The sequence below is a fragment of the Glycine max genome, chromosome 11 (genome assembly GCF_000004515.6).
Source record: "Glycine max cultivar Williams 82 chromosome 11, Glycine_max_v4.0, whole genome shotgun sequence".
Classification (NCBI taxonomy): domain Eukaryota; kingdom Viridiplantae; phylum Streptophyta; class Magnoliopsida; order Fabales; family Fabaceae; genus Glycine; species Glycine max.
The window spans coordinates 9392896-9534506 of NC_038247.2; the positions used below are offsets into that span (position 1 = coordinate 9392896).

Consider the following 141611-nt stretch of genomic DNA (forward strand, 5'->3'; position numbering starts at 1 on the left):
ACTACACCTCATTAATGAAATTCTTCCATAATCATGTTGTGAGGTCCTGAACTTGATAATGTAATTCCTGAAATACAATCTTTCACCTAGATGTGATGCTAAAGCAAACTGAAGCGAAGATATCTTTTAATAAGCAAATTATATCCATATGTATCTTTTATATCATCATCCAAAGAATTCTTTGTTTTGAACATAAGACACCTCTTTCGATACCTACTGTTATCCTATGATTGGATGCAAATGCTGTTGGGTTTTACAACCTTGGTTATCTTAGATTGGTGGGAGAAATACTTAAAGGATATGAACAATTTGTTTAAGGTTAAAGATAATCAGTTGAAAGAGACAAGAGAACCTAATAAAGACTGATGTGATTTCAACTGAATTTCCAAGCTGCAACCAACCCATTAGATATACTGCAAACAAGTTCAAGCATTGCCTCCTTATTTTTACTTCAACTACATTACTATCTCATTTTCTTAAGCAAAAGCGTGTGCAAAGGTAAAGAGGTAGGGGAGACATCCCAGGAACGTTGGCACCCCTGCTCCTACCTCAACTCTGCTGCACCAACATTAATATCTCATTTATTGTCCATTAGCGTTATACTTTTGTATTTCCTTATAACATCTCTAATAGGTGAAATTTAAGTAATTTATTTTGACTTCTTTATCTTATGTTATTTGGTTCCTACATTGTTACATTATAATTGATATTATAGTTAAACAACTCATATATTTTGCTTTAATGGTATAGTTTTAAGCAATTATTAAATTATCTCCTTAAATGATTTTTAAATAATAAAAAAATATTTTTACTCATAAACAATCATTGTTTATATATGCAATTGGAACTTAATTTTAAACAACCTAATATGATACGTCAATCATTTTCAATGGTAAAAAAAATTCAAACAATGGTGTCTAAAAATAAGTAACTAATGTTAAAAATGCTATTAAGTAGATTGTCTCAATGCGCGATGCTATTTTGTACGAAAGTTAAGTTGCACAAATCACATGAATCAGTTAAATGAGTCAATTTTATTCTTCAAAATAAATATTAATTAAAAATTATTAAAATAAAAGATAAGCATAACGAACAAATTGCACATTTGTATGGATTTGACGAAACTGTCCTTGTACTATCGAGCATTTCCCTTGTCTCAATATGATAGATAAAAACAATAGTTGTTTAATGTTATTTTATTGATATAGTAATATATATAGCATTTATTGTATATCAACAATCTAAATTCGGTTTAACATAGTTTTAGTATTTACTAGGATTTTTAATCTGATAATGATAATGTTAATGCTATGCTTAAAGAGAGAGGCAAGAAGACAATAAGGAGAAGTGTGTGGTAAAATGGCTAATGCTATCAAGACAGATACTTAAAAAAAAACTAATGTCGTAAAAAATGTTGTAGAAAATTGTTGTATGAATAATATAACATCGAATTTGTGCTACTGCATCATTGGTTGGCTTCCCAGCGCAATGGTATAAAAAATCTGGTTCATTGAAATGAATTGTAATTGAATCGAACTAATTTAAGAAAAAAATAAGTGTATTATTTTATAAAAACAAAAAATCAGATCAGTTAATCAGATTGATTTTTATTTGAATATTTATTTATTTGAAAAAAAATGTTCCAAAATTATTTTGAAACTGGAAAACTAATTTAAAAATGATTAAAAACCAATTCAATTTTGATTTTTTTATCAAATTAATTTTTATGATTGTTTATTCTCCATTAATTCATTAACGGAGGGTGCTTTTTTCTTTGCAAATGATGGCGTTACAAAGTTCGTGGCATGTTTTTAAAAATTGTTATAATTGTTGTAATAACTGTAGTTATGGTAGTTAAGAAAGCGAGAGCTAGATGCTTGATAATAGATACGGATAATGTGTATAAATATGACTAAATCCTATTGCATGAAAATAAAAAATAGAGTAGTCAATTGCTGAGTTATCACCCTAAACTGGAAGGGTAACGCCTTTTTGTATTGTGTATCATTTTGTTTTTCAGCTCCACTTTCTGAGGCCATGTGGATTGTTACTCAAAATTCTTCATCAATTGAATCTCTACGAATCAATGAATTCTCCGATGTCATAACCTGTACTTTGATTCTTGTAAGTATTATTAAACATGTAATATAAGATAAATTTTAGGAAATAAAAATTATTTCTAAAGACAATTTTAGGCATTCATAACCCTTTTTTAAAAATTTAATATTATACAACTTAAATAATGAATTTGCAGTTCTGATATCAAAACCCAAAATTATGTGTACAATCGGCCAAGCAGCAAGCAAACAAACAATCTACCTTGCATTTTTTTTAAAGTTTCTATTGCATTTATATTTGTATATTTAATAGTATTTTCATAATCATGTTAATTGAACATTTGCCGCGTAGATATATAGCTATGACTTAAAATTCATAACTACTATTAATTAATTCATGTGTTTGGTAATTGTATTTTAAATAGTTATTTATTTATTTTTAAATCCTCTTATGTTATAAATTTTATAGAAAAAATAATCCAAATATATTTAAGGACGATGCTTCCCAATTCACTAAAAAATGTTGTCAATTTATTTTAACATACTCTTTTCAAGTTATTTTTTTATTAGATGAATACGATGTAGAAGACTTCCATAATTTAATGAATCTCATAATTTGTTTTACCAAATAACGAGAATATATTAAAGAAAGTATATCATTAGTAATCACCATTCATCAATTTCTGGCTTGGATGCTGAACTTTTTTGCATTCTTTATTTGTTAATGCACATAAGTTTCTCTTAATAGGTTGCCATTGCAAGGTAAGGTCTAAAGCTAAACTTTCCAAGGACTATCAAGATGAAAGTGGCAGTACATGAATGTTAATTAGTGGAAGTCTTCCATTGGCCAAGGTAGTTTTTCTCTTTGTCTCGTTATGAAATCGTGTTCTAGCTTCTAACATCTTATTTTATAAATGTAACTTTTGCTGAGTCAAAAACCAAAACTTGAAAACTACAATTAGAATTGAAAGGAGGATGGTCGATGTCTGGCCACTGCTTTGCCAAGATGTATCTCTTAATTGCACTCTATCTTTTTGCTTCTTTTTTTTTCAATCAACATTGAAAATATTCACCACGTAATTTATAAAATTTATGCTTTATTATACCATTTATATATACGTTCATTACACGTATAATTCAGTGCTCTATATCTTATTTTTCTTTTCTAAACTTGTATAATTTGCAATACGAAATATCATTTTATATCTATATCTAAAGTGAGCACTTAACTTTTTTAGAGTGGTCCATATACCTTGATTATTAATACAAATCAATTATGTTACGTACACGTATATCAATATGGTGGTAAAATAAAATACCCATAATCTTATCTCTTTCGCTGTCATATACTTTTTTGTTTTTGTTTTTTGTTCACATGAATTTGATGTAATGGAGAATCAACTTCTTTTAATGAGTGGGAACATATTGCTTGCCGCATGAATTTATTGGAGAGATTTCACTCTCCACTCCCTGAAGAGACGCATTTTGCCTGTATGGCTCAATGCAAATTAAAGGCAAAACCACTATCAGCAGGGCTAGTTTTCAGTTTCACTACGAAAGCCACAAGTTTGTATTTGATGATGATGATGATTGGTGTTACATTATTTGGCGTTTATGGTAGTGGAGTTGTATCTTATCCTCCAAACTCTAACGCGGATTTCCAATTACAGTGCAATCAGTTTTGAAGAAAACAACACATCCCTCAACTTTTTACTTGTGTGGGGGGTTACTTTAATCTCTAGTGAAGTGCTGTCCCCATTTTCATCTTCTTTCATGATGTTGGTCATAGTAGGTCTTCTTTTCCGTTTGTGGAAACACATGCATCATGCACTTAGTCAATTGCTTGGTCTAATCTATACTCCCTCCAAACTCTTTTATAAGAAACAAAAGAGATTTCCCCATGTATTAAGAAAGTTAAGTTTCCATTGTATCATTTTCAATTAAAAAATAAATCTTTTTTTTAAACTATTTTCATTAGAATTTGATATCAAACACAAATCCCTATAAAATGAATGATATTTTGAATATAATTTTATTAAATAAGACAAAAGTAATTAAATTTTATTTTGAGAAAAAAAAATTGAGTTTTTTTTTTCTTATAAAAGAGAAGGAGGAGTATCACATAAAGCACTTTATTTCGTGTGTACCATATTTGCTATGGCTCCAATGCTTCATATATTTAAATGAAGGAATTGAGTTCGAAAGTGGTTGTCTTCTGAAGAGAATTTTTTTTTTTTTTATCATTCATGGGTTTTTTTGTAGCACATGTAGTGCAAGGATCAGCACTAGCCCTTCTTGGATTATGGCACACCATCCACACCATCAGATCTTACCTGGTGAAGGGCCCTGCCAACTTCACTGTAAGATTCTGGTACCAGTTTAACACTACCCCTCAGTCTAGACTTAAACACTTAGAACTTGTTTCTATTTTATCCTTTTCCATCCTTGCATTTTTCGATCAAATTCTAGACTTCCCTCATTTCCACTATGCCTTTAAGCTTGACAACTTTGAGCATGCAACTATGTTCATACACCTTGCTTTGTTTGCTGGTTTCTCCCTCTCCACTGAGTTGACTGATTCACTTGACCTCTTCTCCGGCTTTGTTGGGATACTTGCATCCTCGGTGTTTAGTCAAGAACTATTCCTTCTCCATTTTCACTCCACAGACCATGTTGGACTTGAAGGCCATTACCACTGGCTGCTGCAGCTCATAGTGCTTGTCTCACTAGTATCATCTTTGGCTGCAACTATTTTTCCTAACAATTTCAACGCGGCTCTCGTGCTTTCTATTTCACTCATCTTCCAAGGATGTTGGTTTATAAACATGGGGTTTATGCTATGGATTCCATCTTTTGTCCCTGAAGGGTGTGCGGTGAATTTGGCCAAGCCAAGTGGCCATGAAATCATTGGAGCAGTGACTTGTAGTTCCAAAGAGGCTGATTTCAGGGCCAGGGGATTGGCCAATTTGCAATTCAGTTGGATCCTTTCTTCAATTCTGATATTTGCAGGAATCATTTGCTTGAAACTTTCTAGGAAATGTACAATTACAACAAACCGGTTGGAGTATGAGAGAATTCAAACTAAAGGTGCAACAGACTCAGCTTTGGCCAATGAAGGTTTCAAGCAGGCCATATAATCTACTAGCACAGTTTGTTAAACAGGTCTGTTGCTTGCACTTTTAAGGTCTCAAGTGTACATGAGACCTGAGTTATGCAAATGAAATAAGCTACAGTGTATTTTATTATATACCAAGTTTAAATATAGATGTCCAACAATCTGTTAGGTTTTATAACCTGTCAGGAAATCCTTAGCTAGCTATATAATGTTGGTAGAGTTCAAAACTATCAAGTTACTAAATGTAAGAAGCATAACATCTCCAGATCTTGATTGCTTCATGAATTCCCTTAAATTTCAAACAACATTCTGCTGGTATTGGACTTGTAAATTATAAGGATGTTTCTGCGTATCAATTGAGAGTTTAGTTTTGTTGGTTTCATTGATGACCCTAAAAAAAAACTCTTTCTTATTTTATTTTTTGTCTCTTGTTGCAACATTTCTGATTTTCATTTGTGTTTTGTTGTTATAACAAAGCAAAAGCAAACTGAGAAAATATGAAAAGGCAAGAAAATAGAAGACTGGAATTTTATAATTGCAAGCACACTGATTACAAAAATATTATTGCTCTTTATACATGGCTTAAGCATAACTAACAATTAAAAAAGAGACACCACAAATCAGTGCTGTTAAAAGACTTAGAGAAAAATACAATTTTGTTTTCTATTAAGACAAGAAATACATTAACCAAATGCTGTTTATGAGAATCTCACATTCTCACTCGGCCGCTTCCAGAGATGCTTCAATTCAAAGAAGAAGAAATCTGGCTTTTTCAACAAAATGGGTTAAAAATGAAAACTAATTAGCATCATGGGTTGTTCAAGAAAATATTTATTAAAATTGATGATTTTTGTTATGTAAAAATGTAAAAGGCACCACTTAACACATTTCGTCCTGTTGGGTATTTAGTATGTCAACACAAAATACCTATTAATACATTAAACATTTTTAAGAATAAATTCATATTTGTATTTATTATACGAAAGATTTTAAAACAACACTAGCCATAGTTATTAAATGTCAATAGAGAAGTTATAGAAGTATCAACAAAATAATTAAAGAAACCTAAACAAAGGCAACAATAAGGATTAAATCTAAGACCTAAGTATACTATCCAAACACTTTATCTAAAAAAATATTTCACTATTAGTCTTTGAAATTATGATGATTGATCAAATTAGTTTCTAAAGTTCATAATAAAAATATATTTATTTAATACATTAAAAAAATCCAAGAATCATTTAATATTTGTATTTATTATAGATTTTTTAAAACAAATGGGCCATAGTTATTAAATATTAATAAATGAGTGATAAATATATCAACAAAATAATTAAAGGAAGAGAAGGAAAATATCAATATTTAATTAAAGAAATAAAAAAAATTGAGTGATCAATTTAATCTTTCAAATTATAATGAAAAAAGTGATGAAAGAAATAGATATTTTGCTTCAGTTGATGCTAAATACCTGATTAGATGAAGTTATTAAGGTGACGCCTCATGCTATAAGACAAATAAAAAATACAAGGTGTCATTGAGGGTAGGGCTTTCTATATTCCTACATATAGGACAAAAATCATTCATCTTGATAAATACTTTCTTAACTAACTTATTATGGTAATTAGTTTTTATTTTAACCCATTTTGGTGTGAAAAAACCAACAAATCCTATGGCAATCCCATTCATGATTGATGCAATCTGGAAAATATCAGTTACAGCATTACATGTTGCCATTATTTTATAAAATGAGGAGGAAATATATAAAATATAATAAGGAATTATACACACTTGACCTATCTTAAATTGGTTCCAGTATATAGCAAAGGAAAACGATTTTAACAACATTGGTTCACAAATATCAAATGTGCATAAAAGTTATGTTCATATTTGTCCAACTAGTAGAAAAGTAAACAAGTAGAATTTAAGTCCACAAAAAAGATTCCAAATTCCAATCCAATTAATAGAAGTTGTCCAAAGCAGAACAAGACAAATGGCTAAGCAGTGAAATAGTGTAAGCTAAATGATTGTGCAACCAACTACAGGCAAATATGGCTATCATTCCATGAGAAAATGGAAGAAACCGTTACATAAGAAAATTACAAGTACTAATTCCTAAAAATATTTACAGCAAGTACTAGTGGTGTTCATCTCCTCCTAGCAACATGCACCCTTAGTGTTCTTACTCCTTGCTCTTCCCCTGATATAACTTCACAGAAGCAAGTATCATCTCTTTCGATCTCATTCCTTCTGCAAAAGCTATCCCAACCCTTGATATATATTCTATAATCTTTCCACCTACACACTCTTCCTGACACTTGCTGATACTTGGTTTTGATGAATGTCTGTTGTGCCAAGTTATGATGACAGTCTCCCAATAAATTTATTGAAATATCCTGTTGTAACAAAGAAAGTATACACCTGTAAGTTCAAATTCTCAAGACAATTCTTGAATGTCTTTTCCTGGAATATGCTGCAATCGGGAGGAATCAAATCATTCGATAAGTGAAAAGTACAGTAGATGGAAGAAGGAACATGTAGAGAGATTAAAAGGGCTTACAAACCAAACCAAACCCAAGGGAATTCAATTAGCAATGGGAAGAAAGACTTAAAACAAATGGACTAATTCATCTAACAGTGGTTTCATGTCTAAAAAGCCAATATCTAGATACAAGTTAAAAGGACAGAAATAGAAGAAACCAGATGAGAATTCTAACCAATTCGTTGGGTCTAGTTTTGTAGAGTTTTGCTTTAAAAAAATGATTCTCCGGCTGAATACACATTTCTGGATCAAATACATATTCTGGAAGAAGATCTTCAGCATTGGGGTTGGAATTTGATGCAGACTCCCCTAAACAAGACAAAACATTAGGTAAAGGTTGATTCTTGCCCTCATGATACAGAAATGTGAAAAAACCAAAAACTAGTTTTCTAGATGAAGCTAAAACTTACTTTTGCAAGCTCTTCTATGATGACTTTGACGCTTGAATCCAGCACTGAATTCTTCTTCACTCTCTTCATCATCATCAGAATCACTGCCATCATAGTTCTCATCCTTGGAAGAACTGTCTTCCTCCTCCTCTATGTCACAGTCCTCAACATGTTGTGCTGCTGCTTGCTCTTGTTCATTCTCCTCCTCCATCTTTACCACAGGCTTTTGACACTGTGTTGATGATTCAAGGATTACTACCTTGAACTCATTACTACGGTCATGCTTGAAGACAAGAAAGTCTGCATGTCCTAAGCAGTTTTCTTCATGGAAAGCATTCCATCCATCATCAAAATATAGTTTCTGACATAGCGTGTTTTGACATGCCACACTCTCCCACTTGCATTTCTGAGGATTACATCCTCAGGGATCCTTCCTTGTAACTGTGGCAACCTCACAAAAGCATTTGGTATAAGCTGCAATTGAAAGAAAAGAAAAAAGTGTAAGCCTCCTCTTATTATGATTTATGACACACTGAGCAGAAGATCAATACTTAGGTAATGTTTTGGAATGAACAACTGCACTGCATTGGTATGGTATAGTACTTCTAAAGCAATAGAGAGATAGCTAAATCATTATATCTCATTATTTCCAGTAAATTAACTATACATATGTGTTACAATTAATATTCAAAGTAGAAAGTATAATCAAGAAAATGCCATTCTTTCAGAGTGCCGCTCTGGAAGGAAGACTTTGAAGAAATCAGGGTATCTCTCGGCACCAGTAGTCATCAATCCAAAATTATTGCTAGTCCTGAAAATTTGAAATGTTCAAATAAATTGGTCAAGAAATTGAAATGTCAAAAGAGATATAATATATATAATTTGAGGGCTACCTTATAATTCCGTAGAAGCACTCTACTTAATTAGTTAACTATATTCAGTTTAATTACTTCTCTAATTAAATGAGTTAGGACCGTGCTTTCTATTTATTTATTTATTCATTTTATCTAGACTGTTTCTTTAATTTTTATCAATATAAAAGAATGTTAATCACTAAGAACATAGTGTCACGTATGGATAAATAAGCAATTTAATTTTTTATTCATTGTTAAATTAATACCAAAAAGGAAATAATTGTAAATTTGGTCTCCCAGTTTATCTCCGGTTTCGGATTTGGTCACCTAGTAATTTAATTCACAAATTTAATTCCTTATTGGATGCATGTGTCATGTATCAACGTCCAATTATGATATAGGGGACCAACATTATAAGATTTTTACAAAATAGAGGACCAAATTTATGAATTAATTACGGAAGACCAAATCTAAAATTAAAGATATACCGAGAGATCAAAAATACAATTTTACCTAAAAAAAAATAAACAAGACAAAAAGGAGCCACTAAAATTAAACTAGGGTTCCGACAAAAAAAACACAAGCATGGCACACGAGAAATCAGCCAAAATCAACCACCATACTCATATATATATATATATATATATATATATATATAACATTTTCTCTTCGTATTCAACAACAAACCAGCGTTGAAATTAAATCCAGTTTTTCCCAACCACTAGCTAGCTTTTTCAATCGTCGGGTATAAAGAAAATGGGCACAGTACTCAAGGCCTTGGTGGACAATGCAAGTTCTCTTGAATGAAAAAATATATATAAACAAAAGGGTTTCAGAACCACCACCAGCTTTCTCAAATCTTTCGAGTAAATTAAAATCTCATTAGTTAACTAGCTAGTCTGATAGGGGGAAGATCTAATTAGCTGGTTTCGAGGACCAGGGCCTCCATAGAAAGAAGGGGAGAAGGAATAAGGCAAGGAAAATATATTCTCATTCATGATTCTGATTTTATTTACATACTTATTTATACTATCCTCTGCTAACAGAATTCTTATCTTTTTGGTGCAAGAGGAATATCACAGAATCAATTCCGTTAAGCTTGTCCCCTGCTCTAACGGCACTATCCCACTAATCCCTTTTCTACCCTTACGCATAATCTTGAAGGTAAGCTGGCCTCATTACTCTCCTTTTGGGTTTTTCCATATTCTGCACCTCTGCTGAATGTTCTCTTTGTACCCCTGCTCTGTGATCTGTGTTTTCCCTATCATCCCGCGGCCCTTGGGAAATCACCTTGTCCTCAAGGTGATAGTCATTAAGCAAAGCAGACCAATCCTCCCAAGACGTATCATCTGGGGATAAGCCATGCCATTGAACCAAGACTTCCCAAGCTTTTGAAGGGGTTCTGCGATAATCCACAATTGCTGCCGGAGTGATAAGGGGTTGATCATTATGAAATTGAGCAGGTAGAGGCGCGAAGGAAGTGGTGTCCAAATGACCATGAAACGGTTTGAGTAGAGAGCAATGGAAGACATCATGAATCTTCGTATCCGGGGGAAGCTGCAGTCGATAAGCCACTTTGCCGATGGCTTCAGTAATCTTGAATGGGCCATAGTACCTTCTTGCTAGTTTCCCCGCAGAGCTCTGAGGACCTTTAGCTGATGTTTGTCTGTGGGGTCGCAATTTAAGCCAAACCCAGTCACCCAAATTGTAGCATACGTCGCGCCGATGACGGTCAGCCTGTTCCTTCATGCGACTTTGGGCTTTCAAAAGCTTCCGGCGGACCAATTGGAAAGTTTCATCACGATCTTGTAACAAGGAATCCACAGCATCCACAGCAGAGGTCCCAGCAATGTACTCAAGGAAATTGAATGGTTTCCTTCCGAAGGTGAGCTCATAAGGAGTTGTCCCGGTGGCTGAGTTCCAAGACGTATTATGTGACCATTCCGCCCAAGGAAGGTATTTACCCCAAGTGTGGGGTCGCCGGTGAACAAAGCTTCTCAAATATTGTTCAATAATCCTATTGAGTACCTCGGTTTGGCCATCACTTTGGGGGTGATAGGCGGTGCTCATGCGGAGTTGGGTACCACTGCGCCGGAAGAGCTCCTTCCAGAATCTACTGATAAAGAGAGGGTCTCGATCCGATACAAGGCTTCGAGGAACACCGTGAAGCTTGACCACGATGTCGACAAATAACGAGGCCACTGTCAATGCTGTGTGAGCTGTGGGAAGCGTACCCAGATGAACTCCCTTCGAGAACCTATCCACGACGACAAGAATGACGGTGTGTCCATGGTATGCCGGCAAACCCGTAATGAAATCGAGAGAAAGGTCCTCCCATGGCCGGAAAGGAACCGGAAGAGGACACAACAATCCGGCCAGGCGCTTAGTCTCGTATTTGGTGCACTGACATTCTGCACAATTGGTCACGAAGTGTGCGACATCCTCCCGGAGCTTAGGCCAAGAAAAATTCTCCAAGACCCGAGCAACTGTTTTCGCGATTCCGGCGTGACCCCCTGTGGGTGTGGAATGGTATTCGGCAATTAAAGTGGGGATCAAGTGAAATCCCTCTGGGAGCCAGATACGCCCCTTATGGAGAATCAAATTACTCGAGATAGAGAATGCAGGGTGATTGGAGGGTTGCTCCATGATATCTTGGCGCTTTCGGACATAATCAGGCTGGGTCTGTAATTGCTGCTGAAGTTCCTCGAAGAATGTCAGACAAGGAACGGATAACACCCAAAGAGAAGCAGTGGTTTCCGGCAATCGGGAGAGAGCATCGGCGGCCTGATTATGAGCACCGGCCCGGTATTGGATTTCATAATCATACCCAAGCAACCGAGCCAAGTAGGTATGCTGCTCCGGGGTCTGGATTACCTGTGTGAGCAATTCCTTCAGACTTCTGTGGTCAGTGACGATGATGAAGTGATGTCCGAGGAGATATTGACGCCATTTCTTAATGGCTGCCGTGATAGCAAACAATTCACGGACATATGTTGATGACCGGAGGAGCTTGGCGCTAAATGGTTTACTGAAGTAGGCAATGGGGTGTCCCTGCTGCGAAAGGACGGCGCCCATGCCAACCCCGTAGGCGTCTGTCTCCACCGTGAAGGGCAGGGTAAAGTCCGGCAGGGCCAAGACCGGAGCCGATGATAACGCGTGTTTGAGACGATCAAAAGCAGTTTGAGTATCCGCCGTCCATCGGAGTGCATCACTAGTGGTTGCCTTAACCAAAGGGGACGCAATGGTTGCGTAGCCTTTGATGAACCGGCGGTAGAAGTCGGCAAGGCCTAAGAAACTCTTCAAGGTCTTTACCGTTCTTGGAGTCGGCCACTGCTGGATAGCATCGACCTTTGACGGCAATGGTTCAACTCCCCGGTGGGAAACCAGGTGACCTAGGTATTCGACCTGTTCCTGGGCAAAAGAGCACTTCGAAAGTTTCAGTGTGAATTGATGATGAAGGAGTACCTGAAAGGTGAGCTCGAGGTGGTGCACATGGACATCCAAGGAGTTGTTGTATATCAAAATGTCATCGAAGAAGACAATGAGGAATTGGCGGAGGTATGGCCGGAAAATAGCATTCATGGTGGCCTGAAATGATGAGGGGGCGTTGCACAACCCGAATGGCATTACCTTGAATTCGTAATGGCCATGATGGGTGCGGAAAACAGTCTTAGGGATATCGGGAGGGTGCATGCGTATCTGATGGTAGCCCTGGAGCAAATCAAGCTTAGAGAAATACCTTGCGCCACCCAATTCATCGAGTAACTCATCGATCGTCGGAATTGGGAACCGGTCTCTCACGGTCAACGCATTCAGTGCCCTGTAATCGACGCAGAACCTCCATGAACCATCCTGCTTCTTAACCAACAAAACAGGAGAGGAAAAGGGGCTAGAGCTGGGCTGAATAAGGCCCTTTTGCAACATTGAATCCACCTGAGACTCAATCTCCTGTTTTTGGTAATGGGGATAACGGTATGGGCGGACATTGACCGGAGGTGCTTGGGGAAGGAGATGTATGTGGTGGTCGGTGTCACGGGTTGGGGGTAGTGTGTTCGGAGGGTGGAACAGGGTATCGTATTTGGTCAATAAAGTAAGGATACTTGGAGGCAAGTCCTGCGTGGAGGTGTCAACATTGGGTAAGAGGGTGATATGGTAATAGAGCCCATCCCTGTTCTTACGACTCAGTCTGCGAAATTGTAACGAAGAAAGTGAACTCAGGGCAGCATCCATGTCCCCCTGTAAGTGAATCAAGTTGCCTTCATAGAAGAATTGCATTGTCAGGTGATTGTAATCGGTGAGCACTGGGCCCAAAGATTTGAGCCAGTGCACTCCAAGGACAACATTTGCACCCGAGATTGGTAGTACATAAAGGTCAACGTGAAATGTGGTGGTCTGAATAGTAATAGGGACAGCGGAGCACAACGAATTGCATTCTAATTGTTGGCCATTGCCAACCATGACACGGAGGGGTGACGTAGACATGGGACGCAGGCCCAATTGGGAGACCAATTGCAGTTGGATGAAGTTATGCGTGCTTCCTCCGTCCACCAGGAGCACGACGTCACGGTCGGAAATGGTGGCTACGAAACGGAGCGTTTCAGGGGCTAAGTGGCCCGCTAAGGAGTTTAAACTGAGTTGGGCCGGGTACGGGTCATGGGTATCGGGCGGGTCAGGAGCGGGTTCGGGTATGTGGTCCAATGGCTCTATAAGAGGTGGGTTAGGGTTATCCTCCTCTTCAGCTAGCAACAGGAATACCCGAGAGGCGCAGCGGTGCCCCCAGTGGTACTTCTCGTCGCAGCTGAAGCAGAGCCCTCGCTCACGGCGAGAGGCTATCTCGTCGGAGGTGAGGCGCTTGAAGGGTGGCGGTGGGGGTGGGGGTCGAGGGGAAGGCGTGAGAAGAGGGGGAAGAGGGTTAGGGCGAAGTGAAATGGGGTTCGAGGGAGAAGGTGGCGGAGGGCGAGGGCGGTGGGGAGGGGGTGGCGGTGGGGGTCTGTGGTCGATGAGTTTTTCCTCCTGCAGGCGGGCGAGGCCGGCGGCCTGAGAGAGGGTCAGGGGCTGGTGCGCTTGCACCTCGCGGCGGATTTCCGGAAGGAGGCCGGAGATGAAGCAGCTGAGGAGTACCGCTGGAGGAATGCCGGAAACACGATTCGAAAGATCCTCGAACTCCGCCTGGTAAGCAGCTACTGTCCCTTTCTGCATGAGTTTGCACAGCGCCCCTGTGGGGTCTTCGTACTGCGAAGGGGCAAACCGGGATTGCAAAGCCTGGAGAAACACAGGCCAAGATGTGAGGTGACCATTGCTGGTCATCCATTGAAACCAAGAGAGTGCGCGGCCCTCCATATAGAACGATGCAATCGTTAAACGCTCGTACTCGGGGGTGCCGTGGTACTCGAAGAATTGGTTTATTTTAAAAATCCAGCCCAAAGGATCTGTACCATCGAACCGTGGTACGTCTAATTTCATTCTATGGTGGGTTACAGGAGCAGGGAATTGACGAGGCAAAGGTGAGGAGAAGGACGGGGCGAGTGGTATCAAAGGGGAAACGTGATGTATGAGATCGTCAATTTTGCTGGTGAGGGATAATTGTTGGTGGGTGAGGCGGACGAGAAGCTCTTCCAATTTGTCGGCGGAAGAAGGAGGTGGTTCGGTCATGGTGAAGGAACGAGAGCACCAATGTTAGGGGGAAGATCTAATTAGCTGGTTTCGAGGACCAGGGCCTCCATAGAAGGAAGGGGAGAAGGAATAAGGCAAGGAAAATATATTCTCATTCATGATTCTGATTTTATTTACATACTTATTTATACTATCCTCTGCTAACAGAATTCTTATCTTTTTGGTGCAAGAGGAATATCACAGAATCAATTCCGTTAAGCTTGTCCCCTGCTCTAACGGCACTATCCCACTAATCCCTTTTCTACCCTTAGGCATAATCTTGAAGGTAAGCTGGCCTCATTACTCTCCTTTTGGGCTTTTCCATATTCTGCACCTCTGCTGAATGTTCTCTTTGTACCCCTGCTCTGTGATCTGTGTTTTCCCTATCATAGTCTTTTTAAACAAAAGGGTTTCACTGTTTCAGAAGCAGCAGATAGAAGGTTGAAATGGAGAAAAAGTTTTAAGTAAAGCTTTGTGATCCTTTACCACCAAATCATGATCAAGTGATATATACCATATGCATGATGCATGAACCCTACATGAGAGAAAACGATCATACCAGCGTATATATGGGGCAGCCACCTCAACTAATTAACAGGAACCGTGAAAATCAATTTGAGCTTTGAGAGGTGTGGTTGGTGTTTGAAGGTTGGGGACTAGTAGTAGTAGAAGAAAGGGTAGGATTAGGTTGTGGCTTTGGTCATGTGTTGATGGCTTCTGAACATTTTGAAAAGTGTTGGTGATGGCTTCTATGATGAACTAGCTGTTCACAACAAACACAAATGGATGGTCAATTTCTTTTGTTTTTTTTCCCACAAAACTTCTCTCGTGATAGTTGTGATTCTTTTCTTTGCTCTTTCTTTTTCTGGAAACTGATTGTGAAATGAAGATGGTGCATGGTGCATGTGCAGTACACTACTAATAGTTTCAACTCAATGCTTATCATGCTAATTAATCTGACATTTTTATTTGTGTGGTGTGGTCCCTGATCAGTGATCACTAATCACTATTAATGATTTCTAATTATAACATGCTATTTTTGAAGTCTAACCACACCTCAAGAATCTTTAATTTCAGTTGCTATCTCATTTCTACTTTTGTAAATCACGTATGACTATGGACAATGTACCCTAATAAGTAAAGTGGGTCCAATGAAATAAGTACAATTTCACCTTGGTAATTACTAACTCTGATATTTATTTCACAAATTGTTAAAGTAATTAAAACTTCAATTTTAATTAACATTGCCTAAAAATACTTAAGTTTCCGACAGGCTTCCCCTTCGTAATCCATCGCAATGAAATATGTTAATTAACAAAGAATAAGGATTAGCAATGGTATTTAGTAATGAATTTAGTACAAACAAACCCAGAGTAAAAAGCTAACAGACTTTCTGGTCAGTGAACAATTTATGGCAGTTTATCAAGTTGTAAAGTAATATATCTTCTTTTTTTTTCTTCTTCTTCTTCTGAAGACCGATCATGTTCCATAAAGAGGGTCCAGCACCTAAGATAAAACAAAGAACAAAATAAACCAAAACAAATCAATTTAAACATACTTATGTGTTATTTTGACACTTTCCTCTTTTCCCACAAAACCAAATGCATATTTATAAATTTATATATTTCAAGATTCTCTGCAACTGACTCTAGCAAAATTGGAGCTTGCATCATGTTACATCAGTTATTAAAGCCACGACGAGATAAAAAGTAAATGTGAATTAACCATATCAAAAATTATTCTTCAAGTGCCTTTATTGTCTTTTCTTGGTCTTTTTTTATTTATTTAGAGAGCAAGTCACAATCGAAACACAGAAGAACCTCTTTTTCCACTCACACAAAGAAACTACTTGGCTGTTATAATGCATAAGCTTCTATACAAAGGAAGGGTTTCACTTTCACCATCAGAAAACTTGATGGGTACGTTTACCTTCCCCTGTTTGTGACATTTATATATTTATTTTTCATAAGAAAACGTATGCTTTATTTGCTATCCAAAATGCAATGCAATAGAACATGTTTTAAGGCACTCACTAATTGGCAAGTTGGGTCAAAGCGTGGGTCCCTTGAAAGTGCAGAATCTATTAGGCTGAATTGCTATTTAATGGGATCTCATTTGTTAAAATATCAAAAACGTATTTAACAAGGTCATTAAAATGTTTAAGTTGCTTTACTTGTTCTCATTGTCAACATACGAGAGATTATGAGCAATCCCAGCTGATTTTTAACTATCTTCAAATGTATTTTTTTAAACTACCTTGAGTTAAATATAGACCCAAATTAATAATATAAAAATTACTTTCCATTAAATCTTTTTTATTCAAATAAAACCTTGATTAGTTACATTTACAAACTTAATCCGTACTTGATTAATAAAAAAATACACTTCAAAGTGCCAACATGCCGAGAATAATATAAAAATTACTTTCCATTAAATCTTTTTTATTCAAATAAAACCTTGGTTAGTTACATTTACAAACTTAATCCGTACTTGATTAATAAAAAAATACACTTCAAAGTGCCAACATGCCGATAAATTGATTTAAAAAAATAACTCCGAAAACCAATTACTTCTTTTGCATCCCAGAGAATGGAATTTCTACTGTTATAAAACATTATATAGTAGAGTGGCATTCGCTTGCATGAATTGAAAGAATTATGGTAACCAAAATTACACAATTGATGGCCTTTAAAGATAATGTTACAGTAATTTAATTTTGTGATGAAAAATAAAAAAGTAAAAGAGCCTATTGTTATTGTCGCCTAATATCCATGTATCCATCCATCCATATCATAGAAAAGATGAACATGAAAGGGAATTATTAGACACAGCTTACTAGTTACTTCCAGCAATCAACAAAAACCGTGAACCGAGTTGTCAGGCAGAAGAAGCTATATAATTTATCTTCAAACAGAAAAAAAAAAAAAAATTAAAACCAAGATACACAATAGGACAAGCATTGACTCGGTTCCTAATCAGCTAGATTGAACAATCTATTTACAACCCAAGTCAAAAGGGAAAGAAAAGGTATAAAAACTATAACTATGTTCCACTCAAGTCACCCTGAAATTTTGGACAGAAAAAGCATCTAAGTTCCACACAGAAGCAAGGGGTTATTTTGATACAGTTGAGCTATCGAGAATGAACCTGCTGCTAATTTCTAACCATTTTAGTTGAAGTGAGGTGTTGCTGCAAGGGAGTGCTTAACAGTTTAGCTGAGGTCATGTTTTGGTTATGCTGCAAAGGAGGGCTCAACAGTCCCACATCCTCGGTAACATGAAAGATGGTAACTTGCAGCACTACTTCTTTCATTCTAAGCAGCTCAAACACACAGACATCACCTTCCCCTAAATTGTTCTCTAATGAAAATTCAAACCACCCCTGGCTTAACTTGGCTCTACCTCCTTTATAAAGGCAGCGAACCGGCCACTGTCTACCATTAGAGATCTGAAGTTTAATAAACCCTGAAACTCCATTCAAATGCTTCTCTGCAAAGCATGATGGCAGATACTGGAAAAAATAAAAAGATGAGTTTATATAGTATGCAAGATCAACTATTAAGCAAGAATGAAAAGGTATATATATAATGTTGAATTCAAGGGCTCACCATTATGCATCCCCTATATAAATATGAGGGCCGCAGGACAACTCGACAGAAAGGATTAGATGGTTCAAATGCTTTTGCTTCGTTGATGACCCTCTCTCTTTCTTCAGCTGTCACAGTTCTTTTTCTTGCAGAAGCACTTTCATAAAATCTAAAGCGCATTTCTACCTCCTCTTCGTGCCCAGCAGAGGGTTCCTGGCCATCTGCACTTTCACAAATTGTATTGTATTGATCATAAAATTCAATTTTAGATAATGAGATTATAGAAAGAAAACCAAGTCAAAAGATACTGCTAAGACCTGATTTTCGCTTCTTTCTTGTAGTTTTTTTCATCCTTTCCTCGATGGAAGCACGCAATTTCAATTCTTCAGTAGATCTTTTAAACTCGACTGCATTAAACTGAAGTCCTATGTCTCTGGTCAATCGATTATCTAGTGAATTGGCACTTCTTGAAGAATGGGCATTACCACCTTCTCCCCAGTTTATGCTATTAAGTTTAGATCCATTGAACAGATTCTGCAATGCTGGAGGTGTATTATAACTCTTTCCGGGCATCATTTTATCTACTGATCCAGCAAGAGCTTGATTTTGCAATGAACTGGGTGAAAGGTGGGAGGGTGATGAATCCGAGATTTCAATGGAATCTTCACCTTCCATTTCTTCAAAAAATTTAAGACAATTTGTGAAGTGAAGCCCTTCATTACTGCTTCGTGTGACTGATTGATAGTTTATCTCAGAAGTAGCCAAATTAAAAATATGGACATTGAAAGATGACTTTCCTTCGTATCTGAATACCAACAAGTATCCAACACCAATGGAATAGCGTTGAACAAACTCTTTCCAACCATCAAGGAAACAATACTTGTTGTCTGCTTTTTTCAATCCTACATGCCAGACACTACCATCAGGAACAGAGAGGGTAACAATTGGAGAGAGTTCACCCCCATATTTCCTCATAAAATTATCCGGAAGCCTCTGCAATTCATAAGTCAAGTTAGATTCCAAATATTGGTAATTGTTAGTAATACAAGACTGCAGAAGGAGTATTCCACTATATCAATGTTCTAAACACTAAGAACCAAACTTATCTGATGAAGACAATAGGCAGACTGCGCCCACTTCCATCACAATAAAATGCCCAATGCCCAATGCCCACGACCAAGTTAGAAGAATAATGTACAGATGATATTGTAAGTAAACATGGTTTGACATGTGTGTAAAACTCAATTTCAGATCCAAAACTAGACTAAATCTTGTAAGAAATTCTACTTTTAAGTAAGCCAACTTCAGAATAGTTGGAACTTTTCAATGCAACTAATGAAGCTCAAATGTCCAACATGGAATTAGACTCAATAAGAATTCTATACATAAATTTTAATATATTTGGGTTGCATGGATATGTGTCATTTCAAGTTTAAGTGCTTCCTGCATCAGTTCTAATGTATGTTGAGTGATACTTAAAAATCTCCACCAAAACAAAATAACATAGGTATATTAAAATCAGTTTGTATAGGGGAAAACACTGTTCCAATGCATGATAACTGTTTCATACTTACTGGAACCTGTGGCAAAAAAATTTGAAAGATCAGATCTCTAAAACCAAGCATTAAATTCATTTGTATTTATTAAGCATGCTATTTCTCAGAATTCCCTCTAGTTAAATCCTTATTTCTCATGCTGAAGAACCCCATCAACTCACTAGTCAACCAACAGAGTCTAGCAATCTTAAGAAAACAAAATATCTAGCAATTTTACATGAAGTTTTTCACTTAGGAACATAGACAAAACTGAATGGCCTATATGTGGGAGCACACTGTTGAAAAAAGACACCAAAATTAACCAACCACACTTTTTTGAATTCAAGTCCAGGAGTAATTTCAAGTGAGCTAACACTACTAAGTGTCTCTTCTAAAATCCTAAGACCTAGACCCCCAAAAGAAATTCTGATTTTTCTTCAGAACCACTCGACCTGTCTTCAGCAGTAAAAAAATTAAAAGCAGGCCAGTTATGAAATTAACATAACAAAGCCCAGGAATTTAAGTTCAGAACTCATACGTCCACTAGAAATAGTCTTTTTTTTTTACTCAAAAAAAATTATTATACGAACCATGTATTTCTCTTCCCAACCCTAACAGAACCCAGAATCATTATTTACCCCTTTCTTTCACTTTCACTCAAATTTCCCATATACCCAACAAATAACAAAGCCACTCCAAAAAAAGAAAGGGGGAAGAATGAAAGAAAATTTAGGTACCAGTTGTTGGTTGGGTTGGACAGTGGAGGGTAGAAGAAGCTTGTGGAAAGAAGGGTGCGGCATTTTCTTAGAGTGTCGGAAGGCAGAAAAAACCAAAACGTTAAAGCATTTGATGACCCTTTGATTCAAAGTTGAAAACTTTGGGTTTTACCTACTCAAATTCTTCACCTTTCAGATCTACTTCGCCAACACTCCCTATTCATTCTCCAGTCCCCACTCTTCTCTCTGCTTTTTGAGTCAAACAATGGTTTTTTTAAAACCTTTTTTAAAAAAAAAAAAAAAAAAACTTCAACTTGACATATACGAAAATGTTATTAAAAAGCTAGCGAGCCACGACTCGGTGAGTCACCTCACCTCAGACTCAAAGGCTTAAGCTTTCATTTCTTTTCCCAGTTTAGATTTTCTCGTTCCATTTCCAAAACCCCGTTTGTTTTGTTTTGGCTTTCAAGTTAGGAAATTGGAACAGAACAGATTGGGTTATTTCATTTCATTATATGTTGTGTTTGGTCCTATGAATATGATTCTCCGTAATGCGCAACAAATTAACACAAGACACGTTACCAATTGTAGAAAAAACACAGAGAGCCACGGCACCTCCATTTATAGGCATCCCTATAAAAGAAAAAAACGACAATGAGTTGCCTAGCCAAGTAATGTCATCAACGGAAAACGCATTATTTTCCTACCACATTGAATTTTCTGTCACAATTTGTATTACACTTGTGACTTGTGCTTAGTAAGTGAGTGGCCACAAACTTTGGGGAGACTGTCCTTCGTGTGCTGAGACTCAGAGACCACATCAATGACATCATAAGTTCGTTTTGCAGAGCTATACTAAGAAACAATTACAAATTATATATATATATATATATATATATATATATATATATATATATATATATATATAATAATGACTAACAAATTAAAGCAAAGCACTCCATATGAAGATAATGTTATATTTTGTTTATATATTTTTATTACAGTACTTTATAATGAAAGCCTATATGTATTTAAATGGCAACAGTGGTTGATCGGTAAATTTTAAATATCTTAAATGTTTTTTTTAGCTTTGGAGCTTGTATTGATTCTGGTGAATTATTGAGACTGAACTTACCTAAAACTTTCTTAAACACCTCCCACTAAATGTATTTAAATGTCTTGGAAAGTAAGAAAGTTAGTAAAGAAATAATTTATAAAAGGATTTATTTATTTTCTTAAAAAAGTAACTTATACCTAAGATTATGTTTGAAATTTTGCATGAGTACATGTAAATATTCTTAAATGTTATGTTTAGTAAGTTTGTTCAAGTAGAATCATTAGTGTTTACGTGTAATTGATATTTTATTAAAAAAAGCTTTTAAGTGAATTATTAACTGAATTATTAGGATAATTTGTTGAATTATAAAGTATTGGTAAAATTAATTGTTAAACTATAAATGTAAAATGGCATAAAATAATAATACATGTTGTATGGTTTTTATAAACAAAAATATATTTTCAAGTAACTATGATTTGATTTTTGATTAATTTTGAAATTATTTTTTTTATAAATATTAAATATTTTATTAAAAATTAGATTAAACTAAAATAAAAATATAATTGAAATAAATTACTTGAATTTGAATTATATTACAATTAAAATATTCTAGTTAAATATTTTATGTATAGCCACGATTTAAATCATATTTTACTTTAGTTTCTTTTGGATATGATTGTAATATGCGTGTATATTATAGATAAAATGCGTTCGAAAGATAATAAATCAATTAATATAATATTTTAACAAATATTTAATTACAAATAATTAATTGGTCAAATTAGATTTTTTTAATTTAATATAAGTAAAATAACCTATCCTTGACTTTCAATTTGACAGTGTTTGGTTCATAATCTGTGATTGAAACTCAACACCTTTTGACAGTGTTTACTTCTATTTATTGAACGTCGGATTAGTATATACTTACCACTTTTTTTTGTCTTTTTCCTATATAAAGTGGGGGGTGAATTTTTTTTATCATATAGTTGAAATAGCTATTGAGATTAAATTTAATTTAAATAATTTTACTGTTCATATGCAATTATATAGTTAATGCTAATTTCTTTCACCTCTCCCTCTCTCCCTAATTTTATTCTTCAATATATGTGTTTTTTCAAAACCTTAAATGACTCCTTTGAGAATCTGTTAAAAAAGAAAACATTTTTTAGAATTCTAATAAAATTTTAAACAAACATTAGTTGTTTATTACCTTCTGCCGCGTTTTTTTTTATTCTTTTTAGTTAGGCCAACTTCATTTAGGTTTTTTCTTTGTACAGATTTTACGGCTTAAGAAACAGAAAATTTTCACACTTAGCAAGAGAATACTTAAAATCAAATAAATAAATAATTGAATAAATATGGTGTTAACATAACAAGAAAAGAGAGTCCCTATCCGATTACTATATATATAAAGATCCGCAATTATATATATATATATATATATATATATATAAAAGATATTGTAAGACTTTATTCGATTCTTTCCTTCCATATTTTTTTTAATATTAAAAAAAAATCTGCACAGTTAGGAAATGCAACTTTTTGCACGTGTCGGCAAGAGGAAAACTGATGGGGGACCACGAAAAATTGAAGATGGCATCCATTGGTAATTTCTAATTCCTAATATCTCATATTGATGGCAAAAGAGATTGAAAATACATGGAAAAGGATCACATCCATATGTAATTTCCTTGTTTTGTAAAGTTCTCTCACTCCACGATTTCTCTTTTTGCTGTTTCTGAGGGATGATTCTCTGAATAGTCTAAGATTTGCTCAAAGAATCATCTCCACAAATGACAATTGGCAAAGAACAAGGAAAAAAAAGCTACGCCTGCAAATGAATTTACTGTTACTCATGAAAAATCAAATTACCATACAATTAGTGAAATAAACAATTCACCCTTCAAGTGTAGGAACAAAAAACAACATTTGCGATACGTATTAATTGAATAGAAGTGTTTTATGAACAACAAATGAGAACAATTTGATTTTAGAGTGATTTTTAGATACGTATATACGAAAAGGATAAATTTCTCAATAAAAAAGAAGATAAAAAGTGAGAGATTAAAAACTATATGCAATGTCAGGTATCATATCAATTCTGTAATGTTCAAATAATGAAATGCTCAATTAAAATAGAAAGTGTTGAAATTATGAAATTTTAAATATAATGGGAGAAAATTGACAGGTAAGGAAATAGAGTAATTAATTCTGACTAAATAGAAAACAAATAACGAGGTAAGGAAATTTAGTAATTAATTCTAACTCTTAAGATAGCCATTTGAATATTTATTCAACAGAAAGAGTACTGCATAATAAGCTTAGGTTACTAGAGATGATCTAAGAAAGACATTTTAATATATATTCTAACAGAAAAAACAGAGTAGAATAAGCTTAGGTTTGTTGATATTTTGGCCTTATAATATAAGAACCAAAATGTAGCAGTTGAATGCACAAGCTAAAGCTAATAGTGGAGTGGTTCTATATGGATACACACTATTCTGTAATATAATTCATACTAACTGAGATCACTAGCATGACATAAATCAAATAAAGCTAGACACTGGATTCAAACTAATGTGGTGCACATCCGGTTCTGAATATGTGAACACTCCAATGGCCTTGTTCTTCTTCAACTTCAAAAATGCAAGTGTCACCTTTCATGAGCTTGTTATCACGAACGAATCTTTCCCATCCTCTCTTAAACGCAGCATACCATGTATTTCGATTTCTAAAATAATGCACTCGCACTTCCCAAGATTTTCCTTCCGAATTCCAAAGATAGATCTGTTCCAGTGCTTCAGGAATGTACTTTCTGGCAAACTCAGCAGCAATAAGCTGCATGCAAGATAATCCCAATTTATGTCACATTATTCTGTGTTCTAAAGGAGTGTGTGATGTGACTCAGATGAACATCCCTAACTGATTTGGTAGCATGTTTTAAATCGGTTTAATTACCATTTTAGTCTTTAATGTTCTTGAAGTTTAAAGCATAGTTACAATATTTTTAACCGTTTGGTATTCGACCTCAAGTGTCGTCTAACCCTCATCCTCGTTTGTCTCAATTGGCGTTTGACAACTTTGAACAGTGAGGACCAAAGGGTAAAAAATATTTACTATATGAACCAAAATGAAATGTTTAAAATTATAGAGATTAAAACCAAAAGTTGTTGTTGCAACAGTAGGTACCAAATGACTAAATAAACCTTTTAAATTTTAACATCTGAAATAAGAATGTCACTCAAATCTCGAAAATAAATTCATATTTACCAAGATGCACCGTTCCAAATTGCATTTTGTCAAAAGGTGCTTCCAATGAGGATTCCGAGAGGTAAAAGACTCGGCCAATTTACATGCTTCTGAACATTCAATATTAATTGAACTCTGAGGCTTTGGGAAGTCCTTAGAAAGTGAGGCTTTGTTGCTGAAAGGAAGATCTGTGACATACATAAAACAAAAATGTAAGAAATGAGATATTTTTGGGGGGTTAGGGGGAATGTAAAGGCCAAATCTCGAATGCTGTTTACATGTTCTTCCTTTCAAAACATTCGTTCAAATTGATTTTTTTTTTTTTTCACTTTTTGAGGCTGCAACCATGTTTATGTGCATATTTGAGACATCATTTTTACCTTCTTTGGAAGAATTCGATTCATGCAGGTGTGATGAACCGGCTGAAGTTTTTCTTTGCGTACTGTTATAATTATTTGTCCTCGCCCAACTTAGGGTGGCAACTCGTTCTTGTCCTGTTTTTTTTAAGACACACCCATTAGCAAGTTCGTTGTTGAAAGGCATATCTATTTATATTCATAAAACAAAAATTTAAGAAATGAGATATCTGCAATGTTGTTTATATTGGACTATTGCCATCAATATCTCTGTTATATTGGAGATTCGGAGCAATTCAAATTAAAGTTTTTGTATCAATTTAAATTCATCTTTAATTCAAGTTATAGATAGCTTAGAAGTTTGCTAGTCCTGTGTATCTTTTAATATCTCTTGTACATCCACAGTTAAATTGAATAAAACCCTAATCATTCATCTCTTGTAACCACATTTCTGTGTATGTTTGAGACATCATATTTACCTTCTTGACAAGATTTGGATTCATTGAGGTTTGATGATCTGGCAGAAGTTTTTCTTTGTTTAATCTTATTTGGCCTCAAAAAACTTGGGGTGGCAGCTTGTTCTTGTCTTGTTTTCTTTATCTCACATCCTTTAGAAAGTGTGCCTTTGTTGCTGGAAGGCAGATCTATTTACATACATAAAACCAAAATTTATGAAATAGGTTTTTAGGGGAGAGGGGGAAATATAAAGGCCAATCTGTAATTCTGTTTACATGTTCTTCCTTTCAAAACATTTTTGTCAAATCGAATTTGTCACTTTGAGGCTGGAATTACCATTTGTATGTATTTTTTTATTAACAAGAATCATAATTATTCAATTCAAGACTTAGTCACACTTAAGACTCCTCATTTCTCTCTAAGAATATATTCGGCAGGAATTGAACTTAAGTTCTTTCCTACAAACTCAAAGTGCATTGTCAATTAGGCTATATTCATTGGTAACTTGTATGTATATGTTTGAGAAAACATATTTACCTTTTTTGTAAGAGTTCGATTCATGGAGGTGTGATGAACCGACAAAAGTTTTTCTTTGCTTGCTCTTGTTTGTCCTCGCCAAACTTGGGGCAGAAGCTTGTTCTTGTCTTGTTTTCTTTATCTCACATCCATCAGAAATTGAGGCTTTGTTGCTGAAAGGCAGATCTATTTACAAATATGAAACAAAAATTTAAGAAATGAGATATCTTTTGTGGGGAAAAAGGGGAACATAAAGCCCAAATCTGCAATCTCTCCACCAATCCATTCTCACCAAAAAATTGAGGGGTAGCAGCTTGTTCTTCTCTTGCTTCTTTGCGGCATAGCCTCTCCAATCCATTCCCACCAAAAATTTGAACATAGAAGCAGTTTCCTCCATGATATGTAAAAAGCAAGAACTCATCAAGCACCACTGAATTGTCTTTCAGAAATTGTGACCAACCATTGTCCATATACACGTTATTTCCTTTCTTCAAAATAGTTACTTGCCACTTATCACCAGAAGGGCCTATAAGAACTGAATTACTCCACAAGTCTTTATTCAAATGCTTCAGAAACTCCTCTGGGACTTTCTGCAAGTTATGACAAAGAACACTAGGCTTGAAACAAGTTTTGATGACAAAAAAATTCATTTTCTGAACTAGTTTCTCAGCATCCAAAGAAAGGGAAGTATAAACAACAAAAACAACGTAGCATGAGATGAATGAGAGAACAACATAAAGAAAACAAGAATTAATCACCAGTTGCTTGGTGTTCTTGATGGTAGTGAAGAAAACTGCAGGGTTGTCCTGATGATAATCCATCTTCCACCTCTCTCTGTTGTTTCCTTGCAAGATTAATAAATCATTGGAATGAAATGAAAAGTCTCTCATTCGTTGTCATAGGGGCCATTGTGACAGAGAACATAGACTGAAATAGAAATTGAAATGATAAAGGTTCATATATGGTGCACGCACAAAACTGGTAATGGTAGGAACTAGTGAGCGGTTAATATTAATGTTGAGAAAAATAAGAAAACCATACACGTACATGCATGTCGGTAGACAACTAGTTGAAAAAGGGTTAGAAAAGAGAATAATATAAATATATGATATTATATGACAAGAAAGGAGAGATAAAAAAATAAAAAAATATATAATTTAATACTAATAAGGAAATCTTCAACAAGATATTTAAATTAGTTTTTAGTTATTTTAATAGCACAAAAAATTGTTTGATTATTCAGTAAATATTTTTTTAATAATTTTTAGTATTTTTTGAAACGTTACTTCAAGTAATATTTTTTAAAATAATAATTTCTAGTTTTTAGTTTTTTATATTTTCTTTTATTTTTATCTGTATTTATCAATTTTTTTTACTATTCTTTTTAAATAAATAATAATTTTATTACTTTTCTATTATTTTATATTCTTTAAATTCTTCAATAATTAATTTTATGGAACACCTATAATTTAATAAAATAAAATTTGTCATTTTCAGCTATTAATTTCCAAATTTTCTCTATAAATAATTTTTCAGTTAGTTTTACCTAATATAGCCTAATTATTAAAAATATTTTAAAGTAACTACATTAAAAAAAGGTAAAATAGACTTGAACATAAATATAATATTCCTTACTATTAATGCAGTCTCTGTATAAATATATAAGTAAACAATTTTTATACTTGGTATTAGTTATTGTATTTATTTAATTTGATTTATAAATATGTTTAGTAAAAGGCCATGGTAGTTTTACCGGTAGCTATATTAAAAAACAGAAGAAGCATATATGAAGAAGAATGAATTGTGGTGATGATAATCCATCAGCCACATTTTCCTGTTGTTTTCCTTGCACAAGCGTAAAGCATTTGGGATGAAATGAAAATTAAGTCTCTCATTGTCATTGTCATGACTCATGGGGACCAGTGTGACAGAGGAACATAAAGTCATGAACAGAAATAGAATATTGGAATCAACTGGTCCAAGAACGAAAATGGTAATGACTAGTGGTTGCTACTCGTGATATTCAAGTGTCACAGTTCAAACTCCTAATCTAGAAGAATTTAAAACATTAATTACAATAGAGGAAAACTTTAATAAGATGATATCTTTTTTAAGAAAATAATTAAATATTGTATATACTTATAATAATGAGTATTAAAAATATTTAGTAAAAATGCTAATTATTAAATATCATTTAAAAAATTTAAAAACAAACAAATAATAGTCACTATCATATAATATATTCTTTTGAAAAAGTATCGTATACTATTAACTACCAAACGTATTTTTTTATTATATATAATTCATTTATACTTAAAAGTTAAAATATCTCATTTTAAAATTACTTAATGATAAAATATTTTTACTACTTTCATGAAAAATATTTTAAAATAAGTAATATTTTAAAATATTTAATATTAACTATCAAGTACAAAACTTCAATTATATAAATACATATATAATATTATTATAAAATAAATTTGTTTATATTTATATTTATGTCTACGATAAAACATGTATTTTAGTAAAAGTATTAATTTATAATTTAATTTTACTTAATTAAATTCACTAATTTATTAGTTTTCATTGGCACATGTCAGTGTAATATAAGACTCTATTATATTTATATGAGTGAGAAATAATATATTGAATAGGAGAGTTCATATTTGAGTTGTATCGTGTGCAAAATTCTCTTGAAATAATGACATACAGGCATTGCAAGCAAGATTATTGGTAATCACTTTTAATATTTTTTCATAACTTCAAAATAATTAAAAGCTGAAAACAATAAAAAAAAATTAGATTGAAATAAAAAAATATATTTTGAATAACTTCTCATAATTTATGTTTTTTTAAAAGTGACTTTTATGAGTATAAAAAATTATAACCACTAAATCATTTTAGGATAAACAATCATTTCCATCTCTGAATGTGTAGAGGGTGAAAAAATTCATACCCGAAAGATGAAAATTCAAATTTTAGTCCCCAAAAGTGAAAAAAGTGCAACAAATCTAATCATATGTTAACTTCTACCCGTTAGCGTTAATGAAAAAATTCACGTGACACATTCAAAGATGAATTTGTGAGTACTCTACACATTCATGCATGAAAATGACTATGCTATTTACCCAAAATATAATTTAATCGTTCTCTTCCTCATTTTTTAATCATTGCAAGCATAACATTAAAATAAGTGCTTAAAAAATAAGAAAACAAGCATAATTTAAAACAAACATAATAGTAAGGATAATATTAATTAATAAATATAATTTGTCTATTGCTCTAAAATTTCTAATGTTATGCTTATTAATCAATATTATGCTTATTTTCTAAAACAAACATAATATGTTTGTTCTAACTTATGTTTGTTTTCATTTTTTTAATTGTTTATTGTAATGTTATGTTTGCAATGATTAAAAAAGGGAGAAGATGAAGATAAAATTATATTTTGGATAAATAGATATTTTCATCCCTGAATGTCTAGAGTGTTGACAAATTCGTCCCTGAATATGTCACATAGGCTATTTTGTAACATCATATTTTTCGTCAAATAAATTAAAAAGAATTTTATTTAAAAATAAATGGAGTTTTAGGAAAATAATGAGTTTTTGTAATTAAATAAATAAGGAGAAATAATTTTATTAATTAAAATAATGATTTCATATTAGGTCAGTTTTTGCATTTACGATACGTCTCTATGTTTTCTCTTCCTCTTAAATTCATTTTCCTTTCTCCTTCTCCCAAAAACTCTATCTTTTCCCATATGCACTCAAATATAATCCAGTAAAACTACGATCCTTGATTTGTTAACCGTTAAACAGTAGGTTTGGAACTCATTTTCGCACATTCCCACCGTTGGGATATGCGAAATAATGTATGTGGTGAGAGAAGTGTCCCCACGTGGATTATTTTTTTCCCGTATACACTCAAACCTGTTCTATTAAAACTATGATTTTGGACTCGTTAACCGTTGGATCATCGTGAAATTTGAACACCAGGTTCGGAACTAATTAATGAAAATCCCCAATATTGGGATTTGTGAAATAATTTATGTAGTGAAGGAAATATTTCTTGCATAGGGACAGTGAAATGGAAGCTTCAATCCTTTTTCCTTCTCTTTAATTCTTGAAAACCCTAGCAGAACAATCAGAGGAAAAAACTTAAGGAATCTTAGGGAATTGCTATAGATGCCGCTATCGCTGTCGGACGACACATGTGAACCCACTTAGAGGTAAGGTATGAGTTTATTGGAATTGAGGTTAAAATGAACATGTGTAGAGATCCTTAGATGATCAAATTGAGATTTATTTTGGGATATTTACTTTATTATAATTCTGTCTTTACGATTATAACTATGAGATTATTATGTTTGACGGACCAATTGATGCCCTGATGCGAATTAATTGATATCATTGAGTGCTCTTAGTGTTTTTGTGTTTTTGACCTATGATTTTGATTCATTTGATTTTGATATGATTATGGGAAATTGTTTGAGGGATTTAATCATATGAACATAACATATTAATATTATTATTGTGTGACATGTATATGATGTATGAGGTGTGATAACGTGTTGTCTTAGGATTATGGAAGTGTGATGAACTGTGTGTAAGTGATAAGTTGAGTATGTGTTAAATTGTGAGATCACACATGTATTCAGATTTTGTGTGCATTGAGTTGTGAATTATGAACCATACAATCACACGACTGTAAGACCCTTTAAGGGCAATGAGTTAATACGCGACGAGTATTATGATGAGATCCATTGTAAGAACCCAACGAGTTTAATCACTTTGAGGCGCGACAAGTTAAAATTATTTTGAGAACAATTGAGGAGTCGTGTGCTTTGTACAATTCATAGATAGAGTTTGGGTGCTAAAATTTTTTATGGGTTGGACCTGAAGGGAGAGGCCCTGACAGACTTGTCGGAGTCTAAGCCTTGGGGGTAAATGCACCCGGTTTGAATGCTCCTTTAATTTTGCATCGATCCCACATGGTCAGAGCATTCTCGCAAAACAGCGTGACCCTGACTGGTCTCCCTATGATTTTACCTAGTGAGAGTGATCTGACTTATTAGTGTGTGGTCTGTCTTGTCATGTACTCCTAAGCGTCCGACGAGGTTTTTCACTAACATGATATCACATTGCATATAAGATTGAGTCTTAATATATTTGTTGCATAACGATTGTGTATTGATCGATATTGATTGGTTGAGTGATATTGTGTTTTGATCCTTGAGTACGTGAATAATGTGAAAATGAATGAGACGTGTTATATTGAGATGTGATGTTACGCGACAAGTGGTGGAATGACGTGAGTTATGTTTAAGTAAGTTCTATTTCATTTATATAATATGTATATCTGCATGTCCCATTTCTCTCTATTAGTTAGGAATGTGATAACTCACTCCCCACGTGTTGTTTGTGTTTGGATCCTGCGATGATCTCAAACATTGTGTTCATGGGAACAGATGATTAGGTGGATTGTTTTAAGGAACCATATGCTGAAGGATGTGAAGATACAATGCTCTGATAGGATGTGACATTGAACATGGATTTCTATTTTAATTGCATGATATTCCGAACATGTTAATTTACTTTATTTTATTTTGCTGCTTAACGTGAGTTCTTTTCTAAACTTGAACGACCTTGTTTTGACCTGAAAATGTTTTTGATAAGTTTTATTTGGTAACAATAAAGTGAAAGTGAACATTTTACCCACGTGAACTCTTTTATGCTTAAAAAAAATAAAATCTCATTCTATTTAATTTCATATTTTCATGTATTTTATTATATAAATATGTATATCGGGGTAGAGGGTGTCACATCTTTCATTAACACTAACAGACAAAAGTTAACGGATGAATGAATTTGTCGCACTTTTTTCACTTTTGGAAACTAAAATTTGAATTTTCATCTCTCGGGAACGAATTTGTCAGCGCTCTACACATCCAGAAACGAAAATGATTATTTACCCATTATTTTTACCTCAAAATAACTTCTTTTTTTAATTTGTAATAAACAGGGCCATAAAAAATATAGACGGTTGAGTATATTCCAATAGAAACAGTGTAGAATAAGCTTAGGTTAATTAATTCTAGAGATAATCTAAGATAGACATTTTAATAGATTCAAAGAGAAACAGTGTAGAATAAGCTAAGGTTTGTTCATATTCTAGTTGGCCTTATAATATACTAGTAACTACCAAATTGTAGTGTAGTTGAGAGCACGCAGCTAAAGCTAATTAATTGCTAAAAGATAAATGGTACTAATGTCTAAGAGTGGGCTGTTTCTATATGGATACACACCATTAATTCTGTAATACAATTCCTACCAACTGAGATCAATAACATGCCATAAATGTAATAAAGCTCAGGTTTGTCAGACACTGGTTCTGAATATGTGAACGCTCATATGATTTTCGTCTTCAAGTTCAAAAATGCAAGTGTCACCTTTCATGAGCTTGTTATCACGAACGAATTTTCCCCATCCTGTCGTAAACCGAGTATACCTTTTATTTTGATATCTTAAACAAGTCACTTCCACTTCCCAAAATTTTCCTTCCGAATTCCATAGAATGATCTGTTTCACTACTTCAGGAATGTACTTACATGCAAACTGAGTAGCAATGTGCTGCATGCAAATATAAACCTCAATTTATATCACATTATTCTGTGTTCTAAATGAAACTGCGACTTAAGAGTGTGTGATGTGACTTATAGATAAACACTCCCAACTGACATTTGAATCAAGAAAAATGATTTGGTTTTGTATTTTAAATTTTAACATATGAAATAAGCATGTCAATATATTCTAGTTACACTAATGCAGAAAAGTCATATGTACCAATGTGCAATGATCTTCCACATTGCATTTTGTCATGAGGTGCTTCCAATGAGGATTGCGAGAGGTAAAGGACTCGGCCAATTTGCATGCTTCTGAAGTTTCAAATTTGATTGAACTCAGAGGCTTTGGGAAGTCCTTAGAAAGTAAGGCTTTGTTGCTGAAAGGCAGATCTATTACATACACAACAAAAAGTTAAGAAATGATATATATTTGGGGTTAGAGGGAATATTAAGGTCAGATCTGTAATGTTGTTTACATGTTCTTCTGTTCAAAACATTTGGTCAAACCAATATTTGCCTTTTTTTGAGATTGTAACCACATTTATGTGTGTGTTTGAGACATCATATTTAACAAAAACTAACAATACTAACTACTAATAAAAAATAAAAAAACTTTTCTGATAAGACTTTGATTCATGGAGGTGTGATGAACCGAAAAAAGTTTTTCTTTGCTTGTACTTGCTTGTCCTCATCAAACTTGGGGTGGGAATTTGTTTCTGTATTGTTTTCTTTGTGTTGCATCCATTAGAAAGTGTGTCTTTGTTGCTGAAAAACAGATCTATTTACAGAAAACAGAAATTTAAGAAATGAGATATTTTGGGGGTTAGGAGGAATATAAAGGCCAAATCCACATACAATGTTGTTTACATGTTCTTCATTTCAAAACATTTAATCAAATCAAATTTTTATTTGAGGTTGTAACAGCATATTTATGTACATGTAATGTGTATGTTTGAGACAGTATATTTACCTTCTTGGCACGACGACTTCGATTCATGGTGAAGAAATGAACCAGCAGAAGTTTTTCTTTGTTTACTCTTGTTTGTTATCCTTACCAAACTTGGGGTGGAAGCTTGTTCTTGACTTGTTTTCTTTATCTCACATCCATCAGAAATTAAGGCTTTGTTGCTAAAAGTCAGATCTATTTAAGAACATGAAAGAAAAATTTAAGAAATGAGATATTTTTTTGGTGAAGGGGGAATATAAAGGCCAAATCTGCAATCTCTCTAATCCATTCTCACCTAAAAATTGAGGGGTGACAGCTTGTTCTTGTCTTGTTTCTTTGAGGCATAGCCTCTCCAATCCATTCCCACAAAAAATTTGAACATAGAAGCAGTTTCCTCCATGATATGTGAAAAGCAAGAACTCATCAAGCACCACTGAGTTGTCTTTCAGAAATTGTGACCAACCATTGTTCATATAGACGTTATTTCCTTTCTTCAAAATAGTTACTTGCCACTTATCACCAGAAGGGCCTATAAGAACTGCATTACTAGACAAGTCTTCATTCAAATGTTTCAGAAACTCCTCTGGGACTTTCTGCAAGTTATGACTAAAAATTCATTTTCTGAACTAGTTTCTCAGCATCCAAAGAAAGGGAAACATTAATATTTTCTCAGTATGAAAAATAAAACAATGTAGCATGAGATCAATGAGAGAACAGCATGAAGAAAAGAAGAATTAATCACCAGTAGCTTGGTGTTGTTGATGATAGTGAAGAAGACTGCAGGGTTGTCCTGATGATAATCCATGTTGTTTTCGTGTAATGAAAAGTCTCCCATTGTGATAGTGATAGAGGAGCAATGGAACATATATAGACGGAAATAGGAATTGGAATGATACTTGATAAAGCTACATATATGCTCCAGTTCACGCACAAAACTGGTAATGGTAGTAAGTGGTTATTTAGTTTAACAAAAAGAGAAAATCAAACATGTACAATTGTACATAGCATGTTAGTGGCATGCAATGAGTGAGAAATATAAATATTATATACTGTATGATATTATTCAATAAGAAAGCAGACATAATAATAATAGTAATAATAATTAATATTAATAATAATAATGATGATAAATAAATAAATAGGATTATGGGTATGAAGGAGAATGAAGCGTTTGCACTATCAATCTGCTACCTCTCCCTGATTTTTCCTTGCACAAGAGTAAAGCATTTAATTAAAGTGTTTGGTTGTCATACACATAGGATCCTGCAGTGTGACAGAGACAGAGACAGAGACGGAAATAGAATTCTGGAATCATAAAGGTAATGATGCACCAACAAAAATGGTAATGGTCAGCGTACTTTTTGTGTGGTTTCTACTTGTGATTCAAGTTTCCAAGTCAAAACTCCTAATCTAGAAGAATTAATAACATTAATTACAATTTCAGATAAAAATGTTTAATAACAATGGATTTTTTCGATAATTTAATAATAATTTTAATTATTAAATATTGTTTAAAAGTCTATTAAAAACAAACAAACGATAATAAATATTATAACTTAATATTAACTATCAAAAACATTAACTTTCAAATATAAAAATTTAATTACATAAATACATAAATATTATGATAAAATATTTTTTTTCTCTCTCTATATATATATTGTTATTTCAAATGAATTATTTTAAAGTAACTAAAAGGAAAATAGTCTAACATAAATATCATTATAATATTCATTACTATAAAATAAAATAAAATTAGGAATTCATAATTATTAATTAATGTTCTCAATTAAGTATGAATTATTATATTTCTTTAAATTTATTTTATATCGTGGACAAATCAATAAATAAGAAAATGAAAACCCGTGTGAGCTTTGCTTAGTACGGGAAGGCAAAAATAAAGAAAGGCACGATACTAATGTCTAGAAGCAAAACTCATGTGCATGATATGATCTGACAATAGATGATATGATATGATAGATTTTTTATTTTTTATTTTGTGGGTAGCAGGAGCCAAACCAAAACCCCAAAGATGGTATGAGAGATGTGAAGAATGTAATGAAGGAATAAAATGAAATCCGGTCATGATTGGTCTTCTGCCTCATTTGAAAATTGAAATGATGGAATTAGGTATTATTGTTTTGCCATGTTTTAATAAAATAAGAGATGGGAGAAAGTTTTGAAATTTAAACTGAAAAGAAAATAAAAAATAAATAAATTTGTTTTTAAAAACAAATTTTCTCTATTTTTTATTTTTCAATTAAATAAAAAATATTATTATTGTAATTTTTAATTGTTTTCTTCTCGTTCAAATATAGCATAAGCTACAAATTCACAAGGCCCTCGTCAATGTAAATTGAAGTATACAACGAAAATTATTTAATGCATTTTCAGCCCAATCAGGAAAAAAACAAACAAATTTCACATCCTCTATATTTATGTAGGCTTCTTATATAAAAAAAAAAATAATTATGCATGCTTTTGGTACGGAAAAATTTGTTATGGTTTTTTTCCCTAGAAATTGGCCTTTCCAATTCCATGTGGCAAACAGATTTTTTTTTTTATTTCTCGTAAAATCCAGCCTCCATAACTGCTTCTGAAACAAGTTGGCCACCATATCCCACCTGGATCAGTTAACCTTTTTCTATGTCTTGGAATCACAGACACGCCAACCTTCAGCTTCAATCTCTTTAACATTCTTAAAATACAAAACTCGTATATCTTGATTTTTTAGGTATGCAGATCGATTCCTTGCTTCGTAAGTAACTAATTATTATTTTTTCATTCCTCTTATTTAAATACATTTTCACATTGTTACTGTTTAATTTAATTTATATCATACTCTATTCGGGATTAATGTGCCACGTACAAATCCTTAACTCACGAACATTGGTACACGTTCATTTCATTCTTATAAACAAAATGCAAACATTGGCATTGACACCACTTTGTTTCTATCACCACATAGATTGTTCTATTCTGTCACACACGTGTTGACCCATTGCTTAGAAAATGATCATGCTTTTGAAGATGGATGAAGTTTTTGCCATGTCCAAGATGAGGAAAGCAGATTTGGTGAAACGGGTGGTGATCATTGCCGTGATGGCTATTGCAGATGCAGCTGATACAAATGATGTTTATAGTCCATGTCTTGATGCTAAAGTTCAGAGAGGAGATGGTTTTACATTCGGTATTGCATTTTCAGACAAGGAATTTTTCTCCCAAGGTAATGGTCCGCAGCTTTCGCCTTGCGACAAACGCCTAGACCTCGCAAACAAAGGAGCACAGCTTTCTGTTTTCAGGCCGACGGTTGATGAGATCTCACTGCTCACCATCAACAGGAGCATCGTAAACGCGGTATACGTAATTTTATGTTTGTCATGATTCAAAATTGAATGTTTTGTATTGGATAGGATATGTTCTCAGCAAGATTCATTTGAATGATATGTTTGATATTTGACTTGATTTATAAGGCTTTACCACTTTCTCTTTTCTAGTCCCTTTCATTATCATGTGCTGTGGTAACTGCATCAAGTCAGTCATGGGGCATTGCATTAGATAATGACATCAGACATATTCAGTTTGTTAAGTTCTGATTGATAGCAGTTTATTATTGAGACTGTCGGTTAGATAATCAATTTTTCATGTGTTAATGATAGCAAGGAAGAACCTTAGGTCATTTTGTGATTGATTTTAGGTGACTTTCAACTGGTATACAATATTCCCTGGCATAAGTTAGAAGAATTCCTAGAAGTTTTGATGATATTTATGGTTTCTGCTTTGTTATGATTTCAAAGCTGAATGCTCCTGTAGCTACATATTCTTTAGCAAAATTTTGGTTGCTAGTTCTCTATTAACTTTTTGAGTTTATCAGGGCAAAGATGCATATATGGTTGCATTTGCTGGGCAGAAATATGCAGCAAGGTCACTACCTATTATGTTTGCTGACAACAGTCACACGATTACTAGTTTCACTTTGGTAAACTCAATTGACATGCTCAAGCTTCGCTTCTCTAGGAATGTGATTTCCTTTAGGACCAAATTTTGAATCTGAATGTTGATTGGCTAACAGGTTCTTGAATTTCAAGAGGGAACCCTTCAAAACTTGTATTGGAAGAGTTTTGGTTGTAATGCATGTCCTAGTGGAAGCATTTGCCTGAACAATCAAGACTGTGCAGTTCCAAACACAGAGTGTCAAAAGAATGGGGGGAGTGCCTGCAACTTGGGAATACAGTTGGCATTCTCAGGGACTGACAAGAATCTCGATGCTCTTAATTCTTGGTATGAAGCGCAAAATCTACGGCAGTACTCCCTCTATGGTCTATTCTCCAATCTTCGTGACTCCATCATCGGGCCATATGAAAATCTCTTTTAAGTCTACATATTTCCAGGTTGTATGCATGGGAGGGAGACTGTACCCATTTGACTGTTATTTGTGAGTTTAAATGTCTTTCATCTTCACATTCAAAATCCCCAACAACTTGTCTATTTCTGTTTAGTCTGAAGTTATTGACTGAGGTTTTTCCACTTAACAAGACATGTAATTGTGTTGATCCTACAGTGAGGAAATCACGGTATGCAAAATCACATAGGTACATTAAATTGAGCGAAACACTCACAATGACATAAAAAAATGTAGGTCATCAGTCCCCAATTAAAAGGCTATAAAAGAGATTGAAAGTTCGTAATATATCACGCTAGAAGGCAGTTATATATAACTCGAGTCAGTTTGGTAGCCCTTTAAAATCAGGATGAAAAAAAATCTAAAGATGAGTTTTTTATACATTTTTTTTCCTGCAAAGCTCATAATAGAATATTGTAGCCCATTTTCATGAGTGCACCTAACTGACCATTAAAATAACTCTTTAAGCTGTATATCATTGAGAGAGAGAAATCTTGTTGTCCCAATAACCATCAATCTGGTTACGCTCAACAACTAGATCCCCCATAACAAGTTATCTAGACACACATGAATTTTCAGGCTCAATTATAACATTGAAGCCAAATTCATTTCCCGGCTTGAATGATTTTTTGAGTTGTTCTTGCGTTTGGGTAGTGCTTATCTTCCGGTCCTTTACATCCAAGTTTTCCTGGTATTGTGTCATCAAATGTGGAAATAAATTTATATCCATGACAGCCACATATGAACGGGTAAAAATCACTTGCCTCTTTCACATAATCAGCCATGGTAGAGTTGAGTATTTCTTGTATTCAAAACTTGGTGACACGTTCTTCCCCAAGCATCTGTACAAGGAAGTCCTTTGGGATCTGCAAGCATTTCCTTACCAAGTTATCTTCAAGGAAGACTAAAGCATACATGATAACGGTCTATGAATGTTCTGTTGAATTCAGTGTCAAAGAGGCCTTGCCATTTGTTTTAGGGATAATTCGTTGTTGGGGTAGATAATTGATAGAAAAATCTAACCATCTGAGTGATCAATGCTTACATTTTGATTATATTGATGTTATTGACAATATTACAGATGAATGAGAAAATAATTTATAGATTAAACGATACTAAATAATAATTCATCAAATATAAAAAATAAAAAAAATAAACTTGATTGGAAATCACGCGCCTTTGATGATTTTCCTGGAGCAGTTCAGACATCACATGCACAAACTAATAATACAGTTAAAACTCATGAACTGCAAATTCTTAACCTGTTAAAATACTGAAATATGATGAACAGGAAAATGAATCGAATGTAAAATCATATCAACAGCAAGAAATAAGTGAAGAATTTGAGAAGGAAGCATCTATTCATTGTAACTGTGAAGAGTAAAATGAAAAACCAGTTTCCATTCTTATCCCACTATTCTCATCATTGGTTGCATATTTGGTATCAATCTAACAGAGGCAATTGATTACTATAGAGGAGAGAGAGGGTCAACCAGTGAAACCCCTTCCCACTAACAAATACAGAGTCTCAAAATAGGCATCCAATTGGTAAAGCACTCATGCAAAAACCAAGATCAAGACCACCGATGAGAAGGATATGCTGGTCATTTCACAAGCCTTAGTTGAGCAAGAAAATATGAGTTGCAAATAAAACGGTGACTAATTGCCCAAGCCTCGAAAAGAGAAAGAGCTTGATATTTTTTAATGTGGGCATAAGCAGCTGCCAAATGGTATTTCACAGAAAAGATGGTTATCAGTCTTTACTTTTTAGTAAGTCCAAAATGCGGTAAGCAAATGGCAATACCTTGTATTTAAGAAACTCTTGAGGATTAGGGAGAAATCTTGCAGCAAATGCCACATGTCAAGCTCATGTGTGTTCTTGGCAGGTTTTGCAATGTATGAATCATAATTGGGCATGAAAGTGAAAAATGTAAGGACCAATAGATATGTTCAGGGTATGAAAGTGCATGGTATAAAAAATGCAGCTTCTTACCTCCTTTTTGCATGCGAAATCCAGGAACTGGTGGGGCAGTACGACCTAAGTTTGTTAGGATCCTGTCAAATACCTTTTGTGTTTGATCACCAGTCAAGTCCACTCTTAGCTGCAATTTAATCCATAAAATAGTTATCACAACATCAAACCCAAAAGTAGTAGGAAATGAAAAATCATAAAAACAACTCGATGCAGTAATTTATGAACACACTCCAGTAAAAAATAAATAAATAAAGGATAGAAGGGGGAGACTAATGATATATTTGGGCATATTTTTGTGTATATTTGAAGCTGCAGGTTGCATTGTATGCCAACGGCAATGGTTGATAGCAACCAAAAAATATTAGCTTCAATCTTGACCTGCTTGTATAAACAAAAGTAACATGATGAAGTACATCGTGACGACAGAAACTAATTAAAATACCACATGGGGAAGACTTTGCCTGATCAATTGAGCATGAAGACTACCAAAGGTTTTAGTTCAGGCAAGTTCTTCAAGGTTATCAAATTAACACAGTTGATCAGAAAAATCAATAATTCTTCAGTACAAAAAATTTGTGAATCAATATATCAAATCTTACTTTAGCCTTTGTTGAATTCTATTTTTTTTCTGTTAGTTAGTTTCTTTTTTGTTAAAGTTCGTTAGTTAGTTTTCTGTTATAGACACAGTCAGCTCTATATAAGCTGAGTTCCCTTTGTATTTGATATTTTTTTGATAATGAGAAATGATGAGCACAATGCTCTTTCTCTTCCAAATCTATCTTTCCCTTCCAAATTTATATTTTCTACATGGTATCATTTGAAATTTTTTCTTTCGTTGTGCCCTCGGCTCCTTCCTACAACCATTGTTGCTATTCCAATTTCTGCATCTTGAATCGATATTCTTCAAGCCTCCTCCTCAATCATGGCTGACAATGTTGTTGTCAATAATGCAGCTTTTGCAAACTTGTTGAATCCCTATTATACTCATCCCAATGAGAATCCTAGTGTTGCTATTATTGCTCAGGTTCTCTATGGTGCCAATTACCACTCGTGGTCATGTGCTATGCTCCTTGCCTTGAAAACCAAGAAAAAGGTCCAGTTTGTGGATGGTTTTTTGCCTCGCCCTGCTCTTAATGATCCTAATTTCACTATATGGGATCATTGTAATACCTTGGTGGTTTCATGGCTTCATCATTCGCTTAATCTAGATATCTTGCAAACCATTATGTGGATGGAGACTGCATTGGATATCTGGAACACTCTCAAGAAACGTTATTATCAAGGAGATGTGTTTCGCATTAGTGATTTACAAGAAGAAATCTATCTGCTTAAACAAGGTGATACTACTATCACTACTTACTTTACGAAATTGAAGGGTTTAATCCAAGAATTAGACAATTTTCGCCCTATTCCTACACATGTGTTGTTGTTTGTGCTTATGATCTCATTCATGTTATTAAGAGTTACAGAGAAGGAGATTATGTGATTAGATTCTTGAGGGGCCTCAATGAACAATACTCTACGGTTAGATCCAACATAATGATGATGGACCCCCTCCCTGATTTAGATAAAGTTTTCTCTATCCTCATTCAACAAGAGAGGCAACTTGCTGTTTAGTTTGATGATTCTCGAGTTTTTGCTCAAGTGGATACCAGCCATGCTACTTATGGCAGAGGTAGAGGTCGTGGAGGCTATACATCAGGTGGCAGAGGTCGAGGTAGAAGCTCCAAGATATGATCTTATTGTAACAAAACAGGTCATATGGTAGATACCTGCTACAAGAAACATGGTTACCCTCCTCACTTGCATAGAGGAGGTGCTATCAACCAATACTCTATGGATGATCAAGAAATTGAAGATAATTTACAATCTCTTGGACAAAAAGAGGTGTCTGCAGATGGTTCATCTGTAACTTTCACACCAGAGCAACATAAAGCTCTTATTTCCTTGTTGTAGCAAACTTCTCAAGCCTCTCCCTCTCACACCACTAATCAACTGGTTAGCTTTCATAAGAATGGGAATTCAGGTATTTTCTGTGCCACTCTTCATGCTTATAGTTCCAACATAAACTCTTGGGTTCTGAATAGTGGAGCTACTGATCATGTGTGTTTTTCCCAAACTTAGTTTCAATGCCTTAAGCAAATTAGACCTATACTTGTTAAACTACCTGATGGATCTCAAATTCAAACCAATTTGGCAGGCACTATACATTTTAATGATCAACTTTACCTCATTGATGTCTTGTATATTCCTTCTTTCACATTCAACTTGATTTTAGTTTCAAGACTCATAGCTAATCTACATTGTAGTCTGAATTTTCACCCTACTAGTTGTTCTATACAGGACAACTCCTCCTTGAGGACGATTGGAGCAACTTAATTGAGTGTTGGCTTATACATCCTATCTTCATCACCAACTCAGTTGTCCTACACTTGTAAAATCAATACCATTCCTTTCAATAAATGCAATGTTTGGCATAATAGGTTAGGACATCTCTCTCATGATAAGATTGTCAAAATGACTAAACTGTACTCTTCCATTGACTGTACAAACTCAAGTAAACCTTGTGACACTTGTTATTTTGCAAAACAAAAGTGGTTGCCGTTTCCTGATAGCCTTACTGTTTCCTCTTAATGTTTTGATTTGTTGCACATCGATATATGGGGTCCCTATGCTCATCCTTCATTACTTGGTCATAAATATTTTCTTACTATTGTTGATGACAAAAGCAGATATACATGGATTATTTTTCTAAAATTAAAATCAGAAGTTTCAAATCATATCAAACACTTTATATCTATGGTTGAAACTCAGTTTTTTGTTAAAGTTAAAAGCATTAGATCAAACAATGGCCCTGAATTTGCCCTGAACAATTTCTATGGTTCCAAAGGCATTCTCCATCAAACTTCTTGTGTGGAGACACCCCAACAAAATGGGGTTGTAGAGAGAAAACATCAGCATCTTCTTGTTGTGGCTAGAGCTTTACTTTTTCATGCCAATTTACCTTTTTTTTTTGGACACAAGCTATCTCACAGGCTGTTCATATAATAAACAAATTGCCAATAAAATTTCTTAATCAGAAATCCCCACATGAGGTTCTGTTCAAATGCATCCCATCCATCTCTATCCTAAAAGTTTTTGGTTGTTTATGTTATGCCTCAACACTCAAGGCTAATCGGAAAAAGTTTGATGCCAGAGCAAGAAAATGTGTTTATTTAGGTGTTAGATTAGGTGTAAAAGGTCATTTACTTTTTGATCTCAAAACAAGAGAACTTCTTGTTTCTAGGGATGTTGTTTTCTATGAGCATATTTTTCCTTACTTGCATAATCCCTCACCAACTTCTACTGATTCGACACAGCATGCTAAGCCTATTTCTCCATCATCTTCATATAATTTTTTGTTTGATATGCCTCATCTCTCACACCCTTCCCCACCTGAGATATCAAGCCCTCCCATTGATCCACACCATCAACCAGCCTTACCTCAACCCTTTCCCCGTAGATCACAAAGACAGAAAAACCCTCATTCTTACCTTCAAGATTACCACTGCTCTCTACTTTCTGCGACAACTCACAATTCAACTCCTTCAATCTCCTCCAACATCAGGTATCATATTTCCAACTACATTTCTTACCATAGACTTTCACACAATCACAAACATTTCACACTTAGTGTATCCTCACAATTTGAACCTACTAGTTTTGAGAAAGCTATATGTCATGAAAGTTGGAAATAGGCTATCCAATCTGAATTATCATCTCTTATTAAGACTAACACCTGGAAGCTTACTCCTTTACCTCGTAATAAAAAGCCAATTGGCTGCAAGTGGGTTTTCAAAATCAAGTTCAAAGCCGATGGATCCATTGATAGGCACAAGGCTAGATTAGTAGCCAAGGGATTTACCCAAATTGCTGGTTTGGACTACATTGAAACTTTTAATCCTGTTGTAAAAATGACTACAGTCAGACTTGTGTTATCACTAGCTGCTTCTCAGGGTTGGCATCTCCATCAACTTGATGTTAACACTGCTTTTTTGCATGGTGATTTAAATGAGGAGGTATATATGAAGATTCCACCTGGCTTGACAGTTAATAATCCAGCTCTGGTTTGCAAGTTGCAAAGGTCTTTGTATGGATTAAAACAAGTCAGCAGGCAATGGAATGCCAAGCTTACTTCTACCTTACTCGATTTTGGATTCCAACAGTCCAAGGCAGATTATTCTCTTTTCACTAAAAGGTCTCCTACTGGCCTTACCATTGTCCTTGTTTATGTTGATGATTTGGTGCTTACTGACACTGATCTTGCTGAAATCTAGCAACTAAAGCACTCCCTGGATGCAAAATTCAGTATTAAGGACCTTGGAATACTCAAATACTTCCTTGGTTTTGAAGTAGCCCGATCCACCTCAGGTATTGCCTTGCATCAAAGAAAATATTGCCTTGATCTTCTTCTAGACACTAGTTTGCTTGCTGCAAAACCTTCTTCCTTACCTATGGATCCTACACTAAAATTTCACAAATCTTCTGGTATTCCTTTCTTTGATCCTACTGTTTACAAGAGGCTTATGGGGCGATTATTATATCTTACTCACACAAGGCCCGATATTTGCTATGCTGTTGGAAAATTGAGCCAGTATTTAAAATCTCCAACAAACATTCACATGCAAGCTGCACACCATATTCTGAAATATCTCAAAGACACTGTTGGCAGAGGCCTGTTCTTCTCCTCTTCATCTTCCACTTCTTTAATTGGATTCAGTGACTCAGATTTGGGAGCTTGTCTTGACACTCGAAGATCCATCACAAGCATATGTTTCTTCTTAGGAACCTCACTAATTTCTTGGAAGAGTAAGAAATAATCCAATGTGTCCAGGTCATTCTCAGAAGCTAAATATCGGGCTCTTGCACAAGCATCTTATGAAGCACAATGGTTATTGTTCTTACTAAAGGATCTTCATATTGAGCATCCTAAACCAGTTGTTCTCTACTGTGACAATCAAGTTGCCCTGCACACAGCCGCAAATCCTGTTTTCCATGAACGAACCAAACATATTGAAATCAATTGTCATGTGGTAAGAGACAAGGTTCAATCTGATTTGATTCACCTTCTTCCCATCTCCACTTATGAGCAATTGGCAGACATTCTCACCAAGCCTTTACATGCTGGTCTCTTCAATCATATTCATTCCAAGCTAGGAATGCTTGACATTCACATTCGAGCTTGAGGGGGGTGTTGAATTCTGTTTTTTTTTCCTGTTAGTTAGTTTCTTTTCTGTTAAAGTTAGTTAGTTAGTTTTCTGTTAGTTAGTTTCCTGTTATAGATACAGCCAACTCTATATAAGCTGAGTTCCCTTTGTATTTGGTATTTTTTTGATAATGAGAAATGATGAGCACAATGTTGTTTCTCTTCCAAATCTATCTTTCCCTTCCAAATTTATATTTTCTACCGCCTTTTAACTGAAAGCTCAAGAAAGCCAGTAGAAATATGAATTTGAGACACACAAATTCCTCCATAGAAAAATATAAGATTTATTTAATTATTTATTTTTATAAATCATATTTTTCCATCAATGTACTCTATAGGATAAATTGATAAAGCAATGACAGTTCTGTACTGAGAGATAGAAGAAAATATCAAGAGAAAGAAGTTACGGAGAAACAGTATGACAACATAAAGAAACATGAGATATTTTCCTGAAAGAGCCAGAATAGAAAATCTACATTGAAACCAGTATTTGCAATGTGCTCACTTGTATCTTATTTTCATCTTCCGAATCTACTACTATTTTGGCATTTGTTAAGATGGCTGAAATTTCGTTGGAATCTGTAATTGATGCTTCTTAACCTACAAGGCAAGAGCATGATAATATATTAATATCATTATAGCACTAGCTTTAACTCACAGCAAAACAATTCATAAGAGCTCCAGCAAAGGAAAATGGATCCAAAAGTTACCTGAATTAAGAGCTGAAATTGGTATAGTGAGATCAGATGTCTGATAGTTGTCTCAGTGCTGGTGGGACTAGAAAAAACACCTAAGCTGCATGGAAGAACATTATAGCAAAATAAATAAGCCGTATCATAGGGTTGCTAATGGTGAGTGAAGTAATTTGAGTACCTCGTCCTCTTGGACAGAGTGAAACCGAGAGAAAAAGTGGCTCTGGATTTTGCATTTGGAATGGAAAGAACGTGAATGCAGCATGTTTTAGTTCTAGAGAATGGGCAAGTTGTGAAAGAACCAACTCCAAAATGTTATGGAATTGGACTTGGAAGCCATCATCATGTTATTGTTCATCTTCGTGTCGTGTCTCTCTCCCACAGTCCTTTACTGAACTGATGACTTATCCCTTACTCTTTTTGAGGTTTTGCGTTTGCCGCAACAAAGCGGGGTCCATGATCCAATTCCAATTTCCAAACTACCACTATTTTCAGGGACAGCTATCTATTTTTCTCTAATGTGGCTTTAGTATCATTTTAATATTATGAAAATTATTTAAAATGATAATCTCAATCAATAATATGATTAACTTCATGCAAGACTTACACTAATTGTATAAATATTTCCCTCAACATCATCGTCCAATCAACTTTTCTTGAGAACGGGAAATTGAAAATTCATGGGTCAAGATGTTGACTTTTGTATGATCTTGAAAATTGAAAACAGAAACAATTACTGAGGATCAGGATGAACATATACATAGTCATTTTGACTGGTATCTGGCACTGACTTCTCAATATTTGACTTTTCCTGCCACCAAAACATCAATGGCGTATAAAAATTATGAAGAAAAAAAATCTATAAATCAAACATTCTCCAAGTCTATCAACTAAATATAAAGTTAAAAATCCAATTAGCGTTTAACTGCCCATAATTTCGGTCCTTTGATAAGGATTAGCATTTAATTGCCCAGTGCCATGACTCGTGGCATTTCTTTCCCAATAGTTCGAACTATATTTAACACCTCGGAATCCAGTAGCATTTTCTGGAGACGAAAATTCACTACTACTCTTTCCCATTTATCCATTAAAATCACCAAAAAGTTACCGACTTTACAGCCATTAGTAGCTAACTATCTGGAATTTCTTCAGCTGTGTACGTCTTTGTCAAATGTTAAATAACCTTATGGTATAAAAATTATTTAAATTTTAAAAATATTTTTGTGGATGAATAAGAGAGAGTAATTTTAAGACTTGATTATTAATTTAGTTGTTAAATTATTTAAAATATATTAATTTTAGTTCTCAAATTTTAAATCACTCCTATCAGGTTCTTTAATCGTTAAAAATGTCTCAATTAAGTCTTTTCTGTTGGAGGACCTTCCTTCATCCTTTGCTGGCACAGCTCCAAACTTATCCGAATTGGAGCTCTGGGAAATAATAGCCTGTGAGATGCTCGTCATTATAATGAGGGGTGTAAATGAATCTCTCATTTTTTAAAAGTTACATATAAATAATATATTGAATATGTAAAATTTGCCCTCCCCTAATTTCGTGCATTTGACCATGTTCATAAGTTTTTACACCTTTCATAATATTAATTATTAATTTTATTTTTTAAAAATAAGTTGCTCTCCTGACTTAGGATCTAGTCGGAGTTTAGGGTCATTTTTGCTTCTTGTCTATCATAATCTCGAGGGGTGCTCCGATCATCATCGTTGTCCAATTGAAATTGGATTTGGAAAATTATAATTTTTAACAGCTTTTAGCCGCTAGAATATAAGACCTTTCATACAAGTTAACTAAGTAATTTCCGGCAATTATTAACTACCAAAAAAAGTAATAAAATAAAATAATAAAAATAAAAATAATGTCATATCATTATTTAAGGACCAAAATAGACGAGAAGAACAAAAACATTCAACAAGAAAAAAGTTCAAACATATTGATCAATTGTCAAAAAATTTAAAGATCAAAATCAAATATTAAACTAAAAACATAATTTATCATCTTTTGTAATTTTATTTCATGTTAACTTAATTTCTTTTGGTCCATTGCTTAGGGTTTAAGTTTAACTTTAATTTCGTCACTAAGTTGCTGCCTATCCAACTAGCATGTCCTTGCTTTGTTTTTATCTAATTATTTTAGACATTAATATTCACCATAAAATTTATCCTTGATTAAATCTTAGACCTGGCCTTTATCTTTTTCAATGTCGTTAATCATATTTCTCAAGCAGCTATATTCATGTTAATCATTAATTAAAACGCCCTCTAAACCAACAAAGTTAGAAGATGAAGCAGAGTTGGAGAAAATGGTGATAAAAAAATAGTACTAGTATTTAGAGGATTAAATAGAACACAAAAGTAGAAATCCAAACTAAATTTCAAATCAAATTTAGAGGACAAAAATTACAAATTGGTAAATAAGTACTAAAACTATAAAGTTACTTTATTGATAATGAAAAGTAAGTTCAATTGTAAAAATATAAATATTGAAAACTTCCCATCTTAAAACCATAAACTACATTCCATCCTAGCAAGAAGTAGTTGGTTAATCGAATAGTATCGAACTAAATTTTCTTAATAAGATTTAAGATTTAAGTTTTGTGAATGAAAAAAATATAATTAGATGAGAAGAATTTTACTAGATGATTAGCTAGATTTTCTGACAGAAATTAATGATCGGCAAAATCAATAAATATTTCATACTAATAACACGGTTTAAAAAAAAAACTACATCCCGCTCTTGAATTAATCCTTAATGCATCTTTCATTATATTTAAATTGCTTTTTATACAAAAGTATTTACAATTTGAAAAAAAAAATTAAATTAATAAAATTTAAGATTGTACAAGAGATTTGGATCTACTCGCACAACATTTCAATAATAACCAAGTTTGATTGCATAGTTTATTAGAGCAGTAGTTAAATTTTTAAAAGTTTTTAATTTTATCGTATATTTTTTAATTTTCCTCTTTAAACGTTGAGCCTACAAAACCTATCTAAATTAAAAAGTTAATGGAAGTGAATAACTAATCTAATCATCTTCTTTTTTCTCATGTTATTGGTATTGAATATTAATTAATTTTATTGATGATTAATCCTTGTTAATAAATTTGCTAGTCCAATCTTAATGAAATTTTTTTCTTTCAATCATATTTTTTCATTCATAAAATTCGAATTCAAAATTTTATATAAAAAAATCAAATTCAATATCATTCACATAAACTAGTTGTTGGTATATGCCTTAAAAAAAACTACTTGTTGGTATATAGCTAATAACTAATCTAAACTAGGCCCTAAATACACTATTTTTTCCTAATTTAAATATAGCTAGAGTGGCGGTAGCGTGGCCGTGTCGGCCGGGCAACTTACGCCACTAAAGTCAAAAGTAAACGATGTAGGCTATACTCATGTTATTGTCTTTTTAGTTTAGTTTTTACATGTACAAGTCAGAAGAAGAATATCAATGTCGATCCACATTCAATTATCGGTATACAAATGAAAGCCATAAAGTCAAAATCTAAACCCCGTGTAATTTACGCTTTTCTATTCTAGAATGGGACATACTCTTCTTATCTCGCCAAGTTCGTATAGAAATCTGAAATTTCCTTTCCTAAAGTTCAAAGTCCTAGCTAGCATTAACACTATAAATAGACCTCCCTTTTGCTCTCAATCCTCAACCACCTTGTCTATCAAACATTATAATTTCTATTACATACATTTTGTAGCTAGGATGAGCAAGTTACTACTCATTCGTGTTGCTGGGTTCGTGGCAACCTTTGTCACCATGGTGATGATGATGGTGCCCAAAAACGTGAGTGCCCAAAACATAGGTGATGACATCGTCACACAAGACTTCTTCAACAGCATAATCAGTCAGGCTGATGATGGTTGTGCAGGGAAGAACTTCTACTCACGAGATGCTTTCCTTAATGCTCACAATTCCTACAATGAGTTTGGTAGGCTTGGTAATCAGGATGACTCCAAGCGTGAGGTTGCAGCTGCTTTCGCCCATTTCACCCATGAAACAGGACGTTAGTACTACTACTATACTTTTTTTATAGTTAATTACTAGTACTAGGATTTATTTTTCTATATAATTTGAGTTTAATTTATAAGCATTGTCAGCGATCTCAGCATGGCCTTTGAAAATGTTTTGTGAACTATGATCATAATTTTGGTCATAACGTCAAGGTTTTTCAAGTTTTTGCAGCCACAGCGTAACTATGAACATCAGTCATATTTGTTTTGTTTAGAATTTTTCATAATATTAATAAATGTAACAAAACGGGAACCGCAATCGCATTCCATACTTAAAACCTTGATTATAGGATAAAAAGTTTTATACTATCAACTAATTAAAAATAATTATAATAAATATTACTTTTAACATAATTATTATAAAAATCAATAAATTTAATAAATATAAAAATTTCTAGTTGGACGTCAGTTTTTACATTGTCGTGTAGTATTTATTCATAATATAATTATAAGAGAAAACAATCTACTTACTACCATAACTTATATTGTTTTTTAATTACAAAATATTATGTATATATGAGAATTTTGTTAGTGATGCTAACTTTTATAATATTATTCTAAAAATCATAACAATGATGATTAATTTCTTATTGATGGAGAGTATAAAAGTGCATATGAGCATTAAACTTTATAATTATGAAGTGATTAATTAGCGTGGGCTTGTGCATGCAGATTTTTGCTACATAGAAGAGATTAACGGTGCATCAGGGGACTACTGTGACGAGAGCAACACCGAGTACCCATGTGCCCCTAACAAAGCGTACTATGGGCGTGGACCAATCCAACTATCATGGAACTTCAACTACGGACCAGCAGGGCAGAGCATCGGATTTGATGGATTGAACGCTCCAGAGACGGTGGCCAATGACCCTGTTGTGTCCTTCAAGACAGCCTTGTGGTACTGGATGGAACATGTGCGTCCTGTCATCAACCAGGGTTTTGGTGCAACCATTAGAGCTATCAATGGCCGACTTGAATGTGATGGTGCAAACCCTAGTACTGTTCAGGCTCGTGTTAATTACTACACCCAGTATTGTTCACAACTTGGTGTTTCCCCTGGTGACAATCTTACTTGCTAATTTATCAGTATAGATGGTTCCATATGATGACATCATACATTCATACGGTATATCTTAACATATATCAGAAAATAAACCATTCAAGGCTTACAGCCTTATTTTGATTATTAATGTAATTACTACTTTTGGGAATATTGTATCTGATTACCATCGATATTGTGCATCCAATATTGAATAAAAATACGTTATTTCTGTGATAATTAGTTTGTAGCAGCCAGTTTAATTGCCAAGATATAAATAGGACTGAAATTTGAATGACAGGTTTTGGCCTATAATCAATAATCTTATTAACAAAATAGTTCACATATAGATTTTGTTGATGTTGAACCCTAATAAATAATAACGTTTGGTCTCACTGTTTGATATTGCTGTGTTTGCAATTTTATGACTTATAAATTCAAATTTTCATATGTCCTTATAAACTAAAAAATTAATAATCTATAAAAAAAAACAAGCAGGGTCATAACAATGTTGTTGTTAGTGATCTTATTATTATTATTATTATCATTTAAACAAAATGTTTAGTGTTGGCCACATCAACTAGCTTAGTGAAAATAGTATATATAATTAGTAAAAAATAGCTTCCATCTTATAATTTTTTTAAGGAATTGAATTAAATTTAAACTTAAATTCTCATAATTATTGTATTATTAACTATCAAATTATTATCATTCTATTTATATAATAAATGTTCAGCCCTACAAATATCATGTTCCAGATTACTGGTCCTCACAATGAGAAAAACCCTCACCTAAAAGCCAATTTTATAGGAAGAAAAGATTATCAAGAACCATCTCAACATTGATTGACCAAAGGAACGTTATTTTACAAACAAATTACCAAAGCATGACTCTTTTGAAACATTTTACCAATTTGGGACAATTAACACTAGAAAACTCTAGAATTCGAGTTTTCAGTTTCCATCTTCTTTTTCAGTTTCTGTTTCAGACATGCATATAGTTTCTCTCAGATTTATAGCTACGCATATTTACAAAGAAGACAATCATTGTGTACATGGTATTGCCAATTTGATTATGGATAATACTCAATCTTTTTGGCGAGAGACACAGTCCCCTCTTTTTGTTTAGAATCTTATGCCTGTATTCCCGTAATATTAAAGGGTCACCTACATGTTCTATTCTCCTTGACATGAGTTTTGGTCTAATATCCCCATTATGTTTTGTTGCTTTCTTCTCTTAATAAATTTAGATTGGTTCTGGCATGTGATTTAGGAAGGATTGGGGTACCAACATAGTTGGAATATTTCCCTTCCTTTTTCAAAAAAGAAAAAAAAAATCCATTTTGTGTGATTTCAATTATATGTACAGTTTGTCAATTTTGATGATTAATTTGTCAAAAATATCACAATTGAATTTTTTTAGCAATAAAATATCTCCACAATTAAAAAATGGATTAAATTAAAATCAAATAAAAATAAAAAGACCATAATAGAACAAAAATAAATAATGACAGATCAAATTAAAAACAGAAAACAAGTTTAAAAAATCAAAATGCTAATTTTGTCCATAAATATGTTATGAATATGTACAATTCCAATTTGTGTGAATTGCTAGCAATTGTACATTTGTTAGTAGTTAATTTTAAGCTACTGACGTTATTTATGATATTACTTTATTTGTGCTTCGTTAGGTTGCATTAGTTAAGAATTTTACCAATATATCATTAGTTGTAACTAATCAAACTTTTTGTAATTTAACATTAATTTTAAGCGTTCGAGCTAGGTGCTGTGTGGAGATAGAACTATGACAGCTTGTGATGTGTGTTTGACTCCTTTAATTTGTATCTTTCTCTTCCTTTCCTTATATAATATTATTTTTATTTGCCTTTAATAAAACATTAATTTTAAGCTTTTAATGTAACCGTGAAGAAGCTGAAAGTATGAATATCAACTTCATCATTTTTACTTACTTTTATAGGGGGGAAAGAGCAAGAGGATAGGAATTATGTTATTCTAGAAGTTTTTTTAATTTATAAGTTAAACGAATTTATTTATAATTTGAAAACCAACCTAAAACAAGACGTGCCAAAGTTAGTAAAGAAAGTTATTCTAGAAGGATTTCCTAATAAAATTATTTTATCCACTAACTTTTAATTTGTATAGATTAAATTTTATTAATTTAACTATTGAAACTTTGATATTAATTCAAGATTATGCACACAAAAGTTTTAAAAAGCCATATATTTATATTTTATAGTGATGTAATACTATTGTCAATATTTATTTAGATTTTTAAATATACGTTCTATTAATATTATTTAATTTCATATCGAATAATTTTAAAATTTTATAAAATTTATAATTGAATATTATTTGTGTGTTAAAATTATGCCTAATAAAAATTCTTAATCTAATTGTTACATTAATCAAATTTAATTTATAAAAAAATATTGAAAAGAATAAATTTTCTAAGATTTACCGCTGAATCTTGAAATAATAATAATTACAACCACTTCCCAATTTTCCTGTTATTCTTTACATACTGTTATAGGTCAGCCCACTCGCCCCTCCCCTGTTATTTATGCCTTCTATAATAGAATAGAATTCTAGCTAGTCTTGCAGTCAAAGTTCAAAATATTTTATAAACCAGAGACATAAATTTTACTTACTCCGTTTCTTAATTTCATATTATACTACGTCACTACTTTTAGTTCACCTTAAAATATTTATCAATTTAAGAAATTAAATTTTTTTTTAATAATGTCTTAATTATCCATTAATATCTCACTAAAAACTTAATGAATCTTGTTAGTAAGTCTCTAAGAATGGATCAATAAATAATTTTTTTTATTAACATTCGTCGTAGAATAATTGCATCGAAAATTATCATAAAAACATGTGATGATATTTTTCTACAAAACTTATAAAAGGTTAAATTAATCTGGATCTTAGAATTATTTAACAATTTTTAATTAGATGCATGATTTTGTTAATTAGGTTCCTGAATTTGTAATTTTTTAATTAGGTCCATAAAGAAGAAATCTAATTAAAAAATAAATACAAATTAAAGAATTAAGTTAAAATAAATAAATACAAGTTTAAGAACATAGTTAAAAAAAAAATTCAACCGAATTGAAATAAAAAATAATTTTATTCGACTCAAACAAAATTATGTTATACATATGATTTAAACAAAATAAAAAATAGTTCTGAAACACAATTAAAAATATAATAAAAGTTTAGGGAAGTGCAAAATAATTAAATTTTTATAAAATTAATCATTGTCTTAACACATTTACATTATTTTCCCAACTTAAAAGACAATCAATGAGAAACAGAAGGACTAGGAACATGCTATAAATAGAAGCAGCGCCAGCATCAGTGTGCTCTCAATTCCCAACCTTGTCTATCAAGTGTGATCACACATACATTAGTTTGAGAGAATTTTCCACAACAAGATGATGGGGAACAAGGTGCATGACATTGGTGTCACAGGAGTGATGATGAGTGCCTTAGTGTTGATGATGGTGTCAAAGGGTGTGAGAGCTCAAAACTGTGGGTGTGAGGCAGCAAATACGGGTATTGTGGGAGTGGTGATGACTACTGTGGCATGGCAGAGGATGCAAACAGGGTCCTTGCTATAGCACAGGCACTGCCAAACCCAACGATGATGATTCCGTCGCCGACATCGTCACCCCCGAGTTCTTCAACGCCATAATTGATGAAGCAGAAGACCATTGTGCTGGCAAGAATTTCTACTCACGAGATGCCTTCCTTGATGCTCTCATTGCCTACAACCACTTTGCTAGGACTGCCTCTTCTTATGACTCCAAGCGTGAAATTGCAGCTGCTTTTGCTCATTTCACCCACGAAACCAGACGTTAGTATTATTACTTACTACTCTTTCATTCAAATTTCTCCATATCCATGCACATTGCATGCATTAGGTAGAGGATAAAATTAAATAAAGTTTTTTAGGTGTTACATATACACCCTTCTATACCAGACCTCAATCTAATTAAATTGATAAGAAATAAATTCATATCCTACAAAAAAAAAAAGTGGGTTCGATTTTCGTTGGAATGTGATTATATTATTAGTGAATAATTTATAACGTAAGTGATATCTCTTTAAATCTTGAATCCCAAAATCAAATTCAGTTAAATTTAACCAGCCTGCAAGTTTCATATTTCAATAACATATTAATATGTCTAATAAAAGTATGCATTCAAGAATTGTGCAGATTATCTAAATGAAAATCTAATTCTTATTAGAAAATAACACCAACGGTATGTAAACTATTTCTAAGTTTTGTTTTTTTAATATAAAAAGAAGCTATTCTAATTGTACAAAAAGTGAGATAAATAAATCTTCATGCTATATAAATGATTACAACTAAAAATCAATTACCAATTAGTATGATTTACAGTTGGTAACACACACTTAACCCATGAAAGAGTATTTTTATTTGATTCTCACATAATATATTATTTATAGAGAAGAGTGAGAATAAATGTGACTAATCCTGAATCAAACACTAGTCCCATGCATTTTATGATTCAAAAGATTGGAATTTATTCAAAAATCTTGTGTTTCCAGTGAGGAGGTAAATATCCTAATTTATAATGGTTAAAAAAACTAAAAAACAATTAAAATCTTACGATAATTTAAATTGTCCCATGACTTCTTAAGATCACATGATTTTCATGTTTTATTATAAAGCTTAATGGTATATATTTATCCTCCTTGTAGACTCTCAGAACCGTCCTTGAAAATCATATTGTTAGTAGTGTTGTTCTTGCATAAAAGTACTTTCTCATTTGAAATGTGTCTTGGGGATTCATATATATAAACTTTGTTAATGAATCATATTAATTAATGTGGCCATGTGCATGCAGGTTTTTGCTACTTAGGAGAGATTGAAGGTGCATCAAAGAACTATTGTGGCAAAACCACCAAGAAGTACCCGTGTGCCCATGACAAAGGTTACCATGGGCGTGAACCCATCCAACTATCATGGAACTTCAACTACGCATGGGAGAGCTGGATTGGATACGGTGGTGGCCAGTGACCCGTTATAGCCTTCAAGACCGCGTTGTGGGACTGGACGGAACATGTGCGCCCTATCATCAACCAGGGGCTTTGGTTCAACCATGAGAGCCATCAATGGTCATCTTGAATGTGATGGAGCAAACTCTGAAACTGCTGAGACATGGAGAAAACCTCACTTGCTAATTAAGTTATTTAAGTTCTACCAAATGTATCCATTGATAATTGGATATGGATATGATAGGATAGATATATAATATCATACATAATTCGATTTTATATATGAGTAGTAGTGAATTAGCAGTGTTGGAAAGGGAAGAAGTTACATGTTTAATCCTTCCTCTATCATATATTATCATATCCACCATAAGATAAGGAGATCTAATTGTGTTAATTGTGTTTAACAGCAGAAGAGCAGAAGGAGTTTGCTTGTTTTTTTTCATAAAAGAGAGTATTAATCAGGTTGTTAGGGTATTAATCAGGTCGTTAGAGACACTAGGACCTGAGTTGACCATCAATGTTGCCTTAATTATAGATAAAAATTAGTATTTGACATCCCTAAACAATTACTATATACTCTAATTAATTGATGTTTGCGGTCCTCGTCACCCACTAACGTACCAATTTTAAAATTTTGAAATATTTATTAATTCGCACTCATCTAAACTAGCCTAAGAGTAAAAGCACGACTTGGGTTGACTTGACGCAAATCTCTTTACCGCTGAATTATTATGTATCCTAAGTTTCTAACTGCTTTGGATATTGAGTTGTGGAATCTGACAGCACTTATATTGAAGGGGTGGAGTGGGAGAAATTAAGAAAAGGAGGAGCCACATTATGTGCAGCTTTTAGACATATAGGGCTGAATCAAGGTGGAGGTGGAGTTTTTTTCCTGCCCATGGGAAAAATAAATTACCTATAATAAATTTATTAATTTTTATCATAATTATTTTAAAAATTTAAAAATTATGTGTTGGTGACTTAACTTAATTTATGTACTAAATGAGTCGAATTTAAGGTGTAAATTGAATTTGTTAAATAAATGAATTAAATTTAAATTATGTATAGATTAATTGATAGTATAAATTAAGTAATATATATATATATATATATATATATTTATAAAATTCGGAGTTGATACACATTAGGGTGGACGTGGTCAAAGTGAGCTCCTAGACTTCACACGTTGGTTACGAGAGTGACTTTTGTCAAGAAGATAGTAGAGGAGACCAATAAAACAAAAAACTCTGACGCTCAAGTAAATATATGAGTGAGGAGAATAAAGTAAATATATGCATACGAGAGCAAGTATATGTAAGCTCAAGGTGTGAGCAAATGTGTTATGGGTTCGATATTGATAGGAGTGGAGTGTAGTTACGGGGTCCTTGTTTGTAGGAACTATTATAACCTTTATTGATAATGTTGTAGATAAACTGTAGTTTGTAGCTTATAGATAAAAACTAGAAGATAATTGTACGATAATGTGTGTCTGTGTAAATATGTAAATAATTAACTATTTGCCAGTAGATAAATGTATTCAAATATATTTTCAAATATTAATATGTTAAAGATAACTTGTCAGGTAGGAAGCTCAGCTGCTAAGGACCGAGTGTCTGTGCTCCTCTTATAGTGTATTTTGTGGGTGTCACGTGTATTTTGTGGGTGTTGAATAATACAATATATATAATCCTATTTGTGTATCTCATCCCTAAATTAGGTACTTTGGGATTAAAAATGAGATAGTCTAAATTTTTTATATATGTTCTTAGAAAAAATAATTGATGAAAAAAAATCTATTTGTCTTATATTGATAAGTTGCATATTCTTCTATAATTGCATTAAATTAGGAAGTAAAATGCATAAAGAAAAAAAATGTGTTTAAAGTAATTTATAGTGATTTTTATGTGGAGTTTTATAGTTGTGTGCTAATTATTTATAAGTTTAATGATCATATAGTTACAATGTAAAGTATTTTTTATACTATCATTTAATCATAAATTATTTTTAACATAACTTCTAAAGTAATTATTATAAAAAAATTAATAAATTTATTATATATAATAGGTTATAATTAAATGACGGTATAAAACTATTTTAACAAACTTACATTTTCATTTTAAAGTGCATCATCATCCAGTACTGCTAATGCTATCCATCCAAATTTGGATGGAAAAGAGAGGAATACTTTAGTACAAAAGACGAAAGATTAACTCTATTTATCTCCCATTTCATTTCTATTAAAGGTATTTATATAATTTTACACATTTTTTTCCTTTCACTTCCTATATAATTAAACAAAAAAATTCTTTATTTCCTCTTATTTTCTCCCATGTCAGACAATCTAAAAATAATTATTTTCATCTCTTAATTCCTTCCTCTGCCCCCTCTGTAAACATACCCTTAATTAACTCATCGATCATGTGAGGATATGTCCATTTTTGTGCGGCAGAATGAACCTTTTTAAGAGTGTGTGGCCGCACAACTTGTGTGGACATAATAGAAATTTATTATAATAAATACCTACTCTGATGTATGTCATTTATTTAGCTCAAACATAGGTGTGAGACTCATTCGTATGTAGTGGTAAAAAAAAATAAAGAATAGTCGATGTAGCCTCTTTATTATATAAAAGAATTGAAAATTTGCTTACCTTTTATTTATTCATTTATTATTAATTAATTTACAGTTGAACTGTTCGTTTGGAACTTGATCAAGTCAAGGTATGTAGTGGAAGAGGTCAGGAAGAGCAAGGAGGTAGTTGATGGCTTTTGTATGACAATCGTTAGCCAAAACGATATTCACATCAATATTAAATCCATAAAAAGTAGCTGAAAAGAGATATAAAGAGAGAGACTAATAAATTAAAAAATGACGTATATATATAAATTAAAGAATCCTATTTCAATACACATGGATCTTTGCACTTGTTAGATCCATGTTCATTTTTTCTACATACATCCATTATTTATGTGGATAGATAGGTCTGTGCTCACCGATAGATCATATTGTATATATCTTGACCTAAAGAATCTTTTAATAAATTGACGAAAGTGATAAAATAATTGAGCTATTCTAGCTACATGTGAACGTGTGTATTAGGGTGAAGTATCAATGACCAGGGCCTTTAGGACTAGGTCCAGAAGCCAAACGCTGCATCCAAAACCCCATGGTTTTCTTGGCTTGTTCATAGGCTGATGAACTGTATGTTTGAAGGTTATTAGCTCTTGCAAATGCAAACTCCTCCGAATGAGATAAAACCCTTGCCTCCACCCTACTTTGGCTAATAAAAATTGCAACCAACATAACAACAAGCATGATCAAATTCAAAAGGGTGCATGCCTTTGAGGAATTCATTTTTGGAAAGTTTGGTGAAAAAGCTAGAAAAAAAAGGGTTATTGTGAATTAATTGCTAGGAACAATGAAAGAAAGCTTTTGTGGTTGTGTTGTGGCTTGTTGGTGGTGTTGGGGAGCAACAAATGGTGCCATTTTATAGTCAGACAAAGGGAACAAGTACATGTGTTAAATTTGTGCTTGTCTTTTTGGACTCAATCGGCATTTTCAGTGGACATTGGTTTGAACGTGTTACGTGTTGACTAAGGATTTGGGGGAAGTTGCCAAGCAACACGAGAATGACGAAATATTGATATTTTTTGTATTACTTATTGTACAATTCTAACCAAATTAAAAATATCAATTTTAATGTTTATTCTAAAATTTAAAGATGCATTAGAAATATAATTTATATATACATATATAAAAATTATAATATGTGTAATTTATATGAATTTTATTAAAATACATTGATAGTGCAAATATTTTTTATGATATCATTCTATCAGATGATGTATAAAAATTAAACTTAATAATTTATATTAATATAATTTGGTTACAAAATAATATAACACAATCTAAATATGACGCACATGATTTGCCCGGAAAAGAGAATACATGATTTCATGTTTGAATATGTCATGTGTGCATTAAAGTTGAATAAGTTGATATTACCAATGTGTCCTTGTCATGAAGGCCAGATCCTAGGGTAGTTTTGGTTAATAGTGTTGACAAGGCAAAGGTGCAAATATATTATGATTGATCGTGTTGTGTTTTAGTCGTATACTGTGATTAGAAAAGTTGAATTGACTAGACTACTCACATTTGACTATGCCAGAGAAAAATGAAAGGATAATAAAATAATAGATCACACCTAACCTTTTTTTTTTTTTAATTTTTCGCAAGATCAAACCTAACCTGTTATTTAGAATATCACATAGTTTTTCAGTTTTTGACAGAGGAATTTAATAACAAGTTGGTGCTTTCTTTCAGTCCCAAATTCTAACTAAACTAGCACTTTTACTTTTTTATTTTATTTTGCAAATCAGGGAGAGAGAAAAATGATAAAGTAGGAAAAGAAGGAAAATCAAAGCCGTGTTAGTTGGGCTAGTAGAATCCAATGGGACAAATAGCGCAAAAACAATGAAGGCGCGCCCAGACATGACAGACAACCAGAATCTTCAACCGTCATATGTAATTTTTGTAATAATTAAATTAATCAATTTTGCTAATAAAAAAGGTTAAGTTATGTTTTTAATACATTCATTGTACACACACAAAATTATTTTGCATTTAATTTATGATATAGAAGAAAGGTATCATAATTTATCAGCAATTAAAATTTAAAATTGAATCAAATTTCAATTAAAATTGATTTTAAGTAATAGTGTCTGAATGAATGAAAAATTATAAATGATAAAAGTGGATACTCAATGCAATTATGCAAGAGACGTCACTTGACTTAATGATAGAGAAAATAACTCTTAAAAATATTCGCCTAAAGAATGAAGACTTTAATTTTTATTATAGGAGTCAATTATCTCACCATACTCTAATTTTTATACAATGATATATTGCAATATTATAGTCGTTTTGCTTTTGATTAATTAATTTATAACTGGGTCGTATATTGAAGTTCTTTTTAATGATCGAAACAAGCTTTCTCGTGATTCATTTTCGATTATTATAACACATTAAACTTTGAAAACTTCAGTTCATAGTTTGAATGCTTCATATGCTTGTTTCTTCCGTTCACATTTGCAATCTAGCTTATAATTACTAAAACCAAAAGGAAGAATTTGTCGCTATACACTAAAAATTGGCCTCACTTTTATCAGCAGCTAGACACTATCGGTGTGTCCTTGCACACAAAAATATGCACCGCACTCATTAAACATTATTTTGATGGTAAAATAAACTCTGTTCTCCGCAATTTTAACTCGGAAAAATGAATATTTTACACGAAGAAAACGTAAATCTGGCTTAACAAAAGGTCAAAAGGGTTATCCTATTGATTTATCAACATGGTGGTGTTACTAACCTTGATCCTCATTGAAGGTGTTCACGTGCAAACTACGAGATTTAATACAGCATTGCTCCTAGTGAAAATTGTCATGTGAGAAAATGAAGCTTTTGTGCAAATCATGCATTTTAATAGGAATAAAAAAGACTTCTGATGGTACAAATTATATATTACAATATCATCACACTTAAGGTAATTAACATATAACATGAGCTACAAGAGCATGCAGCTAATCAGTTCATTTTTCTAATCAATTTTTGGCCAGTAGTCGAACAATATCGTGATTGGCCTTTAGCTGTACAACGTTGATATCAGAAATAAAGAAACTAAATTGAAGATTTGATATGAAGAAACAAAAAAGAATCCATGCTTCAAAATTCCTTTGCTCTTTGCCTCAATTGATCAAGTTCCAACTCGATCTCAGCATCTCGAAATGGAATCCCAGTGTTGGCGCTGGTGGTACTTCTTCCAGGAGGAAGGTCCCCTTTCTGCTTCAAGCAAACAGTCAAACAATTAAATGGAAAAAAAATTATATGTAGCATGTAGGTAGTATCGTACGAAACTTCCTCTCCGTCAAATTTACTTTCTTTAGCAAAATATAATGCTTTTGGAAAGAAAGAAAAAATATTCACCGGTTCTTTCACAGGTTTTCGTCACAAAAAAAGGAATGAGAACAAGTTGCAAGACAGTTAATTAAAAAAATCCTCATTTCATTATTACCAAGCATACAAACTATTTCCCATTTGAAGCATACCTTTGAGGCACCAGATAATTCTTTTTTCAAATTCGCAAGGTCGTCATCAACGGACGAGCCCTCAAGCAAAGCAAACTGCAAAAATCAATAATTAATAGGAGAATGAAATCCATGAGTTTCACAAACAGTTATATAGTGAAGGAATAAGTTTTACAACCTTTGTCACTCCACAGTCCAAACTCCCCAATTCTAATGCATGATAACTAATGGATGATGCAGCCCATGAATCCATTTGACCAAGCCAAGGATTTATATAACAAATCCCAATATATATTTGGAACTTAGGCTTGTTCTAAGTGCTTTTTGTGGTTCAGAGCTGTATTCAAATTATTTACGAAAGAAAAGATTTACATAATGCAGATTCTGCTACATAATCACTGGGCTCAGAGTTTATTTCTTTACTAAATAGCTTCCAGGGAAATGGTTTCTACATTTTCCTATGGCAAGTGAAATACACTAAGAAAACTGCATTATTATTGAATAGAAAACATAACAGTTTTTGACATTCCATTTGCAGGCAATTTATTCAATGACCCAGTGAGAGTAGTGAGTCTAGCTATGATAATAATATTTCAGAAGATTTCAATTTACACTATTTTGAACATCCCTAAGATGCAATAAACTTGGGCTTGGGTCCTTTGATCCTGTTTCCCATAAGAATAAATTTAAGTAAAACAAATCTAGTTTTCTTTTTCCTTTTAACTTGTATTCGTTCATTTCCAAGCTCAACATATAATGCATACAAATAAATTTGAAGTTACATGATATAATTACTACCTTTCCTTCAAGATCATCACTTGTCAACTGGCCAAGAGCTTCAGCTTGGGACTCCATTGTCAACACTATCAAGATAACCGAAAATAATTACAGAGAAAAATAATTTCATATACAATAATAAAAGCACATAAAAAGCTTACGTAATCGTGGCAGATGTTCACATATTTTTTATTCTATTGATTAGTTTGTAGTTTTTAAGCATGTCATATCATGTTAACATAAACCAAGTTTCATTTTACTCAATTTTCATCATTATTATAGATTTTGAATACAATTATACTTATAAGGATAATTAAGAATAAGCATGCATATGATCAAAATGCCCATAATTCACAAAGTACAGGTTCGGCCTAATCATAATACATCATGATTGTGCAATATAGCCCTTGTTATTTGTCAAAATCAAAATGCATTCAGATAGAAAAGGTTTTGATTTTTGAACCACTAGAAGCTTCCACTTGTCAGATCTTTTCCCTGATTTTATAGTTTATGCATATGCTAATTCGTTATCAGTTTGCAAAAAGAAAAAAGAAAGGGAAGCAGGATAGGAAGCATAGAACCTCAAAATATCTCGGGAATGACAATGAAATTATATGTCTGTATGTGGTGTGGTTAAGAGTACACATTAAGTACAGGCCAGGTTATATAGAAGTATTATTTACATATCCAAACAGCCAAAGTAGACTCAATGAGTTTTCTTACCTTTCTCTTCCATCTTTTCAAAAGCTGAAAGAGCACTACTTGTATTGACATTTCCCAGCATCTCACTCACCTTGGTTGCAGTCCTGAAGGAACATCAACCAACAATCATTACTAAAAATGCCAGAGAATATAGACTGTAACAAGAAGAAAGTAAATGGGTAAGAGATTTGAAAGACAAACTTTGCCGATTGAGCTCTTGCTTTGAGAGTATCTTTTTTCGACCTTGCCTCTTGTATCTTACTCTCCAAAAGCTACAAAATAAACAATTTATCATAATTGTGATCAATAAATGTTACTTGGAATAAAAAATGCCAGTATTAGAGTAGTAAACTAAAATTGTTCAACCGATTCCGATCATTTCTAGAAGGAGGCACCTCTTACAAAAAAAAGGTAGAAAAAGTGCAGTTTGTTGTGTCCACTTCTTCCAGCAAACAACTTTCCATCTCAAGTTTTAAACTGCATTCTCCCCATCAATAGTATAAGTCCACTGGTACATTTTAGGCTCTAGCCTACAAGCCAGAAATTAATTTTGCTAATTTTTTTCATTCTCAAGATGATTTTACATTCATAGCCAAGGTAAAGACAGGCACAGCAGAAGCTATAGGAGGATATCATTGTTTGATCAGTTGTAGAACAGTGCAAGCTTACAAGTCAAGGTTAAGGGTAGGTTTTTTCGGATGGCAATGGTAGAAAGTTAGCAGATTGTAGTCTTATACTCTTATTTATTGTATGTATTTTAGAGGATGAAACATGTGCAGTTAATAAGGGAGGTAATATGGGTTAATTAATTCCTTTATAATGTGAACCGCACAAGCAGTGGAAACCATGGTTCATGGATTCTAGGGTTAATTCAAGGAAAGAAATGACTTTTGAAATAGAAGATTTTATTGTGACATGCTGATGAAAATAGGTCACCAGTAGTGGGTAAAGTGGAAAGCTAAGTAAATCATGGTGGATGGTCACACCTACAGTTCCTTCAATAGGTTTCACAGCTACAATTTGATTTCTCCACAATCCACACAACCAAGAATATAGCAATTTTCTACAACAATCCATTAAAATAATCATTCATCTTAAAAAATGCACTACAATGTTTAAATAGAAGTCCGTTAATATATCCTACAAGTAAATGGATGGAGAATGAAGAACCAAACCTTAAAAAATTAAAATTTCCAGTTTCTACTGCAACCAAAGTCCAAACCCAAAAGAAAAACTTTGGGATTAAAAAATAATCAATCATACCTAAATAATGTGGACCAAAGCAAAGTATAACTCCTAGTGGCAGTAAGACATGCCTAGGAAAAAATTTATAAAAATGAACTCAAGAAACACAGCTTACTCTTTCTAAGAACCAAAGATAGAACTATGATTTAGCAAGGTTTTAGGAATATACACCTACAACTATGACTTAGGCATTCTTGACACTAGTGACTTCTATACTTTGATGTCTCTATATAACAATCCAGTGTTTTCAAAGTAGATTACGAAAAGGTTTATGAATCACGAAGTGATCCATGAAGCAAAGATAAGGAACAAGCCGTGCTTGGTTTTCAAAGTAGATTACGAAAAGGCTTATGATTCAGTATCTTGGGAATTCTTGCTGTATATGTTGAAGGGGATTGGGTTTTGTGCAAAATGGATATCATGGATTGAAGGCTGTCTAAAATCCGCTTCTATATCCATACTGTCTAAAAAATGCACTACAAGGGGACCCTTTAGCTCCGTTCTTATTTAACATTGTTGTGGAGGGACTAAATGGATTGGTGAGAGAAGCAATGGACAAAAACTTGTTTCAAGGCTTCCTTGTGGGCAAAAATGAGGTCAAAATTAGCATATTGCAGTATGCAAATGATACACTTTTTCTTAGGAAAGCATCCATGGAAAATGTGAAAGCGATTAAGGTGATTTTAAGAAGTTTTGAACTAGTCTCAGGCCTCAAAATTAACTTCTCAAATAGTAGTTTTGGGGCAATTGGGATGTCGGAGAGTTGGAAGGTGACTGCTGCTAGTTACTTAAATTGCAGGCTACTGGTCATACCTTTTCTATACTTGGGTATCCCGATTGGGGCAAACCCAAGGTGTTTCGAGTTGTGGGATCCTATCGTCAAGAAAAGTGAGAGAAAATTGGCAAAATGGAAACAAAAACTACTATCATTTGGGGGAAGGGTAACACTCATAAAGTCTGTCCTAAATTCTATTCCTATATATTTCTTTTCTTTTTTCAGGGCCCCAAACAGCATTCTGGACAAACTAGTGTGGATACATAGGCGTTTTTTGTGGGGTGGAGGTATGGAGCATAAGAAGATAGCGTGGGTGAAGTGGGAATCGGTGTGTCTACCAAAGGAGAAAAGAGGAATTGGAATTAGGGACCTTAGGAAGTTTAATTATGCTCTTCTCAAAAAGTGGAAGTGGAATCTCTTCCATAACCAAGGAGAATTGTGGGCTAAAATACTGATTTCAAAATATGGTGAACCAAGGAGAATTGTGGACTAAAATACTGATTTCAAAATATGGTGACTGGTGTAATTTGGAGGGAGAAAGAAGGGGTAATAGAGTATCAGCATGGTGGAAGGATATAAACAGCATAGCTTCTGCTGGCGTAGATGGCAGTTGTTTAGCTAAAGGGATAAAATGAAAAGTAGGGTGTGGAGCAAAGGTTAAATTCTAGGAGGATGGATGGAAGGAGGATGGAGTATCACTTAAGCAGAAATACCCTACACTTTTTTCCATATCGAAGCAGCAAAATCATGTCATTCAGCAAATGGGCAGTTTCATAGATGAAGGATGGGAATGGGACTTCAAATGGAGACGCGAACTCTTTGATGGCGAGATGGATATGACTGTGAGGTTCTTAGAAGATTTAGAAGGCACCAGCATTCACCTGGATCGAGAAGATAAGTGGATTTGTAAGGAAGATGTATCGGGTGTATACACAGCCGGGAATGGGTACAGGTTTGGTGGGAAGGTACTTTTTCAGAGCTGTGGAAGGTCAAGGTCCCTAGTAAAGTCACTTTCTTCGTGTGGAGACTAATCAGGGACAGATTACCAACTAAAATCAACCTGCGCAGGAGGAATGTGGATATACATGATCCCACATACCCATTCTGCAAAAATAAAAAAGAGGATGCAGCACATCTCTTCTTTAGTTGCAGCAAAATCATGCTGCTTTGGTGGGAATCATCATTGTGGATAAACATCTCAGCACCACTTCCACAGAACCAGAGAATGCACTTCCTCCAGCATGTGGCTGGCAAAGAAAATGGTAACAGCTTTCAAAAATGGAAATGCTGGTGGATTTCCTTGACTTGGAGTATTTGCCAGCATCGGAATAAGATTGTTTTTGAAGAGGAAAATTTTAATGATAGTAAGCTGTTGGAGGATGCTATATTTATCCGCTGGACTTGGCTAAAAAATCTGGATAAAGGTTTTAACATGCCATTTCATCACTATACCAGCAACATGAAGGAGGCCTTTATGTGATTAGGGTGGGATAATTATATAAGTGGGGGTAACTGTGAGATAAGTATAATGTCAGAACTATGGTTTCTTAATTCATGTTGTAAACTATGTATTAGGACACCATAGTCCTACTCAAACTGGCCACTGTGTAACCCCTTCAGTACAACTTGTACTGTTTAATATATAATACAATACTATTTTTGCTGATTAAAAAAAAATCCAGTGTTTTGACATATTGGGAAAAAACAAGATTTAGCTTACCCTTGTATTAGAGACAAGATTCTCAACAACAGTCTTTTGTTGATCAAGTTGAGCTTTCAAAGAACTGGCATTATCCTGCAACATATTAAAAGCATATAATGAGCTTTCTGTTATGCAATATGCATATAAGGCACTATTTTGAAGATGCACTTTCTTGAATCATAGAATAAAAGTTCAAATCAAACTTTGGCAAACTCCAATTTTTTAATCTACAACACTGTCATCAGCATTCAAATTTTCATCAATCTGACATGAGTTGAAATGTACATATGAAAGCACTTTAAAGAGTCAGCTACTGTGAAGTCTGTCGTGTCGTCATCCAAAGATTCTAACAACTTAAGCTAATCAAAACACATTATAACCCATCACAATCTGAATGGTTAATCCAATTCATAGACCTATAGATTTGGTAAAATGACTTCAGAACACAGGGTACAGTTCCAATCAAGCTTTTAATATGCTTCTAGGAATGGGAATATAAGAATAGCAAGCATTAAATGTTTCAATACTATTAAGCAATGACAGGAGGACAAATTGCCAAAACATTTAATAACCATATGAAAGGAAGAAGAAAAAATCAACAACTTCATTTGACTCATTTACACTCCACAAATTAAACAGCCATATTAAAAACCTAACATAGAAATTCAAAACAAATATTAGCATAAAACTGTTCAACAAAATGAGAATGTACCGCATAAGATTTACGCCTCTTAAGTGCTTCACGAGCAAGATCCTCTTCACCTTTCTGAAGAGCAAGTTGTGCTTTCCGGTACCTACATCAGTTAAAAAGCACAAAGGCATGTTTATATACCATACATCATTAGAAAATTAAGATAATAACTCTTTCATACATTACCACTCTTCAGAAGCTTGTTGTGCAGCCTTGTATTTATTTTCCAACCGCTTTTGAGATGCCAACACCTGAAGACAAAAATTGTTCAATGAAAATAAAGTTGAACTAACAATCCTTTTTGAAGTCAGTTTACAGCTAAATAGTTTGTGTATAATCATAATCCATATAAACTCAAACAAGCAAAACAATTATAAGAGTAAAATAGTGATTGAAAGAACACAAGGAAACAACTAATACAACAACATTTTTCTAAAAATAATTGTAACTAACTTGTGCAGTAGCTTGACGCATTTTGGTCAAGTCGTCGTTCATTTCAAGCACAGCTTGCTCCAATATTTTCTCCGGATCTTCAAACGAGCTTAAGACAGCGTTTGCGTACGACTGCATTACTAAGATGACAAAATCTAACCATAACGACAACGACAATGAGAATATTAAAGCTAAGCGACTGTCGTTTCAGTGCTTTTTTCACCTTCACAACTCTGGCGAACCTGTCAAAGAGGTTCATGCGAGCACCGAGAGCACCTCCACCGCGCGCAGGCTTCGCAATCCTCATCACTCGAAGTTTCAGAACTTCCACTGCAACGATTAGAAGTTCGAAACAAAGTTAATTAAACTAATCACGTTATAAATGAAGCGTTTAAGTAAATTAAACGGAAATTAACGATTGCGAGTAGCAGAAAGAGAGAGAGGATAGTAAATTACCTCGTGCAGTGCCGAAGAAGGAGGTAGTGAGAGGCTTCTTGAGTACGCAGAGAGTGGAGGAGGAAGATTGAAATGGCGCGGGGGGCAATCCCGTAAATATTTGAAGTTTCGCCGCCATTTTTGTGATCGACGAACGAGAAAGTTGGCTGTTGCAGATAGAGTTGAAGATATTGCGATTTTGGGAACACTCCTCTCAGCCTTGCTCCTCCTCACGCTCCTCGATACCAGCACCTTCCTTTTGGAATGGGCCGAAACGAATTGGGCCCGTCTCCTGGATCGGCCTATTTTTGCACTCGAGTCCACGCAATCTGCTCCGTATATTTGGAATCATTAGTTTTCTTTTTCGACCAGAGAAAGAACCACTGAAATTTTATGAATTAATTTGATTAGTTAAGAGTTTTTTAACTGTTAATTAAGAATTTATTTATTTTTAGTTTTGACTTGATAGTTTGAATTGATCATTTTTATATTGAAAAGTGTGATCTTACCGTTATCAAGTAACATTATCTCTAGTGGAAGATAATCGTACCAAAAAAATCTTAGGAAATTAGTACAAAGTTTTATAAGAAATTTATCATTATTTGTTAAATTTTATCAGAAAACTACAAAACTGAAACACATTAAATTATAGAATAAATTATACTTACATCTTTTGAAATTTAATGAAATTACATAGACATTTTTGTCTTTATCTATTCTCACACTAATTTTCTTTAATTATTTGAAAATATACATTTACACCATGTTACACATTATATTAATCCTCTTTAGTTATTTAAAAGTATACACTAATATAGTAATATTTTTTAATTACTTGAAAAACATTATATAGGGATCCCCGAACGGAAATTAGTGTAAATGTTAAAAAAAATAGATAAAATTTATGTAATTTTACAAAATCTCAAATAAAATTTATGTAATTTACTCTAAATAATAAGTAAGATTCATAAAATTTTGTAATTTCTAATAATTTTGTATAAAAAAATACATTAAAAAAGTGCCCACAAATGCAATATTAAGTTACGTGCATACAAATTCAGTGCCCTCTATTCATTTCTATCTGCCACGTGGTAGGTACAAACACTTGCTCCAGCTCCAAACCATGTTTGAGAAGATTCAGTTTATCCATTTTGCGGACATCATCACATGACATCCTTGGTTATGCCTACCATGGCCTCCTCTCTGCTTCTCCAACTTGGTAATCAATCCCATTCACTTCTCTTCCTCAAATTTGCATTTTTTTTTTTTTGTTTTGCTCTCTATCTCAACAATGTATAATTCTCTTCTATCCCATCAACAAGTTATAACCTTTTTATAGCATGACATGTATGTACTTTAAAAATAAAATTGCTTTTTATAAATTAAAAAAAAAATGTCGTGTTGATATATACTGTCAATGGCAAGCACTAAGCAGTAGACATTCATAGAATGTGGATTCATAAGCACTAAGCAGTAGAAATTCATAGAATGTGAATTCATATAAGGTTGATCTAGTGGTGAAGGGAGAAGGGAAGGGGGTAGAGATTGCAGTTTCAAGTCCCCTGCTAACAAAAACTAGCATTTGCCCGATAGAAGGAAAAAAAGAAATCAGTTTCTGCATAGTGTTGTTGGCCCAACTTCCCTTCTTCAAATGCCATGATTGTTTTCTGAACTTAGTTTACCTTTTGCTAGGTTCTACTTGTGGTAAAAGTCCCTCTTTTGCTCCTCCTCAAAGCATTTTGGTTGACAAACTTCGAAGATTAGTGATTAAAGTCAAGTCCTCAGAGACAAGGGAATGCACCACAGCTATGTTTAATGCCAATTCACGTAGAGACTTTCTTGGGTTAGCTTTAGGAGTCTCGGGTCTCTTCATCGGTTCGCTGGATGCAAATGGAGCTGGTTTGCCCCCAGAGGAAAAGCCTAAACTGTGTGATGACACTTGTGAGAAAGAGCTTGAAAATGTATGGTGAGATTACATAGCCCCTTCTTTTGCCTTATTTCTATGTTTTTCTCCATTTGTTTTAAACATTGCTGGTACTGATTGCTGTATGTTGCTTCGAATGCATTCACTTTCATACGGTTGAATCACTTTCTGTAAGGTGAATCATGTCTGAAATCTTGGGGACTTGAAAGTTGAAACATCATTTATATAAATATTGCTGAAGATATGATAATTTCTATTAAACTTTCTTGCCATATAAAGTGGTTAGAGATTTTATAGCCCCCACTGATAAGGTTCTTAACAAATTGTTGCTAGTCTTAAAGAGATCACCAAGGCTCACCTTGTGCTGTCCCTTTATTTCAAGTTTTGTGACCCAAAAAACTCTGGCAGTTAAGCTTTATTGACTTGCTGAAATTTAAGAATTAATATTTTTGCACAGTGTCTAATCTACCCCCACATTGTTTCTAGCAAACAGAATCTAACTTTCTAAGAGGAATGTGCATAGATTCCTATAGTTCTACATATGATACTGTTGTATAATTGGTCTAATATTCAGTTTAGTTTCAATATTTCTGTTATAGGGTCAGATTCTGTCAATTGTGCATGCTATGCAATGAAGAATCTGTTATTGTTAGAAATAGTTAATCAACGTGATAGCACTTGAATTCAAAGGGACACACTTTTAGGAACCTTTGACCATCAATAAAAATGATTAGGCCAGTGAATTTTACTTTGTTAACACTTTAATTTCCATAGTTATTGACTGATGCTGTTTTTGAATATTTTATGCAATGCAGGTGCCTACGGTAACTACTGGATCAGGTTTGCAATACAAGGATATTAAAGTTGGACAAGGTCCTAGTCCACCAATTGGATTTCAGGTCTGTAAAGTCTTCTGACTTGTTCAGGTTCTCATGTATGCATGTCTCAACCTTTCAAAATGGCAACCGATTCCAAATTTGAACTAGATCAACGCCTAACTACTTAGACAACTGAATATGTTTTTTCTTGACAAATGGTCTGATTGTATATTTATTTTTACCTTTTATGTAGAAAATACTCTACAAATATTGGTGATGGCCTTATCTTATATGGGCTTGCCATCTACTAAGTTCTTCAACATAACATATGCTTCTGCAGATTCACTTTGCCATTCTATGCTTCCTTTTTCATCAAAATTAATCTTTAGGGCACTGCATAACTTTCTCAAGCACTTGAATCACTGTAGGCATATTTTTTTAAAAATATCATTTGAGGCAGCAGCTGCATTTGTCCCACAACTGAGCCAAACTTCTTCACAATGGCATGCTTTTTGGTCCAGGCATGGCCTCTCTACCTCCTCCACTCTAAAGTAGGAACTAGCTAAAGTTTGTAATATATCTTCACTTTTTCACCCTTGAATAAACTTAAAAGTGACTTTTGTCTGGAGTAGAGTTAAGTCCTCTGTCAGCAGGTGATATTGTTCTCAATATGGCAAGACTGACTTCATTTCCATGTGCCTCTCTGATGACTCTAATAATCCTTGATGAAATGTAATTACAGGTGGCTGCTAATTATGTTGCAATGGTTCCCTCCGGACAAATATTTGATAGGTATTACAAATTTCTATCAATCTTTCTTCAGTCATTGAATTGCTAGATGTGGAATGGTGTTTGTTGTTGTGTATACATGAGAAGTTTTATTTGACTATACAGAATTGTACAGCCATGCCTAATCATATGTTGGACTTCTAAATATGTTATTAAGAGAATCGTCAATCAGCTATATTTTGCTAACTTGTCCATTCCTTTTTCAGCTTTTTGTCACCTTCCAATTTTTGTTTTGAAGATCTTCACTTTTAACCCTGATTACAATTATATGTGTACTATCATGTTTGCACTTTGATAAAAATGAATTTGAAGCCTTTGAAGATGACATAGGCAGGTACATTATGTGTTGCTCTTTTCCCCCCTTTTCAATTTTACAGTTCACTGGAGAAAGGTCAGCCTTATATTTTTCGTGTTGGTTCTGGTCAGGTAAACTCTGGATGTTGCTTTTAATGTTATCAAACTTAAGAATTTAACCTTCATTGTAGTTATTAGTGTTCAAACTTGAAAAACAATAGTTTTGGGGCCAATTGTTGGATAATCCTTTTCAAGATAAACTGATATTCAACCCAATGAGTAACAGGTGATACAAGGACTTGATGAAGGTATTCTGAGCATGAAAGTAGGAGGGAAACGTCGACTGTACATACCCGGATCAGTAAGCTTCTTTCTTGATAGCTGATGCTAGATTCCCCATGTGTAAGCCTGTAGCATCTCCCAACATAGTAACACATTCAAAATCTTAAACAACGTGTGTTTTTCCTTGTGAAGCATAGTACAACTTCTTCAATATTAAGCTTCCATATTCCTAGTTTCTCCGTGGCCATTGGCTATGAGAATGAGCAGTGTGCATTGACAATCTATAGCAATCACTTGGTGCTCTGATAATTTTCTTTGAGTCTTGCTAACAGGTGTCCTTATGACGCATTGGTTAAGGAACTAAAAGGGGAAAACATTTATTGTGGAAATCATAGGAAAGCGCAAAAATGATCATGGGCTGTGCAATTTTTTGTCTTCCAATAAAAACATTTCTACTTTAAGTTTCTTAACCAATGCCTTAAGAGCACTAGTTAGCATTTGTCATTTTCTTTACTAATTGAAAATGACAAGTCTTCGGTTCTAATTGTTAGCCACATATCTCTTCTTTGCTTTTTAATTTGGCAGCTGGCATTCCCAAAAGGCCTTACTTCTGCTCCTGGAAGACCAAGGGTGGCTCCAAGCAGTCCAGTCATATTTGATGTTAGTTTGGAATACATACCGGGGCTTGAAGTGGATGAGGAATAAAATGAGTTTGTCCATTCTAGCTTTAATTGTAGTACCTAATCAATCTTGTATCTTAATTTTGTTTGTCACTGGCACCATCACCATTCTATACGATCGTTAATTCTTTTTGAGAAATTCGCAAAAATCTCCTAGCTATGTTGAGTAACATTGTTCTGACTTCTGAGTTCAAATATCACGAAAAAATTTCCTTATGTTTCTACTTAATGGGCTAGTAAACATTCTATTGATAGTTTATGCTGGATTATCTGCTGTCCTAGAGGAAGACGAGATCTTTGTCCCACTTGGGGGTTTGGTCAAAACGTTAAACGTGGAACTTTCAGCCACATTAATAACTATAGAACAGGGTATCAACGATTATGTTGGGCATGTATGACATTTGGGTGAGAAATAGTCAAGTTAAATTCGCCAATTCGTGCTAACTAGCATTTCCGTACACATAATGCTTATACAAGAATCCATTAAAAAAAAATTGCGTACACAAACTGGATATTGATTGCTTTTCTGGAATATATATCGTTAATACAACAAAAATAGACTCGCTCTATCTAACAATTGTTTTTGTATCTCCTTTACAGAATATTACAATGTAACGTACAAGTAAAATTGGTTAAAAAAATTAACAAAAAGCACCACACTGAGCAAGAGCAAAAGTGATAGAAAGCAAGAAAAGAAACGGAGAAATTGAAAGGGGACTAAATTCAGAAAACCACAATTGCTTGCTCAGCTAGCTAAATGGCTAGGAGAGTTGTTGAACATGGTGTGCCACATAAATGCTCGGGAAAGCACCATCTCAAGCTCCCGGTGAGTCCAGTTCTCTGTTGGAAGGTGTTGAAGGAACATTACCAATTCTTGGAAATGAAGTTTCTGGAGCTTGTCTGACCACTAAAGGGAAAAAGTAAAAAGAAAATTCAGTTCCTACTAAATTAAGCATTGCCAAAAGCAACAAGACCGTGTAAATAACCTAAGCAACTATACATAAATTCATCAGGAAACAAAGAAATGCATAAAAGATTATGTGTTTAGCAGTGGCAGACTGGCAGTAGACAAGCAGGGAATACAAAGTATATCCAGGAATGCTAGAATTGCATCCTTTGTAAAGCAAGTTTAATGCACATTGGAAGTAAGCTAACCAATTTTAATTCACAGAAGGAAATCTCTACAAAAGGCATTTAACTTAAGTGGTAGAAAGTGGTGGAAAAGCAAAAGACAAGTGTGTGTTATGGCAAAGAAAAATACAAATCATGCCTAGCTTTATCCTACGTGCCAGAAGAGTTAAGGAAATATCCATTAACAAATTGACCAACAAAGACTACTCACAATCAGCACAGCTACAATATGAAATTGAATTCAAATAGATTATGAGAAAATGCCAAGGAAAGTTAGCTCACCGTTAGAAGGAAGCTGGCAAATATATATACTAGGAAGTCTGGTAAGGCATCTCCTTCAGCTAAATATGTGTCCCAAAGGCGTGTGATGAGATGGAATGGTATCTAATTATATAATCAGACATCATTAGTAAAAAAGCACAAAATCATCCCAATTTATCTCAGACCAATGTTTCCATTCTGTCAAGTTATCAATTATATGTTGAGAAAACTTCCCCCCTTATAAGAGAACAAAATATCATTGCAAACCTCACGGATGAGAAGACAGTTGAACCAGCGGAAAGCAAACTGAAGAAATTCAAGTCCCTGATCCTCAATGTGCCGTGAAACAGGCTCTGGTGCAGCTCAAAAGTTTCAGTAGGGCACATCAGATTACATTTGAACACATACAAATAATAATATAGGAACAAAAATAAGGAGAAGGCTTGGTAATTCATTCAATGAATTCCTTATAAATGAACACAAATAAGATGATGATCAAATTTTGACACTTCTATGTAAAAGCAAATAGTAGGGAATGTCTAGTTGAATTTTTCAAGCCATGATGACACCCAAACAGATCATACTCTTCTATGTAGGAAAAAAAATCCAAAATGATCACACAGAATTTTAACCAGTCATAATTAATTTACAAACACCCACTGGCAACCATAAAATATACTCATTTACACGCCAGGTTAGAGAATTTCAAAAGGAAGAATTTAAGGCAGAAATTGCAGATGCTTTACAATCTATACAATGTGAACCACGTAAAGTTTTCAAAAGCTCTTTTATTCACCTATTCACCTATTTCTATTGCTGAGGGTAGCATGGTAATGTTACATGTCAGCTTCTGTCACCTATTCACCTATTTCTAATTATTAATATGTTATGATGCAAACAGGGTAGTTTAGCTTATATACTATTAAGCATATAACAATAACAACATTGTAACAAACCAAATACATCTTCGTGTGACACTTTCAGAGTGAAACATGAAATATTCAACACACAAATAATATTGCTAAAATTTAGAACCAATAACACTTTCAAAATAGAAAATGAAACTTAAGAATAAAAATGGTATCAAATCAATAAAAAATAGTAAGGCATTTAAATTTCATAAAATTATACAATGCTTGGAGGAAAACAAAATGTCCTTAGAAAAGTGTTACCATCAATCCTCCTGACCAATTCCTTCAACTTAAAAACAAGCCTCTGAATTCCAGGTTGAGCGAATGTGTAATGGTCTTGCATACCATCAAGCAACTTTGACAAGCACCAGTAGCAGTCAGCCTCTATATTAGAGATTATATCTGAAGATAAATCAGACATTGACCAATTATCGATATCCCCTTCAAAATGTTCTGATAAGAAAACAACCAAAAATGGCGTAACAAGATCATTTATCCCCTGAACATATCCACTTGCAGGATGTCGAATGGCCCTGGTAAAAGATTGGGAATTGTGTTAGTGAAACAAAATAAGAGAACAAATTTAGTAAGCACTTGTAAGTCAATGACAAGGGTTAAAGAGTTGCAGAGCATCTATCATGGATAAAGACTGAAGCCAGTACAATTCATGTCTGCATATTTGTTACAGTATATACAGCAGCTTCTAAGCCAGGCTTATTCTCATCCAGCTGTCATCCTGTTATTGAGAGCTGTCAATTAGTTATACTATCAGCACTAGGATTTTGTTTTGTATAAAGACTAATCACCTCTGTATTACCATTGAGATTTAATAACATCAAAAATCATTTTCAGTTTTCAATTCTTCCTATTTTTCTTTCTGCTCTCTCTCTCTACAATCCTATATTTTCTCACACTTTCTATTCATAATCAATAGTTCAAATCACTCTGAGATCAATGAACATAAAATGGGAAAGCTAGACCACAATGGCCTATTGTGGTTCTGGCATCTTTTCATTTTCTCCCAAGTCATTGCTCAAAACTGCTGCTAAGAAGAAAGCAAAAGCACATAAGACTAGATCAACTATTTTAAACATCTTCTGAATGCAAAGTACATATGCATCAGAAGGTAGCCAACCATCTTGCTGATTTCTAGAAGGGTTGTGTGATCATGCCCCTCCCTAGGCCCTCATGAGTATCATGCAGTATCATAAAACAGTTACCAGTTTACCTAAAGGAGATGTAGCAACTATGGGAACACATTATACCTAGATCAATAACACATTAACACCTAACTTTTTTCAGACTACACTTACTACATTGCCCAAAAAGTGAGTATACTGCTATGTACTCAAATGGTTGTCACATATGTAATGGATACAGATCCAGTACCAGTATTTGTTGGGTACACATTGGTACATACCCAATACTAAGGAAGTCACATTGCGTGACTTTCATAGCCAAGCTAAGAGTCATCTTTCAACTTTTAAAAAAATCCATAACAAAGAACACTTGACTAAGAATTATATCTGGCCAACAAATGGGTAACAACAATATCTAACCATGCATAAAGAATACGTTCCAATGATTTCTGAACTTGCTGCTGCTGGAAGAATGGAACATCAGGAACAGTTCTTGGACAATCAATACCAATCTAACAAATATACAATGATAACAGTCAAAAACAAGGACAATTATTTTCATGAATAATTAGGATAGGAATATATTAAACCTCGGAATACCTGATGAAGCATGTTGACCTCATCATCTGAACGTTCTGTATCAGGAATATCATAATACTGAGAAATACAGTCAAGATACTCAAGGCGCTTCCTTCTTAGAACTCCCTCCCTTCTATCTGAATTAGGTGGTGCATATCCCTGTTGTCAGTATATCTTTAAATTTCCAGGAAGACAAAATGCTATCCATAAAAACACACGTGACTGTGGGTCAATAATGTTGACCCCTTACTAAAATGATTTTCTATAGTAAAATCACTTCAATTTTCTGTTCTAAAATCTTCTGTATAGTCTCGTTGAAAAACATTTATGTAACAACATCTAGATCTATTGTGAAAGAATATTCACATGGCTCACCCTCTGTGAACAAGAGTTTCATTTAAGGCATCACCAAAATAAAATAAGAATCCACAAAGTCCTGGAAATTTCGTATACGCACTAAAAAGCTCCTTATCGTTGCACTTTGTATGAATAAGAAGTAAGAACTACCATCGGAGGCATGAGCTAGAGCCAGAGAAATAGATGAAGGCCATAGAGCTTACCAACAGAAGTCTCCACACTTTAGGACGCATATTGTCTGGAACACCACTCCAAGCTAATTCCCGCAACTTGTCTACAATATAGATTTCAAGGAGGAAATGTTTTATTGTGGTAGATAACCCTAGGTTTCCAAAAGGCTTAATGGCTTAAAAAAAAGGAAAAGATAAAATTCAAATTATACACAATATCATGGGCATGGTTCAATTCCTGCTGCAATTTGTTTTTGAACCTTACTGCCAAAATTATCTTTAGGGAAAAGGCTACCACATTTTGGGTATGTTCATATGAGCACACGGCTAATAATTCCAGAAATAGATGCAGCAAAGTAGGAGTTACAAGGAAGAAGTCAATGAATGACATAGAAATATAGAAAGTTAAAATACCTAATATAACCACCGTCCCAGAAAGCACCTTGGTGAACTTCATAATTCTTGCAGAATCTGTAGCTCTAGCACCCATGGTAGACTTGTGGAATTCTTCGGGTGGGCTCCCTCCAAGGGAGGTCGACACTTTTAGCTTATTGGCATTGGCAATACTAATTGGTTTGCTTTTACTCTGAAACTCCTCCTGCATCAAGAGTAGAAGTCCCACTTGATGAACTGATCCCCACCATTCATGTCAGTCTTATAGAGACATATACTATGAAATGATATAGTTATGAATAACACTGATATCACCTCTACTGCCCCAGATGTGTTATCACTTGTACCAGCATCATTGTGAGAAAAGCTCCTTTTGTAATTTGGTGAGGATATCTTCGAGTTTGAGTTATCGGGAGGATCTACCCTACGGCTCAATAATATTTTACCGGGTATGCTTCGACCTTTGAGTAACCTTGATAGAAAGAGAACATAGATTATATTGCTACTAACTATCGCAAGGGTGCATTCACTATGACATAAACACTAGTGTAAGTGTTTAGGAGAGTTTATCAATATAGCTTATGATATGTCTATAAGTTATTTCAACTTAATGCAATAAGCTCTTTATGATAACTTTATTTTGAAAACAGCTAACAAAGTACTACTCCAGACTTAAATATAAGAAAAAAACACTTTTTCGGTCTCAAATATAAGAAAATTTCAACTAACTTCACTTTATTTAATGTTACTTTCTCTAAAATACCTTTCATTTAATTGAGATGTTAATTCCAATGACTCATTTTTATTTCTTATAACAAGTTCCAATGAAGGGTAAGTTGGAAAAAATTAATTTTTAATTGAGATTGATGCAACTAAACTTGATTGACTAACTTTCTAGGTTAGCATGAAACAGATTTTTTTTCTTATACATGAAACTGGAGGGAATATATGAAAAACAGTTTAATCTTATTTACTTCTCAGTTATAGAAACAACTTATAAATAAGTGCTTACCTTATGCATTAAATGCTTAATTAAGTAATTTATCCAAAAACACACATGAAGCTAAGCTAGTAAGCTATGTACTTCCAATTGTAGGCGAAACTGAATACAAAAATTAAAGGGGGGAAATAATAAATATTGTACAATTAATCAATCTACTAAAGAAGAGGAAAGTCAAAACTGTCAGAAACTAATTAGTTTTTGAATCAGCTAGAAAATACAAAATGGATAAAATTAACCTCGATGAAGCAATAATAACCCTCGATCTGAAAAAGAGAAAAAAGAGAGGAATTGAGGGTTACCCTTGAACATTTCTGAGGGTCTGATTGAATCTGGAGTCGAGGGTAGTAGCTATGTTGCGCAAATCTTCTTGGCGCTTGTTCATGCTTACAGTGTTCGTTTGTTTGTTTCAGCTACTGCTCTTTGCTTACGGAAGAGAATTGCTGAAACTAACACTCATTCGTCCATCATCATTCAGCATCTAATCTATTACCGCCAAAATAACATTATCTGTTCCACTAATTATGCTTAATTATGGAAGAAACCCGCGTCGCTAAGCTTTGTATTTTTTTAATTCCTAATCGCGTTGCATAATTTTGATCATTCTTTTCCGACAGTGGCTTTTCGTGCATTCGTTTCAAGGAATACAGAATACTGTACATTTTTTTTATTTCATTGAATGAAATGATAAATTTGAAAAATAAAAAAAAAAGTTTAATTATTTATTTAGTGATTATAATTTTCAAACATTATGAGAACTAAAAAGAATAAATTTAAAAACTATAAATAATAATTAAATCTAAAAAATAAATAAAAATAATTGCTAATATTATTTTAAAAGGTTTAGATTATTAAATATTTTATTTTAGATAATTAAATAATATATATATATATATATATATATATATATACTTAATATCTGAAGAAATCAAAATATTTTATTTTACTTTGAATCCTTCACAAATGTTTTAATAAAAAAAATAAAGACGCTACCTAATGGAGTATATAATTGAGCTCAATTATATCTGAAACGAAATTTGTACTATTTGCTTTCAAACAAGCCGCTACCTAATATATAATATATGATTTAGCACAAGTATGTGTCCTTAAGCAAGCAAGGTTCCCATTTAAATGTCGTGGATAAAAAAATCTATAATTAGAATAAAAGAGTTTTATTAAAGATAATTAGTGAAATTCTTCAATAAATATTAATCATTAATAAAACATATTACACACTAATAACATGATAACAAACAAAAATAAAATATAATATACTTGATTGAACTAATAATGATCGACATAAATAATAATTATTTATTTTTTAATTAATTAAAGTAATTTAATATTTGAATTCTTATTTTAGATATGAAATAAATTATATAATAGGGAAAATATTTACATTATATATATATATATATGTCTAAACCTTGTACATTCTATTATATATAATTACTGTTTAATAACAATTTAATGATGAAGAATATTTAGTCGAAAACAAATATAGTATGCATGAGTTGAATTCCAGTTATAAAAATGCAAGGTTTCAATGTTTAAGTTAAGAGTGTAAAATATAGAGTATACTTAAGACTTTTATGTCTATTTATATCCTTTTATATAAACTAGGAGCAAGCAGCTGCCATGCGATTTTTTAAAAAAATAAATTGAGAAAAAAAAAATGCATTGTCCAGCAGCTGCCATGCGACAACAAGCTAGACAAATTTTGTATAAATATATATTATAGTAATATTTTTATTGGAAAATATCTAAGTCCTATATTAACTGTCTCATTTCTTAAAATCTATTGGACAACTTCATGTTTAACCGAACTTTAACATGGTACCAGAGCTAGATTATGTTCATGTGACCTCTTGCTTCATGCACCAAGTCTAAGAAATACTATGCATGAGGAGGTGTGTTGGGAAATATCCAAATTTCACATTGATTATCTCATTCATTTCTTGGAGTGTAGCTTTTATATATATATATATATATATTGGACAACTTCACTTAATATCAATTGGTTTTAAGATGAAATCTAACATAATATCAAAGCATACTTTTTGTTGGGACCTCGTCTTCGCTTCCGGTGCAACTACTCACCATTTGGAATACAATTTCTTATATATCTGTTGATCAACTTCACTCAATCCTAACATTTTAAACCAACAGATTCACTGTTGTAAGAGATAGTAGTGGTGTAGGTGTTAGTGATCCTAATAATTACAGGAGAACATGAACTCACATGTAATTGATTAAGGACATCCAATAAACATCATGAATTAACTCTAAAAATATTTTTAACATATTAATGATATATCTTATTTTTTATGTTTAATTTTTATTATCACTATCACTACCATTAATATCATCAATATTAATTTTATCGTCATTATTATTCCTATCATCATCGTTGTTATTATTATCACTATTATTATTATTTTTCTCACAAAATATATCTTTGAATTAATTTTACCAAGATAAATTTTGTTTTAAAACAGTTTATTCTAAAACTAAAAATTAGATGAAAAATTAAAACTAAATTTTAAAAACTAAAATATGGTTGTTGTTTTTATTTTTAAGATTTTTTTAAATATGTTTGGTCTAACTTTTTCTTTTAAAGAAAGCAAAGACTTAAAAATATTAAGTTAAACACTACTGCTACGTTTTTATTTTAAGTGGATGTTCTCAATTAACGAGACGGATAAAATTAATTATTTTTTTAAAAATAATTCACAAAATAAGTTATTTTATCATTATTATTTTTACGAAACCATTTCTACATCACAACCAATTAAAATAATAATATTTTAAGAATTAAATGAACAAATAAATAATTTTAAATATCGAATACAAATTAGATTATGTTTTATAATTGTTTATTTTTTTAAAATTGTTGTATTTAAGCTTTTTTATATTGAACTTACTATATTTTTTTGTCATTTTTCCATATTTTTTTATAGACTACTTTTCTTTCAAATATTTAAGCGTAAGTTATCTAATTGCATGACTGAAAACTCTAATTTCAAACAAAGTTGAACAGAGTGTTCTTGTTGACTAATAATATTTGTATTCCAATTTATATCTATATTTAATTATTTCAATGTGTATTCATAAAATAAATAAAAACGGGTAAATGGGTAGGTTTTCCGGGTCTAAACCATTGTACAAAGTTGCCGCCATTACCGTTCTGAAACTGGAAGCTGATAAACCCTAAACCTTACCAAACGCTACACTGGTGACTGGTGAGAGACTTCATTGAGGGAAGCCCTTTCGATGGCCGTCAACGACGCCGATCAATCCAATAAGTCTCACAGGACTCGTCAATCTGGTGCCAAAACCAACAAGAAGAAGAAGACTAAGAAGAAGCAAAAGCAGAATCCCGATGACGCCGGAGGATTAGAGGATCCTAAGAACCGAAACCCTAAGGCATTCGCTTTCACTTCCTCCAACAAAGCCAAGCGCTTGCAATCACGCGCCGTCGAGAAAGAGCAGCGCCGCCTCCACGTTCCCGTCATCGACCGCTCCTACGACGAACCCGCTCCCTACGTCGTCGTTGTGCAGGGCCCTCCTCAGGTGCGTGCTTATTCTTCTTCTCTTTTCTTTCACTCCAATTCAACACAACACAATGCAATTAGTTGTTAATCTTGCTTTATACTGGTTCGCTTTCAGGTTGGGAAGTCACTGTTGATTAAGTCTTTGGTTAAACATTACACGAAACATAATTTGCCTGATGTGAGAGGTCCAATTACCATCGTATCAGGTTTGTGATTCAATATATATGCGTGTGTATTTCACTGTTTTCTTTGGACTTGCTTAACGGTGATTTTTGTTTCACGTGTCAGGGAAGCAAAGGCGGGTGCAGTTTGTGGAATGTCCGAATGATATCAATGGCATGATAGATGCCGCGAAGTTTGCCGATCTAGCACTTCTTCTTATAGATGGAAGTTATGGTTTCGAAATGGTGAGTTAGTTTTTTGAATGATGATAGGTTTGTCAATGAATGTGTTTGTACTCATGTCGTGGTGCTACTGTGTGATTTTCTTGAAGTTGGTTCGGCGTTAGTTTTTATAAAATAAGGATGCTGTTTTTTTGAGATGTTACTTCACGTGCAGGAAACCTTTGAGTTCCTTAACATATTGCAAGTTCATGGGTTCCCTAAGGTCATGGGGGTTCTCACCCACCTTGATAAATTCAAGGATGCGAAGAAGTTGAGGAAAACAAAACAGCGACTCAAGCACCGGTTCTGGACTGAAATATATGATGGCGCTAAACTGTTTTACTTATCGGGCCTTATTCATGGAAAGTAAGTTGTTACCAGAAATCTGTTTTGTTATACATTTTCTTCTTTTACATTTGTCTAGCCTTGTTACTAGTTTTACTTTATAATACTGACTTTCCTTAATTGAACAGGTATGTCAAGCGTGAAGTTCACAATCTTGCTCGATTTATATCAGTCATGAAGTTTCATCCTTTATCTTGGCGAACTTCTCACCCCTATGTTATGGTAGATCGTTTTGAAGACATCACTCCTCCTGAAAAAGTGCATGCAAATAATAAATGTGACAGAAAAGTCACTCTTTATGGCTATCTTAGAGGCTGCAATTTGAAAATGGGCAATAAGGTGAGTTCAACAGTTGAACTATATTATTGCCTTTAGCTGAAACTAAATTCATCATTTAGAGCTTTTTGGAAGAATGTGCCACTGATAGTTCTCAATTGATACTTAAGATGGTTCAGAGCAATAACTTTTGATTATATTAATATTCCTCATGTTATTGTCTGCTCAAAGTTCACATTGTTTTGTCCTTTTTAACTTAAAACAAATTCATGCTTTATTTGCTGATTCTATTGCAGTATAATGTTTGTCGACAACCAATTAGTCGAAAGTGGAGAAATTATGATCTCCATGTGATCTTAATCTTATTATTTGTTTCTCTAATTTTCTTCATAATAATTTTTCTTAAATTTAATTTCATCACTTCAGTGCATTTATTTGATACATGTTTATCAACCACTAATTTGCTATTTATTCTCTATTCATGCACTATAGTTAGTAACCATTCCCCCCTGAAATATCCAAGAACTCTTTCCTTCTCCGTAAGGGATTTCAATGTATATATTACATAAAAGGAGTTTAGTTATGGCATAGTTTCACTGTTTTAGCTTTGATACTTGCTAGAAGTGTTTAATTCCTTTAGACTATCTTCTTAGATCAATACAGTGATCAGATGGTACTCAGAAGTATTATGTTTATGTGCTCCCAAATGTTGGTAGTCTAATTAGTTGGAATTTGGAAATCAGGTGCACATAGCAGGAGTGGGTGATTATAGTTTAGCTGTTGTTACTGCTTTACCTGATCCTTGTCCTCTTCCATCTGCCGCAAAAAAGAAAGGACTGCGTGATAAGGAAAAGTTATTCTATGCTCCCATGTCTGGCCTTGGGGATCTTTTGTACGACAAAGATGCTGTATACATAAATATTAATGATCACCTTGTTCAATTCTCAAAAGTTGATGAAAACTCTGCTATGACGAGTAAAGGTCAGTGGATAGTTTCTTTTCTTCATGCATCATATTTTTATCCTTGTTCATTAAATCATATTGTGGTCATATGGTAGCAGAATTGAATATATTTCATGCATTTTATCTTTGATTGTGAAATTATATTATGATCATATGATGACAGATCTTTTTGCAGAAAATTTCAAGGTATTGTGTCATGGAACTTTTATCATTAAGTCATTATGATCACACGTGCCAGCTATCTATAGTATTCTTTTTTTACCTGTATCATTTTAATATAATTGCCGGTTACAATAGTATACTTGTTTGTTTTACTTATCCAATTTCTTCCCTATTCAAATATTTTATTTTCATTAAAATTCTCGTACGCTTTGGACAGGAAAGGGTGGAGATATTGGGGAGGATTTGGTGAAATCGCTACAGAATATCAAATACTCAATTAATGAAAAACTAGAGAACAGCTTTATCAATATTTTTGGTCAAAAGACAAATGTGTCATCAGAAGCTCTAGGTGATGCACATGGCACAAACAAGGAAGTTGAACCAAATGGCAAAACAGAAGCTTTGGATAAATATCAGCCTGGGGCTGTTATAACTGGTGAAGATAATAACAAAATGGATTTGGATGGTTCAGAATCATCTGATCAGGATGAAGATGATGCCACAGACAGAGAACCCTCTGGTTCTGATGATGATGACAAAGATGCACCAAATAGTAATGCTAGTAATGGAGTCCATTTGCAAGAACATATTGAGTTTCATGATGGAAGACAGAGGAGAAGAGCAATATTTGGAAATGATGTTGATCAAAATGATCTGATGGTGAGCTTTAAGCAATTGTGTTTGTTTTTGAGTCATGCCTCACTTATACCCACAGGCCACAGGAAAGAAATTAGATTGTGTTATGGCCATTCCCTTTCAGTTATTTTTTTACCTGGAATCTGTTTACATAGGATCAAGCTTATACTATATTGAATTTTAGACCAAGCTAAAACTTATATTGAATTGTGTAGTCTATAAAATTATTTTTCTTCTGTTTTACTTTTGTTTGTGATATGTGTATCGGCTTGCATCAATAGTACTCTACTGGGTTACTCATAATTTCAGACTGACTTCATTGACAGGATTCAGAAGGGGATGATGATGGTGATACCAGTGATGATGATGTAGAATCTTCAGAAGAGGAGGAGGAAGATGACAATGATAATGATGACACAAATGGTGCAGTTTTCCTCCTATCTTTGTCTATATTTTTTATCTTGTCTGTTCTTATCTGGCTGTATAAATGTGTTGTATTCATGCTCTCATCTCAGTACTAGGTCTTGGTAAATCCTTGTAAATTAATCAATATTCTTATCCCGTGTTAATTGCTACAAGTCAGTAACTTGTTGCTGGAGGGTTTATATTTTTTCTGACATTTCGTTCTTGTTTTTTTTCATAGAAGATAACATGGGTAATGTTTCCAAATGGAAAGAGTCTTTGGCAGAAAGAAATCTCTCACGGAAAACTCCTAGTTTGATGCAACTTGTGTACGGGGAATCTACAATTAATTCCACCACTATAAACAGAGATAATGATAATAGTGGGGATGAGGAAAGTGATGATGACTTTTTTAAGCCCATAGAAGAAGTGAAAAAGGTTGGTCCTTTACTACCTTGCAGTTGCAGGACTTATACCAAATTTCTCATGTAATTATTGCTCTGCTATGCTTCTTTCTGGTTAATGACAATTATAAAAAGCAACATTTGAAATGTATATGTTGGTATATTTAAAAATCCTCATTTAAATTTGTTAGCCCTCAGATTGTCCTTATTTGCTTCATAAACTAAGTATCTGTGTTTCCTTTTGTCTTTAAAATCTATAGCAAAACGTGAGAGATGGATTGAATGACGATGGGATGGTCAACACTGAGGATTGTTCCAAGTGTACACAATTTGTGGATCAGAGATGGGATGAGAATGATAATGAGGAGATTCGCAATCGATTTGTGACTGGCAATTTGGCAAAAGCTGCACTTAGAAATGCATTACCAGCAGCTAATACTGAAGAGGAAAATGATGATGTCTATGGTGACTTTGAAGATTTGGAAACAGGAGAAAAGCATGAGAATCATCAGACGGATGATGCTTTGGCTGCAACAACACACAAGGGAGATGATTTAGAAGCTGAGGAGCGGAGGCTTAAGAAACTTGCTCTTCGTGCTAAGTTTGACTCTCAATATCCTTTTTATCTCTCTTCGTATACTTATTTAATTAATATGAACCATTACTTGACTTACTTCTGATAACCCCACCCCCCCTCCTGTAAAAAGACTAGTTTTTCTCAGAATAAGGGAGAATGCCACATTTATTGCTTTTAGGTTCTGACTTTATAGAATCATGACTTTAAATTCCATACATTGTTTGTCTTATCTAAAGGTTAACACCCTCTCCCCTCTCCAACATGCAAAAAAAAATCCTCTGGAGGACTAGGCCTATGTTTGATTTTAAGTTACAGAAGTACTTTTACAAATTCCAATACAAAATTGCGTGTTCCAATGCATGAATTCAGAAGGAAAGATTTGTTGCTTTTGAAGTAAAAGTACTTTTGAGCTCTCTCAACTTTTAATCCAAACAGGCACTAGAAAGTAGATATAGTATAATAGCAACATTCTCAATTTGTTATGTTTTCTAATGCTGTCTTGCACTTGTTACCTGGGTTCTAGTGGTGGAGCTTCTTTCAGTTGAGTCTCTCTTGTCCTTTCACTTTCCTCACTGCCAATGCTTGATGTTTTTCTCCATAGTTAAGGTCCTAGCTAAGTCAGCCATGGATGGACCGCATAGAAAACTTCATCAAGGCCCTGTCTCCTAAACTTGAGTAATAATATGGATCCTATGGCTCAACCATTGATATGAACAATATGGATGAAGCTTCTACTTTTTGTTTGGTCCTGATTCATTTTATTAAAAGCAAATTGTTGGGTGCATTTTGGCTCTATATTTTGTTACCTTAATTGTGATTCACATTTGATGATGACTCTGGGTCATCAGAGGAAGATACTGGTAATGAAAATGAAGACAAGTTCCGTCGTGGTCAAGCTAATGAAAGTAGCTATTTTGACAAGGTAAATTGCTTATATTAGGTCTCAACTTCCATGTTATATGATGGCTACTAACTCTTGGTTTTTGCCAGTTGAAAGAGGAGATTGAACTCCAGAAACAAATGAATATAGCTGAACTCAACGATCTTGATGAGGCTACCCGATTGGAGATAGAAGGCTTCCGAACAGGAACTTATCTAAGATTGGAGATTCATGATGTTCCTTGTGAGATGGTTGAATACTTTGATCCCTACCATCCAATATTGGTTGGAGGGATTGGTATAGGGGAGGAAAATGTTGGATACATGCAGGTCAGTGGAATTTTTAAAACATAATTCCTTATAAAGTTTAAGTCAATAAAACTAAGATGCCAAAAATGTCTACAATTGGGCGGTAATATTATAAGGAAAATGTATGTTCATTCAAAGCAAATTGGTTGCGATTTCTATTTGACTTGATTGTTTAATGCAATAATCTCAAAGACAAGAGATGTGTCACCATCACCAAACTTGGTAGAGCATCAAAATGAGACTTCCTGTTGATGTTGAAGAGACAAAATAATTTCTTTGTTTTGTGAATGGTAACGTGGACCATCTATATGTATGGAATGTAATGAGCTGTTTGTGTAGAAGTGATAACTTGGCTTCAAAAACATGTTATTACATGTTAATTAGCATCCTGAGTTTAATTTTTCAAGTTGATTGAAAGTTGAAACTTTCTTGTCTTTGTTTCCTCTTTGCTTCCAGGCCAGGTTAAAGCGGCACAGGTGGCACAAGAAAGTTTTGAAGACTAGAGACCCAATTATTGTATCTGTTGGATGGAGGCGTTACCAGACAACCCCAATTTATGCCATTGAGGATAGTAATGGAAGGGATCGTATGCTAAAATATACTCCAGAACACATGCATTGCCTTGCTATGTTTTGGGGCCCTCTTGCTCCTCCCAACACTGGGGTTGTAGCCTTTCAGAACTTATCAAACAATCAGGTCAGGCAGTACATTCCTTTTTGCTGTTATATGCCCTTTAATTCCATCTCAAACTATGGGATGTTTATTTTTGTAGGTTTTTCTGTTATAATTGTGCTTAGTGCCTGAGAGGATGTATTCTGTTTATCAGGCAACATTTAGGATTACTGCAACTGCAGTTGTACTTGAGTTTAATCATGCAGCAAGGATAGTGAAGAAAATCAAATTGGTTGGTTATCCATGCAAGATATTCAAGAAGACAGCACTTATCAAGGATATGTTTACCTCAGATCTTGAAGTAGCTCGTTTTGAAGGTGCAGCTATTCGGACAGTCAGTGGGATTAGGGGGCAGGTCAAGAAGGTCTGTTAATTGTCAAATTGAGACAATGCCATATATTATACTGATGATTTGTTTTGGTAGTTTCTGTTGGACATGTATAATTTAATTTGCCATCTATTTTGTGCTAATTTATTTTCTTTAATCTGGCAGGCTGCAAAAGAAGAGATAGGTAATCAAGCGAAAAGGAAGGGTGGGCAAACCAAAGAAGGAATTGCTAGGTGCACTTTTGAAGACAAAATTCTGATGAGTGACATAGTTTTCCTGCGTGCATGGACTCAAGTTGAAGTTCCTCAGTTTTATAATCCATTGACAACAGCATTGCAGCCTCGTGACATGACCTGGAAAGGAATGAAAACTGTTGCAGAATTGAGAAGAGAGCATAATCTTGCTATTCCTGTAAATAAAGATTCACTTTACAAGGTATTTTCTAGTTTGATACCAATGTGGATCATTTACCTGCCTGATGCACTTAGATACATTTCTCTCCTCCCTTATGGTTGTGTCTACTTATTTTTATTTTCCTTCTCTTTTGGCAGAAAATTGAAAGAAAACCTAGAAAATTCAATCCAGTGGTGATTCCCAAGTCTCTACAAGCGAGTCTACCCTTTGCATCAAAACCGAAGGATATTTCCAAGCGAAAAAAGCCGTTACTTGAGGAGAGAAGGGCAAGGGGTGTTGTCATGGAACCTCGAGAGCGCAAAGTTCATACTCTTGTTCAACACCTCCAGTTAATAGATAGGGAGAAGGTAAGTATGTTAGCTGATAGTTTGTTTGCTTGACTTTTGTTATTTGAATTTCTATTCAGGATTTCTTAGCAGACTGTGAAATTGGCTTGGGATTATACTCCTTTGCTAAAAAGTATTTCTGTTCCATTTTATTGGATGGCAAGTCTCTTAAATTTGAGAGTGCCTCAACTACAAACACTAAATCTTCCTTTTATTTCACTAAAATTCTAAGAAAGCTTTCACTAGCCATTAGCCAATGACTTTGTAGCTTAATGGCTGCCGTCCTCTGGAAATACTTGATCCTGGGTTCTATTCCTAACCCAGCAGTTACAGTGCATTTAATAATGTTTTTCCATCACATATAGGTCTTTGGTTGGACCTTCCTTTTAACTGAATAATATAGTCATGGATTAATCTGTAAGTTTGAAAACTCAATTGCAACTCTTGATGGTTTATATCTATTCCTTTTCTTGCTTCAAGGTATTGATGGTCAATCGTCAATGTATTAATTACTAACCATCCTATAGATTTTTCCTGTTGAGAAATTTATTTCATGTTGACTAAGGTGTAATTTCCTGCTATTGATGCTTATAATATTATTTAGAAAAATAATATTTGCTTAAAAGAGATATCTTGAGTTTTTTTTTTCTTCCCAAAGTTCTGTAGCAATACCATTCATAACAAGTGTCATTGTTATGACGCAGCTTAATTTTTTCCATTTAAAGCACTACTTTTGCATGTCTTTTGACATAAACCTATTTTCTGAGCCTCTTTCAGATGAAAAAGCGAAAGCTTAAGGAAGAGAATAAGAGGAAAGCACTTGAAGCAGAGAGTGCAAAAGAAGAGCTGTTGTTGAGAAAGCGCCGGAGAGAGGAGAGAAGAGACAAATACCGGAAGGAAGACAAGCAGAATAAGAAAATTCGGAGAGCAGAGGTTTGAGTTTACGACTTGAACCAACTCCAAAAAAGAGAAAAATGAAAGAGGAAATTTCACGTATTCAGCATCGTGTCGTTTGTTTTTGAAATGTTGCTCTACGGATTTGTGGAATTACGGGGCAACATTGATAGATAAAAATGCTTGGGGATTGAAATTAGTGAGCTTAGAATTAAGCGTGCTTCGGCTTCTAAATCATGTTAGTTACATGTATTACTACACAAATTTATAATAAAATTGTTTTGCATGTTGTTACTATCCTGAATATCATCAATTTTGATCGAGGATTTGACCTTCAACCGTGCTTGTGTAAAAAAATTATTTCAAATTCCATGGAAAATAATTTCTATTGGTTTATGAACTGTGCTTATAAGCTTTTACATGGTTAATTATCTTCCTTTCCATTGAATTATCTTAAGCTTAGGGTATGTTTAGAAGTGAAGTTTTAGAAAGAAACACGATAATTTTTTGTTTTTAAATTAAAAGTAATGTAATGTTTATAAAAATAAATAAAAGATTAACATATTAACTATGTTAATTTATTGTTTTGTATTTATTTTTAAAAATTAAATTAAATAAGAGTTTTAAGTGGAGCTTCTATGCGTTTTATAGATCAGTTTTTAGTAATTAACAGTCTTCAGAATTCTGTTACTTTTTGTAATAGATTTATTATATAAAAAAATAGGTAAATTATGAGGATTTATTAGAGCAATTGAGTGAGGAATGATTTATGTTGCGCTGGGAATGGTATCCAATTCTGTTTCTCCTTTGACTCTTGCTTTCCAATAATAATGATACTTTTGCCTGTTCTGTTTATTCTCATGTGACAGGGTTGTCTTGATTCCTATGCCTGTGCCCCTCTGCTCCATCTCATTATGCATGATGTAAAATATTAAAAGGCAATAACTTTAGAATTTCAATTTTTTAATTAATATAATTTTTATATTATTTATTTTCACCGTATCTTATACATAAATAAATTTTAAAAAAATCAACAACATTGACTTAAATAATAGTAACTTGTATTTCTTAACCAAATAATTTAGGGTTGGTCCTTAAGTATCAATATCAAGTCATTTGTGTTGGAAGAAAATTTAAATGTTTTTATTGGGTTGAATTGAATTTCAGATTTAACTTTAAAAAAATAATTCTAATTCAATTCAAATTTAACTTATATGTACATATATTTTTATTTATAAGTTTGTGATATTACTGATGCTTATATTTTTTTGCGTAAAATTATAATTTTTATGCATTCTCAATGCGAAAGTTTTACACTATCAATTCATACGAAATCTTGATAAATATGATTTTTAAGCTAAACATTATAAAAGTAAACAAATTTAACAAACATGTTAATTTTTAATTAAATGAGAGTGAATTTTGTTTTTATTCTGTCATAGTATATATTACTTTTTCTCTAGCTTATATTTATTTATGAAAGATGTTCAATCAAAAATATTGTTTATTAATTATTTAAATAAAGATATATAAATATAATTATCATGTTGTACACATTTATTCTTAATAGGTTAAATTACTTATTTAGTTCTTATAGTTTCATGATTCTTACTTTTTTAGTTTGAAAGTGATCTTTTTAGTTCATATAGTTTATATTTTTAATTCTTAGTCCCTAAGTATTTTTTTTAATCTTGTATTTTAATTCTCTTTTAATCTCTATAATTTAAAAATTATAGGATTAAAAAAATAAGAATCATGAAATTATAGAGATGAAAAAGATCATTTTTAAAATTACAAGGACTAAAAGAGAATTAAAATATAAATTATAAAGACTAAAAAGACCACTTTTAAACTATAGAGACTAAAAAAATAAGAATCATAAAATTACAAGACTAAAAGAGAATAAAAATATAAATTATAAGAACTAAAAAGATCATTTTTAAATTATAAGAATTAAAAAAAGTAAGAATCATGAAACTATAAAGATTAAATAATTAATTTAACCTTCTTAAAAATATATATTTTTGAAGAGTTTTAGTATTAGTATTATTAATTATACGATAACTTAAAGCCCTGTTTCACTTGCATTGCATTATGGGTATATGAACTAAGGCATACATTTACAAATGGTGGGAGAAAAAAAAAACACTAATGTCAACCAGGAAACCAGGGGAAGGTAAATGTGCCCATCAAGGCGAAGAAGTTCTCTAACGTACGGTGAGAGTGAAACATAAGAAGTTTCCCTATGTGTGAGTGGAAAAAAGAGGTTTTTCTGTAGTTTGATTGTGACTTGTTCCTTAAATAAATAAAAAAGACCAAGAAAAAAAAATTAAGGCACTTGAATTTGAAGAACAATTTTTTGAGATGGTTGATTCACATTTACTTTTTATCTCGTCGTGGCTTTAATAACTGATGTAACATGACCTCCAATTTTACTAGAGCCGGTTGCAGAGAATCTCGAAATATAGGAAGTATAAATATGTTTAAATTGGTTTCTTTTGGTTTTATTCTGGTCTTTGTTTTATATATCTTAGGCGTTAGACCCTCTTAATGGAACATGATTGGTCTTAATTACTTTTGAATCCCCCATTATTTCTAAGACACCCTTCTTCTTCTTCTTTTTTGTTATTTTTCTTTTTAAATATCTTCTTGTATTGATATATTAATTCCCAAATTCGTATTTCTCAAAACACAGCACGCGTTTTTCTCTAGAAATTAACAGCAAGAATTAAACTTTTTGAAAGTCATGTATATTGTGAAATAAAACCTTGTCCATATCGCACGTTATTATTATTTTATAAAAGTAGAAATGAGATAGCAAAAGAAAGATGCTTTGTGGTGGTTAAACTTTCAAAAATAGCATATTATAATTAAAAATCATTAATAGTGAGGGACCACACCACAGGAATAAAAATGGGCAGATTAATTAGCATCATAAGCATTGACTTATAACTATTAGTAGTGTACTGCACATGCACCATGCAGCATCAATCAGTTTCCAGAAAAAGAAAGAGCGAAAAAAAAGAATCACGAGACAAGTTTTGTGGAGTTTTGAGTGAAATAAAACAAAAGAAATTGAGCATCCATTGTGAACAGCAAGATCATACATCAGCAACACCTTTCAATATAATTAATATCTGATGTTAAGTTGAGATTGAGAAGCCAACACACACACATATATACAAGCTTCTACTACTACTACTACTACTACTCTTCTCCCTCAAAGCTTAATTAAACTTGAACAAACAGATCTATCTAAGAGCCTGTACCTGTGAACAGGTCACTTCTCCACTATCTCTCTCTCTCACTCACTCACTTTTTCCACTTTGATGTTTTTGTTAGGTTGTTCCATGATTCTCTCACCCCACCATTTTTTAGCTTGCCACAAATCTCTCGGCTTCAAATTTAAATGCCAAGTAAGAAAAGTGTTTAGGGTAAATATTAAAGGCCTGATTTTGCATTTTTATCCACTGATGCAGGCAAGTCAGAGCACATATCAACTCACTTTATCTGAATTCTGTTTGAGACAGGGTTGGTATCTATATATCTAGATGCATGTTTGGATGGGCAAAAATTATTTCGTATGGTGCTAAAGCCTTCAAAAGTTATATGTGCATTCATTTAAATGTGATTTATTCTAAAAGGATCATTAATAGTTCCCTTCCTTTCAAAAGTTATTCTTTCTATACATGTTTTGGACAATGTTGTAACAATACAATACTAACTTGCTTTTGAATTGATTAGTGTAGAATCCCTCAAGGTCAGTCTTTGCTCCTACTGGATAATTAACTTTTCCAACACCTAAAATTCTCATATACAATGGTCTGAATAAAGAATCAAAGATCTAACATTGGTAAAACAATTAATAATATTCTTTGTATAATATTAATGCCAAAGGTATATTATATCTCTTTTGTTATTTCAATTCTTGACAAATTTATTTGGACATTTCAAATTTTCAAGACTAGAAATAATTCTGGATAGATGACTACTGGTGCTGAGAGATACCCTGATTTCTTCAAAGTCTTCCTTCCCGAGCGGCACTCTGAAAGAATGGTATTTTCTTGATTATACTTCCTGCAACTATAATACTGATATCCTCATATTACTACTTTGAATTGAATATTAATTGTAACACATTGTATGTATAGTTATCTCTATATTGCTTTAGAAGTACTGTACCATACCAATGCAGTGCAGTTGTTGATTTCAAAACATTACCTAAGTATTGATCTTCTGCTCAGTGTGTCATAAATCATAATAAGAGGAGGCTTACACTTTTTTCTTTTCTCTCAATTGCAGCTTATACCAAATGCTTTTGTGAGGTTGCCACAGTCACAAGGAAGGATCCCTGAGGATGTAATCCTCAGAAATATAAGTGGGAGAGTGTGGCAGGTCAAAACACGCTATATCGGAGAGAAACTATATTTTGATGATGGATGGAATGCTTTCCACGAAGAAAACTGCTTAGGACATGCAGACTTTCTTGTCTTCAAGCATGACCGAAGTAATGAGTTCAAGGTACTCATCCTTGAATCATCAACACAGTGTCAAAAGCCTGTGGTAAAGATGGAGGAGGAGAATGAACAAGAGCAAGCAGCAGCGCAACATGCTGAGGACTGTGATATAGAGGAGGAGGAAGACAGTTCTTCCAAGGATGAGAACTATGATGACGACAGCGATGACAGTGATTTTGATGATGATGAAGAGAGTAAAGAAGAATTCGGTGCTGGATTCAAGAGTCAAAGTCATCATAGAAGAGCTTGCAAAAGTAAGTTTTAGCTTCATCTTGAAAACTAGTTTTTGGTATTTTCACATTTCTGTGTCATGAGTGCAAGAATCAACCTTTACCTATTGCTCTGTCTTGTTTAGGGGAGACTGCATCAAGTTCCAACCCCGATGCTGAAGATCCTCTTCCAGAATATGTATTTGATCCAGAAATGTGTATTCAGCGTGAGAATCATTTTTTTAAAGCAAAGCTCTACAGAACTAGACCCAACGAATTGGTTAGAATTCTTATCTGGTTTCTTCTATTTCTGTCCTTTTAACTTGTATCTAGATATTGGCTTTTTAGACATGAAAGCATTGTTAGACGAATGAGTCCATTTGTTTTAAGTCTTTCTTCCCATTGCTAATTGAATTCCCTTTGGTTTGGTTTGTAAGCCCTTTTAATCTCTCTACATGTTCCTTCTTTCATCTACTGTACTTTTCACTTATTGAATGATTTGATTCCTCCCTATTGCAGCATATTCCAGGAAATTCCATTCAAGAATTTTCCCTTACTTTTCCTGAAAATTATGTTACCCTTATATGTTGTCAACCCTGCCAGCGCAAGGTATAATTCTAATAGTTACTTAACATTTTTGACAACTATATGTTAGGGACTATCATTTGTGTATTAATTGGGTTGTCTTGAGAATTTGAACTTACAGTTGGTTACTTTCTTTGTTAAAACAGGACATTCCAATGAATGAATTGGGAGATTATCATCATAACTTGACACAACAGACACACATCCGCAAAAAGTATCAGGAAGTGACAGGAAGAGTGTGTAGGTGGCAAGATCGAATATGCATCAAGGGTTGGGCAAGCTTTTCTAAAAGGAATAAGATTGAAAGAAATGATACATGCTTCTGTGAAGTAATATCAGGGGAAGACCAAGTAGTAAGAACACTTGAGGTGCATGTTGCCAGGAGGAGATGAACAACACTAATACTGCCAGTGATTTGAACTATGGACTGATTGCTTACTTTTAATTACATGCTGTAAATATTTTTTGGATAGTACTTATAATTTTCTTATGTAACCGTTTCGTCCATTTTCTCATGGAATGATAACCATATTTATCTATAAGTTGGTTCCAATCATTTAGCTTACACTATTTCACTGCTTATCCATTTGTCTTTTTTACTTTGCTACTAATTGGACAAATATGAACGTAATTTTTATGCGCATTTGAGATTCGTGAACCAATGTTGTTAAAATTGTTTTCTTTGCTACTTGTTGGAACCAATTTAGATCGTAAGAATGGTCAAGTGTGTATAATTCCTTATTATATTTTCTACCCTCATTTTATAAAATAATGATAACAACATGTAATGCTGCTGCAACTGTGATTTTCCAGATTGCATCCATCATGAATGGGATTGTTCTTATTGGAATTGCCATAGGATTTGTTCTTCTTTGAGTTGAAGCATCTCTGGAAGAGGCTGAGTGAGAATCTCATAAACTTTATTTGATTAATTTATTTATTGTCTTAATATAAAACAAAATTGTATCCTTCTTCAAGTCTTTTAATAAAAGCACTGATTTCTGGTGTTTCTCTTTTAATTGTAAGTTATGCTTAAGCCATGTATAAAGAGCAATAATATTTTTGTAATCAGTGTGCTTGCAATTATAAAATTCCAGTCTTCTATTTTCTTGCCTTTTCATATTTTCTCAGTTTGCTTTTGCTTTGTTATAATAACAAAACACAAATGAAAACCAGAAATTTTGCAACAAGAGACAAAAAAAGAAAACCTTATGAATGCAACCAACAAACCAAACTCTCAATTGATACGCAGAAACATCCTTATAATTTAGAAGTCCAATACCAGCAGTCTGTCGTATGAAATTTATCGGAATTTATGAAGCAGTCATGAACTGAAGATTGTGCTTCAGAATCATTTGGATGGTTATAACTGGTGAAGATAATAACAGAATGACCATGAAAACGAAGACACGGCAAATAGTAATACTAGGAATGAAGTCCACTTAGGAAGTCCCACATCACCAAAAAATTTAAGTACCAACAAAATAAATATCAAGAAATTTGAGGACTAAAAACACATAGTTTATCCTAAAATTTATTAAAAAAATATGAAATTGTGAGAGAAACTTATTTATAAGTAGTGAAATTCACAGAATTTTGTACGGAGGATGGAGTGTGAGAGCTCAGCTAGGGTTTTGGAGGAGGAGTCTGAACAGGAGGAGGATTTGCTGCAACATAGCCGCGTGATGGAGAAACGGAAGGCTGATGAAAATAAGATCAAGGCTGATCGATGATGATGAGTGGCTGAAAGGGTTATCTTTTGAAATGCCTGAAGTTGCAGCGGAATAAAGTCTTGGGAACGTGGGTCCATTTCAAAGTTATTGAGTTAAAGCTGACGAGGGACTAGACTTCGAAAGACACTATTAAGATCGTAGACATGCCAAAAAATTATTACTTGGTGCAATTTAAGAGATTGGAAGATTTCAAGCATCCTATCTTTGAAGGGCCATTGATCCTGGTGGTGCATTATCTTCTAGTACAGAGATGGAAATCAGGCTTCATGTAGAAAGTGAAGGGAAAATAGGAAGGTTGCGGTTTGGGTGAAGGTCCATGACTTGTTCATCGTACTCTAATGAAAACTTCTTATGGAAAGTGGTAAGTACGTTAGCGACCATGCTAAAGATTGACTGGGTTACGTCCATTCATTCACGGGGTAGGTTTGCCCAGATTTGTGTTGAATTAGATCTCGACAAACCTCGATCTTATCCCAAAATTCATTGCAAGAGGTCATGTTATTTCACTGAAGTATGAGGGTCTCCATGCAATATGCCTTCACTGTGGAAAGTATAGCCACAAGGAAGCAACCTGTTTTGAAAAGCAAAAACTAGAAGGTGGCTTTGGTATACACATGAAGGTTCAACCACCAAGTAAGGGGGTGATGACTGAGAATGAATCATCAATGATGACGGATGGTAGCATCGTCCCTATGATTCTTATGCAGGAGGACGTTGGGCCGGGGAACCCTAGATTTGAATCACATGGGTTGAGAATACACCAACGGAATCCAAGGGTCAACATGCCTCTCTCACTTTATGGGCCTTGGATGCTAGTTAACAAAGGTAACCGTTTTGGGAATAGAGGAAAATCATCCAATCAGGGAAAAAAGTTAATCATTGGTTAAATAAACACATAAACATCTCTCTTAGTACTAATGAGTTGCTCAAAGATCCAGAGAAAGAAAGAAAATGAAAAAATATGCTGAGGCAAGTAAGATTACTTATTTTTAAGAGGTGAGTAAAATATTTATCTTTCAAAATGTCTATGGTATATTTCTTGAAAAGTATAACTTTTCGGTTCTTGATAGGAAAAATTATATCAAAGCTAATAAATGTAATTCGGTGGTTTTGTGATTGTCCTCAAATTTTGGTGATGGTGCTTGTCATTTTTGTGTGTAAGATGAATAACGTGGAGGTGATTGGTGATTTGATGTTAATAAATTTCCGTGATTATTATAACTTGATTGTGAATTATGTACGTGTTTGTAGGTATTATTTATTTCATAGATTGTTAATTATATAATGTTGTGGTATGATTTTCTGAATTATTATTGAGCGCATAAAATTAACGAATTATTTGATAATCATGTGAGAGTCGATCATTAAGTTTTGAGAAGGAATGATGGTAAACGTTCTATTATTAGAATATGATAATATATATCTCAATCTAGGATGAGAATAGATTCTGAATATCTTCATCTATGATGGAAAAGTCATTGGGATGTCATTATCATTGCATGGATATGAGCTCATAGGCATTTTGAAGAATTTAAATTCACATTGATTCTAAGAACCAAAGAGTTGAGTCTTGTTGTGTCTAAGATATTGATTTGAATGTTTTAAGATGTTAATGTTATTTATTAAAATATTTATTGAAGGCTGCTTTAATATCTTAAAATTTTATTATGAGTATCATGGTTGAACTTTCAAAATTACTATGTCAATTGAGAACAACATTGTTTTTGAATTTTTTGTAGAACTTATTTTATTAACTGAGATTATATCTCATTAGAAGTATTGTTTTCATAACACAAGGAAGAAGTTGTTAGAATGGAGACATGAAGACTTAATCTTCTTTAAGTTAATTTTGTTATATTGTTAATGTTCGTTAGATGTCCATATTTGAGAATATTGTACTTTGTAAGAATTTAATTTTATTTATAATATTTGAGGTATTTTAGATAATTGTAATTTAAAAAAATTATATTATTTAACTATTAAATAATGTTTTTATTATGAGAATTTTATCGTAATGCCCTGTGTTACAGTATGACTGTTATTCACATAAAGAAAAATAGGGTGGATGTACTTCAAAGCGAGCAAGAAGAATGGATATCCAAGGTAGATGATCTTGAAGCCTATATTAGTGCCTTCTTCAAGAAGTTATTCACTGATGATGGTCAATATACCTCGTTTTGTTTCACTGCCTCTTTCCCCAGACTTGAGGCTCATGAGTTATTGGCGATTGGTAAGTAGTTAAAGTCGATGGAAATCCAACAGACCATTCTCACGAGATGAGGAGCTATAAAGCTCCTAGTTCGGATGGGTTACAAGCATTCTTTTAGCAGTCCCAATGGGATCGATGTGGTGGGTGAGGACTTGTGCCAACTTGTGAAAAGCATATTCCAAGAGCCTCACAAGGTGGAACAAGCCAATGACACCCTTACTACCCATATTCTGAAGGGGAAAACGTATCCAAGCTTAGGGATTTTTTACTAATTGGTTTATGTAATGTAACCTATAAGATAATTATAAGATCCTTGCCCAGAGGCTGCGTTTGGTGATGGAGAAGTTAGTGAATCCCCTACATGTTTATGTATGAGTGTGTGCATGCTTGCAAGTATATTCATAGATATCTATTAAAAAAATAAATTAAATTGAAAACAAATAAATTTAAAGCGTATTGTTATATTAAAACAAATATTTTTAAAACGTATATTTATACTAAAATTACATGATTTTGAATTTTTATATTTATACTAAAATTATATTAGAGCAACTTAAATTTGTATATAATTAAAGTTATTTAAGTAATTTCATATTATAGGTACATGTAAGTTTGAGTTATTATTTACTCATGTTCCAAGAACAATCAAGTAGAGTACAAATTATTTTATTTATTTTTATAATCTCTAATTGTTATACTTAACCCAAATTAAAAGATGAATCAAACAAAAGTTGAGGACTTACAAATGAAATAATATTTTTACATTATATATATCAGTCATTTAAAATCATAATCAATGTCATTTATAAAAATAATCACCATTTTTGTTTTATACATGCACACTCATCGCATTATGCTGCCATCTTTAAAAAAACAACAACACAAGAAATCAATCTTAACATTATTGTAGTGGAGGATGCATAAAGAATTTTTCTTTAAAGTGACATGTGACAAATGAAAAGAGACAAAAATCATTACCTGATGAGAACACCAATTGTTACACATGTGAAATAGGAAAAAAATTATAAAGCAATATAAAAGAAAGTGAAAAATGAAGGAGACAAAACAAAATGAAGGACAATACAAATTAAATGGTAGCAAGAGAAAGGAAGCAAAACACATAAATGGATGGATAAAAAATACATTTAAAATGTTATTTAATTTAATTTAAATAATTAATAAATAATCAAACCGAAAAGATAAACAATCCTAATTACATATATTTGATTTAAATATTTAGAATTGAATATTTATCTGTTAGATTATTGTAATTGACTAATAACAGATAAATTCTGTAACATTAATAATTTTTTCATTAATTAGTGATAATACATTTTTCAACAAATAAATATATTCAAAACTTTTTATCAGAAAAATCATTATTAAGAATTTATATATGAAAATATATTTAAATTTTATAATGTAAATTTAATCATACAAAATTAATATCTAAAAAATATATTAACCGTGTTAACTTTTGTTAAATTTTTTATATAGAAGTATAAATTAAGTATAAAAAATTGTAATTAATTTTAAATATAGAGATATATAATCACAAACAATTAATTACTATTAGTCTTATCTATGTAAATATTAAATTCCCACTTTATTCTTAATTTGGGCGCGTACAATTTGCTGAATAAGATTATTATTAATTTTTTTAATTGACCATTAAAAAAATAAAAAATAATATAGTATATTTTTTAATTCTTTATCCTATAAATATAATTTTTATAATTAATACGATTTTATAACTTAACATTAAATATAGAAAAATACCATATTCAAATCATACCCAATTCTTTTTGTCAACAAAGTTTAATTTTTAAGAATTTCCAAAGTTTAATTTTTTGAATAATTAAATATTTTACATATCAATTTATATTTTCATTTATTAATTTTTTTTTATTTTATTAACATAAACTATTAAACTATTTTATAAAGTCTATTTTGTATTTTTTTTAAGTTTACCTATTTAGAGACTCAAAATAACTAATTAGAAATTTATATATCATATTTAACAATTAATTAATTAGCATTCAATTACTAATTATGTGCTAATAATATTTAATTAAAATAATCAATTACACTTTATTTGTATTAATTTACATCCAAGAATTTGATGCACACCAACTTTCTATTCTTTTTTTTTTAAAAAAAATATTATTCAGATAAAGATTTTAATTTTTTTATATTATTAGTCATAATACAAAATAATATATTAAATAAAATCAATTGATCATTTGTCAAATATATTTATTTTTAATTTTTTTATGTAATTCTAAAAATTGACAATTAACTTTAAATGTTGAGATATATATCTGAATAAAAATTAATTTCATTTAATTTATCTTAATCTCATTTAATTTCTCTTTTTTTTTTCAATCTTACATATCTTCTCATAACTCTTCATACTTACCCATATTTCCACTTTTATATTTTTGTAAACAATAAGTTTTTAATATAATATGGACAAGTCTTTCCACGACCACTAGGGTCAAGCAAGGGAAACTCACAAATTGATTATTGCATTTAAATTAATGCACGCTACTTCATATTTAAATTTGTTCATGTGTGCTTCATATGTATAAAGATATTGCAAAAAATTTGGGGAGGTCATGGCCCAAATTTAATTAAAAACATCTTTCCTTATTAAAAAAATAAAAGTCTTATCACAATCAAATCCCACTGGACCGCAACGATTAAAAGGAAAAAAATTATAACATACAAAATAGCTCCGATCGCAAATATAAATTATTTGTGGAATTCCCTTTTCACTAAATTTATTGTTTTATTCCTCTCTTGGTTCTCTTGCAAAAGCAAATCAATGGCAAAAGAATCGGGATCATCCAAGATTGAAATGTTAGAGATTAGCAATGAAGCAATGGCAGAAGCACAATCATCCAAGATTGAAATGTTAGAGATTAACAATGAAGCAATGGCAGAAGCACAATCATCCAAGACGGTAACAATGAAGCCCGCGGAGGCAGAAGAATCCAAGACGGAAACACAGAAAATCACCGACGAAGAATCAAAGAACGTTCCGATTGCGGCTACAGAAGAAGAATCGAAGAAGCTTTCGATCACTAAGGTAGAAGAATCGAAGAATGCCGCAACCGCAACAACCGAGGGAGAGAAAGAAGAAGCGAAGGTTTCGCTAAAGACCTTAGACGGTGTCACCTTTGAGGTGGAAGCGTGGATCGCGAAGGAGATGGAGACGGTGCAGGCCTACATCGATGACACCTCCGCCGACACCTCCGCCGCCATCGCAATTCCGCTCCACAACGTTGCCGGCCGCGAACTCGCCCGGATGGTGGAGTACTGCAAGGAGCACCGCCGTGCCTCCGTCTCCGCCGGCAACCTGAAGGAGTTCGAGGAGCGGTTCGCGGCGGCGCTGAACCTCTACGAGATGAAGGATCTGATCATCGCTGCGAATTACCTCAACACGAAGAAGCTCCTCGAGTCTCTGAGTCGTTGCATTGCTAAAGCCATCAAGAACAAGAGCGTGGAGTTCGTGAGGGATTATTTTGGGGTTACGAACGATTACACGACGGAGGAAGAGGCGCAGTATCGCGAAACGAACGCCTGGGCCTTTCGGAACGTCGATGAGGATTCAAGGAATTAGGGTTTTGGTGGTTAAAATATTGAGATTATAGATTGAAGTTTATCTTTAAAATTAGGGGTTTAGTGGTGAAAATACTGAGATTATTATAGATTAAAATTTATCATCTTCGCAATTCGCAATATATAGTAGACAACATGAACTTTTCGTGATTCTTTAGAAGGAATAAATAGTCCTTTTTTTCATTACTGTTGATTTTTTAATTTTTTTTTTTACAAATGCTTACAAGTGTTGTTGGGAAATAAAGAAATAAAAATAGAGATTTTATTGAAATATTTAAAATTGTATTATTAATGATTTTTTTTTGTTCTTTTATGATTTTTACATTACATTTGGTTAATTATATGGATTCACTTCATTTTTTCATCTCTATTTCTTTGATTTCATAAGCTTGTAAGTAATAAATAAAATGGAGATGATGAATAATTTGTGAAAAGTGATATTTATTATCTTAGAAGCGGAACAGGGGCCTTCTTTGACTGTATAGATTTCTTTACCTATTAGCTTTGGCCTATCTTAGGTTTACATTTTGCAAATTCTTATATTATTATAATATTTGATATATTTGTAATGTTTTTTATTTTATATATATATATATCTCTTTATGTTCGTGCATGTGTATGCATGAATGCGTGCATGCTGGTAAGTATATTCATAAATATCTATTAAAAAAATTAAAAAAAATAAATAAATTGAAAACAAATAAATTTGAAGCATATTGTATTAGAACAACTTAAACTTATATATAATTAAAGTTATTTAAGTAATTTCATATTACAGGTACATATAAGTTTGAGTTATTAGCTAATCATGTGTCAAAAATAATGTTTAATCCTCCCCACCTACAACTAGTGATAAGTTTAATAGTGGTTCTGAACAACTTCAAGCAACTATGATATGGTGGATTTGGAATCCAAAGTTCACATCACTCAACGCAACATTTTTATTGACCAATGCCAAAGAGAAAGCACAGAGCATTTTCATCCATTTATGGCCTGCAAGAACAATAATTCTTCGGTTGTTTCGCCTGACAGAGAATTGGACGAAAATGTGGTGAAGAGAAATGATTTTTCTGAATGTGATACTAAAGTAGATGCAACAGGCAGCTAATTTGGTTTGTAAAGAGAAAGAACCCATGCCCACTATGTACAGTGAATGCAAGAACCCATAACTCGCTATCCAAGATGCTTGTGATAAGACAAGTATGCTTGTGATAAGACAAGTATGCTTGCATACAATCTCATAGGTCATATGTTGGAAGAGTTTGTCATGATTGAATGCCTAGATTTAAACTTGAGCAAGAGTTTATACCTCAGTGGAAATAATCGGATTGAAGATGTTGAAGGTATTCAAAGTTTCTGCTATCTTACCTATTTTAACCAAAACATATAATATATACTACACTATTTCTACCAATTTATTGCTACTACATATTGTATTAAATGCAAGAGGGGTGAAGCAATGAAGATTAGTGATCACCTTGCTTTTCATTTTTAACTTTTACCGTGTGCCTTTTTTTCTCGTATTTTTAGCTGAAAATGAAATGAGATTTTGGAATAGTTATATAATGACAAAATAACAAAACAAATTATGTTTTTACTAGTCTGCCTTGTGCACTGGTTTAATTTATTGTGAATAACATCTTGCTAGTGTTTTGGCACACATTTATCAACTATGAATATAGAGATTTGATAAGTTACATCCGATACTGCTAGGATAATTGTGCAATCTAAATTGATTACTCTGTTCTATTACATGCAGCAAAGAAGAGCAGTCATCATCTGGGAAACATGCAAGAGATTTTGTTCAAGTAATTGAAGAGCTGATTCCTTCCTTTCCAGATAGGCATATGTTACTTTCCTCAAATATGGTGGCATAACTAAAGGTGGTGTATGTAATGTGCATGATTTTATTTTTCTAGTTAACCCTTTTAGTTGAAAACTTCTAACTTGCTTTATAAATTTGCATCGTGTGGAGTACCACTCAGATTCAAAGCAAATATATTAGATGATTACTTGGCCATATGAGAGCATAGTAAACAAGCCAAAGTTATGTCTGTTAAGTATGAGTAACTCTTTTGTTTTGGATTCTGCAGTAGCATGGAAAGATTGAAGTTGCTGATGGGCTTATGATAATGGGACTCAGGGTTTCAGGTTTAAACAGAGAAAAGCATTTTGAAATGAGCTTACCCATTTGTGAGTTTATTTAGCAAGGGCTTTGCTGCTTCCTTCCAAGGAATTTTACAAGTCTCAATTGATTCTTTAAAACCGAAAAATCTCTCCACCAAGGAATTTTGCAAGCCTCAATCAATTTTTTGCTATATTATATAGATTGTAAAAGTTGAAGTCCAGTAAAGAAAAAATGTGACATGCTAACAGGGAGTATTTTCAATTACATATTTGTTTACTCATTTATACTACAGTTAGCCTCTCCATTGAGTTCATAGCATCGCAAACACCCACATATAGTGCGATGTTAAGAAGAAAGGCAGCATCCTGATTCATAACTCGAGAGTTTTAGGCCTTATTTGAATGTATATTTTGGTCAGAAAATTCAATATGCGGGAATGCAACAGTGTGCAACAGCCATTATGTAGAGTGGAGTTCAATAAAATGACCGACTAAGGAAAATGACATGGACTTTTTGGTTAGTCAAATTGGAGCTTTTCATCTGTACTGAATTTATTGTGAAAAAATGGATGTGTTGTCTGCTCCTGATTTTTGAAAGCTAAGAGGTTATCTAATTTATACATGTACTGAATTTATACAACATTATATTTTGTGTCTGTTTCTCTCCTCCTTTCTATTACTTATTACATTTTGAATTCAAATTCATTTTCCTTTTTTCTCTTTCTCTCTCTTAGTTGTATATTTTATTATATAATTTGTTGTCCATGTATAATTCTCTGTCTTTATTATCAAGGTCTGCTCAGTGGTCCGGAACTGTGAAGCACAGATGTATTTTGTCACTTAGTAAGCTCTGAAGAACCTCATGGGAGATCCAACAAGAAAAAAAAAGATGATATTTACGATTCTATTAATTAAACTATCTCGAGAATTTTGAAGAAGCAATTTTCATGAGTTTAGTTTTACAGTGCATAACTTTTTTGTTTTTTCTCTTTTCGAGTTTAATAGGGAGTTTCTCAGGTAATTGAACAACATATACTTTGAGTTTATTTATTTTGAAGTTAGAATTAATTGTAAACTTTTAAATACTATAAAATGTGTATCAAAATTAATTTGAAGCACAATTTTTATACCAAAACACTTCAACATGACACTTGAAAAAGAAAATGAGAATATCTCTTACTATTTATGTTTTTTTGTTTTTTAAATACTTGTTTTGAAAACAATTTTTCAAAAGTTAATAGAAATTGGATGAGAAATTAATTGCTAAGTAGTGTAAAATTATTTTAGAAATCAGTTCTTAAAACCAAAAATTGATAAGTGAATCAAACATGCCTTATATTTTTTTTCCACTCAATTTACTTCTTTCAATTTGTCGCCCCCAAAAGATTAAGAAACATTTGAAATACAAAGTAATACAACTATCTATACAAATAGCATCCTACAAGATTCAGAACAAATGCTTAGAAGGCAACTGTATTGCTAGTTTGTTCTCTCTTATCAGAGCAATCTAAGCAAAGCAATAATGAACTTAAACTTCCAGATTAAGCATCGATTTCACAGCTTCAGTATATTCACTTGTATTGCTTCATCTGTTCCTCAATTCCTTGGTTTGTATTTGGACTTGCTCTATCAGCAAAACAAATTTGCATCATCATTTTTTGGCGTCATTTTCCCATACATTGTCCCAAGAACCACTTGGAGCAGGCTTTGTTCCCTCAATGAAGTTCTGATTTACAGAGGAATTGTGTTGCCCAGGTAGTGGAAGTCCATCTGGACCTGGAGGGTTAATCTTCTTTGGTTTAGTTCTGATTCCAAGCAACCGCAACACAAATCTAGCTAGCTCTCCATACAGTACACCAGAACGATCAAAAAGCTGTAAAGAGACCAAGTATCCATATAGCATTAATATAATATTCATACCACTTGAAAGGGGGAAAAGCATAAATCAAATTGTGATTTGATCAAATCACTTGATTACCTTTTACTGATTTTTTTTTTTAATTTGGACAAACCCACAAACTTGATTTTAACAAGCTATTCAAATTCCCACAATTCAAAGTATTGAACTTGAGCATAGATTATTTCATTTAAGTCTAATTTTGATCTTCAAAGAGCCATAGGAGCATAGTCTATATAATATTAACAAATGAGCATAAAATGGAAAAAAGAAAGATGAATACAAAACCTGAAGAAGTGCAGTCATGAACATATGGAAAGCCTGCGTGTTCTGGTCTATGAGCATTGAAATCCGGCCAAAAAAGTTAACCACACCTTGCATCTGCAATTAAAGGGAAATAAATTCAACATATGCAAAGCAATGTTTTCGTCAATAAAGTACAATAGAAAAACCCATATATATGAAACAATTCCAGGGGGAAGGGTAAAAAGAGAGACAAGTAATGGCAAAGAATGAGAACAGTGAATAGAATATGCCAAAAAAAGAAAAGGACATAAAATAACACTCCCTTTCCAGATGCTGATTGGAAGAACAAGTACTCCTAAAAACAAGATGTTTCATAATGGATCTATAATCCCAACTATGAAGATTAATACTATCCCAGTTTCTGTTGCATTGCATCTTGTCTCACATGGCTCAGTTACTTGTGATTATTACCAACATCAAAACACAAGATCATACAACCCAAAATTACTTCATGATCTAGTAATTAGTAACCCAAAATGTGAGAACCAATGCTGATTAATAACGAAAAAGAAAACCAAGTTAGACAAAGAATGATATAGCTCACCACACGCATAAAAGAAATCCAAAATCCTGGGGGCGATGAAGGAACTCCGTACGGATTATTGGGATCTTCAGCTCCATAAGGACCACCACCACCCATACCATAACCACCCATTGGACCACCAAAGCCACCATTATACATTCCCCCTCCATACATCCCAGAGGAACCATAGAGGCCCCCATATCCTCCCCTGTACATACTGCTGCCATACATTCCTCCGCCATACAACCCTCCCACTCCACCATAAGATCCATATCCAGAATTATAATTCATTGTGGAACCATAACCTGTATTATAGCCCAAGCAAAAAGCTTCATCAAAATAGGTAAAATAAGAGGGCAAAATATGTGACACTAGAAATAATTTAAAATAAAAAAGGCACCTCCATAGCTGGTACTTCCATTATTCTGCTCCCATGGCCTTGTGGGAAGGGGTCTCCCAAGAGCATTCCTATTGACAGTTGCAGTCTTATCGGAAGCTGGAACTATTTCGCCAGGTTTTGCAGTCCCTGAAGCCTCAACTACATCACTTGTGCTACCTGCTGATGGGGGTTTAAAAGGTGCTGGCCCAGATGATGATGCTGCTTTCTCCCAAGGTTTTGGTGGAGCTGCAACACAAAGCTATAAAATTGTTGGAAATTCCATAGAGAGAGGCATGAGAATTGAGAAGACACATTTCATGATCACACACCACTCAGGAAACCACAAATTAAAACTTCATTTTGAGAATGCTCAGAATATCTCATTGGATAAAATTATTAAGCCTTCCAAGACAACATTATTTATTACAGGATAAAATTGGAATAGATGTTTTAATATCTCATTAAAGAGTGAGAACATCAGTCAATTTGAAATTTTTTTCAAAGGCTAAAACTGCAGACATTTTGGGAGAGAGTAATATAGCTATTAATCAATCAATCCCATTTGACTGAACCTCAAGAATTGCAAAGTCAATAGATGCCACACCATGAAATCTAATTTGTTAATAATCTACGTAAAAATCAGGTGAATCAAAGGAACAAGGTAATGATTGGTGTTACCTTTTTTTCTTTTTCTTGGCTTCACCAAGGAAAAATAGAACAGCAATAGAAATAATAATTAAGAAAAGAATCGCATGAATGGGAATGAAAATCAACGAATTAGAAAAACAAGAAATTAGAATTGAGGGTTTGGCGAACTGAACCTGAAACTGATGGTTCCATGCGAATTGCGAACAAACAGCATAAGCTCTTCCAGACAACAACTCAACGCGTTGAATGCATTCTTATGTTTAGTTTTTTTTTTTCCTTTCTTTTTGGTAGTTATTTACTTAGGTTGGTTGGTCTTAGAATATCTAAAACAGTTATTTAAATATTAATTACTTGGGATAGCTGTATCTCAACCGTTGATTTATCATTGGTGAGTGGATCTGGCGGTGAAACATTTCATTGATTTTTCTTTTTTATTTATTTTATAGAATAAACATTAGGATAATTTCATCGTATTTTATAGTGTTGACCGACCCTGGCATCATGGCAAGAACCTTCGTCTCGATTGTTCCAACTTTTATTAATCCAACACGTGTTTTTCGTTTTTTGAGAAGGCAATTCTCTACAACGTGAATTCTATTGAGCATTGACTCTCTCGTCTCAATGCTTTAGTAATTTCAAAAATTCAAATTTCACTTACTCGACGCTTTTAATTGTTACCTAAAGATTACACTATATTATTATTGTTAACATATTTGTTTTTGTAAAACTAAAGTAGTACTATCATAAAAAGACAAATTTAATCATTATTTTATATTTTTGAGAAAGTAAAAATATGTTTTGTTTTTTATTAAAACCGATTTAAAAAGAATTGATATTAAAATAGTACTCCATATAATTATGGTAGCTGAAACTTGTCTAACCACAACTCCCTTTTAAGGAGGTTATAACTCCACTATTTATGTTCCTGAACTTCCTTTCATTTGGTAAGTAAAAAGAAACAAGGATTCAAATATACATTTTTTTTATTATCATATTTTCAAATTACAAATCTGTATAAACTGAAGATTGAGCTATTTACAATGTCCTGTCTACAACTGTAGACTTCTATGCAGCTTTAATCTTAGCATATGGAGAAAACTACATATTTAACATGCTAGTGCTAGTGCTGCCATGTGAGTTTATCTCTCTGTCTTCTAGAAACAATTACTATATATATATATATATATAGGGGTCAGGTGAGAGGAGTCTTTATCATGAAAAACAGCATTCTTTAGATCAAAATAAAAAGTCCAAATTTAATTGTTAATTAAAACTATACTACATTTGAGAGAATCAATATTAAATGCAGTGTTTTTCTCATTCTTGAAAATGCACGTTTAGTTTTAATTAATAAGTAAATCTGAACCTTCTATCTTGATCTGAAGGCTGTTATTTAATCTTCTCACCTCTCATAATAAAATATTTATCTAACTTCATATGTCCTCTATATATATATATATATATATATAATCACCCCTCCCTTTTTAAAATCGCGCGACACCCTCTCTCCCTTCCTAATTCCCTTCTTTCAATAATCCACCCCTATTCTTCAAACATTTCCTCTTTTTTTCAATTTTTTTCATCTCTCAACCTTTCACTCATTTTTTTCCATTGTTTTAAAATTCATCAAATTTATTACATCCTTGTGTCACTCTCAAGCATGAGAAGGTGATTGGAGTAAAAAAAACACCACTTTTTCCTTAAAATTTTTATTTGATCTTTTTAGGGTAAATTTATAACCTATTGTATTAGATAATTATTCTATAACAGTTTAGTTATTGGTTGTGTGAGAAGGGTTAGAAAATTAAGTATTAAGGATTATTGTGGTTTCCTCAAAATCCTGAATATGTTAAATTTGAGAATTTTGCTTAATCTCTTGTTTTTATTTTATTTTAAAGGCTCATATCCCATGAAAAAATGCAATGGTTGAACCTTCCAACGGCATTGAAAGACATTAATTTTGTTCATTTTGAGTGAGTAGTTAACCTACTCAGCGTCATTTTTTAAAAATTCTTTTAGGAGAAGCAAGTAAACTTCAAAATATATTCTTTTGTGATTTTTGAAATTTTAGGAGTTCTTGAGAATAAAGTAAAATATTTATTTTCGCTTGATTGTAATTTATTCTAAGATTTTCGACAAGGTATTTAAGAATGAATATTAGATTATAGTTTATTTTATTTATTGTGAGTTCATGATTGATTACCGTTTGCTATAACAAAGAGATAATATTGTCTATGAGTTAAATACTCATAGTGTATATATATATATATATATATATATATATATATATATATATGTGTGTGTGTGTGTGTGTGTGTGTGTGTGTGTATGTATGTATGTATGTATGTATGTATGTATGTATGTATGTATTTTTTTCCATTTGTTGCAACGAAGAGAGAATGCAGCCTACGGGTTGAATATTCATAGTTCATAAAGATTTGTTCGCTGCAACAAAGAGATAATACAGCCTACGAGCTAAATGTCATGGTTCTATAATTACCGTTCATCACAACGAAGAGATAATATAATCTATGTGCACATAACAGAATGAAAGTTTGTTTATAAAGTTATTGTTCTTGAATACAAGTTTATATGTAGTTCTAAAAGTTTTAAGGGAGTATATAATAGTTTCTAAAAGTAAGTTGTATTCATTTCGCTTTTATTTAATGTCATTTAAATTCTTTTTGGATGTAAAGACTCGTGTTGTATTCTTCTTCCTGTTCGCTTTGTATTTTATGCTCTTACTAAGTCTTTGTGACTTACCTCCTTATTTCATTTTATTTTCTAATATACACAAATAGTGGAGTAGCAAACTTCCTGAGATTTGTTGACTTATTCAGGAATTTGTTTATCTTTTTGGTAAGCCTTCATTGCGTTTGATGGAGAGTGTTTTTTTGACTTTAGTATAATGCAGCTATAGGAAGAAGGATAGTAATAGATATAGAGAGAATCCTTTTATTTTGAAATTTAAATGATCATCTCTTATAGATATGTTGATGGTATAATTATGATGTTTTAAGACACTGATTAGTATTTATGACCAACATCACTATTAATTGATATTTTGGACAGTATGTCAAAGGTCTATGCTGTGATATGTGACATTGATATCTAATTGTTGGATCGGGATATATATTTATATATAGATTTGTTTGGATATATGATATGTTTTTACAGATTATTTAATATGGGGTTTGACCTGTTTTTTTTTTTTTTTGGAAAACTTTGCTGAATTTTCGACTACCCCTTTTGGATGGTCTTTTAATTGTGATTTTGAGTGAAGATTCTTAGGCTAGTCAAACTAAAGAAATTATAGTTTGTACACCGGTCATAGTCTAAGAGTGGATTGTGACAAATCACACTTGTAAGATCTTCACAGAATAAATTTGCATATGACACGGGTGGCTAAAAGGCCAACTCTTCCAACCAGCATGGTTTTTTAGAATCCAGTGTGAACCAAATTCACAAAAGAATGAGAAAAACTAACAAAATATTGTTGTAGCAAGACTTGAATTTTCACAATGAAGCCTTGCATCATATGATGCACTAAGAGCTATCTGACAAGAAGCAACTGTTGCTGCCATGGCTACTTAAAACACAAGGCACGTCACGGACAAGAAACTTCACACAACGTGTTCCAATGTCATCCAAAATTTCTGTACATTCTTGCAAATCCGAGTCATTCACCAACATCACCCATTCCTCTTCATCATCAAGATATTTGAGCTGGAATGATCCATTTTGCAATTTGAACCTTGTTGCAACTTCTTTATATAGCTGGAAACAACCTGAAGATGGATCAAACTTGAAACGAATAGTATCACCCCTGTAGCTAGCTTTCACAATCATTTTTGACCCACTATCAACACAATTTGATTTAACTTTTGAATACTTTTGGTTCTCATGAGAGCATGATGAGCTTCCATGCATCATTGAGCCAGAGCCATTGGATGAGTTTGTAGTGCTTGAAGAAGTAGGATGGTTATGTTCATCAGCTCCTTCTACCCTATCTACACCAACTTCAACCTCATCAGTTACCAAGGACATTGAACAAGTTTGTTCAGGACAATCCTTAGTCTTTTTCCAATGGCAAGCTTTATGGCATGATCCATCATTCATGGTCATTGATTTTGAATCATCAGAAGAAACATTGTCTTTCTTCAATTCTCCCTCACCGCTGTTGGAGTTAGGAATACTTCTTGAGTGCACAAGCTTGTTTCCCACCAGACAAACACCTTCATCATCATTCAACTTAATTGTTGAATTCTCAATAGTGCTGGCAGGTGCTGGAGCTACTGAGACTTTTTTTTGTGTTGCAGGCTTAGGATCTTTCACAGAACTTTTCTCAGGAAACACAAGATATTTATGTGCTTCCGTTTCCTGCATGATTGATCCTCCGGCTATAAACCCCCCGGTATAAGGATCAAACTTTAGCCCTCCTTCCACTCCCTGGACAGAATCAAGCACAGTCTGTATCTTCTTTAACGAACGATTCACTTTATTTATCTTTCGGGATGGCCATCTTGAAATTCCATGTTGTCTGCATATCCTTTTTAGAGTTGTTGGGCAAACTGTTCAAAGAAGAAATGTTTGTTAACGATAAATCTGTCTTTATTAACTAGAATTACCTTTCAGAAATGTCTTACATCTTAACTTTAAGATAAAATCATAGAGCAACAATGTATATGTTTTCAATTTAAATTGTCATTAACAAGGATGTTAATGAACTCAACTCAGGTTTGACACTATACTAGAATATCTGGTATCTCACTTTGTAAAATCTCTCTTGTATCTTTCATTCTGAGCAATTCCACCATAAAACGTTCAACGAAAATGCATTCATTGTTTTCCCTAGTAAGTTGTAACTTTGGGAGAAAAGAAAACTATATATACAATGGCTTCTATAAAACTTCTATTTATGCAACCAACGCAACTTAAACGATTACAAACATCCCTCATATAACCCAAAAACATTAAGCTGAGTTAAAAATTGTAAATAAATTAACATAAATAACTTCGGGGTCTCACCACCAATGCTTTTTGCAGCATCCTTCAGACTACCGGAAAAGTATTGTTGAAGAACACTCAAACTAACATTGTTCTCCACTGTGCTTCTCTTTTTCTCTACCTGCTTTCTTGATCCATTCATTGTCTACAAGACAAATTCCTACAATGTCAAAATTCAATTCCAAAAAGACACTAAAAATCATTGCACCACCAAGTTACAAGGTTGAAGCATAAACTCCATCTAATTTCTGCTCCATTTTGTAACATAAATGAAATGTGATGTGGCATTCAACATTTTGTCCCTCCGTTCTATCCCGTGATCAAATTTTCTTGGAACAAATGCTTTCTCAAATAAAGCATGCATTTCATATTAAATTTCACAAAGGTAAAAGGATAAAGGATACCGGTCAATATATACCTGACTATGAACGGCTTCAATTCCATTATTTCTCATGTTAGATGCCTTCAAGGACATCTTCAGGACAGAATCATGGTCATCGCTTATGAATGCTATCTGAGAGTTTCTCCTGGACATGGGAAAAAAACCTGAGACTTTTTCCTTTGGAAACCCACCTTGGGAACCTTCTATTCCTGTTAACTCAGCATCTGAAACTGTCCTCAAACTCTTACAAATTCTCCGCATGGTACTGGAGAGATTGTCCAATAAAAGTTCCTGTTCTGAACTCCCTGTCATATTCACAGGCAGAAAGAATTCTAATATGTAATCATCATCATTGGTGTAGGTACTCCTTAGCCTAATTGCAACTGCAGCATTCAAGTTATATTTGCGTGCGTGATGAACAAGGGGATATTCACCAATATCATATGTCTTCACATCAGTATAGAAGAACGGATGATTTGATTGAAGAGCTTTCCCAGCAATACCTTGCCCTTCCTCAAGATGATGTTCAACGCATGCATGAACAAATCCTTCTACAGCTCCATCATTTACATAGCAAGCTGATTCTTCAATACATAGTACACATTTTTCATTAGGACTTGTATGACCCTCTTTGATTCGTATTCTGTCAGTTTCGTTTCTTATTCCCTCACTGTAACAACAGGGAATCCATGTCAGTGCCAGTGGCAATCTATGTGCATGACACACGGCTCGTAACACATCAATTATCTCAGTCAAAGCAGCTCTTTTGTTACTTGATAGACACTGCAGAAAAAGAACCAATCTTATGAGAAGTTCAGTAATTCAGATAAAAACACATCTCAAACACCTCTACTCCATTCATAATTCAGAAAGTTTAGCATTGCCTTTTGAGTGGGGGGAAATCAATATGATAAGTCATCATAATATTGATCATCAATACCTGAGGATGAAGTCGTGGAGGCATAGTAGTCCTTAAATTTACAAGCTGCATAAAGTCATCATAAAGAAGACATTTATCATTAGTACCTTTGATGATAACATAATTTGGAAATATCTAAAACATAGAAAAAGGTTTCTTTTCAGAGTAATTAGAAAATGGACCCATAATTGACTGATCTGCTTTTGAAACATATTAGCACAATCCTAGAGGTTTCTCAATCAATTAAACCAAAGATACACTTTAAAATAACTCTGTACTAATGAATATAGGATGTGTTTACACAGGATGACTATAGACTAGAATAGATTAGTATATATGATTTTAATGGTTCAATTTTTGCAAACTAGTCCTAGTTTGATCACTAGAAATATGACCACATCATGCACATCCTGAAAAAATCTCCTTCTTGCCTAACTGTTCTTCAACTACAGCAAGAGATCAACATCAAATAAATAAAAAATACAAGATACTTTGTCAGACAAGGTAAAAACTTCTCCATGATAACCTTTTTAATAAGACATCCAAATCTCTAATAGAATAACACAGATTTGCCAGACAGAATCAATATAAGAAATTGAAGTATATGCTAGAAGTAGCAAAAAGAAAAATCCACCTGGAGTGCTTGAGAAACAATTTCTAATTCTCTGTCAAAGTTAGGCTTTTCCTTTGTAGTAACTAGTTCCAATACAGCACATGGCACTTGAGAGTGCACATCAGATATAGGAAGAGCAATAGATCCACGAATCTCGTGATTCCTTGCGTGCTCCAACCTTAAGTACTCAGTTTTATTGTAGTAACCAACATTGGAGGTCCATTCAGGAACGTGCGATATAAACACGCGAGCTGGAAGCCCCGGACATGATTGCGTCTTTCCTTCTGCAGAAAATGTAAATGCCCTCGACACTTCACGATACCCTGCAAGCTTTGGATCTAACAAATAAGGTTGTTCACTTGTGCTTAAGATGAATTCATCACCATGCTTTATTGGCACCCAAACTTGTGCCAACATTCCCCCATCAGCTGATTCCATAAAGAAGGACAAAGCCCTCAGCATTCTATCATCAAGTGACCTACCTGGTGAACTTGAGATTATGTAATTGCACATGTCTGTGGTATTAACTTCCTGAGATGTGCCATTAGGTTTTTGTTTTGAATCTAAGCTATTTGAATCATTTGCTTCATCTAAGAACCCAAGTTGAAAGTCCATCTGCTGAAATATAATTCTCTCCCCACAACTAGGAGCACTTTCCATATCATTGTGAATTTCACTATCTTCTGTCATAAAGAATGGACCATTTCCATGCTCCACTAAATTCAACACATCAGGTACTGGATATGGCGCCAAGGAAAACGATGAAAACACATTAGCCAAACTCTGATCAGTCATGGATGGGCTATTGCTCCAACCAGCATAGGTATCAAAGTTCATGAGCTCTGAGAAGTTGCTAAACATGTCCTCTGAAGCAGATTTTTTCATTCCACCGTCTACCGATGTTGGTTCCTCCAACTGAGCCCCAGGAGGTGTGCAACAGCTAACTTCCTTTCCCTCAGGGGAAACATGGTCTTCCATGATTAGGTTGGAGAGAAAAATTGAAGTTGAAATTTGACCAATGTTAGAGTTCCTTTGAATTAAACTTTGCACCAGAGGCTTCGTCCTAGTTAACCAACATCCTAAAAGCCTGCAAGATTAACATGCACAATCTCAGCAAAGGCTAGGAATTCAGGAAATTAAAGATAAAAAAGTCACACAAAATTCTTTTGGTCACAGAAAGAAAAATAACAATCTCAACCACTCAAACAGAAAGGAAAACAAATTGAATTATAAGATGAATATATAGATTCTTGCAATTCACTGAGCACTGTGTTGAGCTGATTTAAATCCCTGTACATTTTAATCTTCTAGAGTTTAATTAAAATACACTTTCATTCAATCTCAATTTGTAATATATTAATTTTCACTATAAATACTTTAAAAGTCATACCTAAGATGATTTCTGATGAGTTGATAGTGTAAAAAGACTGTTCATAAAAATTAAACTCAATCTGAAATTCATCTCTGTATTGAACTATCCTCACCTCATCATTAAAAAAAATAACCTCACTTAAAATCCTGTGTTTGAAACTTGAGGGGATTGGGATTCAGGATTCAAGAATCATTAGTCCGAAGTCCTCTTTTTAATAAAAGTCTTAATTAGTGGAAAATTCGCCAACCAATTAATGAGAAGCCACTAGCCAACAACTACCCTAAAGGCTAAAGCTATTATTTAAAGCCTAAAAAGAATTCCAATCTTAAAAAGAGGAACAACTGTATAACAACAAATTTAGCATAAAAAGATATTTAAAACATCATACCACATTAAACAAACAACAAACTGTTTTAAAATAATAATGAAAAATAACAAATTTAACAATGAAAGAGTGTAATACAGAATTAAGGCACTAAGACCAAGGATCTGAAAAGGGTGTCAACCACTTTCAGCAATGAGAAAGTCCCAGTTTTCTAATGCACTTTTAATGTGAAAACTTTGTTAGTAATAATCTGTCAATATATTTATAAATGTTTTTTGAACTATGAGACCTACCTTATTTTTAACCAGCTTCTGGATCCAATTGACTTAAACTTTCTTATTTAAAAAAGTAAGATATCCTCAAATTCGAAAAACTTGAAACTTGCAAATCAAAATTCACAGGAATTGCCCTCCTTGACGGAAGCTAAGTAGTAGTACTAGTAAAGAGTAGTAGGTGGGAAGAGATAGCTTCTATAAGAGGAAAGGTAACAGAATAAAAGTGAGTGGTATAAGTCTTTGGCGGCAGTTTCACATAAACGGGTTACTTAAAATACAAAAACTGGTTACTAAAAATAGAAATCTGTTAATCATGATCGACCCTTCTTCTCGGCCTCAGCCTCAGTCTCAGAAGCTTTCTTATTATGGACAAAATAAAATAATAACTGCACGCAGCCTTTGTGTTGTGTAATTAATTTATTTATTGACCTGAAACTACCAAACCACCAGTATTCAAATGGAATCAGGAATCTTTTGGATATTATTCAACATAAAAAATAAAAAAAATCTTATTGATAGACAACTATATTTCAATAATAAAGAAAAACAATATTTATTCTGGTGACAGATTGCGGACCTTGAGAATGATGCGCTTTTTGTTTTTTGTTTTTTTCGAACCTTAAGCTGTCTCCTTAGGTCATTTTTTCATTGAAAAATATTTATTGGATAATTTTGAGATGTCTGCAACTTAAAGAGAGAAAGGAAGAGATGAGAGATAAATGATTCACTTGATTAATGATGTAGTGTGATAGAGAGAAGGAAAAAAAAAGAATTATTAATTGAGTATTTAAAATTTGTTGTTTTCAAAATATAATCATTCTTTTTCATTTTAGTACCATTTATACTTTTTTGTTTTTGTGTATATATTTAATATCTTACTTTTACAAGATATAAATCATCATATTTATTTTGACACGTTGAACTATTCTTTATAACAAATAAAATTTTATGGCAATCGGCAATAATAGTTATTTTAACGTGTTCAATTTATTAAATTTTTATTTTCGTTCATAGGAATCGAAAGAATTTACAACAACCCTGTGGGACCTTCCTTGACTCAATATTTTAGGATTAACGGAAATAAAAATTGAAGGGATTAAACACTAAAGAAATTTTCATCAATGAATGATGAACGCATTATAAGTAAATATGACATCATATTTTAATCTAAATTTTAAGTTTGAAGTTTATAGGTATTCTTAATGCTAATTTTTCTTTTTTTTTTTTACATAATTATTTATAATCAAATGATTAATATATTAAAATTAAGGTTGAGTCATTCGGATACTATCTTAGTTCAATTCTTGATAAAAATAATATTGGTCAAATTTTACTTACCTCTCAATCGAACTTTGAATTAGTCTTCCTTTTTGTTTATGAATTGGAGGCTTAAGAAAAAAATGTTAAATTTTTCATTTCTATTCAAGATTTCATCTCATATTTATAATCTAATATTTATTACTCAATAGATAATAAGATAGCTTTTGTTGTATGCATAACATCCAAATTACCAACCAAATCAAAGCCAATAGAAAGCAACCAAGTTTTCAGATTCATCATATTTAATTAAATTTTGTTTCAATTAGTGATCTGAATAATTTATTAAAGCTAACTCCGTACGTATGCTCAAATGCTAATTTTGTTCAAGTCATTATCTTTTGTGTCAAAAAATATTGGTGCATTAAAAGAGTGAAACATAATCAATCTATTGAAAATATCAACAAAAATAAATTTTAACAATTTTGTTGAGTTTAATTTTTTTCCCACTGAGATTGTAAAAGCTACATTCTCAACCAATAAAAAATCACGTATCTATATCTTTTAAGTTGTTATTATAAAAATAAAAATAAAACTTATCTTTTAAGTAGTTATTATAAAAATTAAAAAAACTTATTATACATAATGATGTTTTATTAAATGATAGTGTAAAAAACTCTTTGCATTATCAATGCATAAATTATTTTCTAAATTTTGTTAGAAATTTTTTAGAAAATGAAAAATAATTGATAACTAAAAAATCCAAGGATAATAAGTATTTGTTAGTTTGTTATTTTTAAATTTAGATAAATATAAATATCTCCATTTTTGTAAACAAGTAAAACAAAATTGTTCGTAATGTGCATTATATATTGTAATGTATATATTTTATCGTTTCAGATAAATACTTATAATCAAATGTAGAGTTTTCAACTTACTAAAAAGTTATATGTTTTTACATCATTTGTTTAAAAGATTTATAAAAAGTAACTATATTAAATAAATATAAAAAAATTGAAAATATTAAAATAAAAAAGAAGAAAAAAAATGTTGCAGATCATTTAGTTTGAGGGGAAAATATATTTCCATGAAAATATATCACCATATTATCATTTATTTCTTATTTAATTTAAATGATTTTTTCACAAAACAATAAAAGGGAGATTTTATTATCTCCGCTATTTAATGAACAAGATTTTAAAATCAAGAACAAATCATAACTTTAAATTATTTATAAATAAACTTTTATTAAACTAAATCACTATAAATGTTTTTCATGGAAATAATAATTAAAATAAATGACGTAATGCTTATTTATTTCTAAAAATCAGTAGGAAAAAAAAACCACAACTGATATAATGAAAGAATTTTTACATTATATATAAATATATAAAAGAATATCTATAAAGAGTCTGGAGAAGTCATAGTCCTCTTTGATGAAATTTTAATTGTATTGCTTGTCAATGTAAAAGTATATAATATTTTTCTTTTTCCAGGTCCTCAACCACAAAAATGAAGTGTTTTGTATGCTTTTATCGATGTTATCATTAGTACTTAATAATTAGTTGATTATGTATGCTTTGATTAATTATGTACAACTGTGCAGCCATAATGTGAGAACGGAGAAGGCTAATATGTAAAATTAAAATTCCTATAAATGTTTAAAATCAAATAAAATCATTTGATTTCAAATTGTTTATGTAAAAAGGTAGTTTTCATACCAAGTTATTTAATGATATTATATATGGTTTAGGCTTATATTGATAATATTTTTTTAATTTTATTTCGTTGTCTGGGTTGATTTTTCTTTTCCCCTCTAGTAGTCTCTAGAGGAAACTTGTACGTATTGTTTAACAAATCCTGTACGTGAGACGTGGGTGTGATTATTGATTTCTTGAGGCGAAAAAGCAAAATATGATGGATTTAAAACTATTTCACGTTACTATCCTAACATGAGATATTTTCAGCGACATGAAATTCTCATATAAAATATAAATATCACAGCAAGTCAAGGACTCCAGAACAGAAATGTATATATGATTCACTTGTTTTCCTTTGTTTGTAATAATAAAAAATAAATACAGAAAAATTTATAACAACTCACACATCATATTTAATCAAATTTATTTATGATTTAACCATGATTTATGAACATCTCTTTCAATATGGTGTAATCTTATATTACGTGCATTATATTCTAAATGCCTGATCCTTTGGATAAAGAAATACTAATTTAGATCAGGGAAGGAAGGCTTGTTTTGTTTTGTTCCCATATAAAAATAGGGAAAACCACTAACTTTTGAGCATGTTTGAGATAGTTTATTTTTAAAAAAAAAATTAATTATTTTTTTAGTAAAAAGCTGTTTGCAAAAATGTTTTGGACAATAACTGAGATTTGTACAAAGATTTTTTCTCAATAGGTTTTTTCTTGCATCTATGATTTTGATGCTTAAAATTATTTTTCAACATTTTTTCGCTCTCTAAAGGACATTATTTTCAAATTACTCCCAAAGTTTCCAACAACTCTTTTTCCTTTCACCTTTATACTATGTCCTTTTTTCGTAAGTTATTATGTAAAACTGATTTTTTGTTGTATCTAAACAAAATTAAATCTTAAAATCAATCTACTAAATAAGATTCTAATTATAATCAATTATAATAATAATAATAATTGATTATATATATATAACTAATTATTGAAATAATTTAATTTTTCACAATTGTCATTTGTCAAGATTCCATATCATTTATTAACGAGTTGCTTCAATTTTTTTATTAAATCATATATATCTTTTACGAGAAAATATTATTCGAGTCAAATAAAATTACTGTTAAGTTCTATATATACTTAACACAGATTAAAGTCGAGATGACTAACTAATTAAGTTTAAACAACTACTGAGACTAGCTTACAAGGCGAGACCACTAGTTATTAGATTTTAACACACCAAGTAAAACACTAGTTAAGATTCTAAAGATATTCTATCACCAGTCTTTTGATGCTTAAGTTTTATATTGATGTAAAGGATACAGTGCCCATCTATTATAATTTTGAATTATTAAATGTAATTAAAATATGTATCTAAATTAATATGAATTACAAAGTTTACATGAAAACATGTCACATTAAATGAATAACTAGAAATGAAAAGGCAGTAACAATATAAACATAAGTTTCCATTTCACTTTTCTGCTTAGTAACTCTTACCAGTGTTTTCCGTGCGGAACTTTCACCTTATGTCACAGCTAGATTGTAACAGAAAAATGTTAGAAACACTCTCCAGACATTATTTTCAACACTTTGATTGACTAATTTTTTTTAAAATCACTCGTTTTAAAAATGTCAGTGATACTCTCTCCGGCATTATTTTCAACCCTCTTTGATCCGGCATTATTTTCAACACTCTTTGATTGATTGAAATTTTTTAAAATCACTCATTTTTGTGGATTTCACTTAGCATTTAATAATTTTCTTTCCTAATTTAGATATGAGACCCATTTTATCCACTAAAATGGGTGATTTATAACTAATTTCAGTCAATTACATAGAAAATATTTGAGAGGATCGCTAACCTTCCTCACTTATAACCAATATTTAAAAAGATTTCTGAAAGCTTCTATTATCACTTTTTAGAAGATACTTGAATTTTGTCTTTCAAACAAAAATAACTGTTTATACTTTAGTGTGTTTTCATATTGTTTAGTTTTCAAATTTTGATTTTTTTTTTATATCAATAAGAAATTTTAATTATTACGTATTTTTAACCATAATAAAATTAATTTGACTGTAAATCACTATCTTCTCTACGTCAAAGGTAAAATACAACGAGTCTGTACAACAACAACGATTATCAACATCTGAACTGAACACAAGATGAACACATCGATAATATAAACATGCTGCCGCAAAGCTTATAGCTGAGGTTGGCCAGGCAGGAACATAGTTCAAACCTTCAAAACTTACCGTATGAATGCATGGCGTCTTTGTGCAAAAACTGTTGATTTGTTAACTAATAATCATTTAGGTCTCACCAAGTAAGATGCCCATATCTCATTAGCTGGAGGAAGAGGCTGAACCCAGTGCCCTGGTATTCGGCTGGATGAAGTTGCAAGGAAACAAAATCAAATAAGATAAATGTTTTATTTTAATTTTTCATACTCATTGATTACAATACATAATAGACATTAGCAAAACCAATACAGTTGCAGATAAGCCACATAATAGCGGTGCAATGCTTTAGGATAAGCAATAACTATCAAAAGTCGTAACCACAGCACTAACATGTGAAGTAAGGACATAGGTTGCATAATATAGTGTACAGATCCTTAGTGTCATAAAAGATGGTGGTGACTTTTAGTCAGAGTATTGACCTCTCATGAATATATTCTAATGACTTAAAATCCGGTGTTCTCTTTCTTAACAAAGTTTTCAAATGCAACCTAAGATATGCCCAAAGCGGTAAAATATTTCCCCAAGCAACTTTGGTATGCCCTTAAAACAAGGGTGACATTACATCGAACATTGAGATCTATAAGTAAAATGTCCCTTAAGGTCACCCCGATTTTTAAGCGAATACCAGACTAACCCAATGAATTAAGTATTAGCAGAATAGTTTCAATGTTCAATTTCTTACCTTCCTCCTGGTCTGATATAGGCATTCCATCCTCTTCTAACCTGCATGATATTGTTCAGCAGCTTTAACATTAACAATCCAGAATTTATAATGAACAAGCAAGTGAATTAAACATAAGCATAAAAAATATAACATCATTAGGCTATTAGTGTACCAATTAAGTAAAATTAGCAGCCTTCAAACACAAAAAGTTGATTAATTACATTTGTATTCTAAGGATAAGTGTTGTTTTGCAAGAGATGTAGAATTTAATAAATAAAAATAGTTGAGTTTACCTCAATAAGTGTACCCATATCATTGTTGCTTCCATGATAATAATGGTAGAACTCAATGGGTAAATTTGCCAAAGGATCATCGCTCCTCCACTGATCTGTCCTATTTTACTAGATTTCTTCTCATCAACTGCACCAGATCCCTCTTCAGTCACACTGTGAACTATTTGCTCTTTGCTTTCCTTTACTTCACTATCATCATTGCCTCTTTTTGATAGTTTCCCTTGATTCTGAATAGCTTTCCTGGATTCCTCGGCAGTTGCAATTGCATCTTTAGCAGCATCTGTTTCAACTGCAGCCAAAGCTTCACGCTCCTCTTCTTCCACAGCAGCTTGAACTTTCTCAAGAAACTTGTCATCCTCCTCTGGGAGAAAATGACCTGCATAATTTGAAAAGAAGCATGGAAACATCAAACATGAAAAGAAATTAAATGCTAAATACGTGAATATTACTAACTTTCGCATACACAAAATGTAAACATATGGAAAACTTTCCAATCAGAATAGCAATCAAAATCATTCCTATTATATTATCAAATTAAGAATGCATGGTTTCAAATTGATAATTAACAAAATTGTTTAATATATTTCTCATGATACATTTTTAAGGTGAATAGGTAGCTATTTGACTATAATAAAAAATGCTAAGCATTGGAGCTTGAACTCAAGTAACATAATTTATAAATATAATTAATCAATCAATCATAAACCAGCATTCAGGACTGTGAATTTAAGGTAATAAATTAATATAACAAGTTCAAAAGTTATATATGGCAGCAAGGGTGGAGAAAAAGAAACCAAGCAAACCAATAAGAGACCAAGTAATAATATGCACTAGAATCATAAGACAGTTAACTAGAAGCAGAGTGATTTTCTTATATATATACCTTTTTTTTCAACTTTTGTATTCTTATGAAGTGTAACTCTTGAAGCTTCTCCACTACCAAGAGCAGCTCAAGCTGTGATATAAAATAATGCAAGAGAATCAATTAACTAACACTAGTGATGGATCCAGAACCAGAAGATTTCTTTAGTGGGGGCAAAAGTATAGTCTATAAGATTTTCACAGATGAAAAATATTATTAGCTTTTACGAAATAAACAATTTCATGATAAAAAAATCAAAATGTCTAAGCTTCTACAAATTTAAAAGGATACAGAGAATAAAATTGGTATCGATTTATTTTCTCTTTTATGAGTTTTATCTTTCATAAGTTTTTATATTCTTTTTTAAAAAAAGTTACTTTGTGGGGGCAACACCTGTTTTTCTATGGGAACAAAAACACTAATTATTTTGACACATTCAAGTAAAACAAAAAAAAATTCCTTAGGGGGGGCAATTGCCCCCATAAATGCCAATGTAGATCTGTCTCTGACTAACACCCAATAAGAAGGTAAGAGGAAGTGATGGGGGATAAAAACAAAATGTCATGATTCATATCCAGACAGACAAAGATGAAAGCCATGCATATCCTTATTTTCTAAGAAATTTTGTGATGGGGGAAAAAAGACAAGCAACGAACCCTTTGACAGACTCAAAATGACAAAATACAAAGACAACAAAAGAGCAAGTAATTTGATGGTGAGGAGCTAACGAACATACAATGTTGAAAAATAAAGGGAGAAATTAAATGATTTAGGTACTTAATAAGTGCAACCTGAGCAAGAGAAATAAAAGAAATACATGCTATATTGCATGGAATGTTTGACCAAGTTCTTCAGAGTTAACAGCAAGCATAATTAGAAATGGTTTACCAGTTATTTGTACCAAAAAGAAAGTTACCCCAGCCTCTACTTTCTTCTCCTCTTCTTTGGCTTTAGACTTCGCAATTGCTTTCATCTTCAGTACCTGCAAATAGAAATTCCTCTGGCATTACTAAGACTTGCAGTGCAAACTGATGTAACTGCCAATATATCCGTAAGCAACTTCCGTAACAATGAATCAGCATTACCGTTCCCCATTTTTTACACAGAGAACAGTAAAGAAAACATAGTGGCAGTTAGCTCCACTCTTAATATCATGAACTGAATGCCTTTCAAGTAGCTCGCTCTTAAATCCGAAACTGGAAGTATATAGGCATAATATACAGTAGTGCACTATAATTATGTGTAGTGATGATTAAAGTATGGGATGTTTACCATACTCAACTAATAGTTCATGTTTATTTAAGAATCAATCCTTGACTTTTGTCAGAGACAGCAATCATAAATCTTTTAGAAAACTGATTTTTATTTAAAATTTAAAATCACATTAACATGGTATTTCATTTAGCCTCTAGTAAAGACAATTAAAAATTTCAGACAAAATAAAAGTAGGTATAGTTTGCAAAAAGCTTCAATACCTTGCTATTAGCAATTTCCTTGGCATGCTCCCTAGCGATTCATTCATCAGCTTTGCGATCCCTTTGTTCAAATTGCTCATGCTCCTAGAATTTCTCAACAAAGAAAGCAACCAAGCAAAATTATCTCTCAAACAGCAGCTACCATGAAGAGCAAAGAAAAAAGCCTAACAAAACCAAGCCAAACCAAAGCCAAGCAGAACAACCTTTGCAATCATCTCTGCAATGCGCTTCCTCTTCTTCCTCCACATTTTATTCTGTTTAGACTTGTTCACTTTATTTGCAAGCCTAGCCACAGAAGATTTCTCCTACCACGGACTCGCCTCGTCCGCGACATACCGGAATGGCTCCAGCTGAGCTCTTAGCTTTGACGTCAAAGAATTTGCAGCTTCCACAGCCAATGATTCTTGGGATTCTACACTAACCCTTTTGTCTTCTAAACATTTTACAAAACCAGAAAGACAAGGTTCGTTTGAAGCATGTTTTAAATCTTCCGAAGACCCTTTACCATCTTTTATCATCATCAACATCTCTAGCTCCTTCTGCCTACACAACATAACAACACCAAACTAATTCAACAAACATGATCATAAAAAAAGGCTAAAACATATGTTTAGTTCCCTAATTTGTTTTTCGGTTCTAAATTGGTCCCTTGTGTTTTAAAAGTTCTAAAATGGTTCCTAAAGATTTTTTTACTGACACGTTTGTCCTTCCATTAGTTTTAACCCAAACCGCTTTAAACCCGTGCCATTGGCAAGTCAACTGCGGCTCCCCTGCCGTAGAATGCAACTGTGGTAATGCGGTACCGCCGACCACCCTGGCAGAGTTTACGCTGACGCCAGCAGACTGAATTTCTTCGACCGTGAACCTCGTCGACAGTTACAACCTCTTCATGATAGTGGAACCACAGGGCGAAACCGGTGCTGAAAATTAAATCGTCAGCGGAGCCGAAGTCGCCGGTGACGCAAGTTTAATGCCGTTTGGGTTAAAACCAAGGGAAGGACAAACGTGTAACTAAAGAATTCTTTAGAGGATCATTTTAGAACTTTTAAAACATGGGAACCAATTTATAACCAAAAAATAAGGTAGGGAACCAATAATATATTTTAGCCTAAAAAAAGCTTGAAAATCACAATGTAAAATAAGAAGAACGTACATTGCCTTTGCGAGATTGAGAGTGTTTTGCAATTCTCTGAGGCGATCGCAGACATTTCTGTTGTCCCAAAAGGAAGTTGAATTTGGTGGTTCGGAGGGTAATATTGGAAACCATGGAGGAGGAGATTGAAAAGGAAGCGGATTCATTGGTATGGAGTAGTGTGAGATTTAGCGAACAGAAAAAACCCTAACTAGAAGACTCGATTGCAATAGCAATGCATTAAACAAATACAATTGATTTTGGTTTTCCAGTGCTATGGAATGTGACTCAAAGATGAAGAAAATGGAGCGAAGGAAGAAGGCAGGGAGTCAGTAAGTGAATTTCACCCATTTTATTATTATATACTTAAAATAATTAAATAATTTATTGTTAATTTTGAAAAATAATTAATGTAAAAATTTTAAACTAAATTAAAAAAAATTCAACAAAAATTCTCTCGCCTTTATTCTTTTCTATTTTTTTAATAATTTTTTGAAAAAGATTCATTTGACACAATTGATGTCTCATCAATTAATGGCGAAAGAAAGAGGGACTCAACATATTTTTTTTTATAAATTCTTTTTTGAAATTAAAAATAGTTTAAGTTAAATTAACATTTTAAAATTTTTAATTTTATTTATTAAATTTTATATTATAAATAATTTCTTAAAATTTTAAACTTATAAAAAATATGTTTAATTATACGATTAATCCCTTAATTATATTTTAAAGTTTAATCTAATCCTCAATTATTAAAAAATTAAATTTAATCTCTCAATTGTTTAAAATGAAACAATTATATCTTTCTCTATCATATTTTTTTATTTATTGGATGGAAATCGATAATTTTTCCTACAATTATTTATACAATCGATGTAAAACCTAAAAAATATTATGAATATTTTCTTAAAATTAAAAAATTTGAGAATAAATAATTAAATTCAGAATTACTAATTTAATTATTTTAAAAAATTATAAATGACTATTTTGAAATTTGAAAAATTTTAAAATATTATAAATGTGAAACTCACCTACCCAATCCCATTGGTATAAAGAATTTTTATGCAATTATGGCATCACAACGTCAACTTACATACAAGGTAAGTTTGTGATTAAAGTGTGAAAAAAGTTTCTAATTTCTATAGATTATTTTATGTATATGTTAATTTTAAAAAGTAACTATTATGAAAATCATTGTAGTTTTTTGTTCTTTCTAAAAATAGTTTATTCTCGTAGTAAAAATCATTTTTTTATGACATAAAGATAACCAAAGTCTATTTTATTTTTCTTAACAAAGTTTTTTTTTCCATACAGACAATCAGCAGAGTTGTAAATTGCACATTGAACTTATTGTTTATTGTAAAAATTAGATTAAAATACACATTTAATTCTTTATGTTTTCAATTATATTGTATTTGTTCATTTAACTTTAAGTTAAATTTAATCATTATATTTAGTAGATTTTGCAACTTGGATCAATAGCAATGCAACTGGGCAGAATGGTGTTCTACTCGCTTGCATTTATTGGTTCATCTGGAAATCCCACAATTTTGAGGTGTTTCAAGATCAAAGGTGGTCTAACTGGTAAGTTGCCAACCAAGTTAATATCACTCAATCAAGTCACAAAGATCCTATTTTACTTTCGTGGTGCGCTTATGGAAACTGTCGGTGGAGTTTTTACTTGGAGGAAACACGTTCCTCATTCCTTGAAAGTGTCCTCTTTCGCCTCACTCACCCAGAATATGAAAATATTGTGGTGCAAACTTGGTCCAATACCAGTGGCGATGCCTTGCATAAGCTCAAGCAACTTACTAATGAATCTGTCTCCTTCATCAAAAATATCTTTGGCAATATCTTCAAGGAAAAAAGTGCACATGGAACTCGCAGTCCAGCCAACATCAGCATTGATTCAATTTGAAAAGTCTTTGCAAGTCAAATATGATCAACTAGTACACAGGGAGGAAATCCTATGGTTCCAAAAATCTCGGGAAAATTGGGTTAAACTTGGTAATAAAAACACCAAGTTCTTCCATACCCAAACCATTATTCAAAGGCGACGAAATAAAGTCACAGGCCTGTTCATTGCTGATACCTGGTGCACTGATCCACGCCTCATCAAATAAAAGCTGTGAACTATTTTAAGTCACTCTTCCAGAACACAGCTTGCTGCCTCTCTCACTTGTTGACCATACAGCATATCCCCAAGATTGATGATCATGTAGCCGCCTCTCTTACTGCTCCTGTCTCTAAAAGGGAAGTCAAAGATGCACTTTTTTCTATGAACCCCTACAAAGCTCCAGGGAATGATGGTTAATTATCAACCAATATTTTTTAGAAGCTTCTCTGGCCTACCACTGGTGATGATATTTGGCACATGATTGGTGATACTTTCACATCAGGTAATGTTCCCACCCAGATAGCTGAAACTGTTGTGGTGCGCATCCCCAAATCAGATTCACCAACATCCATCATGGACTTTAGACCTATCAGTTTCTGCACGGTCATCTCGAAGCAAGTGTCTAAAATTCTTGTCAACAGGATTCGGCCTCACCTTGATACTATCATTGGTCCTCTCCAGAGCAGTTTTATTTCAAATAGAGGCACAGGTGATAATGCCATCATTCCCCAAGAGATAGTGCATCACATGCATAAGTCAGGTAATACGGGCTATATCATGACTTCGAAAAAGCTTATGACCGAGTTGTTGGGGATTTCTCATGAAAACCTCATGTGATTTTGGCTTCCCGTCTAATATCACCAATCTCATCATGAATGGCATCACTGCAACTACTCTCCATCAAGTGGAACAATGAAAAACTTCCTTATTTTTCACCACGACGTGGGTTGCGGCAAGGGGACCCATTATCCCCCTCTTCCTATTACGCATGGAGAAATTGGCTCTTTTCATCCAAGAGAAAGTCTCTGATGGTGTTTGACTTCCAATTACTGTCTCCAGGAATGGGCCACAAATCTCACATCTTTTTTTCGCTGATGATTGCTTATTGTTTACCAAAGCCACTGTCTCTCAAGTTAAACTGGTTCAGGAAGTCCTCCGCAATTTCCTGCTTAGCCTCGGGTCTGAAAGTAAACATTCAAAAATCAAAATTCTTCTGCTCCAAGAATGTGAAGAGAAGCAAGATTAACTAATTCACTTCCATTCTCGAGTTTCACCACACACGGCAACCAGGACACTACCTGGGCTTTCCTCTCCTAGTGGGTAGAACCAAGAATGAGCATTTTCACTTCATTCTTGAGAACATTGATATATAGATCTGAGGCTGGAAAAGCAAGCTTCTTAATAGAGTCAGGAGGATCACTCTAGCTAACATGTCTGCAATTCCCACATATAGCATTTCGACCATCTTACAACCAATATCAAGCACAAGCTCAAAAACAAGTTTCCTGAATAAAGTCGTCCCAGACAGACTTATTTGGGGACATCAAACACCTCATTTGGCTTTCCTACAGGGGATGCCTACCAATTAACTCTTTCCGCTTTAAGCGGCACATCTCTCGTTTCTCTTTTTGTTTCAGGTGCGGTCATATGTGGAAGAAGATTAGATTCATTGTCTTAGAGACTGTCCAAGAGCAAAGCAAATATGGCGAGCCAGTCACATGCTTCCCGATGAAGCTGAATTTTTCAACAAGAATGCAGCGGAGTGGTTGAGAAGCAATACTCGAGGAACAAACCACGTCCTCTTCGCAGTAACAACTTGGTTCACTTGGCGTCTTTGGTACATTGAGAACCAAATATCCTCTTGGATGCTGGCTCTTTCTTCACGCACAGACACTGTAATGGAATCCTCCGCCCCCTCAGGCAGTCAAAATCAACACTGATGGAAGCTTGTTGGAGAACCCATTCGCACCAACAGGGGTCCTTGGCTTATTGGATATTTTGGCCACTACGGCTACAACTCCAACATGACAGCGAAGCTCCAAGGAATCTACCATGCCTTATTATTTTTGTATTTTTTATTAATGGTTTCTTTTTTCAACGCAATAACCTTTTTCATGACCATCACCCTTCACCTTCATTTACCGTCGTCGAAGACGATCTCCATCTATCATAGCCGGAGATGATTTCCGACGACGTCGTTTTTTTCCTACTTTTCTTTTTTTTATCTCCTCTTCTTTTCTTCCGCTCTCCTTCTCCGACCACTGCGCGCAAATTTGAATGAGATCTAAAATGGGAAGCAAGCCTCAAACAATGATCCAAAGTAGCGAAGATTCAAACCAAAAACTAATCGTACCAAAAATACTTTCATCCACGAAAACCCCCAAATCTGAAACCTTTCATCGACAAGCCAACCCCAGATCTGCGACAACCATCAAGAAATGTAGAATTGCTGGTTCTAACTCATCTGTCTTCACCTATAAATTGAGTGCTTCTTCCCCTAAGCAAACATGGACGACGACACCTTCGCAGAAGTTCCAAGTGGTATGCTGGAGTATGATGTCAGCGACGATGGAAATCTCGTCAGCATGGTCGGGATTGATGAGGTCCTCAATCGGGGTTTGAGGTTGAATGAAAATTGTTCTAGTGTGTGTGAGCCTATGATAATTCACACATTTCTCAAAATATATATAGATTTAACGGACACTAATGTTAGACGTCGCCTTACAACCCGATGGTGTCATAGGAGTTTAGTTTCCTTGTTACTCTTCTGACTGATCAAAAAAATTGTCTTTTATAACAATGGTTGTTTTTTATTTGTACCACGATTTTGAATTTTTTTTTTTTTTTTTACTTTTTCGAGTTTTGAATATAATAAATCAAGTTTCATATTTAAACCAATAAAAAAATAGTCCAAGATCATGTTTCAAAATAAAAAAATTATTATTATTTTAAAATGTTCATTTCAACTCACTTTAAAAACATATAAATAAAATAAAACTTTTTTTAGAATATAAGAAAAAACCTGAATATAATCAAAAACATGCTAAAAATTATTATATTATCATTATTCTTTCTTTGTAATAACAGAAGAGAATCCTCGCTCTCTTCGCCATCTTCCTTACCTTTTTTTCTCATTTCCTCAGTCTAACGTGTCCATCATTATCAAACCACACTCACTCGCTCGCTCGCACACTCTTTCATTTTTGAATTATGTATCATTTTCAAATACGTTTTTAATGTTATGCGGTAATTGGCGGGAACCAAGTGTCAATTCAGATACCCTTTGTGTCGAATTGGCCAATTACGAAAGATTCGCGTTGAAAAGGATTCATTCAGTCTCGCAAAGAAGAATCTTTTGGAAAGAGAAAAGAATCAAAATTCAATGGCTAACCCTTCTGGGAATCACGAAGAAGAGCAGACAACCCATGTTGCGTCGTCGTTTAACGGGAATTTGGCACCCGACACTTCGCCCACCGCGCTCGCCATGAAGCACAACCCCGGCATAGCCCTCGATTGGACTCTCCAAGAACAAACTATTCTCGAAGAAGGACTCTCTCTGTATGCCTTGTTTCTTATTAATTGTTGCTCTTTTTTTTTTTTAATCGGCAAATATTAGTTTTGTTAACACATAGGATTGAACCTACGATATTTCCCCTCGTCACTTCTCTCTTAATCATCCAACCCACCTTATATCTCCTAAATTTTGCTTTTTTGTTTCAGCCTTTTGTTCAGTGTGGGAGTAAATGCATTTTTTTATTTATTATTATAGGCAAATGTTAGCAGAGGGATGGAACCCGCGACCTTTCCTCTCTCTCCTTCTCCCTTAACTATCCAACCCATCTTATATCTCCACATATTTTGTTGTTTTGGATAACTCGTGTGTCAAATATTTAGTTATCTCACTTACCTGTATGGTTTTTTTTTTATTTTTATATGGGGCAAGTTTTGTTAGCAGGTACCAATTGAACAGCAGGTACCAATTGAAACCGTGGAGAAAAACTATGGGTTAAACTTTAGTATGAGAGAGTTAAAGGAAACTTTGTGTGTTCAATTCCATCTAAATTTTCAGCTAGAATACACTTTTGATCTCTCATCTTGCTTGGTTTCAATTCGGTGTCGTATGTTTAGCAAATTTCATTTTGGTTCCTTAAAATCTACTACCTACTTGAACAAATTGATCTTTTCATCATTTTTTTGCATTATCATGGTTAAAATTTTGCAGATGTGTGTGACAAACACTCATATGATGTGGCATGTCTCACAGTTTGTCATGTGTCACCAAATTGATCAAATTAGTGTGGTGAACTGATGGAACAGAAAGGCCAACTTGGCCTAATAAAAACACTTTTAAGGGACTAAAGTGAAATTTGTTATACTTAGGGAATCAAATTGAAACCAAAAGTGTATTTTAGCCTATATTTTCTTGCATCGCTGTCATTCTTTTTTTTTTTACTATTGAGGTTATTTATTGGCCTTATATTCTTTTGGTTTGGTTATTGCAGTTCGAAATCAAATATTGTCAGTTCATGTATTTAATTTGATGCGTAAGCACACAATCTTAAATTGCATTCTGTGCCTATTTAGTGAATTCAGTGTTATGTTGTTTGCTTTTTAACACCTGTTCCTTGACTAGTAAAGTGTGTTTGATAAGTTCTATAGCTAGTAAATTTTTTTAAGGAAAAATCCATTTCTTTTTTACTTGTAGGTTTGCGTCTGAACCTAACCTCACACGCTATGCAAAGATAGCACAAAATCTAAATAACAAGACAGTCCGTGATGTAGCACTGAGGGTCAGGTGGATGAATGTAAGCTACATACCTGTTGTTATCTTAAGTCATTTATGTGATGGTGAATGCCTTATCCTGTTCTTCAGCTTAGATAGGATTCTTGGCAAAATTTCTTGTATAGAGAAGATACTTAGTACTATTTTTATTTGATCATCTATATCAAAACGCAACAGTTCATTAACAATAATCATCTTACCTTCCTGAAAGAAAAGGATACCTGATGAAGGTTCCACCATTAGAACGGTGCTGGACAGTTACATAGCTTTTGCCAGTGACGGATCCAGAAATTTTATGTTATGGGGGCAATATTCATACACTTAAATTTTGTGGGGGCAATACTCATATTATAAATTAGTTTTTAATATTATATTTTAAACTACGAAGAAAACATTAAAAGTTTGTGGGGGCAATTGCCCCTAATGTGCAACAAATAGATTCATCCCTGGCTTTTGCAACCCTCTCACTCTTAATGAAAAAGAAAACAAGATGCTTGCTATTATTACTTATGTACTATGAGATTGCTTTAGGCTTAGCTTCTGATAGGAATCGACTCAATAGTGAGAAACCTTTTAAGGTTTACACATGTAGGCCCAAGAGGGTAATAGAGTCCATTCAGAGTTAGTACTTTGTGAGTGGGAATTGAGTTAGTTAGAGGAGTGAGAAACAGAGAGTGGATTATGTTATAAGAGAAAGGGATCTGGTTGTAGGGGGTATGGAATATTTTGGAATGAAATTGGGAGTCTAGAGATTCATCTCTGACTTGGGGGAGCTTGCTCTCATTTTCTCTATCAGTGCCTTTCTGTTATTTTTCCTTCTTTTGCAGCACCAATTGATACAATACGTATCAGCTTGGTTAAAATGATGACAGTTGCTCAGAGGCAGAGCTGGTTTGTTATTGTTGGCTCATTAGAGCCATTTCTATAGTAACATACCTTTGCCTGCCCCTCTTCTTGCCCACTAATGTTAAGCAAACATTATTTACTTTCCTTTTGGGGGCATTGTTTGAACCCACATTTTATAAAGTGGCTGTTTTCCCTGAAAAATGACATGTCTGGTTTTCATTTTTCCACAGAAAAAAGAAAATTGCAAGAGAAGGAAGGATGATTTTCCAAGGAAAAGTAAAGACAAAAAGGTATTGCTTTCATTTATTTGATTTCGTTCATTAATGTATTAACCCAATGGGTGTTTTGTGTTTCACTATTGTGCATACCAATGTAGATATGCTTTTTAACATCTTTCACTGTCCTGTGCAAGCTAACACTATCTCTCTGTTTCTTTTTCACGGCATACTACTTTGAACTGATAATAAATCTAAAGGCAAATGGTGAGCCTTTATAATTAATGGCTGGCTCCTTTGCTATATTATTTTCTGTTATCAAACATCTACATTGAGTCATTGCCGGCACATTATGATATCATCTCTTTTTAATGTTGTCTGGTCCTTTTCTATTTAGGTGGAGAGATTATAACTGTGAATTTTGTTCTTTCTTCATGGAATTGCATCCTGCCGGTTATTTTTCTTTTTCTTTTGGAATAAACCAAGCATCATATATTTAAGTATAACCAGGGCAAAGCTAGCATGTCATTTCTCTCATTTTTGCTTGTTAAATAAGGAACGATCTAGCATGTTGGCTTAAAAGAATACCAAGAAAAAAATGTGAAAAGAGGAAGCAAATGCCAAGTGCATATATATGCATTTATGCAATACTAGATTTTTTTCCCAGGTTTCTGATCCTGCAGTGAGGTCATCTCACTTTACTGCTCAACCCAATGTTTCCCCATATGCTCTTGCTATGACAATGATGGACAACGATGATGGCATCTCTCACATAGGTTGGTTCCTTTCATAGCATTAAATATTTTGTTGTTTGCTTATACAATGTATCTCTTGTAAGCCCTTTGCTTTCCTCTGGATATATCATGTATTTTCATGTCCCTTTTGAATGTTGATGCATCATGCATCTGCTTTGAACTTTGCATTGTGCTTTTTGTAGCTATTGGAGGCCCCACAGGTGAGCTCTTAGAGCAAAATGCACAGGCCTTGAATATAATCTCTACCAATCTTGCTGCTCTTCAGGTGAGTTCATTCCATTTTTAACTGATTTAACCTGATGTGCGCAAAAATAATCTCTTGATCATAAAGGCTAAAACACAATTTCTGAATCAACCTTGTTAGTTATATGTGCATCAAGTAGTTTTTTTCCTCCAATTTTTCTCTTTTCCCATTTTCCATCAATGCCCTTTTATATCCATTTTTGTCAAGGTCAATAATAACATGCTTATTGAAGGGATTACATGATCTTCGTGTTGAGAAATTGTCTTCTTTTTTTTCTCTTCCCCTTTTTTTTAATATCTAGGTAGAGAACACTCATATGTTAGATTTTTCAAAAACCTTATTTGAGATTTTGGTTTGACCAGTGATTGTTAAAGACATGAACATAAAGTGTATTCTTGGGATCTTTTTAAATTTTATAAAGTATATGCATTCTTCAAGTATGTATATGAATAAATTCAATAATTGAAGCAATCTTTTTATGTCTATCTGAAGTCTCTTATTTAAGCAGAATTTGATTTATTGATCTTTGTGAATTAATGGAATAAAAGGGGAAGTTTAAGCATTCTATTTAACAGGCAATCATCCTCAGGGGCGGTGTATCAATTCTTATATATATACTCACTGAATTTTTTCCCCTTTATGCTTTTGTTGTTTGGTATTATGTGCAAATTTAGTCAACAACCTGGCATCATTGTATATTAAGATGCTGAAAAACTGAAGAAATGAGTAATATGACTACAACTGGGGTATTTTATAATGTCTCTGATATACGTAATATAGTTTAATTTTCTATAACTGGTTGTATTGTTCATATATCTATATTATATGCATTCTTAAGCCACTCATGGTGGCTGTAATGCTGCTGACCTTTAACTTTTTCTGTTATCTTGTTTCCAGTTTCAGGGTAATGTCAATCTTTTCAGCCAAACGAGAGACAACATCGTCAAAATTTTGAATGAGTAAGTAAGAAGCTTTTTTTGGTTGTTAAAAAATATTACTCTATTTACAAAAAGGTACGTTGGTCCAAGTGATCTATTTCCTTTTCTTTTTAGATTATTATGGGGTTTGTGAATGACTGCAAGTCCTTAATCAATATTCATTAGGAAAAGTGGAAAACTAAGGTGAAACACAACAGTTCATTAACTCTAGCGTGTGATCCAAAATTTCCGGCTTCTAACTGTCTTAAAACTCCTGGAGTTTTTTGCTTTCATGATTTCAGCAGAGTTGGATATTTTTCAAAAACAAACTTGTTTTCTGTTGTGAAATGTTATTACCTTAAACTAATAACTGACTTAAATTGAATCCTCTTGTTTCCCCATCTTGTGCGGTGGTGGTGTTTTATGTTTATTGAATTTGTTAAGAGTCTTGTAACAAATGCTATGATGTTAAGAAAAAGCAAGTATTTATGAAAAACACGACATATAAACATTTGGAACTTGAAAAGTTTTTTTTTTTTTGCTTAATACTTTCTATTTTTATATACTTAACTGTCCAAAGGAGCACTCTTTACCAAGGAGGTCTAGCTCAGTTGGTTAAACAAGGTGTGTGAGTGTTGTAAACCTTCTGGTACTATCTTTGATTTTTACGGATAAAAAAAAAAACACCCCTTCGCATTTGTCTTTGTTATTTTTTTTATATTTTTGTAATTTGACTGTTTCTCTTTTTATTTTTTTGGCAGCATGAATGACATGCAAGAGGCAATGAAGCAAATGCCACCTCTTCCTTTTAAGATCAATGAAACAATATTCAACTCCATACTTTCCAAAACAAATCAACATATGCAATAACGATGCTTGCTCATTCATTATGATACCTGGGCTTGCTTCTTCCATATTTATGCTTGCATTCAAATTGACCCAGCATTAAAGAACAAAGAATGGAATAAGTTGACCACCACCCAGCTGAATTAGCCTTCATTTTTTGTAACTTTCTGGTTTCCCTGCTCTTGCTCGCTTATTAAGTTTTTAACTTAATTGGAGTATAGGAACTAGTTGTTATTATTTTGGGGACTGATAAAAATAACTAGAACTTAGTTATTTGTAAATTTTATTCTCCATATTATATAAATGGTAGATATTGTTTCCTTGTTTCTCTGCTCACCACTTTATCTGTATTTGGATTTTTTGGGGTCTTCTCGTGGTTCTCTTGCAGTGAATCTCTTATGCATATTGACGGTATAAATAAATGAGTTTTTCCGTTGAATATTTTTTTTTGAAGGATTTTCCATTGAATAAGTTGACCACCACCCAGTTTTTCCATTATAATTAAGTATACTTTTTATTTGTTGAAAGATCCCAAAATATATTGTTAAAAAGTTCTGTGTGGTATTTAATTTAATTGAATTATACTGAGAGTGAGCGTGTACAATTTTTTTATATTATAAAATTCAATTATGTATTGTCACATTTATGAAAATTAATATTTTCTATAATAATTATTTTAAAAGTGGTTGAGAATGAAAACATCTTTGTGCTGACGTAATGTTAAAATTAAACTTGTTTTTACCCTGGGTAGTGGGTACGTAAATTGGGAATGTGCCTTCACATATTAAATTTTCACTCGAACTCGTCATGTGAAAATTGTTATCTCTCTTCGCAAATATTCCCAACTATTAATAATGCCTCACTTTTTAATGTTTATAAAGAAAGAGAGAGCCTAATAACATGTTTTAAAACAGTTATTTTTCATAAGTTTCTCATGAGACTGACAAAAATAAATGATTTTTTTAAATAAGGTAGATTAAATATACTTTAAAACTATCATATTGTGATATAGTTGGTAAATAATCTATGTCCCACATGTGATATATAAGAGGTTCAATCTCCATGTCCGTGTGTATGGTTTTTTTAGAGAAGTTAGTCTCTTAATTTGGAAGGATTAGATCCTGAATCCTCTCCCTAGGTTAAGAAAAAACAATCTAAAAAGTATCTACCAAAATCATGTGCATTTGAGATTATTCCTTTAAAATAGATGACATATATTTACAATTCTTTGTCGTGTGAGGAGTGGATTAGCATTAAAACTTTAAAAGTCGAACCATCCTTCGTAGGTGAAACTTGAAAGTAATTAAGAGTGTTGAACACGATTTTTTTTCTTAAGTAAATTTGAACAAATTGTTATTATTAGACTTAAGGAAAATCCTTTATCCGGGCTTTATAATTTGGTAAACAAATTAATGGTCTTGAGCAATAACACCATGCATTTCAAGCAAACTGATAATAGATTTTCTGCTCTCAATTGATCATTAGTTAGTTTTCTTATTTGGCCTAGTTACTTCAAATATGCAAATATATATATATGCCATTGTGGTTTTCAATATATATGGTTCTTTTCCGCTTTTAGAGGATGGCAAAAATCTAATGTAGTTACAATATATATGGTTCCCATGTGTTTTCTGTTAAAAGAATTAAAACTTGAGAAGTTGATGACTTATATAGGAAGTTATATGTCAATCTTCACATATATATATGCAGATGAAAGGATTTTGGGTATCCCAAGGTTGATAAATTAGTCCTTAAGAGTAGCTTTTTTGAGGTCCTAACTCCTAAGAGAGTTTTCCAGATCCTTTTTCATCTATTAGTTTATCAGGTAAAGTCATTCTAAATATGTATTTCAGTACTACTATAATTACAGGATTTTTCGTTGTAAGTTTGTGACCAACTATTTTTTTGTTAAAGACAATTTTTAAAATGGTCTCAATCATTACATGTACCATGCAAAATTTCTAGCAAATTTGCAATGCAATACACATGAAGCATATATGTTGTCAAACCACCAACGATTTTAGTTCATATATATCTAAATACAAAATGCATTAAATTATATTAATTAGCTTCTAATCATCAACCATGCAGCAAACATTTGTTAAACATGATATCTTTGTTGTTTGGCTTTGCAGGTTAAAGATGGTCATCCCCAAAGGCACCACCCGTGGCCTAGCATCTATTATTGTGATTAATTATAGCATTAATTCTCCCCCAAACTGTGGCACAAGCAGTGTACCCCAATGGTTCCGTTGCAAGTAATATATATAAAGTGCTTTTGTTAGAAGATTATTATTATTATTATTATTAAATGCAGTTGTTCTGCAATGGTCAAAATTAAGATTACAAAACCATGAACAATGCACAAGAATGGTTGTATATGAACAGACAATACATGTTATGATTGGTGAATTTAGGTTCAAATCTTCATCAGAAGAGATGCACACATTTAGCATCTGACCTGTCTATAACAAGATTGCATTCGAAAGATGATGCTTAAAGGAAACCAAAATAAAAAATAGAGAGAAGTAATTGCTTTATAATAAATACATTTACTTACCAAAAAGCAGTTTTGGTACTGATCAACATTTTTCACTAAATAAAATGTAGAGGATGCATTGCTGATTGTTG

General features: G+C 33.1%; 16 protein-coding genes and 4 pseudogenes across 31 annotated transcripts; 9 read left to right on the forward strand and 11 right to left on the reverse strand.

Annotated features, from left to right (window-relative positions):
• Positions 1-4186: 4186 nt before the first annotated feature.
• LOC100813958 (uncharacterized) lies at positions 4187-5565 on the forward strand. Its single transcript, NM_001254018.2, has one exon. It carries the CDS (start codon positions 4304-4306, stop codon positions 5192-5194), a length of 891 nt encoding a protein of 296 aa, NP_001240947.1. The 5' UTR covers positions 4187-4303; the 3' UTR covers positions 5195-5565.
• A 1544-nt stretch (positions 5566-7109) lies between these two features.
• On the reverse strand, positions 7110-9952 carry LOC100814488 (B3 domain-containing protein REM20-like; annotated as a pseudogene). The gene is made up of 5 exons (XR_005887164.1): positions 9892-9952; positions 8823-8869; positions 8122-8574; positions 7887-8020; positions 7110-7565 (listed from the first exon to the last, which is right to left on the reverse strand). The product of XR_005887164.1 is annotated as a B3 domain-containing protein REM20-like (transcript).
• A 7391-nt stretch (positions 9953-17343) lies between these two features.
• Positions 17344-21266, reverse strand: LOC100815020 (B3 domain-containing transcription factor VRN1). 4 transcript variants are annotated; one of them, XM_006590854.4, is made up of 5 exons: positions 21151-21266; positions 21026-21076; positions 18510-19185; positions 18214-18413; positions 17344-18116 (listed from the first exon to the last, which is right to left on the reverse strand). In XM_006590854.4, the coding sequence occupies exons 2-5, from the start codon at positions 21062-21064 to the stop codon at positions 17760-17762; spliced, it is 1272 nt and encodes a 423-aa protein (XP_006590917.1). In that variant the 5' UTR covers positions 21065-21076; positions 21151-21266; the 3' UTR covers positions 17344-17759. The 4 variants fall into 4 exon arrangements, with proteins under 4 accessions (XP_006590917.1, XP_025980181.1, XP_006590918.1 ...); XM_026124396.2 differs by lacking the exons at positions 21026-21076; positions 21151-21266 and adding exons at positions 20465-20724; positions 20819-20923; XM_006590855.4 differs by lacking the exons at positions 21026-21076; positions 21151-21266 and adding an exon at positions 20819-20969.
• A 2575-nt stretch (positions 21267-23841) lies between these two features.
• LOC100815555 (B3 domain-containing transcription factor VRN1-like) lies at positions 23842-27056 on the reverse strand. 2 transcript variants are annotated; one of them, NM_001317641.1, is made up of 7 exons: positions 26836-26967; positions 26370-26667; positions 26099-26263; positions 25585-25749; positions 25130-25243; positions 24771-24937; positions 24075-24338 (listed from the first exon to the last, which is right to left on the reverse strand). In NM_001317641.1, the coding sequence occupies exons 1-7, from the start codon at positions 26965-26967 to the stop codon at positions 24075-24077; spliced, it is 1305 nt and encodes a 434-aa protein (NP_001304570.1). The 2 variants fall into 2 exon arrangements, with proteins under 2 accessions (XP_006590919.1, NP_001304570.1); XM_006590856.4 differs by lacking the exon at positions 25585-25749 and having other exon boundaries at positions 23842-24338; positions 26836-27056.
• Positions 27057-32262: 5206 nt separating this feature from the next.
• Positions 32263-34483, reverse strand: LOC100809844 (B3 domain-containing protein Os11g0197600). Its single transcript, XM_003538985.5, has 5 exons — positions 34391-34483; positions 33944-34241; positions 33673-33843; positions 32923-33092; positions 32263-32709 (listed from the first exon to the last, which is right to left on the reverse strand). The coding sequence occupies exons 1-5, from the start codon at positions 34481-34483 to the stop codon at positions 32458-32460; spliced, it is 984 nt and encodes a 327-aa protein (XP_003539033.3). The 3' UTR covers positions 32263-32457.
• A 2104-nt stretch (positions 34484-36587) lies between these two features.
• Positions 36588-38201, forward strand: LOC100816612 (uncharacterized). Its single transcript, NM_001254561.2, is given in 3 exon segments — positions 36588-37005; positions 37523-37627; positions 37721-38201. Coding segments are annotated over 3 exon segments (753 nt in total). The 5' UTR covers positions 36588-36660; the 3' UTR covers positions 38024-38201.
• A 191-nt stretch (positions 38202-38392) lies between these two features.
• On the reverse strand, positions 38393-46308 carry LOC100817148 (uncharacterized; annotated as a pseudogene).
• Positions 46309-49645: 3337 nt separating this feature from the next.
• Positions 49646-51129, forward strand: LOC100527091 (uncharacterized). The gene is given in 2 exon segments (NM_001251626.2): positions 49646-50001; positions 50681-51129. Coding segments are annotated over 2 exon segments (708 nt in total). The 5' UTR covers positions 49646-49700; the 3' UTR covers positions 51088-51129.
• Positions 51130-54472: 3343 nt separating this feature from the next.
• LOC106795022 (endochitinase PR4-like) lies at positions 54473-56117 on the forward strand (annotated as a pseudogene).
• A 2833-nt stretch (positions 56118-58950) lies between these two features.
• LOC100500558 (uncharacterized) lies at positions 58951-59556 on the reverse strand. The gene has a single exon (NM_001364605.1). The coding sequence runs from the start codon at positions 59447-59449 to the stop codon at positions 59204-59206; it is 246 nt and encodes an 81-aa protein (NP_001351534.1). The 5' UTR covers positions 59450-59556; the 3' UTR covers positions 58951-59203.
• A 2004-nt stretch (positions 59557-61560) lies between these two features.
• Positions 61561-69172, reverse strand: LOC100818209 (membrane-associated protein VIPP1-like). 2 transcript variants are annotated; one of them, NM_001255079.2, is made up of 11 exons: positions 68962-69172; positions 68729-68835; positions 68527-68637; positions 68260-68324; positions 68095-68176; positions 67401-67475; positions 63862-63932; positions 63682-63764; positions 62980-63044; positions 62203-62277; positions 61561-61936 (listed from the first exon to the last, which is right to left on the reverse strand). In NM_001255079.2, exons 1-11 carry the CDS (start codon positions 69077-69079, stop codon positions 61820-61822), a joined length of 969 nt encoding a protein of 322 aa, NP_001242008.2. In that variant the 5' UTR covers positions 69080-69172; the 3' UTR covers positions 61561-61819. The 2 variants fall into 2 exon arrangements, with proteins under 2 accessions (NP_001242008.2, XP_014619005.1); XM_014763519.2 differs by lacking the exon at positions 68962-69172 and having other exon boundaries at positions 61603-61936; positions 68527-68645; positions 68729-68837.
• An 830-nt stretch (positions 69173-70002) lies between these two features.
• On the forward strand, positions 70003-73943 carry LOC100818743 (peptidyl-prolyl cis-trans isomerase FKBP16-3, chloroplastic). Its single transcript, XM_003537874.5, has 7 exons — positions 70003-70159; positions 70633-70901; positions 71680-71763; positions 72425-72474; positions 72849-72897; positions 73052-73126; positions 73633-73943. Exons 1-7 carry the CDS (start codon positions 70108-70110, stop codon positions 73750-73752), a joined length of 699 nt encoding a protein of 232 aa, XP_003537922.1. The 5' UTR covers positions 70003-70107; the 3' UTR covers positions 73753-73943.
• Positions 73944-74226: 283 nt separating this feature from the next.
• LOC100819281 (TBC1 domain family member 22B) lies at positions 74227-80302 on the reverse strand. 2 transcript variants are annotated; one of them, XM_003537875.5, is made up of 10 exons: positions 79971-80302; positions 78984-79140; positions 78690-78873; positions 78309-78379; positions 77770-77907; positions 77590-77681; positions 76292-76563; positions 75387-75472; positions 75141-75242; positions 74227-74634 (listed from the first exon to the last, which is right to left on the reverse strand). In XM_003537875.5, the coding sequence occupies exons 1-10, from the start codon at positions 80051-80053 to the stop codon at positions 74473-74475; spliced, it is 1347 nt and encodes a 448-aa protein (XP_003537923.1). In that variant the 5' UTR covers positions 80054-80302; the 3' UTR covers positions 74227-74472. The 2 variants fall into 2 exon arrangements, with proteins under 2 accessions (XP_003537923.1, XP_014619490.1); XM_014764004.2 differs by lacking the exon at positions 79971-80302 and having other exon boundaries at positions 78690-78905; positions 78984-79126.
• A 2504-nt stretch (positions 80303-82806) lies between these two features.
• LOC100810906 (ribosome biogenesis protein BMS1 homolog) lies at positions 82807-91489 on the forward strand. 2 transcript variants are annotated; one of them, XM_006590859.4, is made up of 17 exons: positions 82807-83241; positions 83338-83428; positions 83511-83629; positions 83781-83971; positions 84079-84289; positions 84970-85207; positions 85569-86011; positions 86314-86410; positions 86634-86827; positions 87054-87406; positions 88193-88292; positions 88361-88579; positions 89015-89254; positions 89385-89594; positions 89724-89993; positions 90110-90319; positions 91076-91489. In XM_006590859.4, exons 1-17 carry the CDS (start codon positions 82942-82944, stop codon positions 91235-91237), a joined length of 3648 nt encoding a protein of 1215 aa, XP_006590922.1. In that variant the 5' UTR covers positions 82807-82941; the 3' UTR covers positions 91238-91489. The 2 variants fall into 2 exon arrangements, with proteins under 2 accessions (XP_006590922.1, XP_006590921.1); XM_006590858.4 differs by having other exon boundaries at positions 82808-83241; positions 86631-86827.
• A 2768-nt stretch (positions 91490-94257) lies between these two features.
• LOC100811445 (B3 domain-containing protein REM20) lies at positions 94258-97083 on the forward strand. Of its 6 annotated transcripts, XM_006590863.4 has the most exons (7): positions 94258-94471; positions 94672-94723; positions 95156-95248; positions 95495-95963; positions 96065-96198; positions 96438-96527; positions 96650-97083. In XM_006590863.4, the coding sequence occupies exons 3-7, from the start codon at positions 95177-95179 to the stop codon at positions 96893-96895; spliced, it is 1011 nt and encodes a 336-aa protein (XP_006590926.1). In that variant the 5' UTR covers positions 94258-94471; positions 94672-94723; positions 95156-95176; the 3' UTR covers positions 96896-97083. The 6 variants fall into 6 exon arrangements, with proteins under 6 accessions (XP_006590926.1, XP_014619492.1, XP_006590927.1 ...); XM_014764006.3 differs by having other exon boundaries at positions 94258-95045; XM_006590864.4 differs by lacking the exon at positions 94672-94723 and having other exon boundaries at positions 94258-94608.
• Positions 97084-103272: 6189 nt separating this feature from the next.
• On the forward strand, positions 103273-104070 carry LOC100811974 (SKP1-like protein 14). Its single transcript, XM_003538989.3, has one exon. The coding sequence runs from the start codon at positions 103273-103275 to the stop codon at positions 104068-104070; it is 798 nt and encodes a 265-aa protein (XP_003539037.1).
• A 3529-nt stretch (positions 104071-107599) lies between these two features.
• Positions 107600-110393, reverse strand: LOC100820349 (peroxisomal membrane protein 13). Of its 2 annotated transcripts, none has more exons than XM_003537877.4 (5): positions 110123-110393; positions 109323-109547; positions 108944-109227; positions 108382-108474; positions 107600-108069 (listed from the first exon to the last, which is right to left on the reverse strand). In XM_003537877.4, exons 1-5 carry the CDS (start codon positions 110139-110141, stop codon positions 107848-107850), a joined length of 843 nt encoding a protein of 280 aa, XP_003537925.1. In that variant the 5' UTR covers positions 110142-110393; the 3' UTR covers positions 107600-107847. The 2 variants fall into 2 exon arrangements, with proteins under 2 accessions (XP_003537925.1, XP_014619494.1); XM_014764008.2 differs by having other exon boundaries at positions 109323-109560; positions 110123-110324.
• A 2887-nt stretch (positions 110394-113280) lies between these two features.
• Positions 113281-119230, reverse strand: LOC100812527 (protein NLP9). 2 transcript variants are annotated; one of them, XM_003538990.4, is made up of 6 exons: positions 118861-119230; positions 116892-117957; positions 116279-116323; positions 115375-116121; positions 114978-115101; positions 113281-114520 (listed from the first exon to the last, which is right to left on the reverse strand). In XM_003538990.4, exons 2-6 carry the CDS (start codon positions 117846-117848, stop codon positions 113496-113498), a joined length of 2898 nt encoding a protein of 965 aa, XP_003539038.1. In that variant the 5' UTR covers positions 117849-117957; positions 118861-119230; the 3' UTR covers positions 113281-113495. The 2 variants fall into 2 exon arrangements, with proteins under 2 accessions (XP_003539038.1, XP_040862641.1); XM_041006707.1 differs by lacking the exon at positions 118861-119230 and adding an exon at positions 118261-118462.
• A 4649-nt stretch (positions 119231-123879) lies between these two features.
• Positions 123880-128800, reverse strand: LOC100813068 (U11/U12 small nuclear ribonucleoprotein 59 kDa protein-like; annotated as a pseudogene).
• A 4632-nt stretch (positions 128801-133432) lies between these two features.
• LOC100775443 (uncharacterized) lies at positions 133433-139306 on the forward strand. Its single transcript, XM_003537878.5, has 7 exons — positions 133433-133932; positions 135080-135179; positions 136234-136293; positions 136886-136994; positions 137156-137238; positions 138115-138176; positions 138896-139306. Exons 1-7 carry the CDS (start codon positions 133757-133759, stop codon positions 139002-139004), a joined length of 699 nt encoding a protein of 232 aa, XP_003537926.1. The 5' UTR covers positions 133433-133756; the 3' UTR covers positions 139005-139306.
• The last annotated feature ends 2305 nt before the right edge of the window (positions 139307-141611 follow it).

Bases quoted from the DNA above. Each gene is read 5' to 3' on its own strand.
- LOC100819281 (XM_003537875.5), bottom strand. From the start codon at position 80,053: ATGAACAAGCGCCAAGAAGATTTGCGCAACATAGCTACTACCCTCGAC. The intron at 78,874-78,983 runs GTGATATCAGTG...CTCTTGATGCAG, and splicing joins ACACATCTGGGGCAGTAGAG to GAGGAGTTTCAGAGTAAAAG. The intron at 78,380-78,689 runs GTATTTTAACTT...TCTATATTGTAG, and splicing joins TGGGACGGTGGTTATATTAG to ACAAGTTGCGGGAATTAGCT.
- LOC100813958 (NM_001254018.2), top strand. From the start codon at position 4,304: ATGGGTTTTTTTGTAGCACATGTAGTGCAAGGATCAGCACTAGCCCTT.
- LOC100815020 (XM_026124396.2), bottom strand. From the start codon at position 20,527: ATGCCGCACCCTTCTTTCCACAAGCTTCTTCTACCCTCCACTGTCCAA. The intron at 19,186-20,464 runs GTACCTAAATTT...TATGAATTGCAG, and splicing joins TCCAACCCAACCAACAACTG to AGGCTTCCGGATAATTTTAT. The intron at 18,117-18,213 runs GTGAGCCCTTGA...TATTTTTTCCAG, and splicing joins TATATAGGGGATGCATAATG to TATCTGCCATCATGCTTTGC.
- LOC100815555 (NM_001317641.1), bottom strand. From the start codon at position 26,967: ATGAGAGACTTTTCATTTCATTCCAATGATTTATTAATCTTGCAAGGA. The intron at 26,668-26,835 runs GTGATTAATTCT...CATAACTTGCAG, and splicing joins TCAAGAACACCAAGCAACTG to AAAGTCCCAGAGGAGTTTCT. The intron at 24,938-25,129 runs GTAAAAATGATG...TGTATGTCACAG, and splicing joins ATCGAATTCTTCCAAAGAAG to ATCTTCCTTTCAGCAACAAA.
- LOC100775443 (XM_003537878.5), top strand. From the start codon at position 133,757: ATGGCTAACCCTTCTGGGAATCACGAAGAAGAGCAGACAACCCATGTT. The intron at 136,995-137,155 runs GTTGGTTCCTTT...TGCTTTTTGTAG, and splicing joins TGATGGCATCTCTCACATAG to CTATTGGAGGCCCCACAGGT. The intron at 137,239-138,114 runs GTGAGTTCATTC...TCTTGTTTCCAG, and splicing joins CCAATCTTGCTGCTCTTCAG to TTTCAGGGTAATGTCAATCT.
- LOC100820349 (XM_003537877.4), bottom strand. The intron at 108,475-108,943 runs GTGAGCTATATC...CTTTAATTGCAG, and splicing joins GGATTTCTTTTATGCGTGTG to ATGCAAGGTGTGGTTAACTT. The intron at 108,070-108,381 runs GTTTTGTATTCA...GTCTCTTTACAG, and splicing joins TCATGACTGCACTTCTTCAG to CTTTTTGATCGTTCTGGTGT.
- LOC100810906 (XM_006590858.4), top strand. From the start codon at position 82,942: ATGGCCGTCAACGACGCCGATCAATCCAATAAGTCTCACAGGACTCGT. The intron at 83,242-83,337 runs GTGCGTGCTTAT...GTTCGCTTTCAG, and splicing joins TTGTGCAGGGCCCTCCTCAG to GTTGGGAAGTCACTGTTGAT. The intron at 83,429-83,510 runs GTTTGTGATTCA...TTCACGTGTCAG, and splicing joins TCCAATTACCATCGTATCAG to GGAAGCAAAGGCGGGTGCAG.
- LOC100809844 (XM_003538985.5), bottom strand. From the start codon at position 34,483: ATGGGAGACTTTTCATTACACGAAAACAACATGGATTATCATCAGGAC. The intron at 33,844-33,943 runs GTGAGAATGGAT...GTTCTTAAATAG, and splicing joins TGTCACCCCTCAATTTTTAG to ATCTGACTTTTAGCAACAAA. The intron at 33,093-33,672 runs GTAAATATACTG...TGTATGTAATAG, and splicing joins GAAGTCGTCGTGCCAAGAAG to ATCTGCCTTTCAGCAACAAA.
- LOC100818209 (NM_001255079.2), bottom strand. From the start codon at position 69,079: ATGGCGGCGAAACTTCAAATATTTACGGGATTGCCCCCCGCGCCATTT. The intron at 68,325-68,526 runs GTTAGTTACAAT...TTTTGTCTTCAG, and splicing joins TGCGTCAAGCTACTGCACAA to GTGTTGGCATCTCAAAAGCG. The intron at 62,278-62,979 runs GTAGTAATTATA...TGATTTTTGCAG, and splicing joins GTGATGATCTTGAAGGAAAG to TTTGCTTTGCTTGAGGGCTC.
- LOC100500558 (NM_001364605.1), bottom strand. From the start codon at position 59,449: ATGAATTCCTCAAAGGCATGCACCCTTTTGAATTTGATCATGCTTGTT.
- LOC100812527 (XM_003538990.4), bottom strand. From the start codon at position 117,848: ATGGAAGACCATGTTTCCCCTGAGGGAAAGGAAGTTAGCTGTTGCACA. The intron at 116,324-116,891 runs GTGGATTTTTCT...GACTTTATGCAG, and splicing joins TTGTTTCTCAAGCACTCCAG to CTTGTAAATTTAAGGACTAC. The intron at 116,122-116,278 runs GTATTGATGATC...CTTTTTCTGCAG, and splicing joins CTCCACGACTTCATCCTCAG to TGTCTATCAAGTAACAAAAG.
- LOC100811445 (XM_014764006.3), top strand. From the start codon at position 95,177: ATGACTACTGGTGCTGAGAGATACCCTGATTTCTTCAAAGTCTTCCTT. The intron at 95,964-96,064 runs GTAAGTTTTAGC...TGTCTTGTTTAG, and splicing joins TCATAGAAGAGCTTGCAAAA to GGGAGACTGCATCAAGTTCC. The intron at 96,199-96,437 runs GTTAGAATTCTT...TCCCTATTGCAG, and splicing joins GAACTAGACCCAACGAATTG to CATATTCCAGGAAATTCCAT.
- LOC100811974 (XM_003538989.3), top strand. From the start codon at position 103,273: ATGGCAAAAGAATCGGGATCATCCAAGATTGAAATGTTAGAGATTAGC.
- LOC100818743 (XM_003537874.5), top strand. From the start codon at position 70,108: ATGACATCCTTGGTTATGCCTACCATGGCCTCCTCTCTGCTTCTCCAA. The intron at 70,160-70,632 runs GTAATCAATCCC...ACCTTTTGCTAG, and splicing joins CTCTCTGCTTCTCCAACTTG to GTTCTACTTGTGGTAAAAGT. The intron at 72,898-73,051 runs GTAAACTCTGGA...AATGAGTAACAG, and splicing joins TTCGTGTTGGTTCTGGTCAG to GTGATACAAGGACTTGATGA.